We start from the raw sequence: 121,896 nt of genomic DNA on the forward strand, positions 1-121,896 counted from the left end.
CTCCCAATTACTTTAAATCATCTCTACATTACTTATAATACCCAATGCAATGTAAATGCTATATAAATTGTTGCTATACTCTATTGCTTAGGGAATAATGACAAGGTACAGACACAATTTTTTTCAGAGTTTTTTCCTTACACATTTGTTTGAATCCACAGATGAGGAAGCCACAGATGTGGGTGGTCAACTATACTTATAATTGCCTGACAAGGATCTGCTCTGACACCTCACCTGTATCCATACTATTCCCACCCCGGGAATACCTTGCCCTTCATTCCTGGTCTGCTTCTCACATCCTGAAAGGATCTGCCCTCTAGGCCTCCCCTGACCTTCCAGCAAGGGAAGATGTTTCCCACCACCCTTCAAAGGGCAGGGACCACTCTCAGGCAGCCAAGAACCCTGCATCCCAGCACAGTTTCAAGAGCTAAGCAGGCCTCACTTACAGACTGCAGGATCCTAGCTGACCGCTACCGGACCTGCTGCTGGTGGCCCTAGCATGAGGTGGCTAAGAGAAGCCATGAGACCTGAAGGTGGAGTGGCCAGCAGGACCTCAATGTCTTGAGGATTTCAACCCCTCCAGAAAAAGGCAGGAAGCGTCTGACCACTCTCATTAGCTGTACCATTGACCAACCCTAGCTGGGGACACTAAGCCTGGGCTGGAGACCTCCTCTGTGCTCACCTCCAGGACTCTCCACAAAGCCTCCCCTACTCCTCCCCCTGCTCCTCTTTCAAGGGCAGGAAGGCAGGCCAGGCAGGAAGGGGGGCCAGGCAGAAGGCAAAGCGGGAATCCTTGGCTCCCCATGGACTGAGGTGTGTGGCTCTGGAAGGAGCCCTGGGGATGGAGGGTGGGAAGAGCAGCCCAATAGGCCCTAGGACCAAGAAGGAGAAAGAGCACCCAAAATGTGTAGTTGGAGTTGGGGAGAAGGTGGCAGGGAAAGGGTGGGTCAGTTCTGCTAAGAGGGATGCTGGAATCAGACTCCCCTGATTCAACTGTTGACATTGGCCCTGGGAGAGACCTTCTCCCTGAGTCCCGGCCTTCTCATCTGTGAAATAGGCTCACAATGGTGCCCATGAAGAGCTCAGCACAAAGCCTGGCAGAGAGAAGTGCTTAGTGAATGGCGGCCACTCCTACCAGGACTGGGGAGGATGCCTGGTCCTGGGAGACTCTGGGCAGCTCCCTCCACCTCTCCAGGCTGCAGCCATCCAGGCTGTACAACAAGATGGGCCCACCCCCCGCATGGGGCTGTGGCAGGAATCAGTGGGTTCATGAGCAGGGGAGAGAGGTTCCCATGGCCACACTCAGCTTCCGTCCCCAGGCCCCTTGGCCCAGAAAGCACATGCCTACCCCCAGCTCCTGACCAGCCACGGAGCCACAGAGAAGAGGAAACAGTCAGGGCCACGTGGCCAGCCCGCTGGCTTGTCCCTTTGGGAGCTTTCTCCACTGTCCAGATACCCAGGCTCCTAGCCCTTGCCTTTTCCCCTCCTGTCCAGCCCTATCCTCCCTGCCCCAGAAGCTTTGCCACCTTCTGGGTGGTAAGGCCGGTGCCCATGGGGTGGCCTGGAGTGGTGTGGGCCTGCTGAGGCCATCATGGCTCGCTGTCTTCCTTGCAAAGGCCACAATATCCCAGGACCATTTGGGTTCCTCAAAACCATTGTCCAGGGCTTGGGGAGGGGGCTCTCCTCCAGAGATTCCCAAGTCTGGAGGGCACCTCTCACCCACCCAAACTGCTTCCCACGGTCCTCGCCACAGAGGGAGTGACGATGCACTAGGGACCAGCACAGGGTTTACCATGCAGCAGAGCATGTCTGACACTCAGCCCGTCCCCTTACAGCTGGGTGACCTCCGCCACACTGGGATCTCCCCCAGTGGTGCTTTACCAACAGCACAGGCTTGCGATGGAGGCATGTTTGTCACCTTTCACGGTGGCTGTTTCACGGTGGCTGTTTGGGGGCTTGAAGGGGGGAGTGGAGTCTGCCCTCTCTGTGCTGAGAACTAGCTGAAATTGGACTGCTGAGCTTGCCCGAAGGGACAGACAGAGCCAGGCAGCAGGGGACACAGTGCCTGGACGGAGGTTACAGGGCAAGGACAACACTAGAAGCTCTTGTCCCGAAACACAGACTCTGCAGGATACAATCTTTTCATTACATGCTCAGACTTCCTGGGCTGCTGGCCAGGGTACACCCAGCCTCAGCCTCCTCCACAGGCCCAGTGGGGACACTGCCTCCCTCTGCCCTGACCCTCTCTGGGAAAAGGGGAGTCCAGGGACCCCAGGTCAGAGGAACGGAGGCGGCAGGCCCCGCTCTCCTCTCTGTGGGAGGGAGGGCTGGGGGAGAGGAGAGTGATAAGGTCCAGACCAGCTGAGGACTGCCCCCCACCACACACCCACTCGGGCTCTGCCAAGGCCTGGGTGGGGTTGGGGATGGGAGTGGCGTCCCCTGGGACACCCAAAGCCTCTGGTCCAGATTCTCTGAAGGGAGGACCCAGCCAGCTCACGGCCCTCTGTACTCAACCCTGCGCAAGACAGGGAGGGGTGGGCTCTGTGGGTGAACTAGAGAGTGGAGCCCACCCTCTCCCCTGCCAGACACTCGTATTTTTCTGTGTGCTATTTCTGCTGGACAGGTGAGAGCTGCCAGTCTGCGATCCCTTCACCTGGTTCCCTGCTCCCTCTGGAGGATCCCAGCCCCACACCTCCAGCCCTGGCCGAGGCCAGCAGGCACGGCCCCTCCCTAGGACGGGTGGCACTCTACCCTTCCCAGCAGGGGCTGTCCCTGCACTGTCTCTTTAAGTCTCACAGCAACTCTGAGATGAGTATTTTTAACCCCTATGTTGCTAGTGAGGGAAGAGAGTATCGAGCTCGCCCAGGAGAGGACAGGAGCTGCCCCAGAGCACGAGGGTTGGGTTCCGCTGCCTAGGGCTTGCTGTCTCTCCGAAAGGAAACCCAGCTAACCAGCCTGGATTTGTAGAGCAGTTATGGGTTTACAAGGGCTTTCCCGTATCAAAGCACACCTAATCCCTCGGTTTACAGAGGGGAAGTCTGGGATACAGACAGCGATACTCACCTCAAACCTGGGGCAACGAGGACTAGAAGCTGGGTCTCTCCAATTTCTAGGCTGTGCTCACCTCAAGGAGCCAGGCCAACCCCTCGCAGGCACGGACAGCATGGGCACCTGTCCGCCTCCCCCCAGGCCTGGGAGGCCGCCCTCCGCTTGCTGCCCTCCCCCACCGGCCCCCCCCAGGGAAGGGAGAGGAAGCTGGGCTGCTGGGCCCCCCTCCTGAAGAGCCACCCCTAGCCTGCAGGGGCCTATTTATCTCCCCATCTACCCAGTAAACGTGAGCAGGGTGGCACTAGGTTTGCTCCACTCCCAGGCCTGAGGACTTTACATTGGTTTCCCCAGGGCACCCATCTGAGGTCTGTGCCCAGCAGCTGAAGGACCATGCCCTACCCTGCTCACAATCACGATCTGCGAAGACCCCAGCAGGAAGAGCACGTGGAAGGCACTGGGGCATGCTTCCGGAAACTTCTCCAGGTCACTCTGGCCTTGACTTCAGAAGAGCTGGAAGACCTACCTGTGGTGAGGCCCACATCTCAGCCTAGGTCCCTGCCCAGGACAGCTCCATTTGCAGAAAAAAGACCTCGGCCACTGCCGGCTGCAGCCTCCCCACTCCAGCCAGCCAATATAACATAAGAGGGGAGAGCATAGACCCTGGAGCCCTTTAGGCTGGGTTCAAACCCCAGCTCAGCCACTTGGTAGCTGTGTGCCCTTGGGCAAGTTCTTAACCTCTCTGTGCCTCAGTTTTCTCCTCTGTAAAATGAGGACAATAATAGTACCGACCCCATGGGGTAACCATGAGAAGTACATGAGTTAAAATATGTTAAGTGCTTAGGACAGTGCCTGGCGCATTATAAGAGCTACATAAGTAATTGGCTTATTATCATTGCTACATTTTCTGACCCAAGAGAGATTGTGGTTATCAATTAGAGCAGGCAACACCCTAACAGCCTTGGGGAGGTTGTGTGGGAGGAGGGGTGAAGAGGTGACGTCTGTTGTGCAAGAGACTGTCACCCTCCACAGTCAGGTGGCACACCAAGGGGGTTACATCAGGCAGAAATTGCCATTAATAGCAGTTCCTCCTTGGGCGGGACACAAACGTACAGAGCACGAGGGAGTGAGAAATTTTACTATTGTGGGAGTGAGAAATATTACTACCAGGCAGAATTCCATTTTTAGAACCTGCAAAGTTATTTTGAGCTAAGGGTTGGTGTTTCTTAATTTTTTTTAATAGCCTCTGCACTCTAACAATACACTCAGAGCAAACACTGCTCTGAGGAGAAACCAGGGCACAGTGGGGAGCCTGGTGGGGCCTCTGTGGTTGCTGGGCAACCCCCTCCCCCAGCGGGGGCCTGGTGGAGAGCCCAGGGTATGCTCGCACCCCACACCCCTCCTCCCAAGTGCCGGAGCTCATTAGATGTCTCTGAGCCCCTCTCAAGGGTGTCTAGAGAAAGCAACCTCATTTTCTTTTCGGCCTGAGCAGTATGTAATTAGGAAGGCACATCAGCGGGGAAGAGCATTTTGTACAGCTACAGGCATGCCTTACTTTCTAAAGCTATATTAGTTTCCTGTGGCTGCTGTAACAAATCACCGTGAATCTAGTGGCTTAGAACAACAGAAATTTATCCTCTCGTAGTTCTGGAGGGCAGAAGTCCAAAATCAGTATCACTGGGTCAAAATCAAGGTGTCAGTAGGGCTGTGTCCCCTCTGGCGGCTCTGGGGGAAATCTGTTCCTTTCCCCTTCCAGCTTCTGGTGGCTGCCGGCATTCCTTGGCTTGTAGCCACATAACTCCAGTCTCTGCCTCTGTGGCCACACAGGCTTCTCCTCTTCTGTCTGTGCTAAATCTCCCTCTGCCCCGCTCATAAGGACACTGGTGATTGCATTTAGGCCCCGCTGGGATAATCCACAAGTATCGGCCCGTTTCAAGATCTTTAACTTCATCATATCTGCCTTGACTTCTTTCCCATATAAGGCAACATTTACAGATACCAAGGGATGAGGATGTGATGTCTTTGAGGATCATGATTCCTGCTACTACCCAAGATGATGTCCTCCTTTGACAAAGCTGGTGACTAGGGGCTCGCCACAGCCTGCTGGCATACGGGCACAATCACTGCCCGCCACAGGGCACGATGGACCAGGGTCAGAACAACCGGACACACGGCCTTGCCCCTGAGGTCCTACTCATCCTGGAGTTCTCTTGCCTAGACGGACAAACCGGCCAGGGCTGGGGCCTCTTAGAGCAGCGGGGCTGCTGGACTGCATACTCAGCCAGGGACAGCAGCTCCCCTGAGGCCTCCGATTACCGCCACAAATGAATAGGGAACTATAGACAAGAGGCCAGGACTGTAAGAATTTTTTTTTTAAATCTTTTTTTATTACACTCTACAAATTCAACTAAGAAATGGAAAAAATAGAAAATGCAAACCCTTCAGAAATCCAGCCCCCAGAGATAAAAAAAAAAGTTGTTGTGTACAGCAACCTTCCTTCTAGATCTTTTTCTATTCAGTTACAACCATAGTTTTAAAAAACAAAGTGGGATTGTACTATATATTCTGTTCTTCAACCTGTTTTTTTGAACAAACAATTTATTCTGGGCTCCTTTCGTGGCAAAATAAAAAGCATTTCCTGTATCTTTTTAAAAGACTGCAGAGGATCCTTCCACATGGCTGGACCATGACTAGTTACCCTGTTGATGGGCATTTGGGGTGTTCCTAGTTTCTCAGCTGAAACAAATGTGATGAAATAATTTGGTGAGACATGACCATCGTAGCTACAAGCTACAGGAGGCTCACAAAGAGGAAAATTTTCTCTCTCCTCCATATTTCACCTCAGCCTCATCCTAAAGCAATCAAACCTTGGGTGAAGGAAGTCACGGCTTCCTTAGCTCCCAAGAAGAACTAACAGGAATTTGTTCTCCAAGGAAGAGCCTCACAGAGAAAAGGAACCAGATTGTCTGTGAGAGGGAGGAACTCTATCTTTACGGAGAGGCTTCTGCTACAAGCACACAAACATCTCCTCTCAAACTGGCTTAGAATGTACTGCCTTTTTCATCACAGTTAGGTGGGATTCAGGTGTGGTTTGATCCAGAGGCTAGCATCAGGCTTTAGTTCCATTTCTCTGTGAGTCTTTCAGCTCAGTCTGGCTCTGTAGGTTAGTTTATCCTCAGGCTCATTTTTATCCTTATAGTAAAAAGAGCTAGAGCAGTTCAGGTTACACATTTATCCAAGACATCTATAGGAAAAAGAAATCTCTGTTCTAGGACTTTCAACAAAAATCCCAAGCTGCATCATGATTGGACCAGTTCAGGTAATGTGACCAGCACTGACTGTCCTTAATCTGGGTCATGTACTCCACCTCTGGAGCGCAAGTGCAGACAGCTTTCCCAAAGTCAGAAGGATTTTCCAACAGAAAGTGCACTGTTAGGGAAGGGGAAGTGGGGATTCATGAGAGCCTTTAAGGGTAGATGGCCCCATGGAGAAATCAGTGGGTTTTCTGGACTGTGTAACCCTTACACCCCAGGTGCCTATAGAATCGCAAGGGGGTAGAGACAAAACACAAGTGTATCAAGAAACAAACTCACACTGACTCCCCACAAATGCGCCGCGAACATCCTGATGTGTAGTGTATACCCTTATTCTAGAATAAATTCCTAGAAATGAAATTGCTGAGTCAAAGGGCTTCAAACTTGAATAGATATTACTAAATTGCCCTCCAAAAAGGCAATTTCTTCTTCCAACAATATAGCCTATGAGAATGCCCATTAGCCCACATTTTGTCAATACTAAATATTATTCATCTCTTTAATGTTTGCCATCCTGATAAATTTAATTTTAAACTATGGGGGAGGGTGAACGTATTTTCATACACTTATTAACTAGTTATAATTCTATGGATTACTTATTCATGGCTTTTGTTCATTTTTCTATTGGGTTGTTTATCTTTTTTTTGTTGACATGGAAAAGCTCTTTGTAGTTTAAGGATACAAACCCTTTGTTTTATCTGTTGTAAATATTTTCCCCAGCTTGTCCTTTGTGCTTTGACTTTGTACATAGAGCTTTTGTTGTCCAGAACTTTACAAATTTTACGTCAATGTATCAGGCTTTTCTGGGTTTCTACTTACAAAGGTCTTCCCCCCTGTAAAATAAAAAAATAGTCACCCCTGTTTTCTTTCATGTCTTTTGTGGCTCCTTTTTATATATAAATATTTTATCTATCTGGAAGGTATTTTATTGTATTATAAATGTGAGGTAGGGATGACATTTGGGTTTTTTTCAAATGGATAGCTGATCAGGGTGGAAGAACTTCTAAGATTCCAGGACCTCTGTAACTTTCCTGTGGTTCTGAATTTTTTTTTTTTAAGCTCCCATTCCTGAAAGCAAATTTTTTTTCCTTTTTATTTCTTTCAGCATATTATGGGGGTACAAAAGTTTAGGTTATGTATATTGTCCATGCCCCCCCCCTCCCCCGAGTCAGAGCTTCAAGCATGTGAAGTTTGTTAACATCTTGTTTCTGTTAGGTAGACAGCGAGGGACCCCAGCCCTTCCTGGGCACAAGGCGGGCGACTGCCATACCTGGGGGAGGAGGGAACACCCTAAGAATCTGACAATCAGAACTTAGCACGCCAACTGCAAAAGATTGCAGAGGACTCTCCAGCCCACGGGCCAAGCAGCATAGGTACAACAGAGTCTGGAAGGTGACTTTGGACAACCTAAGGCTAATTATCATGTCATTAGCTTAAATCTACGTTGCAGTTCACCGCCCAACCATGGGCTTTCAGAGAGACTCATGGGAGATCTGCAAGCGCAGTAAGACTGAGGTCATATAATTCCCAACTGTCCATCAAAGTGGTTTCATGATGACATCTGAACCACAGGGAGGTGTCTATCTGGACAATGTAAAGCAAGATCCAGACCATAACTAAGGTCTCTTTTGCTACACAGGGTCCGGTCGTCATCAGTGGTGTATGTATCTTGCTCTGTAAACCTATGTCTTGCTCTTGCTCTATAATCCTACCTTGCTCCCCTCAATAAATTTCACTTTGTGCTTGCCTTACTTTGCTGTGTCTGGTCATTCTTCGGTCAAGAGCACACCGAGAACTGAGAACACACAACGAGATTGCCAGACCGGACATGTTTGGCAGACCCGACATGTTTGGCAGACCCGACATGCCTCTGTCTAGGCAAGCCAGCTCACCTTTCTGCACGATGACACTCTCGCTTCGGGTCTGCCTGCCTTGCAGCCAGCGCTGGAGGGGGCGCGGGAACTTGCTTTCACTTTTTCACCCTCACCATTTCTCAGGCTACACGGTTGAGTCCTTGGCTAACCCTGGGTGTGTGATAAGGAGTTTGGGGACATGTCCCTCGTGGTAGAGGAGAAGTCTTTCATTTTGTTTCACCTTGGGGAAGAGCACTCTTTGCTGTAACTCTTGTGCTTCGGGCTTCTCATTGGTGTTGATAACGGACTTTTCTTTCCGATCTGATGGGGTGCTTACGACCCCTTCCCATGGTAAGGCTAAACAGTGTTTCTTCCCCCTTGTTTTGTCTCCACTAAAGCCAGCTAGTGCCTGGCTCACTCGCTCTGAGTGAACTTGTTCGCCGGGAAATAAACAAAGCAGGACTTGGTCAGCGTCTACTTTGTTAGGGTTCGTTTAGGACCCGAGGGTTTATACAGCTGCGGACAGGCCTGTGCGTGAGCAGATCTGGGTTTTCTGCATCTGTCCCCACCATGTGTCTCCTATGTGGGGCACAGTTAAACACTTACACCCCTGGTTTTATGGAGCCTTCTCCTTTACTCCCAAGCTGCTTCTTTCTCCCTGTCCCAGGAAGAGCCTTCCTTATCGTGGCTGGCCACCCAATCACTGGTGCTTTTACAAATGAACCAAGTCATTATACCAACAGATATCCTTGTCCTGGAGCTTAAAAATGAGAGACGCTTAGGTCTGCAGGGTCGTGCCTACCCTCGTCCTACGAACCAGAAAAGAGACGTCTGGACTGGTACTTCAGTTGCATGGCCCGGGCTGTTACCTGGGGACCCCCAGCTCAAACAGACCCCAGCTGCCAAAGTCTCTCCTCCCCCCCAACTTTTTTTTTTTAATTTGCCTTCTTACTTTCAAGATGGGTGCATAGAAATCAAAACTCCCTCCTAAAACCCCTTTGGGACACATTCTCTCAAACTGGGACAAGTTTGATCCAGACACTCTGAAGTAGAGACAATTAATCTCATTCTGCACAGCCGCCTGGCCGCAGCACAAGCTGGACAGCGGAGAATAGTGGCCTCCATGTGGGACTCTAAATCACCCCACCATCTTAGAATTGGACCTCTTCTGCAAAAGGGAGGGAAAATGGGCCGAAATACTGTACATACAGGCTTTTCTTATTTACGGGAAAATCCTTGGTGGTGCAAGGGATTTTTGGAGCCAAGTAAGACTGTGGTGTTAAGAGACCCTCCTCAGGTTCCCGCCTGTTCTGAGCTGCCCCCATACCCAGGGAAGCCTAAAGGGGGAGGTGGTGCCGTCTGTACGTCCCCCCGGGGTGGGGGAGGGGGCAGAAAACTAGGCTCCTGCCCTTGGTGGAAGCAGCAGGGGGGTTTGGCCCAACCCTGGTCCATAAGCTCGTTAGTTTATTTAGTAGAGTTAAATAAAACAGGATTGGAGAAGCTACACTGATCACCTTGACAGGTATGTAGAGATATTCCAGCATTCGTGTCTAGCCTATGACTTGGCGTGGAAAGATGTACATGTTATTCTAAGCCAGCCTTTAAATGATTTTGAGAAATGCAGGGTGTTAATGAAGGCACAAAAGTTTGCCACTAGATTACACCTTTCAGATCCTAGCTATCCAGTGGGTGAAACAGCAGTGCCCCATGACGGGCCCAGGGTGGAGTAATAATTCCTCAGAAGGAGGCGGGAGAGAGAACATCTAGTATGCGTCTAGGCTGGCCTTAAGGCCACCAGGCAAAAGATAGTCAATTATTCTAACGTCTCCGCCATAGCCCAGGGGCCCGAGGAAAACCCCATGGCCTTCCCGTATGGGCTCCGGGAGGCAATGGAGAGACACACCACTCTTTTTTTTTTTTTTTTTTTTTTTTTTTGAGACAGAGTCTCGCTTTGTTGCCCAGGCTAGAGTGAGTGCCGTGGCGTCAGCCTAGCTCACAGCAACCTCAAACTCCTGGACTTAAGCGATCCTACTGCCTCAGCCTCCCGAGTAGCTGGGACTACAGGCATGCGCCACCATGCCCGGCTAATTTTTTGTATATATATATATTTTAGTTGTCCATATAATTTCTTTCTATTTTTAGTAGAGACGGGGTCTCACTCTTGCTCAGGCTGGTCTCGAACTCCTGACCTCGAGCGATCCACCCGCCTCGGCCTCCCAGAGTGCTAGGATTACAGGCGTGAGCCACCGCACCCGGCCGAGACACACCACTCTTGATCTTAACTCCGATGAGGGACAAGTGACATTAAAAGACAAATTCTTGACCAAAGCAGCACCAGATGTTAGGAAAAACTCCAGAAGCTTGTCCAGGACCCTACCACATCCCTGACGCTAATTCTGTTTTCTATAACAGAACTTCTGAGCTCGAGTCCCAGGCTCGAGAGAAGGAGCGGAGGAAGGAGGCCAGGCCTGTGCAGTTAATGGCAGCGTTGGCACCATATTTGGACCAATGGCCAAGGCCTCCACCGAAGGAAGGGATCTCCGGTGCCACATCTGCTGATGGGAAGGGCATTGGGCCAAGAACTGTCCCAACAAGGACAGGCCACTTAAGACTCCTTGTCATCAGTGCCATCAAACGGGTCACTAGACCACCTCTGTCCTGTGGGATCATCCCAGGAGGAGAGTCAGTCCCCAGACCAGACCATGGTACAATAGTGAAGCAGCCCCTCCCGTCAGCCCCTTGGCAGATGACGATCACTGGACTGGAGCCCAGGGTAACCCTCCTGGTGGCAGGTGGGCCAGTACATTTCCTTCTGGATACTGGGGCTGCCTACTCTGTCCTCCTCACCTACTCTGGAAAACTGGGCACTGAGGCCTGTATGGTCACTGGGGTCTCCAGGGTCCCTACCAAACAATTCTTTACTCTCCCTTTGCCTGGCCTGTGGGAGGATGTGACCATTGAACATTCATTTCTAGTAATTCCCACTTGTCCCGTCAACCTACTAGGACGCAACTCGCTTTCTAAACTGCAAGCACAGGTTCATTTCTACCCTCAGGAGGAACCCAGTCTCATAGGCATCTTAACAGATTCAGAGGTCTCAGGCCAGATCAACTGCACTGGGAGGCAGAGATCCCTGTGGCAGTTTGGGACATTGGTTCCCCCAGGCCACGCCAGAACGGCCCAGCCGGTTATGGTCCATCTCAAACCTCAGCAGGGATATCCCCCTGTTCACAATACCCCTTGTGACCCGAGGCCTGGGCAGGTCTTGAACCCCTTATAAGAAAATACCTTGTTTCAGGTCTACTTATGCTGACGTGCTCTCCTTGTAACACCCCTATTTTACCTGTCCAGGTGGCACCTACTGATTGGTGCAAGACTTGAGGGCAGCTAATGAGGCGGTGGTGCCTCTACTCGCTGTGGTGCCCAACCCTATCCGTTGCTCAGCAACATTCCCCCAGAAACCATGTACTAGACTTAAAGGATGCTTTCTTTTGCATCCCTTTCCACACTGACTGCCAGAATTTGTTTGCTTTGGAATGGACACCCCCACATGGCACACTCCACCAATTAACCTGGATGCTGTTGCCACAAGGGTTCTGGGACAGCCCTCATCTTCTTGGCCAGGCCTTGGGGAAAGAACTAGATGACCTCCAACTCCACCGGTGTCATTGACATGTCAATGACCTACTGATCTGCTCCCTGAGCTTAGAGAAGGTGGGGGAACACACCATTTGAGTTCCAAGTTTCCTGACAGACAGGGAGTGCAGGGTGTCCCATCCCAAAGCCCAACTGGCTCAACCTAAGGTGACCTCCTTGGGGCTTGCTCTCACCCCAGGAAATCGAGAGCTGTCCCTGGAATGCATCCAGGCCACGGTTCACCTACCTGAACCCACCACTCAGCCCTTCTGCTCTCTTTTCTTGGGCTTATGCGGTTGTGCCCAATTTGGATACCTAATTATGGGCTTCTGGCTAAGCCCTTTTATAAAAGCCTAAAAGGAGGCACTGATAAGGAGCCTCTAATATGGGGACCTGAACAAAAACAAGCCATTTGGGCATTAAAGAAGGCTTTACTCCAAGCCCCCGCCCTGGGCCTACTGCACCCTCAGAGAACCTTCTTTTTGTATGTCCACGAGAGACAGGGAATAGCTCTGGGGTATTAACGCAGCTTTGGGGGCCACAGTTACAACCGGTGACTTAATTATCAAAGAAATTGGACCCCAGGGCTGCAGCGTGGCCCACCTGTTTGAGGCTGATAGCAGCAATATCTTTCCTCTTGCCAGGGTCCATTAAATTCACTATGGGAGCTCCCCTTACTGTGAGAACCTCCCACCAGGTCTCTGAGCTCCTCCGGGGAGGGGTGACAAAATGGATCTCAGACAGCCACCTATTAAAATTCCAGACTATGTTAATAGAAATCCCTGACTTAAAAATTGAGACCTGCTCTGGACTTAGCCCTGCCACTCTTCTCCCAGAAGACACAATAGGGGAACCCGGTGGGCTACTGCGTAATTCCACCATTGCCTTCCCCGGGCAGATCTATCCTCAGTTCCCAGCCCTCAAGCCCATCAGTGGCTCACTGATGGCAGCAGTTTTGTTAGGGACGGGGAACGGCGTGCAGGCTATACCACAGTGAGCAAGGGTCTAGAAGTGGTGGAGGCTCAGGCTTTACCAGCCAATCCATCCGCCGAACTAGCCGAGCTCTCCAGGTGGCCAACGACAAGAAAGTGACCATCTATACAGACTCTAAATATGCTCACTTGGTGTTACACGCCCATGCATCTACTTGGGGAGAGCGAGGATTCCTTACCACCCAAAGAACGCCAATTAAGTGTGGGCAACAGATTCCTGCACTTTTAGAGGCTGTCCAGGAACCAGCTGAGGTGGCAGTCATCCATTGTAAGGGACATCAAAAGGGAGCTGATCTAGTAGCTCAAGGAAATCGGGCTGCAGATACGGCTGCCAAACAGGCAGCCCTGGGCGAGTGTTTCCTAACATAGTTGGAGCCCTAATTCCTTCTAATTCCACTGTCCCTATTCCCGATTATTCCACTTCAGAAATATCTGACGGGTTGACTCAAGGATGCCACTCTAGCCCCTCTGGAAGGTTGGTTAAAGGAAACCTCTATCTATTACCAGCTAACCAAGTCAAAAACTTGGTAGAGGCTGTGACAATGCTGCTCACTTTGCTCCAAAGCCACGTAGACATCTACAACATTTCGCTTCTCCCTCACTAACCTCCACTATTGAACAAGTCACCTCACTCTGTGCCATCTGCCAAACCAATAATCCTCAAGGGGCTCTGAGGCCAAACTTGCCTCTCCGGTCCAGTGAAAGGGAACATACGCTGGGGAAGACTGACAGGTAGATCTCACCCAAATGCCTCCCTATAGAGGATTCAAGCACTTATTAGTGTTTATTGGCACCTTTACTCATTGGATTGAAGCTTTTCCTTGAAGAACTGAAAAGGCTGCTGAAGTTGCCCAAAGACTTCCAGAGGACATTATACCTCGTTTTGGCCTTACCCAGTCCTTACAGAGCAACAAAGGTCCTGCTTTTGTTTCACAGGTAGTGCAGGGGGTCTCTAGGGCCCTGCACATCTCTTACTGCCTGCATTGCACCTGGAGGCCTCGGGCATCATGCCAGGTGGAGCGAGTTAACCAGAGCCTCAAGCTCACCAGCCACAAGATGACCCAGGAGACTGGACTCCGTTGGTTACAACTTCTACCAGTCACTCTTTTGCGTCTACACATTGCGGCTAAAGCCACATTTCCCCAACTTCCACTAGGGAGGACATACTGGATGGTGGCACCTGAGCATACTGGGTGTTACCCCCTTACTGTTGCTCCCTGGGCCTAGTCAGGTTGCCCAGGATTCAGCCATCTTGCTTTTCCTGGTACACGGCCAAGCCACCTACACATGCAGGCGCTTCCCTTAATTCCCCTTTTGCCCTTATGGGAACAGCAGCCACTGCTGGAGTAGTCACAGGAGACACGTCCCTGGGCCTGCAGCAGTCTTTGGCCGCAGAGGCAGCACGAGGCCTGATGGAAACTAGCCATGCACTTGCCCTCTTACAGGAACAGTTAGACTCGCTGGCAGGAGTCACCTTACAAAACAGGCAGGCCCTCAGTCTTCTGACTGCAGCAGAAGAGGGCACCTGCTTGCTCTTAAAAGAACAGCTCTGTTTCTATGTTAACAAGTCAGGACAGGTTCAGGACAACACCAATGCCATTCTAGAGTCTGCCTCCAATCCCAGACACAAGGTGAGACCTCTAGGCCCTGGTGGATGTCCTTGGTAATTCCCTTGGTCACCCTGTTACTTGGCATCCTGGGAATTCTTATTTTGGGACCAATCCTCATAAATTTTCTAACTACATTTATTTCATCCCGTCTAGAGGCCATCGAGCTACAAATGGTCCTACATTCTCTGCCAGCCCCAGTGCCTACCTCCTCCTCACACCTACACTACAACAATCTACCAAGAACACATACTGGAGAGAACCTGCAAGAGGCCACTGTAGTAGGGATCGTCGCCTCCACTCAGCAGGAAGCAGCCAGATGAGTTGATGCACCTACCCAGTGATTTGGGCCTCTAGAATAGAGAGTGGGGAATGTTAGGTAGACAGCTAGGGACCTCCGGCCCTTCCTACGGATAAGGTGGGCAACTGCCATACCTTGGTGGGGGGAGGGAACACCCTAAGAACCTTCCAATCAGAACCTAGAAAAGAATGCAGAGGACTCTTTAGCCCATGGGCCAAGTAGCATAGGTACAATAGAGTCTGGAAGGTGACTTAGGACAACCTAAGGCTAATTATCATGTCATTAGCTTAAATCTATGCTGTGGTTCACTGCCCCACCCCACCAAATGGTCTTTCAGAGAGGCTCATGGGAGATCTGCATGCACAGTAAGACTGAGGTCATATAACTCCCAACTGTCCATCAAAGTGGTTCCATGAGAGCATCTGAACCATGGGGAGGTCCCTATCTGGACGCTGTAAAACAAGACCCAGACCATAACCAAGCTCTCTTTTGCTACAACAAGGAGTCGGGTCGTCATCTGTGGCATATGTATTTTGCTCTATAAACCTGTATCTTGCTCTTGCTCTATAATCCTATCTTGCTCCCCCTCAATAATTTTCACCTTGTGCTTGCCTTACTTTGGTGTGTCTGGTCATTCTTTGGCCAAGAGCACATCAAAACCGAGAACACAGAACAAGATTGCCAAACCCGACATTTCCAGGAAGTGATTAGAAGGGATTAGAAGGAAAGCTGGTGCTTGTCTTCAAGTAGAGACAGCCAGAAAAGTGGGACCCAGCGAGTGGGACGCACTCCTCAGACGACATTGGGAGGATGGGCGCAGGGCCTAGAGCAGAAGCAGGCTGAGCCCCACAGCGAAGACAAAAGGAGGCAGGAAGAGCTACCCTCCTCTTGGGAAGAGTCCAGGGAGCAAGAGAGAAAGACCCTCATATCGGCCAGCACTCCCCATGGACCTGACGGCAAGGAGCACTCTGTACTTGAACCGTAACCGCCTGTTTCCAGTCTGTCAGCCTAGCAGGGTGGGCTCATTAGTGTGTGATCTTTCCACAGATAGTTTTTGAGCATCTTCTCTGAGCCCAAGAAAGCACGTCCATTTCCCGGTCTAGTCATAATGACCCTGAGACAGCAAGAAGAATGCTGCGAGGAATCTGCCCTGCAGCAGGAGGCAGGAAGTCATCATTTTGGAAAGATTTCCTTGAGACATGGCATTTAAAATTCTCTTCTTCAGATCTGAAAAAGTAATTAGCTGACTCCGTTAGATACAGGAAAATGGCTCTATTATTAACAGTCGTGCCCACTAGTGCCTTCCCTGGGAGGGGCGTTGGGGAAAAGGCAGGAGTACCCTGAAGGAAGGGTGCCACCAGCAGCAGCCAGCCTGGCCCCATAGCAGGGGCTGGACGTCCAGCGAGGGATCACAAAGCTGTCACCCCAGCAGCTTCCATGATAGCATGTGTATAGCTCTGTCCTTACAGTCCACACTGTTCTGGAATCATCTTTTAGGTGATCTTCCCTACCTGGGGGCATGGCCACTCTGCATCTTGGTGTGGTAGGTACTCCAACAGGCACCAAGTGGATGGATGAGTCGGTGACGGTGGAGAGCAGCGTGTGGTGCTGGGGCTGCAGGGCTGCCCTGGGCCAAGCCTCACAGGGGACCACCTGGAGCTACGCCCACAGCAGGTGGGGGAGTCTGCAGAGGCCCAGGCCCAGCTTAGCCCCTTACATCTCAGCGTAGCCCCTTACAACTGCTTCCCAAGAGTTTTCCAAGAGCAGAGGCCTTGTGCACAGAGTTGGCTGAGAAACGGCCAGCACCACCTGGTCCCATGCCAGTATCCCTCTCTCCCCCTGGGTGACCTCCAGTGGGCAGCCCCTACACCCTCAGAAGTTCCAGCAGTTGCAGGCCCTGTTGGTCACCCACCCACCTGGTATTCACTGAGCCCTTTCCTGCTGACTCACCGCAGTCCTGGCTTGTCCTAGCTTCCTGCCAGCAGCCCAGCCAATGCCAAAGGAGAGGGAGATAGGAGGCCGAGGAGGCTGCATCAGGACCCAGGAATGCTCTGCTGGGTGGAAGGAGGGAGGAACAACTTCCCCGTTTCTGCTGCTCTGAAGGGATGACCAGGAAATGGACTGTTTGGTGGCCTGAGTGGACGCCTCCGTCCCTGACTCAGTCACAGTCAGGCCCTAACCAACCCCCATTCAAAGAACAAGGTTCCTCCACTCCCCTGCCCACCCTGCTTGTGTTAAAGCACCATTCACGGCCTGCCCTGTGATTGCCTGTGACTGCGTGTTACCAAGTGCCAATGAGCATGTTTGAAGGTGATTGTGTGGAGTGGTACAAGCCTGTGTGTGACCGAGCATGATTCAGAACCACTGTGCGTAACTGTGTTCAACTGTGTGTCATTACGCGCAGCTGTGTGGTTGAATGTGATTGTATGTGATTAAGTCTCACTGTGTGCCAGGAGTCTGATTCGTGTGATTGTATGTCATGCTCTGTTTACGCATGATCGCCTGTGGCTCTGTGGGTCCTGTGAGGTTGTGTGCTGCTGAGTACAGTGCGGGATGGAGTGTGATGGCGGGTGGGCATGTCTGCGGGTGGCTGTGTGTGACTGGGTGGGGCTTTGTATGACTCTTCACAACCACATGTGTGTTCCATGGCCCAGGTCCAAGAAGACTGGGGGTCTGCAGCCTGTGCTCTGTGGCAGGGGAGTGATGGGCGTGTGTCTGTCATGTCCTTTTCTAGGCTCTGCCCCGAGGGGCCCATAGTGGCGGCCATTTATGAGAGGAGGTGGAGCTGGCTGCAGAATGCTCTTCCCCTGGGTCACCAACCATTTTTAGAGTGATTTCTTGGAAGCCAGGCTGGGCTTCGGGGTAATGCCAGCCCATCTGAGCTCTCGCAACAGCTGACTCGTAGGCTAACAGTATCCACACAGCCCTGGCCCGGGCCCAGGCTGCCCCCAGCCCCGCGGGGACACAGCCAGCTGCTCTCCACCCTCCCCATACCTCATCTGGGTGCAAGAGGCACCCAGCTCCCCTTCTTTCCCAACCCTGAAGACATGATTTTTAAGTTTTACCGCTAACTCCTTCAGGGAAAGCAGATGTGGTAACGAAAACATACCACAGGAGGAATTTACAAATGTTTCAGATACTTATAAGCTCTTACAGTCCTGGCCCCTGGCTACTGCATCTGGGCTTCTGTCCTCCACTTCCTACCTGAGGAGGGTAGGTGAGCTTCCAGTCTGGCCTGCCCCCTGCCCAGGACAGGGGAGCCCCCCATGCAGGACCCTGGCCCCTCCACTACCACCCCTTTCCTGCAGCTGAGGCAAGTCCTCTGCCTCTTTGAGGAGACTCCAGTTCTCAGGGCCATGGCTCTGCCCAGAAATGACAGAAATGGTCTCTCTGGCTTGTTTTCTGCAGATCAGAGTTGGGCAACAGCTGCCCAGATGTGTGTGCCTCAAACTGCTTTCGTCCCTGCTGGGAAAGACAGCTCAGGGTCTGACTGTCTGCCCTGGCTGGTACTGGGCGGGAATAGGGATGAGTGACAGGGACAGAGTCAGCAAGAGGCTGGAGCACCTGAGGGAAGAAAGTGCTAGAAGTAAGGGTGGGGGGAAAGAAGACATTGAGGGTGGGCACTCAGAGCACCCTGTATGAAGAACTGGGCCAGGCCCATGGACTTGGGTGGGAGGGTGTCATAGAGAGGAACTCCTGGCTCTGGTCCTAACTCTGCCACCCTGCAGCTGTGTGACCAGGGAAAGCTACTTTCCCTCTCTGGGCTTCAGCTTATCTATCTTGAAGACTAAAAAATGGTAGAAATGAAACATGTAAAGTGCAGATCCCAGTGGCACAAGTAGGTGCTCGATGGACACGACTCCTCATCTGCATCCTAAAGACAGTTGTTGCAGGCAAGTCTCAGGCCCTTCCCGGCCCAGATGGTCTATGTCCCTGAAAGAATCAGTCTTCTCTTCCCTCATTAGAAGGAACAGGGCCCACAGAGACCCTGTGGGGGACGTGGGGGTTGGGGGGTAGTTGAACAGAAAGAATGGAAGAAAACCTGGAGTGGAGGGACAGGCAAATGCAGCAACAGGGACACCAGGCTCCGCATGGCAGCACCTGGATGCTGAGACCTGCCCAGACTCTGCCTGCTCCTCCCAGCTGTCACCTAACTTGTGCATGGACCCAGGCCTGCTCCTCCCCACCAACCTCTACCCATGCCCCAGGGCTGTTGCTCTGGACTCAGTTAAATAATTCTGGTTGGTGCAATGGCTCAACACTCATGGAGCACTCAAGCTCAATCCAACATCCTAACCACAACAAGCTAAGCACCAGAGGCTAGAAAAATTAGCAAAATACAGGCCTTATCCTCCAAGAATTTTAATTACAATTGTAAGAAGATCTACTGATCATACCAGTTAATAGCACATGGCAATTCAACTGCCTTCAAGATCCAGACAGGTGATAAAATGTTCGAAGCACTTGGAGGAAGCCGTAGGGCATGGTGGGGCCAAAGAACCATGAAATGCAGACTGACATTTTAGAGTGGGCCAAAGAAGAGACAGCTGCTTCTACTGCCTGTTATGACATTTCCTGTGATCTTGCTAAGGGCCAGGCATGATGCAAAGTGCTTCCATATACATTCTTTCACTTAACTCTCTCAAGAACTCTACAAGATAGAGGTTAGTATTACAGAAGATGGACCCTGAAGTCACTTCATCTTCATGCCTTTCTGTGATCCCCAACCCGTGAGTGTGGGCAGGACTTCTGACTTGCTTCTAACCAGTAGAATATGGCAAAGAGGATGGGATGTCACTTCTGTGATTATGTTGTGCTACAAAAGACCTGGGCTCGCGAGAATGACACACACATTGGTGAAGTGTTCCATAAAACACCTGGGCTGGCCAGCAGACTGGTGCTAGAGACTGTCTCCCTTGCTGACTTTGAAGAAGTGGCCGTGTGCTGAGAGGGCCTGGAGAGAGACTTCATGGCAAGGAACTCCAGGTGGCCTCTGGCAACTGAGAGCAGCCCCCAGCTGACAGCCAGCAAGAAGATTTCAATTCCATAACGACAAGGAGAAGAATTCTGCCAACGACCTGCATGAGCCTGGAAGTGGATCATCCCCAGTCGAGCCTCTGGATGAGAACCCGGTCCTGGTTGACACCGTGACTGCAGCCTTGCAGAGGACCCTGCTGAGCTGTGCCTGGACTCCCGGCCCACAGAAACTGTGAGATGACAAATGTAGCTTATTCTAAGCACCTAAGTTTGTGATACTTTATTATGAAGCAATAGAAAACTAATGTAAGCATTATCCCCATCTTGCAGATGAGGAACCGGAAGCTCAGAGACTCTGACCAGGGTCACACACTTAGTGCAAGGCACAGCAGGGACCAAAGCCCAGTCTCCAGACTCCAAAGTCTGTTCTCGCCAGGACCCCAACTGCAGCACTGGTCACTGTCCTCTCAGTGGCCACCGTGGCCACCCAGATGTAAGAGGAGTGACCTGCACAGTATTGATTGAAATACCACTTTTCCATTTCAAGGCAACAAGTGTTTGTTGAGCAGCTTCTGTGCGCCCAGCTCTGTGCCAGGCGCTGGGGATACGGTGGTGAGCAGCACAGACACAGACCTGCTTACGGGCTGCGGGGTAACGATGGAGGCTGTGGACAGCAGGCGACGGATATCAGTGTGATGAGGGTTACAAAATGAGGAGGGAAGGGGATGCTGGGAGCATATGATGAGGCAGCCAGTCCCTGCCAGGGGCCGGGGACAGCCTCCCTCCGGAAGTGACACAGAGGTCCCCTGGGGTGGGCCGGGAGGGGAGCCAGCCCCTCTGCATTGCAAGTGCGTGAGCGGGTGAGTAGGTAAGCTTTTCTGATCAGGGTCCCCAGAGAAGAGGGCTCTTCCAGCAATGTGAAATCACCCTGCTTCTGTGCACTGGCTTCCAGGACACCAGGACACCGAGGGCCTCCATGACTGCCCCATGACATCCAAGACCTCGGAGCCCACTAGCGTCACTTCCTGGATGCATCACGGGTGGCTGGGGTGGAGGAGCAGTTGCTTAGCTGGACTCTCATCCTCTAAATATCCCAGACTTCTGGCAGGGAAAGAATTGCAGGTGTGGGTGGGAGGCAAGGCAGGGAGATGGGCGGGGTGAGGGGATGAGGGTGGTGGCGGCGGGGGTTGGAGAGTATGGGCAGAACCAGAAGAAAGAGCAGGAATTAGAAAGGAGAGCCCCCTCCCGTGCAGCTGGAGTCTGTGATGATGCTGCAGACCCCGGAGTCCTTGCTGATGAGCTGGCTGGTTGGCGTGGATCAGGCAGGGTCCCAGCAGGAAGCAGACAACACTCTCAAATTGAGAGGTTTGAAGAGCATTCAATAAAGAGTCTATTACTGTCAAAGTTCTGGGCAGGCTGTAGGAAAGGCTTGGAGGAACCTGGACCCACAGCAGCAGGCCATGCCACCGCTGCACCTGATGGGGCCAGGGGAGGTCACCAGACCTGCAGGGAGCTCTGGAGCTGAGAGGGCCACCTGGCAGGAGCTGTGGCCTCAGTGAAGGGATGTAGCCAGGCTGTGGCTACCCTGCAGGAGGTGCAGGTGCCCAGCTCACTCTCCTCTCTGCCTCCCGTGAGCTGTTGGTGCTCCCCAGTGATCAAGGCAGAGGGTAAGTGCACCCATGGGTGCAGTCCTCACAGGTCAGCCTCCCAGGGAGCAGAGCAGGGTGGAGAAGTTGGAGGGAAGACTGGAAGTAGGAAGAGACCCAATGCTGACTCCATCCTTCCCAGCTGGGGATGCTGGATGGGCCACTCAACCTTTCTGAGCCTCAGTTCCCTTCTCTGTAAAAGAGAGGTGGTGAGCGTGCTTAAGTTTTGGTTGTTCCACATTTGAAATGTATTAAGCCTGGAACCTGGCACGCATAGGCTGGTTGCCAATATTTGGTTTCTAAGAATTAGCAACAGGAACACAAAATCAGAGCCACTGAGAAGCCAGACGTCAGCCCCAGAAAGCCTGGACATCGGAACAGTTCACTGGTGAGAGGCTGGCTCAGCTGATCTTAGAGTCCTCGCTGGGGCTGGAACCCTGAAACCCTCTCTCCACACGCGCACTCACACCCCCAGCCTGCAGCCATGGGAGGGAGAGTGCCTGGCCTCTCAGCCCCTCTGGACAGCAGCAGCACCAGGCCCGTGTGGAGCCCAGGGTCTGGCCTCAGGCAGCGTGTGAGATGGGCGGAGGGGCAGACAGCCAGCTGGACCAGGCAGCCCAGCTCTGCCTAGAACTGAGGGCCCACCTGGAGGGAAACTTGGCAGCACCGAGCACACCTCCCCCAGTGTGGGAACCCTCCTGTGCACCCTAGACGGCGTCTAGCTGAGAGGGAGCTGACGGCCCCCCAGGACACCCAGGGCAGCTGGGCAGCCTGATTATTGGAAAGCAGCAGCGCCTGCCCCCCAAACAACCCAGGCCCTCAGAGCCTCTCTGGGGCTGGCCCCACCTTCTGTCAGCTGGTTTGCGACACTCCCCTCCAGTGCCCATAACAAAGGCCCTTGGTGAGACCCACAGACCTCTGCCCTTTATTTCTTTATCACCCGCCTCACAGCATCACAAGTTTACAGGAAGAGGTTTTCAAAGCATCAGAGTCAAGACTGCACTGTGGTCAATGTTTTTCAAAGAAAGGAAACCAAAATGGATCAAAGAACTGCAGGTGCAGCAGATTAAGGGCCTGCTTGTGACCTGTACCGGGAAGGGAGCCAAGAGAAGGGTGTGAATGCCTGGCAGGGGGTGGGGGGCACCCTCTCCCATTGCTTTTCCAGCTCTCCAGGGCAAGAGTTGGGGAAGGGGCAGAGAGGTGAAGTCCAAGGCAGGTGGGAAGACTCACACGGTTGGGGGCTGAGCTGTCTGGAGGCATCTTCACTCACCGGCACCCAGTGCAAAAGGAGGGCCCAGCACAGAGGACCAGGGCTCAGCCAGAGGTCTGCAAGGAGCACCTGCCCTGCCCAGCGGACAGCTCCTCATCCTGACCCACTTCTCTGCCCCAGGAGGCCCTCCTGGAGCTTGTAGTAAATCCGTCCAGCCTCCTTCTCCCCCATGCTGCCGAAACCCCTGAGGCCCTGGAAGTCCTCTCGGCTGCGTGGGGGCAACAGGCTCCTGACTGTTCGCCGGCCTCAGCTTCCCAGCACTGAAATCCCACCTCCGTGCTGGACTGGTAAATTATACTTTTTTAAGCGACAGTTGTCTCTCTCATTTCTTACAGCTGAGATGCATCCTAGAGCTCAAAATGGGAAACAGGAAGTTTCCATGCCTCCTATGGGATGATTAAACTTACCAAGCTGCTTGTAAAAAGGTTCTCTGTTGCACGCGGTGTTGGCCACATTTCCTTTTGCATCATTTTTCTGGTTTCTTTTTATTTTATCTTGTTATATTGAATGAGTCCTTTTTGAAGAAACTTTTTTTTTAACTTGTGAAGCATTTCAAATATTCAGAAAAGCATAGGGGATTATAAAATGAACACCCTTGTACCCGCCAACCAGCTTACCAATTCATAATGTGTTGCCACATTTGCTTCAATTTCTTTTTTTATTGTGGCAAAATATTCTAACATCAAACTTACCATTTTCACCATTTCAATCTCTTTTTGAAACATAACATTATAAATATAGTTAAAGTGTCCCCTAACCTCTCTGTCACTCTCTTCTCTCCTTCCCTAGAAGCAATCATCATTGTGAATTTGATTCTCCTACCAAAGTGATTACAATCCATGCCATGGAGAACAGTATAAGCAAAAAGCAAAAATCTTTCTGCTACCCCAGCCTTAAATATGCTCCCTCTGAAGTAACCACTGTTAAAACTTTCTATAAAACTTCCCAGGTATTTTTTATGCATATGAATTATATCCACTTGTTTTCCTTTTTTTTTTTCTTTTTAAAGAAATGAGGTCTCGCACTGTCACCCAGGCTGGGGTGCAGTGGCACAATCACAGCTCACTGCAACCTTGAACTCTTGGCCTCAAGCAATCCTCCCACCTCAGCCTCCTGAGTAGCTGGGACTATGGGTGTGCGCCACACCCAGCTAATTTTTTAAAATTTTCTTATAGAGATGGAGTCTCATTGTGTTGCCCAGGCTTGTCTGGAACTCTGGATCTCAAGCAATCCTCCTGCCTCGGCCTGGCCTCCCGAGCAGTTGGGGTTACAGGTGCAAGCCACCACGCCCAGCTGTTTTCTTTCTTAACACAAGTGGAATTATACTATCCACACTGTTCTCCAACTTGCCTTTTGTTTCCAGTTATCAGTGTTTTTGGCCATTTCTCCATGTGAGTACTAACAAATCTACCCTATTCTTCTTAACAGCTGCATGGGGTTCTACTTTATTTAATGTCTCCACGGATGGGCATTTAGGTGGTTTCCAGTCACTTTGCTATTCTAAACAAGCCTGCATTAAACGTTCTTGACATATAGTTTTGCTCACTTGGGAGTTTACTGCATTATCTGTAGAATAAATACCCAGTAGAGGAGTTTCTGGGTAAAAGGATATTGAACAGTTGACATCTCAAAAGCTATTGCCAAATCCTCCCTCTAAAAGTGATCAACTTAAACACCTACCAACAATGTATTAGAGTTCCCCTCTCCCCACGTGAACACTTCTTCTCATAGCATTACTGCCATTCGGTGTTATCTTCTTTGAACTGTCTGCACCCATGCTTTCCCCCAGCATCTTATGTGTTTATTTTTTACATGTGACCCTTTGATCCATCTGGAATTAATTTTGGGTGCCAATGGAGATAAGCATTCTTTTCAATTAACATTTATCGATGTTTCCTACTTTGTAAGTGATTAAGTACCAAGACAAAGGGAAAAGCAGATTTCTCTCCACTCCTAACAGGCCAGAGGCTACATGATTTTGCCTCCCCACTTAGAATTAGCCCACCCGAGGCTCAAGGTTAAGAAATGGAACATGGGCTCTGCTCATTTTGTCTTCATAATGGATGGGCTGGACACACGCTCTGCAAACATCCGGTCAGTCGTTCAACAAACACGCTGCAGCGGATGCTGTCACTGGGACTTTGGTTTTTGCCTAGGAGAAGTGTATCGTATGTGTGGGAAGAGGAAGACCCACAGATATTTGGTGGCCAGAGGAGTGACTGTGGCAGATTGCTAACAGTCCCCCAAAATCCATTCTCCCCTCCTCCAGTATGGTGGAGTTGAAGCCGGCACATGGCTGCCTAACTAGAGACAGCATTTTCCAGCCCTCTGCGTTTAGATGAGGCCCTGTGACTACATTCTCACCGGTGGAATGTGAGTAAAACTGGCATTGGCATGTGCCCCTCTGGTTGTAATGGTTTTAAAATATAACCACATATTCTTTGACTCTCTTCTTATCAAGAGGTGGAGGTCTATGGCCCCTCCCCTTGAACTTGGGCAGTCTTCAGCCAAGAGTACTGTGGGCAGTAATGTGACTTCTGAGGCTGGGACATAGAAAGCTATACAGCTTCCACCTGGGCACACTTGCTCATGGAGCCTGAGCCACCATAAAAGAAGTCCAACCGCCCTGAGGCCACCATGGTGGAGGGGCCACGTGTCCATACTGTGGTACAGGCCCAGCCGAGCCCAGTCTTCCAGCCAAGTGCCCGGTGAGTGAAGGTGCCTCCAGACGGTTCAGCCCCCAGTCATCCGAGTGTCCCCCTGAGGCCCAAACATTGTAGAGCAGAGAGAAAAGCTGTCCTCCGTGTGTTCTGTCCGAATTCCTCAGAATTCCTTGCAGACACACAGAATCTGTGAAGATAATAAACTGGTTGATGTTTTACAGCATTAAATTTTGGGAGTGGTTTGTTATTCAGTAATAGATAACTGGAACCAAACCAAGACCCAGAAAACCTGTTCCCTTCCTGCTGGTTCCAACCCAGATGTGGCGGTGGCCCAGCCTCAACTCCTAGGGATGACAAGCCACAGCACAGAAGGGACCTGGGTCCCTAAATAGCCACATGCAGTGCTGCTGCTTGCCAATATGGAACACTCACTTCTGACAGTTACAAATAAATATCTTTATGCCTTAATCCAAGCAAACAAAACAAAGATACAGCAGGGAGCAAGACAAATGTGATTCCTGCCTTCTGTGAGATTAGGTCTCTGGCTGGGGAGTAAGGCGTGTGTGTATCTGGGGGTGGGGGGGTGCAACAACAGATGAATCAAACAATCCATCCCCAGTTGGCTGTTGAATGACGAGTGTGATCAGTTCTAAACAGAGATACACACAGAGCTGTGAAGACGGTTGAGAGACTCTGACCCAGAGTGGGAAGAAGTAATGCTTGCTTTGAGCCCAGAAGGGTGAGTAAAAATGAAGTAGGTTGGGAGGGAAACAGGAGGGGAAGAAAGTTCTGGCACCAGAAGCGGGTGGAGCATGTACAAAGGCTCTGAGTCAGGAAGGAGAGAGTGAATTTGAGAAACTGGGGGGGAAAAAAAGGCAGTATGGGCCTTGTGGGGCGGGCTGAGGGTTTCACTCAAATACGATCTCTAAGAAATGTGGATCCAAGGGCCAGATCCCAGAGCCCTCTCCAGAAGGAGATTGATCCGATCAGATTGGCCTCTGGAAGCCACGAGGGCAACAGCCTGGGGGCAGGGAGACACCAGGAGGCCAAGGGAGGGTAGACTGTGGAGAAGGATGTGATTAAGTTGGAGAGAGATTTGGGAGGTGGCTGATAAGATTTTTGGGGAAAGGGAAACTTGTCGAAGGAGAAAAAAGACATGGATGAAACACCAGTGGGGTGATGTCCAATCTATGAGTAAATGACAGCGTCACGGCTAGAGGAAACCTAGACATGGCCAAATTCAAAGGCAGCTCAGGACGTAGAAAGGGGATTGGATTTGTTGGTCGGTGCCTCTGAGCACGTCACCTTTCTCGTCTTCGTCTATCACATGGAAATAATCACGTTCCATCCACTACGCAGCACTGTTTCAGGCATAAGGACAATGGCTGTGTTCATTCATCCAAAAACACTTGTTGACCGGCACCTACAATCTATAACTAATAAGATTCATATATAAAATATATGGCGTGTTAGGGACAAGTGCTAAGGAGAACAAAGTGAAGCAGGGGAAGGAGCTGGAAGGGAGGGTAAATTTTTAGGTAGGATGTTCAAGGTGTATACTCATGCACAGGGCAGATCCAGGTTTTTCAGAAACTGAGGTTTATATAATTGGAGTGGGTGCTCCTTTAGAAAAAAATATTAAAATACGTTATTTTTGCAAATTTTACGAAGATACGTGACCACCTGAATAGATTTCCAGGGCGTTGGAGGCGGCCCACGTAAGGGAGGCCCAGCACAGGCCTCAGGGGTGTCCCTGCGCATCCGCCTGTGCCGCGGGGCGGAGAGGTGGGCTGTGGCCGTCACAGTGAGAACCTGTTTTCTGTGACTTACAGCACGTCATGCAATCACGCTGACCCTCAATGTCCTGATCTGTAAACAGGGACAACAATGTTTTAAACAGTTTTATTCCCACCCTACACAGATGGAGAACCGCAGTCTCAACCTCTGGGAGAGGCCAGAAAGAACCGGAATAAAAGGGGAATTTCGAACCCTGACAGCAGGCAGGCCGATCCCCCAGTGAGCACCGGATGTGCGCAGTGTCTGTGTGGCCTCCGGCCTGCGGAATGGGTCTGTGGCAGTGACCCTCCCGTGCTCCACTCTGGAGCGGAATCTCAGAGAGACCCGGCATCCAGTGAGGACCAGTGGGCCGGCAAGCCTGGAGGTGGGCACAGAAAGAGTAGGAAGGGCGAAGGCCGTGGGCTCGGCAGGCCTGGGTGTGAATCCTGCCAGTGGCGCCACCTGTCCGAGCGGCTGCTTCCTCCCCTGGAGCCGGGCGGGACAGTCGAATTCTGCTGCACATGGGCTTGTGAGGATGCCATGAGAGGAAGTGCCGGGCACACACAGAGTCTGAGGCAAAGGCTCCTCTGCCCCGCGGTCTGTGATGCCTGGGGCACTCGGTGACTCTGAGAGTCCTCTGGGGCCCTGGGTGTGTGGCCACCAGGCTGAATGCGCACAGGCAGATAACAAAGCAGGTTTGACCCGCTGTGGGTGCCCGTGACGTTCAATGACCTAAAACAATTAAACCCATAATCAGAGAGTGCCCGGACTTGGCTGCTGTGGCTGTGTTTGCCCACGAGTCACAATCATCTTGCTGGGATTATGCATCGGCTGTTAGCCCTCAAAGTGCTGTTGCTAAGAGATTACGAACCAAATGATGTTTCCAGAAAAAATAACCGCTACAGGATGATCCAGGAGAGAGCCATAATGACACCCCAAACAGCGCAGACCTGCTGTTATTGATAAAACCTTATAAAGCGTTTGAGGAATGGGGTAACTGGGAGGGAGCCTGGCCACACACGCCCTGTGCAAATTACTGGTTTGCCAAGGTTTTGAATACAATAAAATAGACTCAGTGGTAAAACTGTCATGGACGTAGTGTAATAGTCTTCACAATTCCAAAGGCTCTTCAATCAACCAAGACACTTCTGTTGGGGGTCTATTATTTCGTGCATATTTACGACCGTCTCAGCCACATTTGGGTTCAGGCAGTGACTAAGTCTAAGGCAGCTGTAACCACCCCTGTTTGGCAGTGCCTTTCGTGATAATTATGTGATTTAACAGAGCCATTCACAGCCACCTCCGTTATTGCTCTGTTGCTAAGGCAACAGGAACCAGTCAACTAACAGAAGCCAGGTTAGAGCAGGACAGAAGAAGTCAGCAAACAGGGCACTTGCAGGAAACTGGCTGTCATCTGGCGCCCAGAGCAGTTTTGCCCAGGGATTTTCCTGGGAAGAGGCAGCCGTTCTGCTCTGCCTCCTCACCCGAGGCTCCTGGGTCACCCCAGGGTGACCTCTATCAGGCAGATGGATTAGTGCAAAGTAGCTGTCCCATAATCTGTCATGAAAAGAAATCCTGATCTCTGCAGCCTCTCTCCAGACCCGGGAGCCTAGCAGTGTGATGCCAGCCCCTGACACTGCCTTCCTCCCCCTGCCCTGAACTCCTACCTCTCAAGCTCCCCCCCCCACCCCCCGGCCCCTGCTTTCTCCCTGGCCCGGCCCCTGGCTGCAGTGGACTCAGGGTCTGCATTTCATCTCACTGGCCAGTAATGGAGAGCAAGTTGTATTCTTCTCTCTCATTTTACAGTGAGGGAACCAAGATCCAGGGAGACAAAAGGAAGTGTCAAAGTCACATAGCTGCTAAGTCAGGAGACAGGCTCGTGTCCTCTAGGCCCAAATCCTAGGGTCTTCACTGCTCACCAGACCTGAGCACCCTGTGATGCATTGCACAGAAAACCACCGATGTTGCAATGCCTCCTAGAAAGGGGTCAGTGTTTCCATAGGCCAACCCCAGTGGCCCTCAGTCGCTGCATGGCACCCAGGGGAGGAGGCAGAGCCACAGGAACCCTGCCCCTTTTTCTTCCTCCAAGGGATACAGGACCAAGCAGAGCAATTAAGAGCCCAGATTTAGAAGCTTGTCCTGCCACTCACAACCAGGGTGACCTTGGGCGAGTTATGCACCCTTCTGCAAGGCTGTTTCCTTTCTAGAAAATGAGGGCAATGCTCTACCTACCTACCTTATAAGGTTGCCGTGTGGAGTACGAGATTAAACAGGTCGCAGTGGCTGGGAGGATGTCTGAGAAACAGTAAATGCTAGCAGCAGCCGTAGCCGCCCAACCCTGACAAGGCCATCATTTGCAACACCACGGTCATCATCCACTTCTGCCCAGGACCTGGGGTGCACGTGGGTGGGAGGCTGGCACCAACTGGAGGTGACTGGTCTGTGCCTCTAGTGACAAAGACACATTTCCCAGGATTCCTGACATCCTTAATTCTTGGGAAGCTGGGCTGGAAGAAGCAGCTCTGTGGGTTCCATGCCTGTCTAAACACATGTGCTTCCAATTGGCTCTCCTGGGCTGGAATTCCCCGGGGCCCAGCCCCGGCCAGCTCCGTCTGCTGCCCCATGCCCCCACCCCCCATTGGTGCTGGGCTCCTGCCCTTGGGAGGCCTGGGGGGGCCTGAAGGCCGACTGCTTCCCCCTCACCACTTATCAATTCCAGCCCCTGCCCCCTGCCAACTCTGTCTGAAAGTCGGTGGAGGAGAACAGTCCTTGGCACTCTGAGGGTCTTAAAACCCCAGCCCAGGGAATAGCATCTCAGGAGGTCTGGGGGAGGGGGAGAGGTGTGGGAGGGTAGAGATGAGGCTGAGGCAGAGGGGTCGTTAATGCTCCAGCCCTGCCACTTGGCACCAGCCCCCAGAGCAGTGGCTCCAGTCATCCTGCAAGGCCAGGACACTGTTTCTGCCGAGTCATCCTTTCTTGCCCAGAGGGATCCTGGCCCCAAGCCACATTCCTGGTGGGGTCCAAGTGCCACAGAGTAGGAAGCTTCCTTTCTCACCAGCCCAGCTCCCCAGCCCTGCAAACAGGCTGGTCTCTCAGCAGCCTCTGCTGGCAGCAAACTTTGTCCTCCAGGTTTGCCTGCCTCTCCCCAGACTCCTGGCCCACCCACCTTTTACCCTGCGCTGCCCCCCAAAACACTCCTCAGGGAAGGAAGGCGTTAGAGAGGCCAGCATAGCAGTGGAGGGAAGGCCGGAGAGGCTGGGCCTGAGGGGAGGGAGCCAGAGGGAGATTAGGAAGCTATTTAAAATTCCTGCCTGCTCACTGGGGGCCCTCCTGCCGGGGGGGTCCAGCAGCCCCCACTGGAAGGAGTCTACTGACCCTGGACAGGCCTGGGCAGAGGCTGATTCAGCCCAAAGGTGGAGGCAGCGATTCTAGCATCTCCTTGTTGTATGAAATGCCAGTGTCTCCAGACAAGCAAGCCAGCACGCTGTCTGCTGAGTGCATGTTTCAAGAACACATTTTGAGCACCTACTATGCGCTTAGCACTACACTGGGCGCTGGCCTTGCAGCAGGGGACAGGGTAGATGTGGCCCTGTCCCTGGCATTTCTCCCACTCTTTCCATTCCCACCACTCCTGCCGCTACTCGTGCTCTCATCTCTGACTGCCTAGGTTCAAATCTTGGCTCCCTACTTCTAGCTGTGTGAACTTGAATAAGTTACTTTACCTCTCTGGGCCTCCATCGCCTCATCTGTAAAATGGGGCAAGCTAACACCTACCTAATAGGGATGCTAAGAGGCAAGTCAGTTTATACATGTAAGACATTTAGAACCGTTCCTGGCACAGTAAGCTCACTGTCTGTGTGCGCCTGGCTCTGTGCCCCGGCTCGGGCCGTGCTCCACCTGGAATGCCTTTCCCCTCTTCCGAAACCTGGAAGTCCAGTCTCGGGCAGAGCCGTGAGATGGGAGGATCAGCAGGGGCCGGCCCAAGGTCGGACCCTGCTAGGGCGGCCAACACCGGCAGGGTGTTTTCCTGTTCGCCAAGGGCTTTACAACAGCCCTGGGAGGTAGACCAGGGGAGGGGACTGAGGGAGCTAAGGTACCTGCCTGAGGTGGCAGCACTAGTGTTGGCTCTGAGAGTGGTCTTCTCACTGGAAATGGCACTGTCCCTGGCCCACCTGGTAGTGCTGGTCCCAAGAAACCTTTGGACACCCTGAGGCCATCGCCAGGGCCCCAGCAGCTACCCCAAGGCTCAGCACCCAGGGGATGGGGCCTTTCTGGCCCTTCAGAGGCCCTGGAGTCAGCTGCACGTGTCTCTGAGCCAGACAGGGCCCACCAGGCACCAGAGCAGGGGCGCTGGCCTGGCGGAGCCCTGAGGAGGGCCCTGCGGGCAGAGCTCAGCCCCGGAAACTCTGAGCAATGCCGGCAGACCACAGGGCCCCCAGGCTTCCTGCGCTCTCCACACAGGCTGCCCTGTCAACGTCACCGGGTGTGTGAAACCCTGCCGGGCGGGCAGTGGGAACTCGAGGGGCCCCAGGGTTCACTGGCTGTGGTCACCCTGTTCCTTTGCAGCCGGGAGAAGGTGGCTTTCTAAAAACTGCTGTCCACACTGTAATGGAATCCAGCTGCTTCAGGAGACAGACACCTGACGGAGGCCCCACCGTTTCTTCAGGCCTTGATCCTCTGGACCCCAGGGCTCCTCGCTGCAGGCTATACCTCCTGGGGTCCCCACATCCTCAGGGAACCCCCAGACACAGCAGTAGGGTGAGATCTGTGGTTGAAGGACTTTGGAATATGAGCTATGTGGATTATAAGTCTCAGAGCTTTGCTAGCTGTGTGATTTCAGGAAAAATTGGTTTATGCCTCAGTTTCCCCATCTGTAAAATGGTAACAAAATCACCTACCTTCTAAAGATTAAATAAAACACATGTACTGTGTGTGGGAGACTCTGCACCCAGTGCACGGTGAGCTGGTAAGAAATTGGAGCTGTCCTTTCCGTACCCACCGTGAGTGGCAGCGGACACTGGATGTACAAATACTATTGTACTTCTTTGACTTTGTAGTTTTAATGAAAACCATCCAGACTTGATTTACTATACTTGAAAGAAAAATACACCTTCCTCTTGAAGCTTCCTCTCCCTTTGCATTGCCCAAGAACCTCCAGGTCTTACGTGTTCAAAAAGAGGGAGGTGGAAGGTCCAACTTCCGCACCTCAGCCAGGAGAACCGGAACACCGACCAGCTCCCACCGAGAGGTGCCACGTGGTCAGGAGGAGGAAGCTGGTCCTGTGCCAATCAGAGTGCCACCCAGGCCACAGGGACCTTCCAGGGGATGACTCCAAGCATGGACAAGATGACTGAGGGCTACTACCTGCTCCGTCCTGCCCCGGGGGTTACTGTCCACACTCGAGGCTCGCGCATGCCCACATGTGGCTGTTCCCCTGATGCTGGGCTTGCTGCGGCTTCTGAGTCCACCCCACAGACTGGAGCAGAGTTCGAGTCCCTTTTCCTTCCCCAGGACCCACACTGGGGTTGGGGCTACTTTTCCTTTCCAGATTCCAAAACACAAATGGCCTCATTATTCCTCTATGCATAAAAGTCCCCAGAACACCTCTGCCACCCCCAGGCCCCGGTAGTAAGCCTCGGTGCTGATCTCCCTGCCCCAGGACCACCAAGGTGACTCAGAACAGAGAGAAAAGTGGTTTCAGTGAGACATCCTGCCACATTTTTTCCTTCTCAGTAACCATACAGCAGGGAGAAGCCAAAGTCAAGGCTGGATCCAGCGGTGGAGCCTTTGCCTTTGCTCTTTATGCTCCAGGAGCAGCGGGGAGAGGGCTGCATTTCTGTGTCCCCAGGCGCCTGGCTCCAGAGGCTGAGCGCCCAGCCGGTATGTTGACATGGCTCAGTGAATGCTTGTTGACTGACTGACTGAGAGCAAAAGGATCCCTCTGACGGGGTGGGGATCAGGCAGAGGTGCTGGGATGGGCAGAAGGGGGGAGAACAGACCAGGGAAACTAGGCCAGTGGGGAGGCAGGCAGGTCTGTGGGAGGAGTAGGGGAGCCTTGTAGGAGCAGAGGAAAGGGGAAGCATTTCTAGGGCGGCCTCAGAGTAAGGAGCAGTCAGGGAGGGTCCTCTAGGGTTGCTGAAGAACCGAAGATGGTGTCTGGGAACACCATGGAGATTGCTGGATGCCTCCAGGTGTGCAGTGGGGGTTGGGAAGCAGGCAGGCTGGGCAGAGTGGAGGCAGCTGCCCTAGAAGGGGAGCGGTGTGGCAGGTGGTTCCTGGGGGTAACTCCCCTCTGTGAAGGGACCCCTGGGCATGGTCCAGACTAATTCAGCAGCAAGCACACTGCCATTGACCGTGTCCGGAGCTCAGGCTCCCCCCATCCAGAGGCTGCTCCAACACTTTCTGGGCCCATCTTTGTGCCCTGTGCCAAGACGCAGACCTCCAGGGGCCTTCGGGGCACGATCAGCCTGGAGCTGACCTGGGCTCCCTCGAGACCAATGGGACACAGGGAGTACCTGAGAGGGACAGGAGCAACAGCCAGGGCCCCCCTGCAGAGGACCACAGGGGTCACGACTTCGGAGCCTGACAAGCTGGGTTCAGATCCCCGTTCTGCACCTCCCAGCTGTGTGACGAGGTGCCCTCTCTGAGCCTCAGTCACACACTTCCCTGACACTGGGCCTCGTGGAGCTGTCGTGAGGATTAAGTGGGAGGATGGAAAGCACTTAGCGCAGAGGCTAGGGCATGGCAAGTAGGACAAGGTGGCCCCATTTGGCCTTGTGCTGGTGCAGGTGTGCTGCGGAGCCAGGCGAGGGTCACAGAGACTTCCTCTAGCCTTGTGCCTTTCCAAGAACCTGGTTGGCATCTCTCCCTCCCCCAGCCAGGGCTCCAGGCCCGACTGGAGGAGGCTGGGCCCTGGCCCAGGAATACAGGTTTCTCACTGTGGCAGGGAAATTGCTGGGTTGGGGGTGTGGGCAGCCACAGTGACCGTCTCTCTGCAGGACGGATGCGGCTTTGCTGACAGAGAGTCTGCGGGCTGGACATGCCAGCGGTGCAGGCCTGAGGTCAGCACTCGGGAGCCAGGCCCACCGCGGCCTCGCCACTCCTGCCCGGCCCCACCAGGGCAAGACATCTGCTTTCAATCAGCTGCCCTTCTGCCTGGGGAGGGTATGGGGGCTGAGACCTCCCCCAGCCTCCCCCAGCTCACGCTGCCCTGTCACAAGCCTTTGGCTTGATCCCCACGTTGGTGCTTTGTACACACGCCTGGGGGCCCCTTCCCAGCCCTGTGCAGCCAACTCCCCGCCATTCAGCTTAAACCCATCCCTGCCTCAGGAAAGCCTGCAGACCCCACGTTCAGTCCTCGTTATACAGTCTTGCTGGACGTACTTAATTATTTATCCCCACGGCTATTTAATGCCTCCTGCTCCAGACGGTAAGCCCCCTGCAGCTAGGAGCTACGTGTGTTTTCCTCAAAACTATACCCCTAAAATCCAGAGCAGGTCCTGCCACACAGCATGTGCTCAAAAAATACTTGTTGAATGAATGAATGGCTTATGCCTCATAATTTTTCCGGGAGTTTCCTTCTGTAATCTTCGATGGTTTGGTCGTCACTAGATGCCTGCAAAATAGAGCTTATGCCCATTTTATCAGCCTGACGTCGAAGTCACATGTGAGTTAACGCACCCTGGCTCCTAATCCATGCTCATTCACAATGTCGGGCTATCTTTGTCTAGAAGAAGGAGGGATAAATTGGGAGAAGAGAGGCGTGTGCCGTGGAGCCAGAGACCAGACAGAGGGGCTGGCCAAGCGGCAGCGGAGGGTGGAGGTGGGACACCATGGGGCCATGCGCCAGCAGCCAGGTGCTATCGCTCTGCTGTGTCGGTCACCCTGGAAAAACTCCCCATCCTGGAGACAGCCTCGGGGACACCCACTGGGGATGTGCCCCAGCAGCGCCCCTCTTTCCCAGTTCTCACACCCCACTCCGGAAATTGCCACACGCCAAAAAGGAGAAGGCGGAAAAGGAATGGTCACCTCCACCTCCGCCTCGGGCTGGGCCCCCCAAGCCCGAGTGCAGCACCCCTCATCCATGAAGGAAGTGGGCTTTGCAGTCAACCACCCTGGGCTCAAACCAATGTGCTACTGCCGGCAGCTATGCGATCTCAGATAGTTTATTCAACTCTGAGCCTCAATCTCCTCATTTGTAAAAATGGGACCATAGCAGCACTGATATTAATGCACTGTTGTGAGGCTTCTGTGAGACCATGAAGGTTAAGTGCCCAGCACTAAGAATGGCTTCTCTGCTCCCACGGCCCTCAAAGGCTCATGGGGACCATCCTCTGGGCATTGAGTGGTTTTGCTGTTGGCGGTGGACAGGGCTTTTTCCCCTCTCCCTAAGCATGCCTTGAGGACAGGGACCCTTGTGTCCCCCAGGGCTCCTGGATTAGCATAGACACAGGTTGACTCTCAGCTAGAGGCACGAACACACGATCCAGAGTGAAAGCTCTGCCGATTTCCTTCCTTCCCATCAGGGAAGCTGAGGACAGCATGATTCCTCCTCTGCTGCACCCAGGAGCTGAGGGACAAGCGTGCAGAGGAGGAGAAGAGGACGGAGTGTGACTGCAGTAGGAGCAGAACCCAGAAAACAGGCTGTGTTGGGGTTCAGGAGGCCCCGCAGAGAGCAGATCTGGCCTGGCCTGCGAAGTGTGGCCTCGGAGCCTGCAGAGAAAGGACGGAGGCCGGGAAGGCACAGCACAGTCAGCCTGGACCTTGGCCTGGGGGTGGGGAAAGTGAGGCTGAGCCTCCCTTAATAGCACCTGCCTGGAACAGTGCCTGGCACACAGCACGTGCTCAATAAACATTTGTTAAATGAATGAGTCAAGAAGAATGAGATTTTGCCACTAGCTTCCTTACTGGTCTCTCCTCCTCTCCCGACTCTGGCCCTCCTTACAGCCATCCCCAGAACACCCCTACAGGGAGCAAACCCTGACCCAGTCACTCTCCCCCGGAACCTGTGGGCACCTCCCTCCCAGCCCAGGCAGCAGCCACACACCAGTGCACTGGTGCCAAACCCAGATCGCAGACCTTTCCTGCTAGGCCTGAGCCATGTGTTTTGTTTCATTGTTAAATTTGAGTTAGTTGCTAATATTTAAAAATAAATGTGCCCGCATAAAAATCCAGATTTCTGACTTCTCTGAAAGAGGATTGGATGACATATTACACCGGGTCTGCCCTCCCACCTGGGACGATAGCTAGAGCTGTGGAGACGAGGCCCGCTCTCCCCAGGGCAACCTCTTCCTGCACCGGCGTCTTCACTCCCTCTCCTCCCACCATGGTCCCTGTAGACAGCTGGGTTTGGGACCCCTGCCCACAGGCTGAAGTCCAAACTTCTCAGACAGGCCCCCCAGGCCTTGGTGATGTGACCCTCAGGATAAGCATCTCCATCTCATCTATCCCACTGTCCTTGTCCCCAAGGTTCTGGCTACATCATGCCACATCTAGTTCTATGACCACCTATGTTCTTTCATGCCTCTCAGAGCTTACACAAGCGGGGCTGTGGCATGCAGGTGTCCGTCCCCACTCTGGGGACCGCACTGATGCCCATCTGGTCTTTGGTGCAGGCTCAAGCCCTCCTTGGCAGTGGAGCTCCCGCTGCCCCGATCCCAGGCAGAACAAGCAGCCCGTCTCTGCGCACCACAGCCCTCGGCCCCACAGCCATGCGAGCACGGTCTCCCTGCATTCCCATTGCACCACAGGGCTGTGGGCTCTCGGGGCGTGGGAATCACGTCTGGTTCTCACTTTATCTCTGGTACCCAGCACAGGGCCGGTCTCTGGAGCTAGAGCACAGTCTCCCGGGCCTAGGTCAACACAGTCCTTGAAAGAATGAATTAGAAGCCCTTGATTTCATGGATGGCAGGGACATAAAAAAAAATCCCTAAGCAGCAGCAAAGAAATTGAGAAGCCTTTGTCTTATGGCCCCATCAAGGGCTGCATTTTGTCACATCCACCCCCAACACACGCAAACACACGCACTGTCCTGGCGTGAAACATTTGGAAGGAGGGGCAGTTCTTTCTCGCTCCCTCCGCAGAGACTCATTTGGGCCCCAGGCAGAGCAAATTCAGCCAACGAGATAATGTTTAAAGAAAGTCGGAGCTGGGCGCTGTCTCTATGTTATCTTGCTGGCCCTGGTTTAAAGAAAACTTTCAGAAAGAAAAGAAAGTGAGAAAGAAAGAGAAAGAAGAAAGAGAAAGAAAGAAAGAAAGAAAGAGAAAGAGAAGGAAAGAAAGAAGAAAGCAAGAAAGAAGGAGAAGGAAGGAAGGAGAAAGAAAGAAAAGAAAGAAAGGAGAGGAGAGGAGAGGAGAGGAGAGGAAGAGAAGGAAGAAGAAAACCTCAGGCATTGCAGGGTAAGTCACTTGCCACCAAGGCACATTTCCAGGAGACAGACCCAGGTCTGCCTGGCTCGGCCCCAGTCCCCTCCCAGCCCTGCATTCCCCACCTGGGCAGGAGAGCTGTGCCCCAGGGCAGAGAGCAGGGCCAAGCCCTGATGCCCACAAAGCCAACCCTGGGAGGTGGGGCCACTGATGGGAAGAGGCAAGGGAATGTGTCTCCCACGGAGAGCCCAGGGTCTCCTCCTCTTCCCTTCCCCCAGAGGTGGGCATCCTGGTTCAGCAGAGGGACCCATCCCCTGCAGGACACCTGGCCATGGAGTCTGGAGTGCCAGTCGTGTCCCTTGGAGTTCTTGTCGACTTCTTCAGACTCTGCCTCCTGCTGCCAGCCCCATTAATCACATTCGCTTGCCAATCCCCCAGGAATGTGGCAGTCTCTTAAAAGTCAGCCCTGGGTTAAAAAAACAATCAAACCTGGAAGCTTCTAAGTCAGCTGCAGAGGCTCAGGCAGGTCAGGAATCAGAGGCAGGTTTCTGGCGTCTCTCCCCCTCTCCCCACTGCCCACATCCGTGCGCTCCCTGACCTCCCCCCACTCACGCACATCTCAGAACTAGGAGTGAAACGGCCTTAGGTTGAAACCTGAAAACCACCTCCCTGCCCAAGGCATCCCCTCCCCACCTTCGCCCACCCCCACCCGTCTATGCCCCGAACTCCTCTTGAGGACACACAAGCTCACTTGTGGTGTCCAGCACCCCATTCACAATCTGGGGCTCTGCACCCCACCTCCCAAACTGCCCAGAGGCCTACACCTACCCTCGAAAGAACAGGACGGTGGCTCTGGGAACATTTCTCCAAGGAAGTAGAGAGGCTGAAGAATGGGCCAGAGGGTTGGGCCTGCAGGGAGGCTCTCAGAGGGAGCCTCTTCTGTCCCCCACTCCTCACCGCCCTCCTCAGCCCCCAGTAAAGTCCTACTGGGCCTGACCTGGGGCAGGTTCAGTCCTGCCTCAGGGACCTTCTGCTGAAGGGAAGAAGGACCCACACCCCAAAGCGCCTATAAACAAAGGGGAAAACATGCAAACACTCAGCCCACTCACCAGAACAGAAGAATCCGCAGCTGGACGGAGGGCTGCACACAGGTGCAGACCACACCGCTGGCTCGAGCGAGCGAGCTGGGCTGGCCAAGGCTGTGGCTCCCACTCTAGGGGCCCAGGCCTCTAGGGTTCCTCAGGCCACTTGAAATATTTCAGAAAGCCAATAGATATCCTACATTTAGCCATGGTGAGGTTTCTGGGATTAACAAGCATTCCAATGCTTTGCTTTTGGCTCGATTTATATCAACTCAGTGCAGAAACATTGGCCATCTGTGCAGATAAACATTTTGAGGGTAAGTATACTTGCATCAGAGGGAGAAAATGGAGAAAGAACTATAATAATAACTTTACAACTGCTGTTTAACAAAATCTTTCCAAACATGGAATTTGTAGTGAGGAAAAAAATAAAATGAATCTTAGATGTTTATTTCCTTAATACACAAAGAGCTCCTACAAATCAATGAGCAAAATAATAGCTTTTCCTAAAAATAGTCAAAGGCCAACATCATGGGATTCACACACACAAAAAAGAACTTCAAATAGTCAACAAATATAGAATCTCGGCCTCACTCTTAAAGGCATTTACATTTTTAAAATGAGATGCCATTTTTTACCTATCAAATTAGCAAAGATTTAAAAGTTTAATAATATCAGTGTTAGTGCAAATAGAAGGAAATGGGCATTCTCACACATTATCGGTGGAATTGTAAATTGTTATGCTTTTGAAAGGAAATTTGGGAACATATATTCAATTATTATTAGTCGGCTGCAATTAATCTACATAGTTGTTCATCTCAGCACTGTTTGCAATAGAAAAGCCTGAATATCCATCAACAAGGAAACTGATCACTTATATCTTTACAATAGACTTTACAGTCATTATAAAAAATGAGCAGATCTGTAGACACTGACATGAAAAAGATGTCCAAGATCTGACATTAAGCATAAAGATGCAAGCTGCAAAACAGTATGGTTACCATATGCTTCCATTTGTATGTATTTTTTAAAAACCACATATAATGAACTTGTAACTACACATGCTTGTCTATATGTAGACATATTTTAGGAATAAATAATAAATTGTTAAGAGTGGTTCCCTGGGGAATAGAATGGGACAAGGAAAAACGGGGGGGGGGGGGTAGAATGCTTTTAATTTTTGTATATCTTTTTCTGCTATTATATTATTTACCATAATTTTTATAATGTTCAAATTGATTTTTTTATTGTTTTTAATTGACACATAATAATTCTACATATTCATGGGGCACATAGTGATGCTTCAATACATATAATGTGTAGTGATCAGATCAGGGCAATTAGCAAATCCATCACCACAAACATTCATCATTTCTCTGTGTTGGAAACATTCAACAACCTCCTTCCAGCTATTTGAAACTATATAATATATTATTGTTAACTATAGTCATCCTACAGTCGTAGAGAATACGAGAACTTATTCCTCCCATTTAGCTGTCATTTTATATGCTTTAACAAATCTCTCCCTATTCCCACCTTCCCCCTACCCTTCCCAGTCTTGAGTATCCTCTGTTCTACTTTTTACTTCTATGAGATCAATGTTTTTTTAGTCTCCACATATGAGTGAGAACATGCAATGTTTAACTTCCTCTTCATGCCTTATTTCACTTAACATGTCTTCTAGTTCCATCCACGTTGCCTAGAATGACTGGATTTCATTCTTTTTTATGGCTGAATAGTACTCCATGGAGTACATATACCACCTTTTTTTAAATCCATTTATCTGTTGTGGAACAACTCGGTTGATTCCATATCTTGGCTATTATGAATAGTGCTACACTGAATATGGGGGTGAAGATATCTCTTTGATATAATGATTTCCTTTCCTGTGGATAAATTATACAATAGTTCTATTTGTAGTTTCTTGAGAAACCTCCATACTGTTCTCCATAGTGGCTGTACTAGTTTACAACCCCACCCATAAGGTGTGAGTTGCCTTTTCTCTGCATCCTCACCATCATTTGTTATTTGTTATTGTTTGACTTTTTAATAATAGCAATCCTAACTGGAGTGAGATGATACCTCATTGTGGTTTTGATTTGGATTTCCCTGATGATTACTGATGTTGAACAATTTTTTATATATTTCTTGGCCATTTGCATGTCTCTTTTTGAGAAATGTCTGTTCAGATCATTTGCCCATCTTTAAATCTGATTGTTTGGGGTTTTTTGCTGTTGAGGTGTTTGAGTTCCTTGTATATTCTGGATATTAATCCCTTGTTAGATGAGTAGTTTGCAAATATTTTCTCCCTGTAGGTTGTCTTTTCACTCTGTTATTTCCTTTGCTGTATAGAAGCTTTTTAGTTTGACATAATCATATTTGCTTATTTTTGCTTTTGCTGCCTGTGCTTTTGGGGTCTTATTCATAAAATCTTTTCTCAGACCAACAACCTAAAGTGTTACCCTTATGTTTTCTTCTAGTAGTTTTATCATTTTGGGTATTACATTTAGCTCTTAATCCATTTTGAATCGATTCTTATATAAGGTAAGAGGTGGGTGTTTAGTTTCATTTTCTGCAAATGGATATCTAGTTTTCCTGGCACCACTCATTAAAGAAACTGTCCTTTCCACAGTGAGTGTTCTTGGCATATTTGTCAAAAATCAGTTGGCTGCAAATATGTGGGTTAATTTCTGGGTTCTCTATTCTGTTCCATTTGTCCATGTGTCTGTTTTTATGCCAGTACCGTGCTGTCTGTAGTATATTTTGAGGTCTGACAGTGTGATACCTCCAGTCTTGTTCTTTTTGCACAGGATTGTTTTGGCTATTCTGGGTCTTTTGCGGTCCTATACAAATTTTACGATTTTTTTTTTCTATTTCCATGAAGAATGTCATTGGTATTTTGGTAGGGATTTGATCTGTAGATTGCTTTGGGTAGTATTGTCATTGTAACAATATAAATGCCTTTGATCCGTGAGCATAGCATGTCTTTCCATTTGTATCCTCTTCAATTTCTTTCATCAGTGTTGTATAATTTTCCCTGTAGAGGTCTTTCACCTCAATTGATTTTTTAAAGGGATCCCTGGCAAGAAAAAGATATGTTCCCAATTTAAAAGGACTGGCTGATTACTGAGAAGGGGGCTGCTACGGTCTGAAAATTTGTGTGTACCCCAGCCCCCACCCCAATCCATATGTTAAAGATCCTAACCCACAGGGTGATAGCATTAGAAGTGGGGCCTTTGTGAGATTATTAGAAACCTTATACAAGAGACCCCAGAGAGCTGTCTTGCCCTTCCCCTATGTGAGGACACAGCGAGAAGACGCCATGTATGAACCAGATAGCAGGCCCTCACCAGACACCAAATCTGCTGGAATCTTCATCTTGGACTTCCCAGCCTCCAGAACTGTGAGAAAGAAATTTCTGTTGTTTATAAGCCACCCAGTCTGTGGTATTTTGCTACAGCAGCCCAAACAGACTATACAGGAACCACTGGAAGATGTGGGGATGGATATACTAAAGCCCCCCGGGACTGATCTACAGGATACTTTGGAGAGGAGGAGGCTGGAGGAACAGGCTGCTTTTTCACCTGGAAGAGGAGGTCCACGGAGGAAGGTCTGCCCTCTCAGCAGCGCCATCCCACCTGGCAGAGGAGACAAATGGAGACTAGGGAAAGAAGCCAACCTTTAAATATCAGCACAAGCCTTGCAAGGGCAGGCTGACTCGCCCTGGGGGTCTAGCCCAGCCCCTCATCCTCTCACCCCACCCCAGGGCTCCTCTTTTTCTGTCTTTCTGATGACCCAGGCCCAGACAAAATCTCTGACCCACAAGAGCAGAATTTGCACAAGAATTCTTTTAAAAGGAGAAGAAAAAGCAAAAAGGCAGATAACTAGATGGCTGTTTGAGAACAGGTTTCTGCCCAGAAGATCTTACAGAAGCCAGAGATGCTGGGGCCAAGGGTGGGGTCCCCTGGGAGAGAGGACTTTGTTGGTCTTTGTGCCATCCCCCTACCCCAACCTGCCCACACACCTTAACTCCAGTCCTATGGAGGCAGAGCGCAGTCATATGGGCCAGGACTGGGATGTCAACTCCAGCTCCTTACCAGGGTTGTCACATCACTTCTCTGACCCTCAGACTCTTTATCTGTAAAGTAGGATCATAGCATCTTAAGGGTGGATTTGAGAATTAGCAATGATACAAATAAATATTATAGCACAGTGTTTGCCATATAACAAGTGGTCATTAAAAAGCATATATAAGTCTATCTGCTCATCAGTTTCTCTAAACACAGCCTCACCTCCATGCCTTTGCTCGCACTGGTGTTGAGGATGCCCCTCCTTCTTCTCTATCTGATAAAATCCTGCTCACGTTTCAAGGCCTAGCTCCAGGATCACCTTGTCAAAATTCTGCAGCCCTCACTGAGCAGAAGCACTCTCCCCTCCTCAGGGGTCCCACAGCACGGCGGTGGCATTCGCAGCCCCTTCCAGCCCTTCCCAGCTGAGTACCCAGTTGTTTACTCTGTGGACTGGGGGCCAGGGGCAGCAGGCTGCGTTGGCTGAACGATTTCCACCTTTGTGTCCCTGTCCCTAGTGCAGAGGCCGCTGGACAGGCTGTCAGCTGCCCTCATGAATGCCTTCCCATCATCCTGACAACTTTCCCTCATCCCGTTCAGGGAAGGGAGTGAGCAGAGGAAAGAGAATGCTTTCTCCCAGTTGCAGTCTGGATTTGGTTTGAGTCCAAAGCAGAGGCCCAATTCAGACGCCTCATGATGCTGAGGGTCTTTCTACTGGGAAGGAGGGGTGGGGACACCTAAGGCAGAGGGGCACAGCTGGAGAGCTGTGCTGGTGTGGGGCAGCCTGTGCCGAGGACATGCAGATGCTCAACCCCAAGGCCTCTCAGCTCAGGCCACCCGGCTGCACCGCCTCAAGGGCCACAAACTGGCCAGCCTCCTGCGCCCCAGGTGTGCATAGCCGGACTGTTTCCCCTGTGCCTTCCGCACCTCCCCACTCCCAGAAGGGACACCCACCCCAAGCCTCTCCCAGAGCCCTGAGCCCTGAGCGGTAACGGCCCTGGGCTGAGGGAATGTGAGTTCGTTCTGCCCCCTGCTGGCCCCTGCAGGGATGGCCCCCTAACTGGCGAGGCCGCCTGGGATTGCTCCGGAAGACAAAGACCACCCAGCCTCAGCACGTTGTCCTGTGGTCCTCCCTGTTCCACCTTACCCATTCAAGCCTGAACCCTTGGCCTGGCAAAGTCCTTCAAACCCTGCTTCCCATGTCCCTTTCCAAACTGATTTCCTACAGCTCCCTCCCAAAATCCCAGGCCCAGGGAAAGCAGTTGTTCCTTGTCCCTGGAACACACTCCCCTCTGTGTCGTGACCTCCTCCAGCCTCTACACAGGCCTCCCTCCTGCCAGCAATGCCCTGGCCTTTTCTCTCTGCTTCGAGACCCAGTTCAAGTTTCACCTCCTCACTGACCGCCCCAGCTCCGGCATGCTCACCCTGCTGAACGTGTCCTCTAGAACTCACTGTCAGAGCTCAAGTGTGACTTGTGCCCGCCTGTCTCACCTGCAGCTAGACCCAAGGATGGTGTCACACTGGAACATGCACAGCTTAGTGTCAGCACAGGGTCCTGCACAGAGCGCATAACCAGCGAAAAAGGTGATCACATCCCGGCACCTCATGTTTCCATTCCATCCACGAGCCTTTGGGGAGGCTGGCAGGGCCCCTCAGGGAGGGGACAGATGGCCTTCGTGTGAGTCTCTGCTCAGCCTCCCAGCCCCTTGCCCTCCCAACACTAGTGTCCAGGAGTCACCAGTGTGTCTGGGAGAGGCAGGAAAGAGTGGAGAGTCCCCCTGACATGCAGCTGCATATGAGAGAAATTTGTGTCCCAGGGGTACTCTGACCTCTGCTGGAAGCAGGTTTCTGCGCCACTCCCCCCTCTCCCAGTCACTTCTGCTCTCCTAACTTCTGGTTCCTTTCCTCCTTCTTCATTCACTCATTCCTTCACTGACTCAGTGATCACCTGTTAGGTGCCAGGCACTGGCCTGGCCGTGGATATCACATGGAAAAGGCAGGAAACCCCATCCTCAAAGTATCTCACCATCTAGTGCAAGAGAAAATTAAGGTATTCACCAATAGCTTATATTAGGAAGGCTTGGGCAGAGACATAATAGGAGGTGTGCCGTCTCAGACCATAACGCTTGAACCAGCCGAGGGGCAAGGGGAGTCCAGGGAGCCCTCCTGGAGGAGAGGATGTTCGAGGCCAGGTGGGAAGGAGGACCAGGCATCAGCCAGCAAGGAAGGGTGGGGAGGTAGAAGGAGCAGCCAGGCGTGGAGAGGTGAAGCGCCTATTCAGGGAGCTTCGGGTGGTCTTTGCAGCTGGGTTTAAAGCGGGAAGGGTGCGAACTGGCAAAGAGGCAGAGGTAGATCCCAAGTGCCGTGGGCAAAGCCAAGGTGTATGGTTTTCTTTTAAAGCAAGGGAGAAAATGAAGGATTTGTAAGCAGGGAGTGCCATGTGTAGGTCTGAATTTTAGAAAGTTCTGTTGGGCAGAGGTGGGCAAGGATTCTACCTTGTCCTCTCGTTTCCTGTCTGCAGCTCACCTGCTGTCCAGCAGGGGGAGCCCATACCTCTCCGCCACGGGTCAGGAAACCTTAATGACACCGCGTGCTGGGCATGTGACAAGCTTATTGCAGTGCCTGGCCAGGGCACACAGTCAATAAATAGTAGCTGCCGTTGTCTCCATTTCACAGATAAGGAAACTGAGGTTCCAAGAGCTTAAAATGAGCCCAGGGGTTCTGGCTCTGATGGTGTTCTGGGTCGATTTCCAGGAGGATGTGATACCGTCTCTAAACATCTGAAGGGCTTGCCTTGGGGTGGGGGTGGGGGACCCTGTGGGAACAGGGTCCTCAGACCCCTGGTGACTGAGCCTGGCATAAGGAAGAATGTTCTAACAGTCAGCGCTGGCCAGTTGGGACAGGGCCTGCCTTGGCTGTCCGTGAGCACCCTGCCCAAATGAGGGCTTCAGGGAGTCAGAAATCAAGGGGGCCACATTCTGAGAGGACTGAAGGGCCAGGCACAGTGGCCTCTGTGACTCAGGGCAGACACCCACTGTGCCTGGCCCTTCAGTCCTCTCAGAATGGGGACTCAGCTGCACGCGGGGCCTCCCAGCTGCCCACACTCTCCTTAAGACATGGCCGGCCTCGGGCTGGAGAGGCTCAGCACTTTCTCTGCAGGCCCCTGGATCCCAGTGACAGGCCAAGGGCAGTCCCCTTCCTGCTGTCCCACAGCTGCCTGCTTCCACCAAGGCTTATTCTGGAATCCTGGGCAGGCCTCTCAGGGCAGGAACTCTGGTGGCCTGGGACCCTCACAGGGTGAGACCCCTGCAGCCTGGTGGGGAGGGCAGCAGAGCCACGGGCCAAGCTCTCCAGGCTTATTCCGGGAGCTCCAGGAGTCTGCCTGGGCCTCTGGACGGACGAACATTCCAGGCACAGAATCCTCTGCGGTCAGAGCTGGGGATGCCAGGGCTCCTGACCCCAGTTGCTGTCCAATTGCAGAGCAAAGCATTACAGAGCAAGCTTCTCTGGAAGGATGCTGCCTGCCTGTGGCCCAAGCACACCCACAGGGCACACCCAGGAGACTGGGGGGTGGGGGGTAGGGGGTAGCCAGAGGGACAGCCTCTCAGGTCCAAGCTGATCAGCCTGCAGCCTGGCACCAGTCACTTCTGGGTGACACAATTAGGGCAGGACATTGCCAGCTGGGGGACAGCAGAACACTGGCTGTCGTCAGAACCACTGGGAAGACTAAAACTTTAGATTCTGGGACTCCTCCCTGGATCCCCTAAATTGGACTCCATGGGCAGAGTTTAGGACTTTGCATTTTCAACCAGGCTTCCTTGGGATTCCTGTGGAGCCAGGCCTTTAGAAACTACTCTAGAGAGATCAAGAAGGCAGCCTCCCTGGGCACCCTGCTAGCCCGGGTGGCAGAGGAGCTGGAGGAAGCCTGCTGGGGAAGACTCCTTGAAGGGATCAGAGCTAGTCTGGGTGGCACCACAGGGAGAGCTGGCGGCAGAAGGAAGGGCTCAGAGAGCCCTTCGCTGGCTTTGGGAGTATGTTTACGGAGCCCCTCCCTCCCCTGCTCCAGACGAGGGATCTATGCTTTTGTAAACCTTGCAGTCATCAGCAGCCCTGTGACAAATGATGAACCTGAAGCTCAGAGAACTTACGTTCCAAGGCCACACGGCTAAGAGCCAGAGCTAGGGTTGAGGCCGAGTGTTTCCGCCCCTTCCTCCGCACAATGGAGAGTGTCCCACGTGGCCCGCAGTGCTGGGGAGGTCGTGTGCTCCTGGGCACTAGGAGGGTTCCAACAGCAGTGGATGCTGCAGAGGAGTCTTGCTTTGTGCGGGGGGTGGGGCGGGGGAATGCATGTGGGAGCGTGGGGCCAAGAAACCAAGGACTGGCTCCCAGACTCCTCCGCGCAGGCTCTGTACACACGCACCCACGCACACCTCTGGGGCTCAGGGAGGGCCAGCAGCTCTCAAGGCCAACCAGAATGACGCCTGGCCCCAGCCCAAGACCCAGGAATTCCTCTGGGGTGCAGCGCAGGGCCTTTGGGACCACCAAGGGCTGCATGGCAGACAGGGGCAGCTGAGCCCTCCCACTGGCCCGCCCAGGCCCCAGACCAGTGATCTCACCCTTCGACAACCATCTCTGAGCAGGACAGAGTCCCAGGACTGCAAGGAGTACCTTCCTGGGGCATTTTTATCTTCTTTGGTTACTTTAAAAATTACCATTTATTTTGTGAGGGGTGAAGTGGGAGTGAAGATGCATTAATTTAAAAAGTAACATGTTCTTTGGGGAAAAGTTGGAAAATATAGAAAAGCACAAAGAAAGCAAAACCACAAAGAAGACCCTCCCCACACACACCTGGAAACATTAGTAACAAATATTGTTTCTTTTAGTGTCTCTTCTTCAAGCCAAGCTGCCTAGATACAAATCACACTCCTGCTGTGTGACCTGGGACAAATTACTTAACCTCTCTCTGCCACTTTGTGCCTCAGTTTCTCCATATGTAAATTGGATATGAAAATAATAGTACCAGCCTCAAAGAGTTGTGAGCATTTGATGTAAAGCTCTTAGATGGGTGCCAGCCACCGAGCAAGTGCAGAATAAATGTTTAGATTCACGTGGTTACAGTTTTTTCTGTTTAGATTTTTATGATTGCTTTTCTTTTTTACAAATTGAGTATTAGCATGTTATAACAAACTTTTTTCACCACATACCACACTGTGAACATTTTTTATGTTTAGATTTACATAATTGCCATGTTTCCTGTTTAGATTTATGTGATTACAGGTTTTGTTTTGATTTTTCTGTTTCAATTTATGTGATTTCCATTTGCTAATCTGTTTGTGTGTGTGTTTGTTTTGTAAAACTAGGATCTTACATTTTGTAACCTGCCTTTTTCATCTAATGCTACGTGGTGAACTCCCCCCCCCCCCCCGCCCCGCCCCGCCCCCGGCATGGAACATTCTGCTGCCACATGGATTTGCATGGCTGCGTTGTGGCGGTCGGTCGTGGTAGTGGTTTGAAGTGGGGGCGGGAGCAGGAGTGCGTGAGGGAGGGGGCAGCGCTGGTCAGGCCCTCTCCACTCCATACCCAGCCAGGGCAGGCCTAGGAGGAAGCCTCAGCATCCCCAGTTCCTGGGAGGGTGGCCCAGGGCACTGTCCCGTGTGGCGATGGGGCCATCTCTCCTGTCTCTCCCCACCTGCCCCAGACATGCCCTTCCCGGGAACTGCCTGTTCCTAAGCAGCCCTTGCCCAGCCTGGCCTGCAGTTCCTCTCCAGCCGGGCTTTCCTGAAAAGCCTGCTCTGAATCACAGTCCAAGGTCCAGGCCTCTGATGAGGGGCTTTCCAAATGTCCCTGAAGTCCTTTCCTCCAGGGAAATCCAGGCCCCTGGGGCCATCTGCCTGGGTGGGATGGGATGCAGAACAGAGGGAAGGAAGGAGGGAGGCTTGTGTAGGAGTCACGTCACCCAGTGGATCCAAGACTAGGAATGCGCAGAACCAAGTGCGCAGAAGGGGGTGCTGGGAAACACCTGATTGACATCTGCTGCCAAGGCAATTAGAAGAAGGTTGGAAAAGTAGGCCTGAGCACTGGCCTTGGGTGTCGAGGTTTAGGAGGCTGAGGGACCCAGGGCAAGCTAGGAAAATGGAGGTAGGCCATAAATCCCACCCCAGTCTCCTGTCCCTGGACAGGGCAGCTTCCAGGAGAACCTAAGGTCTGACCTTCCTTCCTAAAAACTCAAGCCTCTGCTGCCCCCCCTGGCCCTAGAGAATTGGCCTCTGCCTTATGAGGGAGAGCAGGGGGGTAGAGGAGCGGGGAGCACAGCAGAGTCTAGCCCAAGGCCCTGGCCAGAGCCCCCTGCAGAGAAGCCCACCTTCTCGCCCTTCCCTCCCACAGGGCCCGGCCCTCCACTGCTCTCTGCACCCGTGGCTCCCAGCATCTCCGCTGTCTCGCCCGCCGGTCTTTCCCGTAGCTTGCTCCACTGGCGAGGAGACTTCGATGTCTTCCACCCTGGACACATTTCAACCATTTTCCATATCTCACCCCAGCCCGCCAGCCCCTCCCCAGGAAAGCCTCCCGCACTCACTGTCTACACTGCCGGCTCCCAGTCTGCCTCCTCACCCCCTCACTCTTCAGCCCTCCCAGGCCAGCTCCAGCCCCCACCACACCAGGGAACTTCCTCTGGGCCCCCTAGAGGACACACACAGATGCCACCCTCTCAGTGGTGTCTCCTCCACCGTTTGGCAGCACCCGACCCAGGGTCTCCAGGAGTCCCCAGGAGTCCCCACCTTCCTTGCTGAACCCTCTGCCTCGTCCCCTGGGCGCTCACAGCTGCCCCTCAGCCTCCCCAGCTGGATCCCGTCACCTTCCTACCTCTCAGATCTCCTTCCGTGGGAGCCCCCGGCTCAGCCCCAGCTCACCTCTCTTCATCTACACGGTTTCCCCAGGTGGGCTCGCCCAGTCTTAGGCCTCCGAATATTATCTGTGTGCTTACAACCTCCAGGAATCCACCATTCCCTACATCAGGAACTCCACCCCCCTCCACATCACTGAATCGCCTTTTACTGTGAGGTTTTGAATGGCCGCATGTGGTCTCTGGTCGTCCCCATTCACTGGTCGTCCCCCTTCACTGAGCTCCGGATTCAGACTTGCTCCCGCCTTCCTGGCCCTTCCACTCAGAGGCCCAGGAAACCTCCCAACTGGAGCCATCCAGAATGGGACGGAAACTCTTTCTCCCCGCATCTCCCAAACCTCTGCTCTTCCGGGCTTCTCCATCTCACCGACTGGCACCATAGCCCACCGTGTCCAAGCCAAAAGCCCGAGTCCTCCTCAAGTCCTCTTTCCCCTCAGCCTCCCATTCTAGCCCATAGCGTGCCCCAAACGTCCCACCTGCAACCTCGGTCTCCACCCTCACTGCCCTCCCGTGTCCAGTCCCCACCGCCCCACCATCACCGCAGCAGCTCAGGGGTCTCCCGGGGGTCCCCCAGCCCCGCTACTGCCCTTTCTCCCCCTCAGCCAGGGAGCTGTGTCTGGAACACAGGTCGGATCGGGCCACTCTTCTGCTTAAAACCCCTCGGTGTCTTCCTATTGCCCTTGGGATAAAAGCTGGACTCCTGGCCAAGGTCGGTGGAGCCCTGTGTGCTCTGGACCCTGCCCACCCATCTCACACCCTCTCTCCTCTCACTCCCCCCAGCAGCACAGTCGCCTTGCCAGCTGCCCCCTCCCAGCCCTCCATGAGCTTGGAGCTCCCCTGCCTTTGGAAGCGTGAAGTGAAATCCTCCTGCTTCCAAAGCACGCCCCCGCCCGTGTCTCACTCACATCACCCTCTTCATTTCCTTCGTGTCACTCATCAGGGCTCTGACTATCTTTAGATGTGTTTATTTCTCCTACCTTTGGAACGTAAGCTCCAGAGGACAGACCTCATCTCTCTCCTTCAGTCTCTGCCTCGCTCATACCAGCCTGCCCTGTGCCCAGACTGGGGACAGCAATGATGGGGCGGGGTGGGGGGGTCTGTTTCTGGGACTCTTCAGCAGCCCTAGGGCCCAATTTGACCTTGAGGCTGTGCCTCAGCCACGCAGGCCACCAGCAAGAGGCTCTGCTCTGGGGTCTTCTCCCCAGGCTGAGGTGGCGCCCCTCCACCTCTGAATACCAGAGCCTGCCTGCCTCCCTCACGCCCTCCATGGCTGCGGAGCTCCCAGCGCCGACCGGGGCCTGCTCTCGAGCTTCCGAGGAACCCAGGCCTGCTCCCAGGCCAGGCCAGGGTGTCTGTGCCCCTGGGTCGCTCCTGATATCCCGCCCCTCAGCAGCCCCTCTCTGTACGCTGAGAACCAGCAAGGGCAGGGCCTTCTGGGGGCAGCAGGCCCAGTGACCTCCTTGTCACACCTCTGTGCAGAGCCACTCAATGACTCACTCTATCACCACCATATGACGAAGGCAGGTGTTTCCAATGAGCATTCCAGGCAGAGAACAGCAGCAATCCAGGTACCAAGGTATGACTCTTCCAGAAATGACAAGCCATTCCCCAGGCTGAGTGTAAAGTACAGGGGCAGGAGTCGGGTGATAAGGCCAGACTTGGAAGCAGGAGCCTCGGCCCATGAAGGACCGTATCTGCCATGATAAGGAGTTTGGATCTTATCCTGCAGCAGTGGGAAGTCAGGGAAGGCTTTAGGCAGAGGAGTAGAGGATCAAATTTCTAGTTAAGAAAGATTCCCTGTCATGAGGAAAGGTCAACGAGAACAAGAGAGGAGGCAAGGACATGGGTTAGGAGACTGTCACGTGGTCAAAGGCAGAGGGCTTGACGGGGCCTGAGGAAGGCGGTCAGTGCAGGAGGAGAGGACGTGCTGCAGGGGTGGCCTCACGGGAGAAGAGCACATAGGAAGAGAGGTTGGGTTGTTTGGAGAAAGGTAATGAAATCAGGTTGAATTCCAAGGTGTCTGTAAGCCCTCCAGGTGTGTCCTAGCCCCTAGCACAGTGCCTAGCAGTCAGAAGCCCCCAAATTCCACCGGAAGCTGTGCATTGAATAAATGAATGAATGAATGAATGGGATCCCCTAGCCTCGGTAGCCTCGCAATGTCAGGGAGATGCTTTCTGAGTCCTGCTTCCTTCCCCTCCCACCTGAGTCCCAGCTGCTGGTGTCTCAGCCAGGACTGCTTTGCCAAAGAATTGCTTTGGCACCTGGAGCTCTCTGTGTGCAGAAACATCAATTATGGCTCCTAAATCCCCAGGTATGGGTGGCTTGGCCCCTCCATCCTTCCTAATGTCCCTCTTCCCTGGGGAGGCTCTACTCTCACAGATGTCCACGGTACCTGGTCCCCATCTGCAGCCCCGCCCAGGGTACAAAGGCTTCCTGTCTGAGCAGACTCACTCTGCTCCCAGGGGCACCCCTAAAGCATGCTGCAGAGTGCAAGGTGCCAGGTGGTGCTTGTTTCTCTGCCCAAAGATGCCTCGTGGATCTCTGCAGTGGACTGAGGCCCTGCCCCTCCCTGCCCCCAGGCCCCTGTGAGGGTCCCTGCTGTGCTCACATGGACATGGGGAGAGGCCCGTGGGAGGGAGAGGCCTGGCCTGAGCTGGGCAGGAACAAGGCCTTGGCTGGGAACCCAAACCAGGGTGGGGGTGGAATGTGGCTACGGCCTTGACGGAGTTGGGGTGGGACTGGGGGAGGCAGCGAGGGGACAGGTCGTACTGTACTAAAGAAGCTGAAGCAAGGCCATGAGGCTGAGACCCAGGAATGGAACAGCCAGGAGGGTCAGGAGGGCTGCTTCCTGGGAGGCGGTGGCTGGGTGCCTGCCCCTCCACAGGCACCTGACCCCTGGGCCCCAGAAGCTGGCTACACAGTGGACTCTCCCAGGGACCCACACAGCCCAGGTGGGGAAGGCCCCTCACGGGGTCCAATCCCTGGACTCCAGGACACCCAGGGCAGTGTTGGTTGTGGTTGGGGTGGGAGAGAAGGCTGAGATCTTCTGGGACAGTTCCAGGGAAGTCCTGCCCTCAGACTCTGCAGGACTCTCCATCACACAGCCTGGTGCCGGAGGGGTCCACTCCAACTGGGGTATTCCCTCCTCTGCCCTCCCCTCTGGCCTGGTCCCCTTGGTTTCTGTTTACACCTGGCCTTACTTGTTAGACTGAGTTCCCAGAGGGCAGGCGGTCTTGCCCACCCTGGGTGCCAAGGAAGGATTTTAAATAAAATGAAGTACAAGGACTAGGTGGGTTCATAAATGGAGATAGAGGCAGGCCTCAGTTTCCCTTCTTTGCTTGAAGCCAGCCAGGCATCCATCAAGGATCTGGGGCACACGGTGGGGTGGAGAAGGAAAGAGAGTGGGAGAGCAAGAGTAGATGGGTGAGAGGGCTCCCTGCTGGGTGGGAGGGGACAGAAGAAGGGACAGAATGAGGGGGCCCTCACTGCAAAGAAATCTCAGCCCTCCATGTAATGTCCAGGTCTCCATCTTCTCTAACAAGATTCACATCCTGCTCACAGACACCACCTGGGCACATGTGATCACGAACCCATGGGTACAGCAGGCACACACACACATACACACACACATACACACACATCGAGACACGGGCCAGCCCTCAGATTCCCCCAAGCCTGGGGTCCACCTCCAGCTGACCTGTCCCCTGACCACAGAACCCAGACTCTCTGGACCATGGGTGCCCTCTCCTTCTGGTGCCAGCTCCCATGCCCGGTGCTGGCCCGGGGCCCCAGGCGAGGTGCCCATAATGCAGAGAGAAGAGCAGGGCCATACCCCAAGGCCAGGGGCAAACGGGAGGAAGCCGGGAAGCAGGAGTCTCTGGCTAAGCTCAGGGCACTGCCGTGGCCCAGTCTGGTGTTGAGCCGTGGTGGCCCAGGAGGCCTCCCCACCCACCGGAGTCCAAAGAGCACAGGTGTGGCTGCCTTCATTGCCTCATCACACATAGTCCACCTGCGTGCTCGAGGAGCTCTGCCTGTAGCTGCTAGCAGAGGAGCCGCTGTCCTTCCGCCACCAGCAGCAGAACACCAGTACAGTCCCAGGGGGACCAGCCACCAGGCCTCACTGGCACTCAGGTACGGTCCTGGGCCCCAGGGAGGATCAGGGTCCAGCTCAGCCACGGGGGATCCCAGGGCAGGTGCGAGCAACTCAACGGCTTTCCAGGCCAAGGTCTCCAGCCTACTCCCAGGGGGATCGACCCCAAGGAGGAACTTGGGGCTCAGCAGCTGGCTGGCCAGCCAGGAAGCGGAGCAAGGAAGTCTAGGCTCCAGAAGTATCTCTGGATGTTCCCCAGTGTCTGATGTAGATCCTTCTTCCCGGCTCCAAAGCCCTACATTTAGGGGATAAAGGGAGAGCTGGACCGCACAGCTCCCCGACTCCCCCAGGGGAAAGGCAGGCCAAAACCAGCCCCTCTTCCTTTCCCGGGGTCTGGAACTCTAGCAGCAGCTATTTCCCCACCTCAGCTGCCCTCAGGGACCCACGGGGACCACCCTGGTGTGCGGGGAGCCAGCAGTGGGGCTGCCCAGGGCACAGCTCACTTTCTCTCCCGCATCTAGAAGCAGGAAGTGTCACAGCCCGGGGGGACGCTGAAGGAGGGGGAGTGGGCTTCTAGCCGCCTTTACCCTTGGAGAGGAGGGGTCCTCCCAAGCACGGAAAACAGATCCAGCCGCCCCCTCCACATTCCTTAATTGTTCACCAGCAATTCATTTCCCGATCACTGAGTCATCTCATCGAATCCTCCGTCATTTTCCTAACAGTCCCGATAAACAAGGGTGTGGGTGGCTCTCACACTTTCCCAGGATAGCCAGGGTTTCTGTACAACTCAGGCGCTCCGTGTACATGGGCGGATACCCACAGAACCGACACCCCACTCGTGTGTGTCCACACCTCATTCCGATACCACGCACGCCTGACACCCCCCTCCCCCGCACCCACACACCCCCCACACTGAATTCCCCCATGGCAACATTTCTGTATCCTAAGCCCGCTCTGTGCCTGTTCCCAGCCCAGTGACAGAGGCACGTTCACAAACAATGAAAACACGAAATTTGCAGCCAGACAGATCTGGGTTCATTCTCTATGAAATATTCCTTTGTCACCTCAGAGCCGTTACTCTCTTTGGGCCTCAGAGACCTCCTACAGTATGATACCAGTACCCACCCCGAGAGGCAGTGAGGAGGATTAGATGAGTTGACGTAGGTGAAGCCCTACGTCACACAGCACCAAGTGCCAGGGAGTGGCAGTGAATATTAAATGATACAGTGTTCATAAGGGGCTTGGCACCAAGCGCACGGCACTAACTATGGCGGCTGGCGTGCCCACTGCGTTATTAGAGAGGAATGTGCAAGGTTCAGCGCGGCATGGAGAGGGCACCCCGGGCAAGGCGGGTGGGGAGGTCGAGAAGGGCTTCACCGAGAAGGTGACCCTTGAGCTGGAAGTTAAAGGGTTGGGGCGGCAGGGGCGGGGATCTGGGCAGAGCATACAGAGTATGAAAAGCAAAGAGATGGGAGATTCGCTCTGACATTCGGGGAAGCGCGGATCACTGACAGATCCTACGGAGCCCCACTGCAGGCACGCTCCGTGTGTGTACCCCGTCTCCTGAGAGGGCCCAAGGCTGAAAAAGCAACATCAGCATCCTCCCAGCTTGCACAAACGAAGCAGGGTTGGCAAGAAGGCCTGCTATGGTGGGGGAGGCTGCGGACCTCTGCCTTCGATACAGAAGCTGGGTGCAGCCCACTCATCTGGCCCTAGACAGGATTTGGTCCCGGGTCCCTGTCCATTCAGGGTTCCTGAACCCCCCGGCATGAGCTTTACTGGTAAAATAAGGGGAAGCCTGGAGCCTGCCCTGGGTCCAGCCACGCTGTGGTCTCCTGGCACTCCTTCCCTCAGCCTGGGGCCTCCAGGCCTAGCCAAGACAGAGGTCTCCTCAGGGGGGACACTGGCAGGAGACACTCTAGAAAGGCTCCCTGGAGCCAAGGCTGTGGGTCTGGTCCCAGAGGCCCTGGGTCAGAGCCCCTCTGTGCGCGGTGCCACCCTCAGCAGCTCTGTTTGCTGTGTCTCTGGTCCACTTTGGGTTCCAGGAAGCCGTCCTCAGCAGGATCGACATGTCTCGGCCCAGCAGCAAAGCCATTTACTGTAAGCTCTCCCCCAGGCCCCTGTCCCCTGCCCTCCCACTGAGATCCCTGCTCCCCCATCCTTCACTCTTCCCCGCCTCACACCGATGGCCCCCTGCAGTGGCCCAAGTCTCATCGCACTCTTCTGCCCACCTCCTGTCCCCCCGCTTTGTACACCCACAGTGCACCGGAAGGAGTACTCCCAGAACCTCACCTCAGAGCCCACCCTCCTGCAGCACAGGGTGGAGGTGAGTACCTCTGGAGCCCCGACTCCACGCAGTGTCCAGCTAAACCCAGGTGTTTCCGTGTGCCCTCCCCCTGCTGAAACAGAGACACCTCACACAAGTCCCTGCCATGGAAGCCAACAGCCTCACCCAGCCAGATCCTGTGGACTCAGATCCAACAAGCCTGACCGAGCGTTTGCTATGGGCTGGGGAGGAGGAGGGGCAGTCAGGGGTGGGACAGCAGGCCTGGTTGGAGGTTGAGGGTTAGATGTCCTGTCCCCAGACAGAAAGAAGTAGCAGAGGATGGGCCAGCAGGCACCCACAGCCACACACCCAGCCCCGCCTGTCTCCCCACACGCCTCCTGCCTCACTAGTCCCCAGGGAACTGCTCTTTGCCCAGGACCGGGCATGGCTGGAGGAAGAAATGTGTGCTGTCTGCAGGCCCTGTGAGGGCTTGAGAGGGCCACTGTCTGGGCCTGAGCTCCCAGGGTGGGCATGAGCCGCTCGGAGGCTGGAATGGAGTCTCTGGCCCTGCCTGGGAGGATGACACAAGTGCTGTAAGATCTAGTTGCCTGAAGGACTGTCAAGGCCAAGGTGAAAGCAAACCACAGGCTACAAGGGTGTGGCTGGGGAAGAGCATGCCCCAGGTCAGGCTGAAGCTCTGGGGTAGAAGCGCCCACCGCAGCACTGGGTGCTAGGGCTCTAATGGAGAAGAAGCAGGGGCCTGGGGTGATGGTCTGCTGGTCCCACAGGGCAGTGGAGGCAGGGCTCCTCCAGCCAGCTGGGGAGAGGCCAGGTGTACTCAGTTCCATTGTGGGGTGGAGGCTGGGAAGTGGCTTCATTTGGGCCCAGCAGGTGAGAGCAAGAGGAGACATGCTCCAGATGACAGGCATTTGCTCATGGCGCCAGGCTCCCCTGAACATGCTGGCAGTGTGAACACAGGGAGAGGTCCTGGGACCTGGGCAGAGAGCAGGGGTGTGGGATCAAGGGCAGAAGGCAGACTGCATCTCTCTCCAACAAGAAACCAGAGTGGAGGGAGACTTGTGAAGGCAGCATTTGGCTGGGAGAAGGGAGGGGTCTCCTATAGGATCACAGCAAAAAACCACCAAATGGGAAGACTGTCAGTGGGCAAGGACACGAGTGAACGCTGAGATCACCATGGATCTCTCTGGGCGGGGAGAAGGTGGGACTTGATCTTGAAGACGAGAGAAGGGGTCAGTGAGGAGGCAGATGGGGCTGGGGCTGTGAGTTCCCAAAGGGAGCAAAGAAAGCCGGGGACAGAATCTGAGGGTCCTATATCCCACCCACAGTTCACATATTATTGGGTGATTGGAACCCGCATCCATCACCACCCAGCTGCCTCACCTGGCCTGGACTGTTAAAGGCCATGACCATCCTTCCTGCGGAGTCCTACAACCCTCACACAGCCCCTCAGACCCAGGCTTGGGGGCCCCATCCCCAGCCCGACTGCTTCCACACGGGCCCTCACACTGGCCGTTGAAGGCTGTGTCATCTGGAGCCTGGCACCTCCTCCCTCAAGGGGCCAAGGATACGTCTTCCTCCTCTGCAGCCTTTCCCACCACACCTGTGACCGCCCCCCCCCCCAACCTTCTCCCAGTCCTGGCCTCTTCCTGTCCTCTCAGCACTTGATGACGTGTAAGCTGGGGACTCAGAGAGTGCGCGAGCCCAAGGATGCCCTGCAGAAGCTGCAGGAGATGGACGCGCAGGGCCGGGTGTGGAGCCAAGACTTGATCCTGCAGGTCAGAAATGGCTGGCTGCAGCTCCTGGACATCCAAACCAAGGTCAGCCCCCCGACCAAACCCAGCGAGGGGCCACAGGTCACCCAGACTCACCCCTCCATGTCCTGAATGGCAGCCACCCCTTCCCATATATGACAGACACCCAGGCCTAGGAGGAGATGGGGATGGAGGCTGGGGACAGAGGCACAAAGGTCAGGGTAGATGACACCCAGCCCCAGGGCCAGCAAAGGGCTAGGGCAACCTGGTGAGGAGCTCCCAGGAGCCAAGCCTGGCTCTCAGTGGCCTCACAGTTGATCCTCTTCCTGGCCCAGGAGGAGCTGGACTGTTTCCGCCTGGACAGCATCCAGGCCATGGACGTAGCACTCAACACCGGCTCCTACAACTCTGTCCTGTCCATCACCGTGCAGGAGGTGGGCCTGCCAGGCGCCAGCACTCTGCTCTTCCAGTGCCAGGAAATGGGGGTTAGTAGCCAGAGGGGAGTTCAATGACCATAACATCACCCCCCAGCACATGTGCACACGCATGCGCACGCACACACACACATACACACACACACACAGCCTACCTGACTGCTGCTTCCTCCAGGCATTGCAGCTGAGGACCAGCCTGGAGAAGGCCCTGGAGGAGGAGCAGGAGCAAAGGTAGGCAGCCTCTGCCCAGCCCACCTGTGAGGCCTCATCACTCAGACCTTGGGGGGCCAAGGAGCCTATGGCCCAACCAACTTGAGCCCAGAACTGAGGCAGGACCAGGGCAGAGACGTGCGTGGCCTAGGGGCACTAAAGACTGTCCCTGGAGACTGATATAGGGCCCAAGGGGGCCCAGAGGGTAGGCAGATGAGGCAGGGTGGAGTCAGGGAAGGGTCTAGATAAAGACCAAGGAGCAGGCGGAGGGTACCTGGAGAGGGATGGTGGTACCCCTGAATCCTGGGGCAGAAGTGTAGGCAGGGCCTCTGTCCCAAGAACCTTGTCAAAGATGTGTCCCCTACCATGTCCTCAGCACACCTCACCCAGGCCAGGACAGGTGGAGGGGCCCTGTGGAGCAGGCACCCACTCTGGAGCGAGGGCTCCCTCCAGAGCAGCTCTACCAGAGGACCCCAGAGCACAGTAAGTTTGGGGCATGGAGGCAGGTGGAGGAAAAGGTTTAGATCAAAAGTCAAAGAAACTCTAGATCCATGGTCCCCTTACATTGCAGGCCTCCCCTCAACCCCGAGGTCCCTGCCACGGCTCCCCAGTGCCCAAGAACCAAGCGCCTTCCCTCTGCCTCCTCCAAGCCGGGCCCCATCCCCCGAGAACCCACAGTGGGATGAGGTAACTGCAGATGGTCTTGGGCTTGCTGAGGCTTTCTGGGCCTGGGAGAAGGGAGGACACCAACCTTTCCTCTCCTCCTAGGAGGCTGAAGTCCCAGGAGGGACAGGGCAGGCGCTGAGGAGGGACAGGGAGGCTGTGGTTAGACCCCAGGCTGGGCCTGTGGTGGGGAGGGGCGTGGTGGGCAGAGTTGGGAGTGCCAGGGTGGGCATAACTGCCCACTCAAGGACATGGGTTGTGTGGGGCCCAGGAGGTGCTGAACCATGTCCTAAGGGACATCGAGCTGTTCATGGGAAAGCTGAAGGAGGCCCAGGCAAAGACCAGCCGTAAGAAGAAGAGGAGACTTGGGAAAAAAAAAAAGGATCAGGGCGGTGAGTGTTGAGAGCCCGGGAGAGGACTGGGGATGTCTTGGGTGATCTGCGACCCACCACCTTTCCCCCTTCTCCCACAGAGCCGACAGAAGCACAGTATATCGACTGCTTCCAGAAGATCAAGTACAGCTTCAACCTCCTGGTATGTGGCTCCCCACAGATTCCTCAGCCCTGCCACCGCCATCCCCACCCAGCAGGCCTCTGCTCTCTGCACTCAGACTATCCCAAGCCTTTTGCTTCTCCATCTACCCCCTGGAACCTCCCCTCCCTTCTCGGGACTTTGGGGGAGTACCAGGCTCCCGACAAAGGCATCAAATAATTATGGGGGCTGGTGAAAGGGTGGGCTGAGGGGTGGTAACAGGCATTGCCTCGTTCCCCAGGGGAGGCTGGCCATCAGGATGCTGGAGACAAGTGCCCCTGATGTCGTGCACATCCTCTTCCAAACTCTGGACTCCGTGAGTTGGGGGAAGACAGGGTGGTGAAGAGGGACAGGCTGAAGTCCAGGAGGAGCAGAGGGAGGAAAGGAGGTGGTGGAGGGGGATCGGGGAGCAGGGCCAGGGAGGAAAGCAGAGAACAGAGGGAGACTGTGGGGCCTGACTCTTGTCACCCCAACAAACCTTCCTCCTTGGCCCCAAAATGCCATCCCTGGTATGCACAGCACCCCTCAGCAGACTAGATGGGCTGGGGTCAAAGCCAAGATCAACAGGGCTCCAAGACAGATGGAAGGAGCAGGCTCAAGGTGCACGTGGCCACTTGCGGGAGGCAATGTAGCTCTGCAAAAGGGGGCAGCCAGGGACTCTGGGCCCTTCCCCATCCCCACTTGGCCCTGAGGGAGCCTGGGCTTCCTGACACCTTCCATCCTTCCCCAGATCCTGGCCGAGTACCCCAAGGATCTAGCAGCCAAAGTGGTCTCACCTCTCCTCACCTCCAAAGCCATCAACCTGCTGCACTCCTGTCTAAGTCCACATGAGAGTAGCCTCTGGAAGGAGCTGGGCCCAGCCTGGACTACCAGCCGGTGAGTGAAGACAAGTCCTGAACTGAATCAGGGGTGAGGGGCCGGAGGCATAGAGCAGGACATCAGAGGTGGCCAATCTCTACACTGTCACAAACCAGAAATCTTTCAAAACAATTTGAGGGCCAGGCACGGTGGCTCATGCCCATAATCCCAGCACTTCGGAAGGCCAAGGCAGGAGGATCACTTGAGGCCAAGAGTTCAGGACCAGCCTGGGCAACATAGGAAGACCCCATCTCTAAAAAAAAATTTTTCTTAATTAGCCAGGCATGGTGGAGCATGCCTATAGTCCCTTCTACTCGGGAGGCTGAGACAGGAGGATCACTTGAGCCTAAGAGTTAAAATTTACAGTGAGCTATGATCACACCACTGTGCTACAACCTGGGCAACAGAGCAAGACCCCGTCTCTAAAAAAAATAAATAAAATTGGGAGGGAGGGGCCTCTACAGGAAGTTCCCAACTTTTTATTAGGCTAAGTGCAAAAAGTTTATTAAAAAAAAAGAAAGAAAAGCCTACAGTTTACCATCACCCACTACTGAAGGAAACACATTTATCTCAGAGAAAAGAACAATGCTTCCCAAGAAAGGAGATGGCAATCTTCTACTGAAATAATTTCTCATTTTTGTCAAGGATCAATGAAAACTTTGTCTCAATCGAGCCCAGAATTTAAGGATTACTGATATAAGAGATGCCGCAAATGTAATCTCAGTAAGACTTGGCCACCAACTGGCCAGGATTTAAGAGAGAAAGGTACTCCACGGTGGTGAGACAGGCAGCTGGACGGAGGCCAGGCCGATGGGAGCCCTGGGGGAGGGGACGCGGGGGACCAGCTTGGGCATGCTGAGCTGGGGCGTCCCTGGAACATTCCACAGAGACCAGGCCCCCCCAGCTGGAAGGGCCGACCTGGCCGTGTGGTACAACGGGGAGCACAGAAGTGATGGCTGGAGGCACAGCCAGCGGGGAGCGCTCCAGTGGGCACCTCCCGCCCACCCCCCTCGGTTCGCTCTAGTCCATGACAGAAGAGGGCAGGGCCTTGGGAAACTGCTACATGCAGGTGGCAGAAAGAAAAGGGTTAAGGCGGCAAAGAGAAATTCCAGAGAATTAAAGGAGAACCTGAAGAGCAGAGGGGTGAAAACCAAGAGAGAAGAGGCTTTCAGAAAGACAGAGACATCAACAGGGAAGTAAGCTAGTTTTTCTCGTGAGTCTTTCGCCTAGTGATCAGTTCTTTTCAATTCAGCCCCATTTAAAGGGATTTTATTTGTCCAGTTTGTCTAAAGACATGAATTATAGTTCAAAACAATCCATTTTGTATTGTGGTAGAATACACATAACATAAAATTTACCATTTTAACCATCTTAAGTGTACATACTTCAGTGGCAGTAAGTATACTAACAATGTTGGGCAACCAACACCATTTTTACAGTATTTCCAGAACTTTTTCATCACACTAAACAGAAACTTTGTACCCATAAAACAATAATTCTCCGTTTTGCCGTCTCCCGAACCTCTGGTAACCTCTATTCTACTTTCTGTCTCTTTGAATTTGCCTATTCTACCTACCTCATATAAGTGAAGTCATACAATATTTGTCCCTTTGTGTCTGGCTTGACTCATTTAGCATAACGTCCTCAAGGTCCACCCATGTTGTAGCATCTATCAGAATTCCTCTCCTTTTTATGGCTGAATAATAGTTCATTGTGGTGGATACGACACATTTTATTATCCATTCATCTGTTGATGGACACTGGGTTGTTTATACCCCAAACAATCTATTTTTATGTGTTTTCTTGGTTCAAGCACCAAAATGAAATCATTTACGGATTCGGGATCTCCCATCTCATAACAGTGTCCAATTGCCTGGAACACTGGGGACGAAGGGCAACTGCACAAGCCAGTCCTGCAGCTCACTGGCTCTCACGGATACACTGGGCTCACTTGATCTGTGGGCACAGCCTTGGTGTCTGTCGAGCACTAGCAAGAGAGGAAAACAGAGGCTCTGCAATGGACTCAAACAAGAGGGCCTCAAACACTTTCATTCAGACACTTCAACATTGAGTAACCACGTTGAATATACCATTTTGTGTTTCAAAACTCAGCCATGGCCGGGCGCGGTAGCTCACGCCTGTAATCTTAGCACTCTGGGAGGCCGAGGCAGGTGGATCGTTTGAGCTCCAGAGTTCAAGACCAGCCTGAGCAAGAGCGAGACCCCACCTCTACTAAAAATAGAAAGGAATTATAAGGACAACTAAAAATATACATACAGAAAAAATTAGCCGGGCATGGTGGTGCATGCCTGTAGTCCCAGCTACTCGGGAGGCTGAGGCAGGAGGATTGCTTGAGCCCAGGAGTTTGAGGTTGGTGTGAGCTAGGCTGATGTCACAGCACTCTAGCCTGGGCAACAGAGTGAGACTCTGTCTCAAAAAAAAAAAAAAAACCCAGCCATACTTCAAGAATTTGAGGGCTTAGAAAAACAGATCAGCAGTTATAATTTTTTAAAAAATACCCACAAAGACGCAAAACAACTCCAGTATTCATAAAATGATGTACCTTTCATACTCATTTTAAATGTAATACTAAGTCAGATGTACCTTTATATGTTTTCTAGTTTCTTAATATAACCAGAAATGAATGAATGAATGAAATGAAAGACAGAAACACAGAAAAAAGAACTTAAGAGATGTAAAAATGCTTGAAAGAGTTTAATTTTGGGCATATTATATTTAGGTGACTTGATTTTAGGCGAATTGACCCAAAGCTGTAGCTGCTGTGGTATCCAGAGGGATGGAGACCATGCGAGGCCGCTGGATTTGGCAATTGGGATTTTAAATGGACTCGCTTCAATAACGTAATGGCAGAGGTAGAAATCAGGTTGTAGGAATAATGAAAGAAGCAGAGGTGAGAAAATGAAGGCAGGGAATAGAGGTACATTTGCAAGAAATTTGGTAAAAAGAAGGTAATAAAATAGCAGCTTAAAAGGAGTAGGAGCAAGGTCAAGGGACAGCTTGAGCATGTTTCTAAGGCAGAGAAGGAACCAATTAAGATTTGGAAGAGGGATAGTTTGTTTTTTTCCCATTGAATAAATTCTTATTAGGTGCCTCCTATGTACCAGCCACTGTACTAGGGCTACAGCCCTCAGGAGATCACTATAGTAAGAAACAAAGATATTATAAGAATCATGAGCTATATCGTGTGAAAGCAGCAATAATCCAGGGACAGACCAAGTTCAGCGGAAGTATTCACCTCTTCCCTAGGGAACCAGGGAGGGGAACTTCCTAATGGAGGTGAACGGGCATTCCCTGGGTGGGAAAGTGGAAAATACTCCTAGCAGAGCAAGCCTGGAGGCCACAAACAGCACAGCCCTTCCGGGAGCCGTACAATGGGCCAGGCGGGAGACTGAGAGGCAAGTACCTGCTCCATCCCACAGTCCACCAGAGCAGCTCTTCCGTGATCTATTTCACAAGGTGAAACTATTCAGCTAGAAAGAAAGACATCTGCTGCTGGCAACCTAACATAGGCTAGAAGAATACTGCACGAGACCCCAAGGGGTATTCCAGCCCTAATGCCCTGTGATCCTACCGCTTTAATTCAAACCCCCCCCATCAGTGCAATAAAGTGCCCACCGTGTTCTTAGGGAGGTGATATATCTTCATTTCATGGGTGGAAGTGAGACTGGCACACAGATACCTGCCCCACGGGATTTGTTGAACTTAACTCTTTGCTCCTTTTGGATGTTGTGGGCTTTTCGTCTGTGCACATGGGCCAGGTCACCTATTAACTAGAAGATTCCTGAGGCCAGGCCTTGTCGTCTCCCCCTCTCCACATCCCCCAGCCTGCACAGAATAGACACGGACTCAGCTTTGTTTCCTCCTCCCCCCAGGGCTGACTGGACAGACGATGAGCCCCCGCTCTACCAACCCACCTTTTATGATGGCTGGCAGCCTCCAGAGCCCTCCAACCAGGTAAAGGGAGCTTAGCACAGAGCCCTACCCAAAGCCCTGCCCGTCCATACCCTGGTCATGTGACAACTACGTGGGGGTGAGTCTGTGTGGGTACCCGGATCTGGATGTTGAGCGCTGCCTGAAAGGGAGCAAACCGCAGCTGGGTGTGAGCAGGCCTGCGGTCTGGTGCCCCAGCTCCCTATTCCCAGGCCTGCCCTCCTGCTCTTGCTCACGCTCTGTTCTGTCCTTTACAGGAACCCCTAGGATACCAGGACTCCATTTCCCTCCGGTATGCCCTGGGCTTAGCAAGGACTGCATGGTCCTGGGGAGGGAGGGTCAGAGCTGCTCCTCTGGATCTCTCCATCTCTGCATCTCAGAGACCTTCTGGGCTCTTTTAGCCAGACGTGGACATGTACAAGCACACCCCTCCCCTCCCTTGGGTGAAAAAGCGTTTGTTTCCCCTCCCGGGCCCCCATCCCTTCTTCTCATGCTGCTACCTACACATGCCTCTCATTTCTCAAGCTCAAGCACAAAGTGCTTAGAGCAAAGCTCAGATGTAGAAAATTCCACCACTGGAAATGTCTTCAGAAATCAGTGACATTTCAGACCCCTCCTGCCAGCAGAAACCCCTACTCCAAGCCCCACCTAACACTGACCTGCCAGCAAACTCTACAGGAACCCAAAAGTTAACACCAGATTGCAGGCAGGAGGTATTTGAGGCTCTCTGGGCTGGGACATAGGCTCAATTTCTGAGACCCCATTTTCCAGGCATCCTGACTCTGTTTCTTAGAGAGAGAAGTCCTAGGTTAGGGAGCAGCACACCCTTTGCTCAGGAGAAGACATACAACGATGGCCCTCAGCCTGCGGACCCCAGCTTCCGGCGCGCCAGACCCACGCTTGTCAAGCCAGCCCTGAAAATGCAAGTCCTGTATGAGTTTGAAGCTAGAAACCCGCAGGAACTGACTGTGGTCCAGGGAGAGGTGCTGGAGGTGAGGCTCGGGCTGGAGGATGTGGTGGTTGGTGGGAGCCACGGGCGGCTAGGGTGGGTGGTCAGAGATGGGGCTGCCAGGGTGGGTGGCCTAGAGACGGAGAAGGAAAGTGGCACAGGGCAGGAAGGAGAAAGTGTTGGGGCAGGGTGGAAAGGCTGGCTGGATAGAGGGGTGACTGAGGTAGTGCCTCTTGGCAGGTTCTGGACCGGAGCAAGCGGTGGTGGCTGGTGAAGAACGAGGCAGGACAGAGTGGTTACATTCCCAGCAACATCTTGGAGCCCCTGCAGCCGGAGACCTCCAGGAGCCAGGGCCAATCGCCCCCTAGGGTACTACTCAGCCTAGACTATCCAGAAGCCTTAAGTCCTGAGTCCAGGAGGTGTGGGTGGGAGGATTCAATGGCAAGCAGAGGAGACAGTCCTGGTTGGATTTAGACAGTATTATTGCATGTTTACTGTATGCCAAAGTTTATCACGGGGCCAGAGCACAGAACGAGACTGGGTCCCTACCAGACCAGAAAACTGCAGAGTGAGACAAGTGCTTTCATGGGAACCTAGAGACGCAACCCAGATGCCAGGGGCTGTTGGTGGCTGTGAGATGAGATGGGCTCTGACCCCCAGCTCCCCCTGACCCTAGGCTTCAATGCTTCGCCCCAGCTCGAAGCCTGAGGAGGTCGCGGCCTGGCTGCAGGCAGAGAACTTCTCCACTGTGTGAGTGCCTGGCCCTATGGGGTGTGGGGGGAGAACTCTGTGAAGGGCAAGGGCTCAGATGATAACCAAGGAAACCCAGTGATCCAGAACATACAATCTGGCCTACATGGTACATGACAGACCCTGTCCCCACACTGTCCCTGCTGAGTTAAAAGGACAGAAGCGGGGAGCTTGTCCAAGCCTAGGTTAGAGCATTAAGCGGGAGCCCTGCCGTGGTGAAGGCAGCAAGGTCAGCAGAGTGAACTCGGGAAGAACCTCGGCTGCCAGCTCAGCCACCCCTCCCCACCAGAAGATTCTCTCCCAGAGCACCTCTCCCTTCAAACCTGGAAGTTCTGAAATTGGTTGCAGCCAATTATTTTACTCCTTCACATTCAGATATCCTATCCGTGAATTCTCCTGTGACCCCAACCTCCAAGCCCCTCCTTTACCCAAATACTTGGGCCCGGGTCCTTCCACCCTACCACAGAAGGCTTCTGCCGTTTTTGTTCACAGCACGGTGAGGACCCTCGGGTCCTTCACAGGGAGCCAGCTGCTTCACATGAGACCCAGGGAGCTACAGATGCTGTGTCCACAGGAGGCCCCACGGGTCCTGACACGGCTGGAGGCTGTCAGGAGGATGCTGGGGGTGAGGACATGCTGGGGTCCTGACTCCCACTGGGAGGGTCTGGTCCTCCCTGGGTGAGAGAAAGACTGCAGGCAGACAAGCCTGCAGGCCCAGCCCTGGGGTGGGGCTGAGCGTGGCAGGTGCTGGGCACAGGCTATTCCTCCAGGGGCTTAGCTTCATGCACTCAGGCATGCCTTGAGGCACCAAGCTTATTGGTGGCATGAGCTCTGGGGTCCCTCACCTGACACCAGCCTCATCTGAAATCTTTTCTTTCTTCAGATGAGCCATTAGGCACCAGCTTAGACACTTCCAAGACCAAGTGCCGCTCACATGCAAGATGGCAGATCTGCCACCCTTTAGAACACGGAGAAGTCCTCTTCCAGGTCCCCAGGTTGCAGTAAACCCCACACCCTGGATCACGCAGCAAAAAGGATGAGCAGACCCAGAGGCTGAAGCAAATGGTGCCCCTTCTGGCTGTGTTGGGAGCACTCCGCGGTTACTACCTATTTATTTTCTCTCTCCCCTGAGCCTAGTGCACTTCTGCCTAGGCTTGCCGGGAGTCTGTTCAGTCCTTCTCCTTCCAAATAAAAGCATCTTTGCACTTGACATTTGCCTCCGTCGCAGCTTCGTGTCAACCTGATGGGGGCCAAAAGCAGGGAGGCAGGGGGTGCTGGGCATGAAACAGCCGCAATCCTACATCCACCACCGAGCCAGACTGAGTGTGAGTGGGGATTCACACTGCAACCTGGAGCTGGGAACCAAAATTTGAGAATGGTGGGCCAAGCTCTCCTTACTCTTTCTAAAGAAACTCCAAGATAAGGCTATGCTCACCATCTTATCCTGCATACTTTTCTCCCAGTGTATGTCAAGGCACCCAGCACAGCCAAAGGCACAACACTTCATCCACAGCAGCAAAGAGCACTGGGCTGGCAGCTGTGGGTTCTGATCAGTTGCACTGGCCGATGGTCCGGCGTAGCACTAGCAAGCCAGGCAGGTGACCCCTGCTCTACTCGGTAACCTCCTCTTTTAATACAACCTCTGTCCCTTGCGGTTGGGTGACCTGACCTCAAGTTCCCACCCTGGCTTGTCTTTTTAGTAGCAGAACATAAGGAACATTGGACTGAAAGTTGAAAGTCCACCAATTGGCTGTGTGAACTCTAGCAGGTCATTCCACTGTGGGCCACTGTTTTCTCAAAGGTTAAATGAAGGATTTGGACTGTTAGTGGCTCCTTATATTTTTTAGTATAAGCAGCCTTCTTTAATCTCAAAACTGTCATGGACTCCCCTCTCCACATAACAGTAGCTATACTTTTATTGATTTAGTCTACAAATAAGGCCCAATGTACTTAAGGATTTGCGGGTTCTTAATATGTTCCCTGAAGTCTCTTTTAGCTGACTTTGTCCCTGACCCTGACATTGTCTGGGCCCCAGATTGCCCTATTTTTAGTCTGCCTATGTCATTCCCTCAAGTTCCTGGCCTCATAAAATCATCTCTCACAGTTGCTAACACACAATAGGGAAGCACACATTTTCCCTCACAAAAGAGAAAAACAGTGAGACTCTTAGGGTCTGACTTGTCAACCAGAAAAGTTGATTTCTCAGAATAGGGCAGGAGATATTAACTCATTGCCCTCACAGAGCTGAAGGAGCCCTAGAAGCAGGAAAACCTCCAGGACGAGAGGAAAGTGTTTCAGCCCAGTGTTCCCCAGGTTTTCCAAAAAGCTGAGGTGAGGGTCAGATGTCCATGTGCAGTGGAACTAGCACCAATTGTGTGTTATTAGACAAATCTAGGTTTGGATCCCAGACCACCCATGGGACCTTGAGCTTAGAAGAGCAGTTCACCTAAACCTCTCCAGGCCTGTTTTTATTTTCTTCTGTAAAATGGTCATAATGCCTACTTCATAAAGTTGTTGTGAAGCATAAATTGGAACAAATTAGCTAACATGTGAAACACCTAGCTATTTCCTGGCATATCATAGGTGCTCAGTAAATGCTAGTCTTATTCCTTAGCTTTATTTGTTATCTTGGAAGGTGAAACCCAGGCATTATAAATTCATCTGCCCCTATGTGTTTGCACTTTTTCCCTTTCTTCTTTTTAGTGAAGTGTCCTTGTAAAAGTCTCAACCTTGCTTCAGCTGAACTAATAGGCAAATGTGACTTCCCACGGCCAGGCCAGGGCCTCTAGGGGCTGAGGGCCATGTGTGGCTGTGCTGTGGAGGCCAGGCCAGAAACCTTCGGAGAACTCTGGACTGCCCCTCTCCCACTCCCTCACAGTCCACTGACAAACCCTATCTCTCTCCAGCTGACGCTGTTGCAAATCTGTGCCCTTTTTTTCATTTTCACGGGCCCTGCTTAAACTCAGGATCTTAGTTCTTCCCAGGACTACAAGGGCCTCCTACAGATCTCTTGCTCTGTCAAGGTCACCATGACCCCCACATTGCTAAATTCAGCCATTATTTCTCAGTCTTCATCTTACTTTGACCTATCGGCCACATTTGACATAGCTGCTCACTTCCTCCTTCAAATATCTTCACTTAGTGTCCAGGACACTTGGTTTCCTCCTACCCTAGCAGCCACTCCTTTCAGACTCCTTCACCAGTTCATTCCCCCAACTTCCAAATGTTGATGTGCTAACCTCGTTTCTTTTGTTACTGTCACTCCCATGGTGATCTCATCTAGTCTCACTGTTTTAAATGCTCTCTGTACAGTGATGACTGTACTTGCTATTTCCCTCCACCTGGAGCTCCTCCCTGCCTCCTGCACCCATGGTGGCCCCCACAGCACAGTGGCTTGGTCCCTCACCTCCTTCAGGTCTTTGCTTAAAGGCCCACAATAAACACATCCTTTAAAAACACAAACCCCCTTCCTACTGGGGCTCCCTCAACTCCCATTCCAAGACCCCCCCCCTTGGTTTTATTTCTCCCCATAGGCTGTGTATCACCATCTGACTTACTAGATATCTATTCTATATTTGTTTATTTCTGCCTCTCCCCATTAGAATGTGGGCTTCCTGAGCACAGGAAATTTGTCTGTTGAGTTCAATTCTGTATTCCCAGCACCTAAAACGGTGGCTTCTCAGAAAGGGCATGTTATGTTAATAAACATTGTTGGATGGATGAATGGGTGAATGGGTGAAATAATGGGTGAATGAAAAATAGCAGTACCTGCGCTCCTCAAGTTCACTCCACACAAAGAAGCTAGATTAATTTCCCTGAAGGAGAGTCTGGCAATATCACACACCTCAGCAAAGCATCCAAATCTGCACCCTCCAATAGAGTAGTCACACGCTGCGTGTGGCTACTGAGTACATGAAATGTGGCTAGTCTCAACTGAAATGAGTCTAAGTGTAAAATATACACTGTGTTTTGAAGACGGTACAAAGAATGTAAAATATCTCAATAATTTTCATTTTAATTACATGTTGAAATTATAGTATTTTGGATATATGGAGCTAAATAAACTATATTATTAAAATTGATTCACCTGTTTCTTTTTACTAGTAACAGAAAACTTTAAATCACATATGTGGCTTGCATTACATTTCCACTGGACAGCTGTGCCCGGGAGACTTCCCACAGACCAAAGGAACAGCATCCACACTCCCCTTGCTGGTAGTCACTGCTCTCTGCGTCCTGACTCCAACATGCTTTTCCAGCCTCATAAACCAGCCCAACTCAACAATACTTCCTTCTACACAAACTTGTATTTCCCACCTTTCAGCGTTTGCTCTGCGATCCTCCTGCTTGATATGCCCTTTCCTGCATCCTAATGTCCATGGCTTGCCCTACCTCAGGGGCCTTGCTCAAGTGCCCACTTCCTTCTTGAAGCACTCTGGGAACCACCCTCTCTCCGGGCCAGAAGGGATCTCCTCCTCCAAAGTAGGTAACACGTCCTACTTTGAATCGCTTCCTATCTTAGAGTTTTATGGCTTTCAGTGATTTAAGGCTTTATCACCATCCCTTCTTTTCCCAAACCCTCCCACCCCCTAACGCTGGCGCCAAAGATAGTGATTCTTTTGAGCCCAGGAATTTGAGGTTGCAGGGAGCTATGATCATGCTACTGCACTCTAGCCTGGACAACACAGCCAGACCCTGTTCCCCACCTGCCCACCCCGCCAAAAGAAGAAAAGAAAAAAAAACTGGCGATTCCCTGGTGTGGTGAGAATCCGGTTCTACTCCCAGACGTCCTCCCACCCTCCCCCACCTTATCGCACCTTATGCCCGCCGCCCCTCCCCCCCCGTGGAGAAGTGCAGAGCCTCAACTTCCGTCCCCTGGATGCGCCTGCAGCGGTCCTGTGCACTGGGGTCCCCAGCCCTGAACACCTGGCAAAAGTCGCGCCTGCGCATGTGCGGGTAGGCGCGCGGGGGGAGGTGGAAGGGGGAACAAGGACAGAGGGGGCGGAGTCAGGGCGCTAGCGTTGGCTCCGCCCACTCACGTCGGGTATAAAGGCCCGCCCGCTCGCGCGTTGCCTCCGGGCCTCGAAGACTGGCTAGCGGCGTCGCGATGTCTTCTAAGTCGTCTGTGGTTCTGGGTTACTGGGATATTCGCGGGGTGAGTGCCGTCTCAACGGCTGAGCAGCTCCGTCAGAAAAACGGACGCGGAGGCGGCCGGGGCTCTCGGTCCGCGGTCTCCGTGAGAAGCGGCTCTACGCGGGAGCCCTTTCGCGGCGGCCGGCCCCAGTCGAGCCCCCTGGCCACGGAAGCCCACCCCTGCCCCGCCTCTGGGATCGCTGGGCCTCGCCTGGAGGGCCCGAGGACGGCATGCCGCCGGGGCAGGGCTCGAAAGCCGCTTAACGACCGCCCCGGCAGGATGCAGGGTCTCGGCAGCCCGGGCCGGGGGACGTTGGCGGGCGGGGGTTGGGGGCCGGTAGGAGCTGCGCAGGCGCTGACCGGGCTGTCTCCCCCAGTTGGCGCACGCCATCCGCCTGCTCCTGGAGTTCACGGATACGTGCTATGAGGAGAAACGATACACGTGCGGGGAAGGTAATGCCGCGCTAAGCCAGGCTGGCCCTCCAACTGCCCCTGTCTTCTCGTGCCCAGAGGGTGGCATCACGCCGAGATCGGGTGGGAAGTCTGCTGTGCCCTGTGTGGGGAGGGGCTCATCCTTGGAGCTCGGGATTTTTCCTCTGCTATAGCCCAACCCCGTCTTAATGCTTAACCATATAGGGCCCAGAGACTAAAGGGTTAAGCTTTTGGGCCCTGGAAATTTGAGCTATTGGGACTACGTCATTTCTTCAGATCTTTTCACTCATTGGGTGGGATATTAAGGAGGTTGGGTCCCACTTCATTCTGTCTCTTACAGGTCCTGACTATGATCGAAGCCAATGGCTGGATGTGAAATTCAAGCTAGGCCTGGACTTTCCTAATGTAGGTGGCTTTAGGAGAAGAGTGGGCAGAAGGGAAGGCCTTGATCTGTTTCTTGCCTCCCTGAACCAAGAGGGACCTAGAATAGGGGCTCTTAACCTGGATAGACTAGAAAGAATTCAGGCATCCTCGAACTGGATGGGGGGAAGAATTACATTTTCATTTCCACTAACAAAACATTAACATTTCCTTTTATTGTGAAGATAAGCAGTAAGCAACGTCAGTTATTATCCATGTCTGCGACTTTGTCACTGGTAGAAATCAGGTGTTTTCATATTGTATTACATGTGTTACAGATATCTTAAGTGTAATATATATTCATCACTATTTTGAAATTATGGTAGCTATTATATGTGCTTGTTAATGTATTTATTAATAGGCATATATTACTATTAAAAATTTAAAAAAATATTTTATAATTGTGTAAATATACATATTTTGCTGTATGCATTTAAAAACTTTGTTCTGATAAAAGGTTCATGGCATGCACATACACACACACATACACACAGATTTAAGAACTGCCTGTCTAGAATCACATGGAGATCCAATTGCTACCTTATACTTACTTTCTTCTTTCTCCTAACAACGGCATCTTCTCTGTCCTGTTCACTGCCCTGCAAGTCTCCCCTTCCCCAGGAGAGAGAGGTAGGGGAGCGAGAGAGAGGTAGGCTGTTCATTTGACTTGTCCTTTTCCTTTCAGCTGCCCTACCTCATGGATGGGAAAAACAGGATCACCCAGAGCAATGCCATCCTGCGCTACATCGCCCGCAAGCACGACATGTGTGAGTGGGGTAGAGCTAGTGAGGTAGCCCAGGCTGGTTGTTTGCCTGGGGGGGTGGATGATTCCGAGGGTGGTTTGTTGTCATTTGACCTACAGGTGGTGACACTGAAGAAGAAAAGATTCGAGTGGACATTGTGGAGAACCAAGTAATGGATCTCCGCATGCAGCTGGCCCGGCTCTGTTACAACTCTGACCATGTGAGTTTCCTTAGTGCACATGAGCAGGGAAAGGAGCATTAGGAACCCAAAGGTTATCTCTTCTCCATTCCACTACTGCTACCTTCCCACCAACTCAGTCTGTCAGAATAAGAAACAGAACTCTTGTTTTTTTGGATTGTTTTGTCATGTAACTCTGGTATTGGCACCTGCTCCTTTCCAGACATCTCCTTCCTATCCTGCCTCTTCCAAATGAAGGCAGTGGGAAGGCACCTGGAGCGGGGACTACTGAGTGTCCATCACTGGCTTGTGCCCTGATCATCTGTGAAGATGATGACTGCTATTCGTGCTCTCTTTTTCCCTCTCTCTCTCAGGAAAAAATGAAGCCTCAGTACTTGGAACAGCTACCTGGACAATTGAAACAATTCTCCATGTTCCTAGGGAAATACTCCTGGTTTGCCGGGGACAAGGTAGGAAGAAGAGAAAAGAAGAGGATACCTCTCTCTCTCTGCAGGTGTTAATGAACTCCTCAGACCTGACCATCTTATTTCCCCTCCTTCTAGCTCACCTTTGTGGATTTTCTCACCTATGATGTCTTAGATCAGAACCGTATGTTTGAGCCCAGGTGCTTGGAGGAGTTCCCAAATCTGAAGGCTTTCATGTGCCGTTTTGAGGTGATGGTTCCCATACCTTTCTCTTACAAAACTACTCGGTCTCCCCTGGTCACTGAGGGACCCTATTGTGGTGGATTCTTGCCCAACACCAGCTTTTGCCTAAAGTTATGAATGGTTGGACACCGCTAGACCTTTAAGTCTTGGGAAAGGTCTGGCTTCTAGACCCCAAAGACATCTATAAAAAATGGGGGCGATAAAGGCAGGCAGTACGTGAATGTTGCTGTTTTGGTATGGGTCTATTGGACTGGGATAGGGTCTTTATAAAGTTTGGTGTGCTTTCCCTTCAGGCTTTGGAGAAAATCGCTGCCTATATGCAGTCTGACCGCTTCTTCAAGATGCCCATCAACAACAAGATGGCCCAGTGGGGCAACAAGTGCATATGCTGAGCAGGAGGCAGGCTTGCACTTCCTGTTTTGTTCCATCCTGTCCCTACAGGGCCAGCATTCTGTCTTTGTTCTTTTCAATAAATAGCACTTGTGCTACTGGTGACCAGCTAGATTTTTCTTGGGTATAAGGGCCAAAGTAGAATAAGAGTATGTGGAGAGTTACCAAGATGTATGCTTGCATTATTTCAGGACAGGGGAAAAAGAAAAAAAGAAAAGATGTAAATTGAATCACTGCAACATTGACATGCCCCTACTCCCCAACTGAGTTCAAGGGCTAGAGGTTCATGCCCAAGCCTTGAGAGTGAGTACTGCAAATAAAGATTGCACAGTTGGAGAGAGCAGGTGTTTCAAATGGGACTGGAGCCCGTGTGAAGACCTGGTGAAGATACCAAGTAAAACTGTTTAGTACTGATGGATTTAACTGGAGTTCAGAAACAGACCCATGTATATATGGGAATTTAGTGTGATAAAGGCAGTATTTCGAACTGGTGAGCTAGCCAATAGAGTTGGGACAATTGTTTACTAATTAAAAATAATAGAGTCCTACTTTACACCATTTAGTAAAATTAATCTGGAATTTAAGGCCCAACATTAAACACAAAGCTATTGAAGTATTAATGAAAATGTAAGAATGTTTGTGATAATGGGGTAGGAAAAGTTTCTGTGAAGACTTAAAAAAGAAAAAACCATAAGAAGATTTACTGACTGAGTAGGATCAAATGCTAAAACTTTCATGATTAGGCACAAATAAATGACAAGTGAAACAAAAGCAAAGGACCAGTGTAAAGATTATATAAAGAATTATAAATCTTTAAGACAACTGAGTTTTCAAAAATGGACAAAATCTATGAACAATTTACAAAATAGAAATATTGATGGCAAAAAAAATGTTTAAAAGGTAATTATAATCCAAGGAACTACAAATTAAAATGAACATTTTTTTTCCACCTATCAGATAAAAAAAAATTAAGATGTTTCTAAAGTGTTGGCAAGCCTTAGGAAAGTGATTATGTGTTTTCTGCAGGTGAACTTGTTTTTACAAGTATAGCTACTTTGGAGAACAATTTATCGTATCTTTAAAATTCAAATCATACCCTATGACCCAACAATTCTGTCCTATGAAAACTCACCCATGTCCCTAAGAAGACACATACTAAGATGTTCATTGTGGCATTGTTTGTAATGACAAATAAGTGGAAGCCATGTAAATGCCCATCAATGCTGTGGAATACCATGTGGCATATGAAGAATGAGACTGAACTACATGAACTAACATGCAAAGATCCCTGCGACATTTTCAATTTTATAATTAGTTTGCAGATTAGTATGTACAGGATTATACCCTTTATGATATAAAAAGAGAAACCACGGAGGGGGGGAGGTAAGTATTTTCTACAGACACATTTGTGTATATGAATGCATAGGAAAGGGACACGACCAAACTGATAACAGGCTTACTCTGGGCAAACGGGAGAAAAGCCCAGGCTCCAGGGTGGAGGTTAAAGGGTATTTCTGAGATAAGGCTAAGGTTTTCTAACTAGGAGAGTGTATTCATGCTTTACTTGTGCAATGGAAACTAGTTTTAAGGAGAAAAAAAAGGCAACTTAAGGGAAACTGACTCCTGTGGAGATGGAAATGGCGCCACTCTCCACTCACAGGCAAAGTCTTTAATAGTCTCCAGCCAAAGAGAGACTTGTGGGGTGGACTGCTGTTCCCTAGAACCAGAAGCCAAGGACCTCTCTGGTGAGGGACAGAGGGCCCGAATGGCAGGGAGACCCAGTGACATCAGGAGAGGTAGTACAGACAGAAGATGCTAAGCAGACATTTCCATTGCCGTCTTTTGCCACTCCTGCAAGCAATGTCCAGGCCAGTGTCTTGGGTATGGGCAGCCTTTGGCCAGAAAAGGTGTAAAGCTCTTCAGTTTGATAACTACTGACAGGAATGTCCACAGTGTGAGGGAGTGGCATGCCCTAAGGGAAGGCCTTGTGGATTTTAGGGAGGACGGAGAAATTGAGGATGACTCTTCGACTACATAGATGATATAACCAGAAATATATCTATTGCTACACAGCAAGAAATATTAGTACAAATTTAGCAGCCTAAAACAACATACATTTATTATCTCACGGTTTCGTGAGTCAGGAGACCAGGCACAGCTCAGGTGGGTCCTCTGTTCAGGGTTTCAGCTGAAAGCTGCAAGCAGTGTGTCAGCCAGGGCTACGATCTCATCTCAAGGCTCAACCTTGAGGAGGATCTGCTTCCAAGTTTGTGTGATTGTCGATAGAATCAGTTCCTTGTGCCCTGTGGGGCTGAGGGCCTCAGTTTCTTGCCGGTTATCAGCTGGAGCCACCTCCAGTTCCTTGCAAAAGGCCCCCCCCCAATATGGCCACCTGTTTCACGAAAGCCAGAAAAGGGGTCTCCTGGAAAGAGGGACACTGCGGCCCTATGCAATGTAATCACAGCGGTGACACCCCATCACCTTTCTGTATTCTGTTAGACGTCAGAGGTCCTGCCCACACCCGGGGGGATCACACAAAGACAGAAGTACTGGAGGAGGTAGGGGCACTAGGGCCATCTTAGAGTCTGTTCACCTCAGGGGACAAGGCAAGGGCACAGGAAGCCGGTCCTGCAGGCTCTGGGAAAGGCATGACGGGAGAGAGCAACATGGTAGGGGACCAGCAGCTGTGAGGGAGAACTTTAAAAAGCAAAGGTCTGCAGGTCAAATGTATTTCCTATGATTCCAGACAGACTACAGACAAATCACATGTTCCCATTGTTTCTAATTATTATGTTTGTCAGTGAAAATCCACTTAACAGTTATCCAAAACCTGGACCCTACTGGCCCAGAAAGCAAGGAAGGCCACTGAGAGAAGCAGATCCTTTCCACAAGAGAGGTGGTTCCCCGGCCTCAATCAGCCCCTAACTCTAATTCTTAACATGGGCCAAGAGAAGACACTGTCTCAATGGCTCCCTTCAAGGAAGGGGCAGTGGGGCGTGGAGGAAGGCATACTATCGTCCCATGGGTACAGAGGCACGCTAATGATGGATTTAGACAAGTAGCATCAGTAAGAAGTTCAAAAAAAAAAAAAATTGTGATAGGTACATTAAATTTGGTGGAGCAGCCAGGTGTGGTGGCTCATGCCTATAATCCTAGCACTCTGGGAGGCCCAGGTGGGAGGATCACTTGAGGTCAGGAGTTCAAGACCAGCCTGGACAGCACAGTGAGACTCCAGCTCTACAAAAAATTTTAAAAACATTATCCAGGTCGTGGTGGCAAGTGCCAGTAGTCCCAGCTACTGGGGAGGCTGAGGCAGGAGGATCCCTTAAGCCCAGAATTTTGAGGTTGCAGTGAGATATGATGGTACCACTGTACTCCAGCCTGGGCAACAGAGCAAGACCCTGTATCATTTTGGTGGAAAAGTTCCCGATAAGTATTAGGAAAACTAATTTGTATTCATTGTTGAAAGTTGAGCAACTGGGTTAAAGCATTTTGAGTTCAGAAGGAAATAGCCTATGTGATCAAAGGAAAATTGTTGCAGAGTTCCTTCACTGATGCAATGGGCAGAGAAGGGGACACAGATGCATGGGCACATGAATCTGCCTTAAAGCCAGCTTAAAAAGCGCTTAGGAGAACACCTAGACTTTGTATTGAAATTGCACATTCTTGGGCTGGGCGCGGCTGCTCACGCCTGTAATCCTAGCACTCTGGGAGGCCGAGGCCGGTGGATCATTTGAGCTCAGGAGTTCGAGACCAGCCTGAGCAAGAGCGAGACCCCATCTCTATTGAAAAAATAGAAAGAAAATAGCTGGACATCTAAAAATATATTTAAAAAATTAGTCAGGCATGGTGGCACATGCCTGTAGTCCCAGCTACTCAGGAGGCTGAGGCAGAGAATTGATTGAGCCCAGGAGTTAGAGGTTGCTGTGAGCTAGGCTGACCCCATGGCACTCTAGCCTGGGCAACAGAGTGAGACTCTCTCAAAAAAAAAAAAAAAAAAAAAAAAAAAAATTGCACATTCTTTATCCTTCAGCTGCAGGACAGGTGGCACAAATGAGCACCACTGATAAAGAGGGACTTAGAGGTCAGGTGAATAGTGAGGGAGAGAGGAGGAACTGAAATTTAGCCAATCATTTTACTGATGTGCAAATTTGTTCATGTCACTCCCCTGCTTAAATATATTCAAGGACTTCTAATGCCTCAGGAAAATAAACCATCTTCTCAGGCTTATCTTCATAATCTGCCTGCTTATCCACCTACATCTTTTGGCTCGTGCCCTCCCCCACCCTGGAGGACTAGGTCCCGGCTTTCTGAACTCCCAGGAAGCAGCCCTGTGAGGCGCTCAGGAGCACGGGCTCTGGAGTCAGGCTGCCCGGGCTCAGATCCCGACTCTGGCAGACGGTGGCCTCCTGTGCTCGGTGTCTCCTCTGGTCACCGAAGCCTCCCTCACAAGGTCCTTATGAGAATTAAGTCAACACTTCTAGATCAATGTTATTAATACATACCTTTATAAAGATGAATTCTCCAAAACCACCGCGTTCTCTTTTATAGTTTCACGCTTTCATATCTGCTGTTCCCTCTGACTCTCGCTTTTCCCCAGCCCCTTGGCCTACCTAATGCTCATTCCTGTTCTAATCTGAGCTTAGAAGTCACATCTAGCAACCCCTATGGTGACAGTCACCAAAGATTTCTGATTGTTTTCCCAAAGGGAAAGCTTCATGGCCCTCTTGAACTTAAATGTGCCCTTGTGACTCGCTTTGGTCCATAAAACCTGAGTAGCGCTTGTACACATTTTCCAGGCATAGGCTGTAAAGCCAGAGTGTAAACCGCCACATCCGCCTCCCGCGCCGTCCTCCCTCAGAGCAGGCACCGTGTGGAAGCCTCCGGCAGTCTGGTCTCTGGCAGACCACGAAGAGCAGGGCCCCTGTTGACCACATTGGACGCGAGGAGTAAGTAAGAAATAAACCAGTATTAAGCCACTGAGATTTGGTTTATCCTGATCTACGGTCCTCCTCTCCCAGGCTAATTTAAATGCATTTTTTCTATTCCCACAGAACTCAGTGTTTTCCTCAATCAGCACTCAACACACTGAACTCTAACTGCTCATTTAGATGTCTGTCTCTGCCACTAAACTCTGTCACCTGAGAACAGGGACTGCGTCTGATGCAAACTTTTATATTTAGTGCTCGCATAGAGCCTGACACAAACTGGGCGCCCACAACCATGCACTGCTTGCCTTCATGCCAGTGAGACTGGGAAGAGAAAAGAGTTTGCTTTCTGTAAATGCTTAATGCCCTCAAGGACCTTTTAAAAATTCCTCTCTGTTCTGGTTGAGAAACAGAACATGGAAAAATGGAATGCCTTGTTCTTAAAACAGAGATAGTTAGGGGAGAAGTGCTTGCCGTGAGGACAGAAGGTCATGTTCAGGGAGGTCCCGGAGCACAGCGAGGAGCTGTGGCTGGAGAGTGGGCTGTGCTGTTTCACGGTGGGCTTGCTCCCTGCCCAGGGCAAACTGGAACGAAACATTTCTGAAAATTAACAGGGACCTGCTCTTAAGGTTCTTGTCGGGCTATCGGGGGAAATAATAACAGGCGACTCACGTGTGGGACTTAAATCCAGAAGATTAAATGGATGTGTGTGTATTTGAATTTTAAATGACTAGGTGCCGCGCTGTGCCCTGACTTGGAGACAGAGAGCCGGCCTGAGGTTAGTAGAAGGAGGTGCTCTTAGTGGTACAGAGGGTTAGAGAGAGAACAAGCAGGATACAACATTGTTCATGTTGTATTAGAAGTTTGAAGGAAAATTAGAGTTATTAGGCCTGTGTTTTATCTTCGATGGTACAATATTTTCAATTATATTAACAGATATTCTTTTTCATCTGTGACCAAGACGCTGTCTGCTTCCTTCCAAAATTATGTTTCAATTGCAAAGAGCACTAAAGGAATGTAGGAAATGTAGGGGGGCCGTTGGGTCTTTCTGGCAGGACTATGCTTGAGGGGGTATTGTTGGGGCTGCTGCACAACATGGAGTCCGTTGGGAAAAGCCATATCTGATTACAGGGAGCATGACACTGTATAGGAAGAGTTGCTCTGTAATCCATCAGGATGGACCCCTCTGGCTCGCTGCTTCTAAGTCTTGAGTTACCGTGTCATGGCAGCTGGTCTGTCTCTGTGTGTCTGCCATCGACAAAGGTTTCCCTCATCATGCCACACATCTTAGGAAAATGTAGGCTAATAAAGTGGGATGACAGTGAACCTGAGTGGGGTCACCAGAGGGATGGAGACAAGAGCCAGTCGAAGGAGTTGCTTTAGGTTGCTCATATCAATGTTTAGTATAAAAGGCTCACTATGCAACATCTCTTCGGAATCCTTTCATCAAGGAAGGGCATTTTATAAGCATTGTAAATAAATGTAAAACAGCTTATGTGCAGATCTGAGTGTAAGCTGTTTTCTCCTGCATTATATAGGCTCACCCAATTTCCCTCTTTCCACCTCCCGTTGCCTTTACTATGTTATATAGGGTGAATTGGGGGTCATTGACATTACACTTTAATCTGTCATTTTCAAAATACCAATATGAACATTACCTGGAGATACCAAACTCAGAACTGGATCCAGAAATTGATGACACTTAGGGTTGTTCCTGTTTTGGGGGAGAGAAGGTGCACATGTTTTTGTTTTTACATTATGTTAGGCAGGAGCATTTTATAGTGGTGACTGTGATAGTAATAATTGGAAATGTATTAATACATATGGAAAAAGAATATGTTTATGTTACGCATCTGTCCTCTGCATCTTTTGAACATCCTTCTTATAAGGTGGGGAGTTTCTTATATTAGAATCTTACATTTGAAGTCCCACCTCCCCAAGGTAGAAGACTGCTAGTTGACTCCCAATAGCCATTCTCTCCATCTTCTTTGGTCACAAAATCTTCATTTCTGCTGAGCACATTACTTCCCAGGCAAAAAATATCATTTCCAACATGGCTAACTTCTAGCCAATGATAGTAATCAGAAGTATTGTATATTATTTTCAGGAAGTTTCCTTATTATAAAAGGGAGAGAACGATCTCCATTCCTCTTTTTCCCTCCTGCCGTTTGGAATGCAGGTGTGATGATTGAAGCTCTAGCAACCACTTTGGACTATGAGGTGATAGAATGGAAACCCCATGCTGAAGATAAAGTTAGGAAGCTAAGTCACTAAAGCCACTGTGAAGCCAACATTACCAGCATTTAATATCTACCTCTGGATATTTTTTAACATGAGAAATAAATTGCTGTCCTATTTAAGCAACTGCTATTACTTGGTTATACACAGCAGAACTTAATGCTAATTCATGTGCTCTTCCAGCCTCCCTTGTGTCTGAGGCACAGGCCTGTGACCCAGACTCTTAATTGCACAAGTGATAAAGGACTTCCATTCTAAAGCAGCAGGCCCTGCTTCTTTGTTTTCTTACAAGAAAGGTAGTGGTGGAGGGATCAGAATTTCAGAGACAGCAATGGTGAGACGGGTATCCAATGCCTCACGTCATGAGTAGGGGCTCTGGTAGAGCTTTCTCTAGAACAATCCCACATGTGGTTAGGCATACCTCCTGACCACACAGCTTCCAAAACCAACTGCCTGGCCCTCCCAGGGATTCAGTGAGCTACCTGATACCTCTAACACATTCTTTTCGTGTTTTAGCAACAAGAACCCCTAAGTGATATGCCACTCCACTCGGGTTTAGCTGAAGATAAAGATCTTGTTTCTAATACTTTGGCCTCTATCCTACCTGCTTTAAATCACTAGCTGAAACCCAAGGTTTCTCTTGAACTTGGGTTTAATTAACCTTTATCCCTACTTTTCTCGACGTGGGAGAGACTGGAGTTGGCTACCAACATCCGTTTTTCCGTTGAAATATGCGTCTACTACTTGTGACTAGGTATAGCCACACAGCCGAGTCTCGCCAGTGGAATGGGAACGGTGGTGATGCATGCAACTTCTGCCTCACTTGTGCGATGAAAAGATGCTTCCTCGGTTTGGGCTTTTTCCTCTCTCTTTTCCCTCCCACACTCAGGAGACAGCTTCAACCAAGGACATAAGGGAGCAGCCTAGGGGACAGCAGAGCCACAGATGGAAGGAGCCTGAGTTCCTGAATAACTTCATGGAGCAGGGCCAGCCCGCAGCCGGGACTCTTCCCCATGGGACTGTGACATGAAAGAAGAACAAACTCTGTTCCATAGCTGCTATCTTGGGGTCTCTTTCAGCTTGATCTTTCTCTCCTAATACAATGGTAATGGGGGAAGATCAGACACGGAAGTTGTAATTAATAACAGGTGATTACATACAGATCAACGCAGGAGACACCAACACGGGCAGCTGTGTTGTCACAGCATGGCTCCTCTCCGCACTCTAGAAGGGCAAGACAGACACTGAACAGTGAGCACTGTCATGAGACGCGAACAGTCTCAGTCTGGGGACTTCAGCCAGCAGTCCTCGCCACATCACATCATCGTTTTTGGTTGCCTCAGTTTGAAATCTATAGGTTATACTACTTCCATCTCAGACTTCAAAATGTATGTTTTTATCTGTTATTATTTTCACCACAATGGTTAGAAAATTGTTTTCATTTGCAACTGTCCTTGTTTACTGTGTCTGTTCTCTTTCTTAAGGATTGAGTTATTTCGGGGGAGTTCTTTGATAATTAATCACCTTTTACATTTCAAATATTTTACCTTTACTCTAACTACGCCGTTTCAATTTGAGCTTCTAGATCAGGAGTCAGGAAACTATAGCCACCTGCTGTTTTTTGTTCTGCTTTGTTTTTTATTTATTTATTTTTATCATAGTAAAATACACATAGCATACAATTTACCATCTTAACCGTTTTAACAATTCAGTGATATTAAATATATTTGTAACATTGTGCAACCATCGCCACCTCTCCATTCCTCTTTTCATCTGGTAAAACTGGAACTCTTTTTTTTTTTTTGAGACAGAGTCTCGCTTTGTTGCCCGGGCTAGAGTGAGTGCCGTGGCGTCAGCCTAGCTCACAGCAACCTCAGACTCCTCGGCTTAAGCGATCCTACTGCCTCAGCCTCCCGAGTAGCTGGGACTACAGGCATGCACCACCATGCCTGGATAATTTTTTCTATATATATATTTTAGTTGGCCAGATGATTTCTTTCTATTTTTAGTAGAGATGGGGTCTCGCTCTTGCTCAGGCTGGTTTCGAACTCCTGAGCTCAAACAATCCACCCGCCTCAGCCTCCCAGAGTGCTAGGATTACAGGCGTGAGCCACCGCGCCCGGCCTAAAACTGGAACTCTTTACTTCTTAAAACCACAGCACCCTCTTCCTCTGGCCCCTGACATTCAGCACTCTACTTTCCGTCTAGATGATTTTGACTAACTACCTCCAAGTGGAATCATAAAGTTTTTGTCTTTTTGTGACTGGCTTATTTCGTTTTGCATAATGTCCTCATGGTTCATCCATGTTTTAGCAGATGTCAGAATTTCTTTCCTTTCTGAAGGCTGAATGATATTCTTTTGTACATATATACCGTATTTTATTTACCCGTTCATCTGTTGACATAGTTTTATCTTTTATAGTTTATGGTTTTATCTTTTTAAATCAGCCATTTACTTCTTAATGGCCTTTAACATTCTGCCTGTTGGACTGCAGGGAGCGCAGCCGCAGGCAGTGGTCATCTGGACAAAAGCTCCACAAGACTCTGCTCAAATCTTCACCCTGCTCTGGGCCAAGTCTCAGGCTGCTCCACTGTCCAGGCACTGTTGGAGGAACCTGCTCATCAGACGGGTATCCAGTGAGACCTGCCCCTTGTGGGTGGCAATATGAAATGCCCACAACACCTTCTGACCACACAGACTGCTACACTGCGGCCCAGCAAACCAGGCTTTCCCATCTCAGCTGCAGCTCTTCAAAGACAGCCAGCACCTATTAAATGCTCAAGATATAGAGAGACTGGCTCATTTCCAAGACCTGTACACCCAAAATCTTCAGAATGTCATTCTATATCTCTGGTTAAGATAACTATATCCAGGTCTCTAAATCCCAATCGTGACTGTAAATGTTGGCAAGTCTTCCCTAGAGAGAATTCTTTCAAATTTCCAAACTTATGGAACACTTACTGTATGTCAGGTGCTCTGACAGATATCAAGATTAAAAACCGCCAGGCGCGGTGGCTCACGCCTGTAATCCTAGCACTCTGGGAGGCCAAGGCGGGTGGATCGCTCGAGGTCAGGAGTTCAAGGCCAGCCTGAACAAGAGTGAGACCCCGTCTCTACTAAAAATAGAAAGAAATTATATGGACAACTAAAATATATATATACAAAAAATTAGCCGGGCATGGTGGCGCCTGCCTGTAGTCCCAGCTACTCGGGAGGCTGAGGCAGTAGGATCGCTTAAGCCCAGGAGTTTGAGGTTGCTGTGAGCTAGACTGACGCCACGGCACTCACTCTAGCCCGGGCAACAGAGTGAGACTCTGTCTCAAAAAAAAAAAAAAAAAAGATTAAAAACCCCAGAAAAACATGGATCCTCTCTTCAGTGAATTTATGATTGAGTTGGGTGAAAAACAAGTACAACAAAAACTTTTCAATACAACACAGTGGGATGTATTTCACTGAGAAATGTTGCGAGGAGGGATGTCTGGATCAGGGAAAGCTTTCGGGAGAGGGGGAGAGAAGATATTCCACCTGGGGACTGCTCAGCCGCTACCCCAGGAGCCGAGCACGTCTCTGAACCACAACACACAGTTCCACCTGGCCCACGGGGGGCATTCCAGACGCTGAATGCGTGGGGAATCCAGGCACAGAAGGGGCGCCCTGCTGTAAAAATCCCCATGGTGAGGAACAGAGGGATATGGATAAGGGACAGAAATGACCAAGGAACCTTATGAACCTGCCTCACCATCCACACCACACACACACACACACCCCAGCCTCGCAGCCCTTGCTGCGGACAACGGAACACAAAAGAACACGACCCATAACCCCTACACAGTCAGTCCTGCGTCCAGGGAGCGGAGGGAGTCAGAGAAGACGCAGCAGGAGTGTTCAGGCTTTATTGGGCATTGGACAGGGCTGCGACGGGAACCTAGCTGGGGAGCAGGGCCTGCACACCGGGCAGGACTGGCCTCTCGGGGCAGAGCAGGGGATCTCGGGGTCCGTTCTGGCTTCTGAGAGCAGAGACAAGCACTGATGAGAAAGAAGGTCAGCTTGGCATTAGTACAGGGACAGGTGACGTTAGCAGGGGGACTTTCAGGAAGGAAAGCCTGGAGGTGAAGCTGTAAAGAGCCTGTATGGGCTGAGGTCAGGTTAGAATAAAAGGCACCAATAAGTCCCTGGGGAGGAGAAAAGAGTGGAAAGAAAAACAAAGGAACAAAAAGGCTGGTGGAGGGGTGTTTAGGGAATCTAATCTATCTGTTCTCCAAGGCCCCAGGTGGCAGGCTCCGCGCTGGCTGAATCCCCCGTCCCCTGGCACCACAGGGCGCTATTTGTTGCCCCATTTGGCCATCTTTAAAAACAGAGGTCCTCGGATGAAGCGGCCGGACTTCATGTAGGCAGAGATCTTCTTCAGGCCCTGAAGGGGGAAAAATAAGGCCAGAGCTCAGGGTCTGCTGCCCACCAGAGCTGCAGCGGCCACTGCAGGCACAGCGCTTCAGGGCCCTCACGACAGCCTTTCCACGTCGGCCCAAGTGCCGGAGCATCACCCGGTCTCTTAGGGTCCCCAGCTCTGCTCAGGGCACTCTTCCAACCTAACTGACGGCATACCTGAGTAAGAGCTACCACCCATGGAGGCCCTACTCTGTGCTGGGGGCTCTGTGTCCACTAGGTACTCCAAGGCAGGCTAAGGAAATCCACCCAGCTACCTTGCAAGTTTGGCTCTACTATCACCATTCACCAGAAGGTACACAAGGCTCAGCAACCCCCTCACACGTGCACAGCTAGTAAGTGGGGCAACACTGCACATAGCCTGGCTCTTCCTGGCTCCAGTTCTGGGCCTTCTGCCAAATTCCTCTCCTCCCACTCTCCCAGGGGAGGTCCGGTCACACCCTATCTGCTCAAACATTCTCCTGTTTCACAGGGAGGCTCTTGGCTTGCCTGGGTTTGCACACAGAGCAGCGACCGCTACCAGGACAAAGGGGCTCAGAACATGCCTGTGCGGCCTGCAGGGGAGCCCAGGGCTCACCCAGTGACTCAGCAAACCTGGATGGAAGTGGATAGGGGCCCTGGACCAGCAAAAGGAAAACCGGGCCAGGCTGAATCACTCCCCGTAAGCAGAAAGTACACACCCCTCCACGCGGTACCTGAGCCCAATCTCACTGTGCCCCAACCTACCTCACCTCTAGCCCTGCTACAGCCGACCAGGCCTCCTGGCACCCAGGTGCGCTGTGCACCATCCTCCCAGGATAAAGTGCCCAGATAATTTCTACAGGTTCAAGGAGATCCGGGCTGCACGTTCCCCAAGGCCAGGCCCTGGCAGGCCACAGGCTGCAGCCCTCAGCTCTCTCTTCCCTGTCCCCTCCCACTACCTCTTACATAATCCCCAAGGCCACTCGGCCTGGACCAGAACCAGCGCTGATGAGAACCAGCTCAGACAGCAGACCTTGAGTGGAGGGAAAGGAAAACACATTCTGTGCTGAAAACCTGTTGGACTACTGCCTCAATCCCCTAATCTGTACGAAAGTAGGATTTGTTGCTCTCAAACTAGTTGACTACAGGTAACAGATGATGTGCCCTGAGGTCTACCCGGTTGGTACAACTGGCACCTCACAGTCTGGGGTGCCAGCAGTTCCCCACTGCACTCCCTTCCACACTGGAGTGGTCGTCTCTGCATCTCCACTGTGCCTGACACCTGCCTGGTACAGACAAGACCAGTCAACACGGGCTAAAATGAGCACGATTCCCTTCTCACAGATAGAGCACCCGGAATATCGGAGGAGAGAGGACACCTCAAGATAAACTCCTCCGACAGGGCACCCACATAGGCACTCACATCCAGCAACAAGACAGCCCTGGGTCTCAGTGTTCCCCAGATGAGGGTCCAATGGGAGCAAAGCTTTCTTGGGACGAGGTATGGATATTGTCTGTGTCTTGGGTACGGGACCTCAATGCTACCTTGTGTCAGTCCTACAAATGCCAGCTACATACACACTCCCGAGATGTTCTGCCCCTTCCACAGTGTCCTGGGCTGTCAGACCCAGGGAACACAGGGCCTGAGGCTTTTCCTTTTGGCACAAAAAAGGGGGAGCCCTGACTGCCACCTATAGAAGCCAGAGGCTGACAGGGAGCCCCTCACACCCGTGGTTAGCTCTGGGACCTTGAGGAAATGACTTACTCTCTCATTCTAAGTTTCCTTATCTGTAAAATGGGAGTGATAATTCTACTGGCCTTGTGAGAATGTTATACTGTTTAAATTTGACAACAAGGATGTAATATGCTGAGCACAGGTCCTGGCGTGACGCCAGTGCTCAATAAATGCTGGCTATTCTTTCTTTAGCTCCAAGACTAGGAAAGCTTCACAAAGGAGAACAAAGGCATAAGGGACACCAAAGAGGAGGAGGATGGGGTCATCACCTCAAAACGGGCCATGAAGTCCTTCAGGGTGGGGAACGCGTCCAGGCACGTGGGCTCAAATATACGATGCATGTCAAGGACATCATAAGCGAGGAAATCTACAAAGGTGATCTGCAGAAGACCAAGGGTGAGTGGGCTGCAAGCTCTGGGACAGTGGAAATATGACAACTCTCATTCCCCATCGCCTGCCCCTTTACCTTGTCCCCTACAAACCAGGGCCGTGTCCCCAGGAACTGTGAGTACAGCTTCAGCACTTCAGGGAGGTCCTCCAAGTACTTGGGCTTCAGTTTCTCCTGAGACAGAGAACAGCTGTCACCACCCTCAGACACCAGCGCCCCGGGCACAGAGGCAGGCCTCCCCAGGGCTGTGTGTGGCCCCCCTGGCCTCAGGTGAGCAGCCATCTTCCCCACAACAGGAACTGGGTCAGTGCCCGGCCCTCCATTAATACATCAGCATTGATTAGGCCCCTACTGACTACCAGGCCCTATCTGAGGTGATGGGAAGGCACAGAGGATTAAGACTGTCCCTGAATCTGTCACCACTGATTCCCAAACACCACTGATTCCCAAACAAGTCTCCTGTGGGTCAGACCCAGGAGCACCCTGAGCACCCGGCAGGCTCTGCGCTGAGATGTCAGGCAGATGACAACAGTAAACAATGAAAAGAGCTCAGGGAAAGAAGTCGAAAGTTCTGCCTACCGGGGTGGCAGAAGAATGCAATGGACATTTCAGTAGTTTTCAAAAAACGAGGAGAGTTTCAGATTGAAAAGAAGGAGGGAGAGGCACAAGTTCTCTCTGGTGACCCTGAACTTTCTAATAGGAAAACACAGGGATCCCTGAGACTGTCAAGACAGCACTTGGCAAACAGCAGAGCTGAAGTCCGAATACGAGGGTGCCACTACATTGTTGCATCTTGTACTTGTTTTCCTCATAGTTTGAGTCTGTGATTCAGAAGCAGGCAGATGGGGTGAACCACCCGGGAGAGATGGCCCACAGCAGAGGTCAGAGGTCAGACTTGGAGGGGATTCTAGAAGTAAACATTACTGTCTAGAAACTGAATTTCCAACGTGGGGAATCTGGACTCCATGCTAAGATTTGTGGGAATAGAATTAGTGGCTTTATTTGACATCATTTGGGGGCTTCAGGGTCACTCTGGTGGCAGGATAGGAAATAGCTTGGAGGATGAGTAGTACTAAGGAGTTCTAATGGAAAACAGATCCGGTATAGATGGGAATGCAAGAGTCCTGGCTGCCTGGAACCAGGGGGAGGAGGGGACTCACAACGTCAGGGTTGTAGCAGACCCTTGTCAGCTGCATGCGAGTATCCATAGCCTGGTTCTCCAAAATGTCCACACGAATCTTCTCCTCTTCGGTCTCCCCACCTGACACCCACACAACAGAGACTCACCCTCAGCATCTCACCCAAGACAAGCCCAGCGGAGTGGCCACTGTCCCCCACACCCTGCAGCTGGCCCCACTCACACAGGTTGTGCTTGCGGGCAATGTAGCGCAGGATGGCGTTGCTCTGGGTGATCTTGTGAGCCCCATCGATTAAGTAGGGAAGCTGGATGGGCAACCGGGGAGGTCAGTTGGGCCACCAGGCTCCCCAGCATCCCCTTCTCTTAGGCAAGGGCAGACATGAGACCTGGCACTCACTGTGCCTGCCCACGGCCCTAGGTAAGAATACTGTCAGATGGGTGAGTGAGCTGGGACACAGAACATCATGGAAATGGCGGCGTGGACAGCCGGGGATAAGAGGAATGGAGAAAAAGGCACCTGATCCCAAAACCTCTGAGCTGGGAAAGGACATGGACATAGAGACACCTTCACTTTCCCCAAAACCACCCCTTCCTCTGCACCTACGTTGGGAAAGTCCAGGCCCAGCTTGAATTTGTCATTCAGCCACTGGCTTCTGTCATAGTCGGGAGCTGTGGTGGAGAAGATGAGTGAAAACAAACCTCCCCAGAGTCCAGCCCTCCTTCCCTGGGACCCTCCCAAGCAGTCAGAGGCAACACCCCTAAGGCAGGTGGGTCTAGAACCTGAGCCATTCAGTCTCCCATTCCAAGGTTGGGGGGCGGGGCGGGTGAAGAATGCTTGCAAGGGCCCTGGACTCCGTCCCACTAAGGCTTGCAAAGGTTTAGGCAAACCCTAAGCGGGGACCCAGCCAACTGCCTACACCAGGCCCAGCAATCCCCTCCCAGCGTCCTGCCTGGGAAGGCCTGACTGCCCCCTCAAAGGGCTTCACGGAAGGCCAGGCTGCAGCTCCAGCCTGAGTCAGGCAGAGGTCGGGACAAGAAAGTGCCATTACCGTCCCCGATCGTGTACATCTTTTCCTCATAGCTCGAGTCTGTGTATTCCAGGAGCAGGCGGGTGGCGTGAGCCAGCTGGGAGGGAGGGCCCAGGTCAGAGGTGGCGGGAGCCGGATTCCTGACTTTATCCGCCCCACGTGAGCCCCCACCCGACACCGACACGCCCCTGTCCCCCACGGGCCCGCGCAGGCCCTCGTGAGAGGGACAGGCAGCGGCTCCAGGGGGTCTCGAAGAGCAACCATCCCCAGAACCCGCGCCCCCGCTGCTCAGCCCTTCCCCGGCCCTGCGCCGCGGCCCCACCGCCCAGGCGGCCCCTGGCTCACCCCGCGGATGTCCCAGTAGCCCAGTGTCATCGGCATGGTGCAGGTTGCCGTGGACTCGGTGGACTGGCCTTACAGCAGGGCTGGGCCGCGACTTCCTGAGACAAAGGACGGCGAAAGGCGGGGCCGGCTCGCCCCCCCTCCCAACCCCCCAAGAGCCGCCCCGCCTTGAGGCGGAAGCGCCGTCCCGGGACCCCATTGGCTGCGAGTTCCAGCCGCTGTCGCCTCCAGGCCCCAGGCTTTGGGCAGCCAGCTCTGCAGGCCCAGAAGCCAAATCAGTGGTCGGGCTCCCCTGCTTCCCCAGCCCCGCCCAGCACAGCCAGGGCCCCATCAGTCGTCTGCTAGGTGACAGGGCGTTGGCAGTGCACCTGGGAGGAAAGCCAGATCCTAAAACAGCAAAGCTCTTCTCCCTTCTCCCTTCTCCCTCTCTCCTGGCATCGCTCAGCCTCTTGGCCGCCGAGTTGCTGCGGGCTCTGGGAAGCCCGGGCTGTCGGGGTAGGCTATAAAGAGATGCCCCCAACCCGAGAGTTTAATTCAGAATCTATCACTGGAAGACCAGGGTTTAGTCCAATCTGAAAGCTACTCGAGGCCTAATTCTCCTCCAAAGCAATCCAAAGGGCCACAGGGGGAAAAAAAATGTGATCTGTTTTCTTTTAGGGACACTTGTGAACTGAGCCCTTCTTTCATCTGGCTAAGATTTGTAAATTAGCTAATTCGTATTTTGGCACAATTCATTAAATTCAAGAACCAGACCCTGCAAGTAGGTGGAGTATATGAGGTTCTCTTCCAAGCTTCTCCCTCACAAGAAATGGCCTGCCAGTCCACTGGCAAGACGCAGCCCTGTTGCACACACTCCCCGCTCATTCAGACCTGGGCAGTACTCCCTGCTCCGGTACCCAGCGTGTATCCCGGCTCAGGAAGCAGCCTCTGGACTCACAGTGCATCCCATGCAGGTTTTCCTGCAGGGAGGCAGTAGCACCACGCACACACACACAACTGCTCGGCCCTAGGAATAGTTACAGTTCTCATTATACATTAAGGATTTGTCATTCTGAGACTTATACATCTTAAGCTGAGAAAGATAAAATTTCCAGATCCAATTGAGAAAATGATTTTTTTTTTTTTTTTTGAGACAGAGTCTCACTCTGTTGCCCAGGCTAGAGTGAGTGCCGTGGCGTCAGCCTAGCTCACAGCAACCTCAAACTCCTGGGCTCAAGCGATCCTCCTGTCTCAGCCTCCCGAGTAGCTGGGACTACAGGCATGCACCACCATGCCCGGCTAATTTTTTCTATATATATATTTTAGCTGTCCATATAATTTCTTTCTATTTTTAGTAGAGATGGGGTCTCGCTTTTGCTCAGGCTGGTCTCGAACTCCTGAGCTCAAAGGATCCACCCACCTCGGCCTCCCAGGGTGCTAGGATTATAGGCGTGAGCCACCGCGCCCGGCCCGAGAAAATGATTTTTTAAGAAGGCTAGGCCGGGTGCGGTGGCTCAAGCCTGTAATCCTAGCACTCTGGGAGGCCGAGGCGGGTGGATCGCTCAAGGTCAGGAGTTCGAGACCAGCCTGAGCAAGAGCGAAACCCCGTCTCTACTAAAAATAGAAAAAAATTATATGGACAACTAAAAATATATATATAGAAAAATTAGCCGGGCATAGTGGCGCATGCCTGTAGTCCCAGCTACTCGGGAGGCTGAGGCAGGAGGATCGCTTGAGCCCAGGAGTTTGAGGTTGCTGTGAGCTAGGCTGACGCCACGGCACTCACTCTAGCCTGGGCAACAAAGTGAGACTCTGTCTCAAAAAAAAAAAAAAAAAAAAAAGAAGGCTAACACCAATGAGAATAATACATTTGAAAGACTTAGAACAGATATTGTTACATTAGTATTCATCCATTTAGTCATATCTTTATTGCAAAAACAGTTGTTGAGATCCTACCATGTCCTAGGCACTCTGAATAAGACAAACCAAGAAGATTGTACTTGGGCTGCCTGAGCCTAGAAGTCAAGTGGGAACTGCAGGGGACAGATTTTGAAAATACGGGACCGATCTTACTGTGTTTACACACTGAGAGGCAGTGGAGGGGCAGAGAGGTTGAGTGCAGCAGAAAGGACCAATCCACGCTCAGGCCAGGACTCCGAGGAGCCGGGAAGATGGGCCCAGGGCACAGATGGCTTCTTCAGCAGGAGTGGGACTTTGCAGGAGGGGAAGGACTAGACCAGTGGGCTCTCAAAAGCAGGCTCCACAGGGGCCAGGAGGATCCCAATGGATGAAATGGGTCTGTGCCAGGCAGTCGGGAGCAGCAGGGATGAGGGAAGCTGAAGAGGGGCTGCAGCAGGGACTGTAGCCAGTTGTAACCACACAGAACTCAACCCCACTGTTGCCAGATCTTCTGGATTTCTGTGTGCTCTTTCATGACTGCGAAATGTGGACAAGGTCTCATTTTTAAAAGAATACTGTGCAGGACAATCGAAATATATTGGGTTGAATTTGGTCAAGGGACTATAATGTGACCTCTGGACTGGATTCCACACTTCCTCCCAGCCCCTCTGCTCACACTCTCACACTCTCAAGGCAAATTAACAGAAATTCTACATCAAATGACCTCAGAATAAAAGACAACTTATCAAAAACAAATACCAACAGACAAAGTAAAATGTGTCCTACTTCATGGAAAATTTTTAAGGCTCTTAAATGTTGTCTGGGTAAACTTAGGAAAGTTAAAATATAGAGAATATTTTCTTAAATGTGAAAATAAGAAAATCAAAACCACCATCTATAAGATACTACCAAATTGGGATTGAGAAAAAAATGTTCCTAAAAGCTGACGGTATTAAGAACATGGCAAAAGAATCTAGGGTTTCAAGAAGGTAGAATGGGAACAAATTTCAAGATAAAAAAAAAAATGGGAAACAAGAAATAATACTAAAAAGAAAAATATTGACACTTTCATCCGTGTGCTTGTGTGTTGATTCTCTGAAATCAGTTAGCAGCTGACAGAACATTACTACAACAGCAAAAACACAACTAAAATTACAAGGTAATAAAAATCAGTCCCAAGAAAGAAGCCTTAACATCAGTACAGGTGATTTCTAACAGTTGGGAAAATGTCAGCTACATGTTAATTAATTACAACCAGTGGAACAAACCAAAATATATGAAAACGTATTAAAAGAGGTAAAGTACGATCATGTTTCTGGCAGAAAAAAAAAAGAAATGAAGATTGTGAATGAAGTAATAATAGCATAATAAAGAAAAATAATGACACAAAAGGACGCTTGGTCCTCAGGAATTTGCTAGATAACTTTTCAAAACTTTTCAAAAAGGAATGTATTACATAAATTGTCATTCACTACAGACAAGTATGGAATAAAGGACATAAAGGAAGGACAACACAGGCTAGAATGACTACAAATTACTGTCACTTATGAGCCCGAAGCCAAACATCAGGAATGGCGTGGTAGAGAGAAGAATGTGGTGTTCTGTTATAACAGGTGTTGAGCTCACAGACAGCGCACGGGAGGAGAGACAGACAGACAGACAGAATGCTGGGGGTGAGGGCAGGCGGAAGGAGGAAGAGGGAGGGGAAAGCCAATGTGGAAAAGTTAACATCTGGGGTATATCAGAGTTCCTTGTACACTTTTCACAAATTTTCTCAAAGTCTGATATTATATCAACATCAAAAGTAAAAAATATATATATTTACCACATGATACAGGACACCTATACTTACATACATATGATATTAACAGAAATAAAAGTTTCATCAAACAAAACTACCTGAACTACTTGAGTTGCATTCTCATTTTTTTAATGTTACCCTGTTTTATTTTTTTTTTTTTTTAATGCTAGTCTCCATCCACTAGACCAGTGGATTTCAACTGGAGGCGATTTTGCCTCCCAGGGGACATTTAATTTTTTAATTGTCCCAATGGGAAGTGCCACTGGCATCTACTGGGTAAAGGTTGGGTATGCTGCTAAGCATCTCCTAATGCACAGGACAGCACCTCAGAGCAAAGAATGAAGCTGTCCAAAATGTCAGGAGTGCCAAAGTTAAGACACCGTAGTCTAACCCCCATGAATGGAATTGCCATTGGAGAAACCAGACCCTTGAAATTCAGGTTAGCTAGAAGGAGACCAGAGTGCCCACTGCCCTGGAAACCAACTGGCAGAAAGGGCTGCCTGCAGGGAGGACCTAGAAACAGTCTTGCCTGGAGGCAGTCCCTGCAGGCATCAGGCTACAGATCAGGAAAGAGACAAGGAGAGTTGGGCAGACAAATGTGTCTACCAGGGGGATAGGCTGAGCAGCCTGGTCTTCCAGGGTAAGGCTAGGGAATGGTGTGACTCCCTCTGGTGGTCAGACAGCAGGCCTCCTATGGAGCTCCCAGTACATTGTTCCAAGGCCCAGCAGCCTGACTCCAGGACCAGGAGATGGTAATTCTTCAAGAGTTGCTAAGCCCGAACTTGGCAAAAAGAGCTGAAGTTCTTTTTAACAGGTATCTACCATGACTGTGAAGGGTGTGAAGAAGTTCCTATAAGTCACTACCAACTTATAAGGCCTTACAGGGACCTTCCCTGCATTTAACACCCCCATTGGGGTGGAAAAAAGTCAAATATATAAGCACCTAATGACAGTCACAGACATGGACATCAGTAATGGATATCACCATGGAAACAGCTCCTTTCCCACTGTTCACCTACCCCTCCAAGCCTCCCAGAGACCCTCGTGCACAATGAATCGGCAAAATGTGCAAGTAGATGGATGATTTGCCCTTTCAAAGCCCTTAACAGTGATGATGAACAGGGATATCTACCAGAAAAAAAGAGGATATTGTCCTCCCAAACCTCCTTGGAGTGGTATATTAAGACATCTCAGCCAGTCTATTCCACCATTCCATAGAGAAAAAGCCCTCAAATCAATGAATATGCTCTAGCATTTCATCTTAGGTTTGATTTTACAAATTTATTCATTGATTGTTGTAATCCATTTCTGTATTTTTTTTTTTTTTTTTTTGAGACAGAGTCTCACTTTGTTGCCCAGGCTAGAGTGAGTGCCGTGGTGTCAGCCTAGCTCACAGCAACCTCAAACTCCTGGGCTCAAGCGATCCTCCTGCCTCAGCCTCCCGAGTAGCTGGGACTACAGGCATGCGCCACTATGCCCGGCTAATTTTTCTATATATATATTTTTAGTTGTCCATATAATTTTTTTCTATTTTTAGTAGAGACGGGGTCTCGCTCTTGCTCAGGCTGGTCTTGAACTCCTGACCTTGAGCGATCCACCTGCCTCAGCCTCCCAGAGTGCTAGGATTACAGGCGTGAGCCACCGCGCCCGGCCCCATTTCTGTATTTGTTTGCTATGTGTACTAGTCAGGTTTCTCTAGAGAAGCAGAACGAATAGGATATCTCTCCCTCTCTATCTCTCTATGTATACATATATTGGCATTGTTGTTGTTTACTACGGGAATTGGCTCATGCAATTACGGAAGCAGAGAAGTCCCGTGATTGCTGCCTGTAAGACAGAGAAGCAGAAAGGACAGTGATGTAGTTCAGTCCAAGGCTAAAGGCCTCACACAGAGGTGGGGGGTGGAAAGCAATTGTGTTAGTCCCTGATCAAATCTGAGGGACAGAGAACTGGGCTCACAGATGTCCCAGAACGGGAGAAGATGGACATCACAGTGGAAACACAGACAGCAGATTCCTCTTTCTCTTTTTTTTCTGTCTAGGCCCTGAAAGTTTGCTTGATGTCTGCCCACATTGGTGAAGGTGATCTCCTTTACTCATTCTACTGATCCAAACGCTAATCTCTTCTGGAAACACCTCACAGACACAACCACAAACAATGTTTTACCAGCTATCTGGGCGTCCCTTAGACCAGTCAAGTTGACACATAAAATTAACCATTGTATTATGTGATAGGAAACCTTAAACAGAATCACAATTACATTGTGCTTATAAGGAGAAAAGGTTTTGACTACCACAAACTCATCTTTTAACCTTTCTCCAGAAATTGACTAGGCCACAGTACAGAATGGGAAAACAGAGAGTTTCACACAGAGATATTCATCAACAGGGACACCCATAGACAGTGTTTCATCAGGCAGAAACATGCACAACCAATAAACAAAAAAGGTAAATGTAGAAAATCTCAACATACTATTATAAATCTATAAAAGAATCATGAGGTGAAGCTATAATTCCCCCAAATGCCTAAGGTACTATAGAAAGATCTATGTGCCTTGCCTACAACACCATAAATTCATTATTCTCTTTGGAGAGCACTCAAATAATGTTATACTAACATAAAACTATTCTTACCCTTTGCCTTACACCATCTGCTTTGGGAATCTACCCAGACGAAGTAACCAAAATGGGGAAAGCAATTAGTTTAAAGATGATCATACAGCTATAAAAAAAGAAAAATAAATTAGAAAAATCCACAGGCCCAATAGTGTAAGAATGATTGGGCAAACTACAATTTACCTACAGACGGAATGCCAGATAACACGCACAGATGTGGAATGCCAACATGTACAGATTTTTTTTTTTTTTTTTTTTTGGAGACAGTGTATCGCTCTGTTGCCAGGGCTACAGTGCCCTGGCATCAGCCTAGCTCACAGCAACCCCAAACTCCTGGGCTCAAGCGATCCTCCTGCCTCAGCCTCCCGAGTAGCTGGGACTTCAGGCATGTGCCACCATGCCCGGCTAATTTTTCTATATATTTTTAGTTGTCCAGCTAATTTCTATGTTTAGTAGAGACGGGGTCTCGCTCTTGTTCAGGCCGGTCTCGAACTCCTGACCTCGAGCTATCCTCCCGCCTCAGCCTCCCAGAGTGCTAGGATTACAGGCATGGGAACATGTAAAGATTTTTAAGTGAAATGTCAAAGACAAAATCCTGTAGAACCTAAGAATATATATACACACCAATCATACCTATCAAAAGAAGTAGGCATGAATAAAAATCAAGAGAATTTGAAGTGACACCACCAAGATAGAATATAATTTGCTTAATAACTACTCCCTGAGCATCTACTATGTTCCAGGGCTGTTCTAGGTGTTATGCAAACGTCTGTACCCTCAGGGAGCAGAAAGAGACAGAGCTACAGGACCTCATGGCATTGACATTCTATGGGGGAAAGCAAACACAAGCACATGAATAATATATGATGTAATTTTTTATATGTATACTTTGGCACGTGCCCTCCCCCACCCTGGAGGACTAGGTCCCGGGTTTCTGAATTCCCAGGAAGCAGCCTTGTGAGGCGCTCAGGAGCACGGGCTCTGGAGTCAGGCTGCCCGGGCTCAGATCCCGACTCTGGCAGACGGTGGCCTCCTGTGCTCGGTGTCTCCTCTGGTCACCGAATGAAGAACAAAAATTGATAGTAGAAAAATGTGTGTTCTCTTTAATTCTAACCGATGTTATTTGCTTCTGTGACTATACTTACTTTTAGTTGTTTAATAAATATAGTTAATCAAAATGAAAAACAGAGATAAAAACAAAAGTAACTCCATGATAGGCTAGGCTTCCTAGATGTGAGAAGCCTAGTTCTGCTTCTGTATATATGGCTTGCTGGCTTGGTGCTTAGCGTAAGTGGAGCCATGGCAGGCTTCACTAAAGTAAAAGAAAACAAAGCCCCGGGGAGGTAACTGCAAGTTGCTTTCTGATAAAGGGCTGGAAAATCCAGGTGCCCTCCAACCAACTAAGCAGATAAAAAGAACAAGACATGATCAACACATGAACGGCTTGTGCAGGGCGTGTGTTCCCAATATCGCTTGTAACCAAAAACTAGAAGATATGCAACAACAGCCCCCTCCCCCGTCGGAGACCCTCCTCTTCCCCTAGATAATATTAACTACAACTGGCGCCAGTACAAAACGCCAGAAACTTAGAGTCAACAAACCTGAAGCCAACGCGATCAGCCACTTCTAAACAAAAAAAAACAAATAAACTAAAGGGAAATAAAGTACAGACTAGTGTGTCGTGTGCAGACTAATGTGTCGTGTACAGACTAATATGTCATGTACAGACTAACGTGTTGTGTGCAGAATAATGTGTCGTGTAAAAACTAACATACAGAAAAGTATAAAAGCCTAATCTTTACCCCAGGGCGGAGTCCTAGTTCCTAGAGAGGCCACTACGTTGGTGCTCTAAAATTTAGACCCTGGCCCGGGGCTAGTTAATAAACTCCTTTGCCTTTTTACAGCCTCAGTGACTCTGCCTCTCTGTTCCTGGGGCCAAGGGAAACCGGATCTAACACGAAGCCTCCCTCACAAGGTCCTTATGAGAATTAAGTCAACACTTCTAGACCAATGTTATTAATACATACCTTTATAAAGATGAATTCTCCAAAACCACCGCGTTCTCTTTTATAGTTTCACGCTTTCATATCTGCTGTTCCCTCTGACTCTCGCTTTTCCCCAGCCCCTTGGCCTACCTAATGCTCATTCCTGTTCTAATCTGAGCTTAGAAGTCACATCTAGCAACCCCTATGGTGACAGTCACCAAAGATTTCTGATTGTTTTCCCAAAGGGAAAGCTTCATGGCCCTCTTGAACTTAAATGTGCCCTTGTGACTCGCTTTGGTCCATAAAACCTGAGTAGCGCTGGTACACATTTTCCAGGCATAGGCTGTAAAGCCAGAGTGTAAACCGCCACATCCGCCTCCCGCGCCGTCCTCCCTCAGAGCAGGCACCGTGTGGAAGCCTCCGGCAGTCTGGTCTCTGGCAGAACACGAAGAGCAGGGCCCCTGTTGACCACATTGGACGCGAGGAGTAAGTAAGAAATAAACCAGTATTAAGCCACTGAGATTTGGTTTATCCTGATCTACGGTCCTCCTCTCCCAGGCTAATTTAAATGCATTTTTTCTATTCCCACAGAACTCAGTGTTTTCCTCAATCAGCACTCAACACACTGAACTCTAACTGCTCATTTAGATGTCTGTCTCTGCCACTAAACTCTGTCACCTGAGAACAGGGACTGCGTCTGATGCAAACTTTTATATTTAGTGCTCGCATAGAGCCTGACACAAACTGGGCGCCCACAACCATGCACCGCTTGCCTTCATGCCAGTGAGACTGGGAAGAGAAAAGAGTTTGCTTTCTGTAAATGCTTAATGCCCTCAAGGACCTTTTAAAAATTCCTCTCTGTTCTGGTTGAGAAATCATGGAAAAATGGAATGCCTTGTTCTTAAAACAGAGATAGTTAGGGGAGAAGTGCTTGCCGTGAGGACAGAAGGTCATGTTCAGGGAGGTCCCGGAGCACAGCGAGGAGCTGTGGCTGGAGAGTGGGCTGTGCTGTTTCACGGTGGGCTTGCTCCCTGCCCAGGGCAAACTGGAACGAAACATTTCTGAAAATTAACAGGGACCTGCTCTTAAGGTTTTTGTTGGGCTATCGGGGGAAATAATTACAGGCGACTCACGTGTGGGACTTAAATCCAGAAGATTAAATGGATGTGTGTGTATTTGAATTTTAAATGACTAGGTGCCTCGCTGTGCCCTGACTTGGAGACAGAGAGCCGGCCTGAGGTTAATAGAAGGAGGTGCTCTTAGTGGTACAGAGGGTTAGAGAGAGAACAAGCAGGATAATGTTCATGTTGTATTAGAAGTTTGAAGGAAAATTAGAGTTATTAAGTAGGCCTGCATTTTATCTTCGATGGTACAATATTTTCAATTATATTAACAGATATTGTTTTTCAACTGTGACCAAGACCCTGTCTGCTTCCTTCCAAAATTATGTTTCAATTGCAAAGAGCACTAAAGGAATCTAGGAAATGTAGGGGGGCCGTTGGGTCTTTCGGGCAGGACTATGCTTGAGGGGGTGTTGTTCGGGCTGCTGCACAACGTGGAGTCCGTTGGGAAAAGCCATATCTGATTACAGGGAGCATGACACTGTACAGGAAGAGTTGTTCTGCAATCCATCAGGATGGACCCCTCTGGCTCGCTGCTTCTAAGTCTTGAGTTACCGTGTCATGGCAGCTGGTCTGTCTCTGTGTGTCTGCCATCGACAAAGGTTTCCCTCATCATGCCACACATCTTAGGAAAATGTAGGCTAATAAAGTGGGATGACAGTGAACCTGAGTGGGGTCACCAGAGGGATGGAGACAAGAGCCAGTCCAAGGAGTTGCTTTAGGTTGCTCATATCAATGTTTAGTATAAAAGGCTCACTATGCAACATCTCTTCGGAATCCTTTCATCAAGGAAGGGCATTTTATAAGCATTGTAAATAAATGTAAAACAGCTTATGTGCAAATCTGAGTGTAAGCTGTTTTCTACTGCATTATATAGGCTCACCCAATTTCCCTCTTTCCACCTCCCGTTGCCTTTACTATGTTATATAGGGTGAATTGGGGGTCATTGACATTACACTTTAATCTGTCATTTTCAAAATACCAATATGAACATTACCTGGAGATACCAAACTCAGAACTGGATCCAGAAATTGATAACACTTAGGGTTGTTCCTGTTTTGGGGGAAAGAAGGTGCACATGTTTTCGTTTTTACATTATCTTAGGCAGGAGCATTATATGGTGGTGACTGTGATAGTAATAATTGGAAATGTATTAATACATATGGAAACAGAATATGTTTATGTTGCGCATCTGTCCTCTGCATCTTTTGAACATCCTTCTTATAAGGTGGGGAGTTTCTTACATTAGAATCTTACATTTGAAGTCCCACCTCCCCAAGGTAGAAGACTGCTAGTTGACTCCCAATAGCCATTCTCTCCATCTTCTTTGGTCACAAAATCTTCATTTCTGCTGAGCACATTACTTCCCAGGCAAAAAATATCATTTCCAACATGGCTAACTTCTAGCCAATGATAGTAATCAGAAGTATTGTATATTATTTTCAGGAAGTTTCCTTATTATAAAAGGGAGAGAACAATCCCCATTCCTCTTTTTCCCTCCTGCTGTTTGGAATGCAGGTGTGATGATTGGGGCTCTAGCAACCACTTTGGACTATGAGGTGATAGAATGGAAACCACACGCTGAAGATAAAGTTAGGAAGCTAAGTCACTAAAGCCACTGTGAAGCCAACATTACCAGCATTTAATATCTACCTCTGGATATTTTTTAACATGAGAAATAAATTGCTGGCCTATTTAAGCAACTACTATTACTTGGTTATACACAGCAGAACTTAATGCTAACTAATTCATTTGCTCTTCCAGCCTCCCTTGTGTCTGAGGCACAGGCCTGTGACCCAGACTCTTAATTGCACAAGTGATAAAGGACTTCCATTCTAAAGCAGCAGGCCCTGCTTCTTTGTTTTCTTACAAGAAAGGTAGTGGTGGAGGGATCAGAATTTCAGAGACAGCAATGGTGAGATGGGTATCCAATGCCTCACGTCATGAGTAGGGGCTCTGGTAGAGCTTTCTCTAGAACAATCCCACATGTGGTTAGGCATACCTCCTGACCACCCAGCTTCCAAAACCAACTGCCTGGCCCTCCCAGGGATTCAGTGAGCTACCTGATACCTCAAATACATTCTTTTCGTGTTTTAACAACAAGAACCCCTAAGTGATATGCCACTCCACTCGGGTTTAGCTGAAGATAAAGATCTTGTTTCTAATACTTTGGCCTCTATCCTACCTGCTTTAAATCACTAGCTGAAACCCAAGGTTTCTCTTGAAGTTGGGTTTAATTAACCTTTATCCCTACTTTTCTCGACGTGGGAGAGACTGGAGTTGGCTACCAACATCCATTGTTCCGTTGAAATATGCGTCTACTACTTGTGACTAGGTATAGCCACACAGCCGAGTCTCGCCAGTGGAATGGGAACGGTGGTGATGCATGCAACTTCTGCCTCACTTGTGTGATGAAAAGATGCTTCCTCGGTTTGGGCTTTTTCCTCTCTCTTTTCCCTCCCACACTCATGAGACAGCTTCAACCAAGGACGTAAGGGAGCAGCCTAGGGGACAGCAGAGCCACAGATGGAAGGAGCCTGAGTTCCTGAATAACTTCATGGAGCAGGGCCAGCCCGCAGCCGGGACTCTTCCCCATGGGACTGTGACATGAAAGAAGAACAAACTCTGTTCCACAGCTGCTATCTTGGGGTCTCTTTCAGCTTGATCTTTCTCTCCTAATACAGTGGTAATGGGGGAAGATCAGACACGGAAGTTGTAATTAATAACAGGTGATTACATACAGATCATCGCAGGAGACACCAACACAGGCGGCTGTGTTGTCACAGCATGGCTCCTCTCCGTACTCTAGAAGGGCAAGACAGACACTGAACAGTGAGCACTGTCATGAGACGCGAACAGTCTCAGTCTGGGGACTTCTGCCAGCAGTCCTCGCCACATCACATCATCGTTTTTGGTTGCCTCAGTTTGAAATGTATAGGTTATGGTACTTCCATCTCAGACTTCAAAATGTATGTTTTTATCTGTTATTATTTTGACCACAATGTTTAGAAAATTGTTTTCATTTGCAACTGTCCTTGTTTACTGTGTCTGTTCTCTTTCTTAAGGATTGAGTTATTTCGGGGGAGTTCTTTGATAATTAATCACCTTTTAAATTTCAAATATTTTACCTTTACTATAACTACGCCGTTTCAATTTGAGCTTCTAGATCAGGAGTCAGGAAACTATAGCCACCTGCTGTTTTTTGTTCTGCTTTGTTTTTTATTTATTTTTATTGTACTAAAATACACATAGCATACAATTTACCATCTTAACTGTTTTAACAATTCAGTGATATTAAATATATTTGTAACATTGTGCAACCATCGCCACCATGGATCTCCATTCCTCTTTTCATCTGGTAAAACTGGAACTCTTTACTCCTTAAAACCACAGCACCCTCTTCCTCTGGCCCAACAGGCAGCACTCTACTTTTAGTCTAGATCATTTTGACTAACTACCTCTAAGTGGAATCATAAAGTTTTTGTGTTTTTCTGACTGGCTTATTTCATTTTGCATAATGTCCTCATGGTTCATCCATGTTTTAGCAGATGTCAGAATTTCTTTCCTTTCTGAAGGCTGAATGATATTCTTTTGTACATATTTACCACATTTTATTTATCCATTCATCTGTTGACAAAGTTTTATCTTTTATAGTTTATAGTTTTATCTTTTTAAATCAGTCATTTACTTCTTTTTTTTTTTTTTTTTTTTTGAGACAGAGTCTCACTCTGTTGCCCGGGCTAGAGTGAGTGCCGTGGCGTCAGCCTAGCTCACAGCAACCTCAAACTCCTGGGCTTAAGGGATCCTACTGCCTCAGCCTCCCGAGTAGCTGGGATACAGGCATGCGCCACCATGCCCGGCTAATTTTTTGTATATATATATTTTAGTTGTCCATATAATTTCTTTCTATTTTTAGTAGAGACGGGGGTCTCACTCTTGCTCAGGCTGGTCTCGAACTCCTGACCTCGAGCGATCCACCCGCCTTGGCCTCCCAGAGTGCTAGGATTACAGGCGTGAGCCACCGCACCCGGCCAGTCATTTACTTCTTAACGGCCTTTAACATTCTGCCTTTGGACTGCAGGGAGCGCAGGCGTAGGCAGTGGTCATCTGGACAAAAGCTCCACAAGACTCTCCTCAAATCTTCACCCTGCTCTGGGCCGAGTCTCAGGCTGCTCCACTGTCCAGGCACTGTTGGAGGAACCTGCTCATCAGACGGGTATCCAGTGAGACCTGCTCCTTTGTGGGTGGCAATATCAAATGCCCACAACACCTTCTGACCACACAGACTGCTACACTGCGGCCCAGCAAACCAGGCTTTCCCATCTCAGCTGCAGCTCTTCAAAGACAGCCAGCACCTATTAAATGCTCAAGATATAGAGAGACTGGCTCATTTCCAAGACCTGTACACCCAAAATCTTCAGAATGTCATTCTATATCTCTGGTTAAGATAACTATATCCAGGTCTCTAAATCCCAATCGCGACTGTAAATGTTGGCAGAGTCTTCCCTAGAGAGAATTCTTTCAAATTTCCAAACTTATGGAACACTTACTGTATGTCAGGTGCTCTGACAGATATGGAGATTAAAAACCCCAGTAAGACATGGATCCTCTCTTCAGTGAATTTATGATGAAGTTGGGTGAAAAACAAGTACAGCAAAACTTTTCAATACAACACAGTGGGATGTATTTCACTGAGAAATGTTGCGACGAGGGATGTCTGGATCAGGGAAAGCTTTCGGGAGAGGGGGAGAGAAGATATTCCACCTGGGGACTGCTCAGCCGCTACCCCAGGAGCCGAGCACGTCTCTGAACCACAACACACAGTTCCACCTGGCCCACGGGGGGCATTCCAGACGCTGAATGCGCGGGGAATCCAGGCACAGAAGGGGCGCCCTGCTGTAAAAATCCCCCTGGTGAGGAACAGAGGGATATGGATAAGGGACAGAAATGACCAAGGAACCTTATGAACCTGCCTCACCATCCACACCACACACACCCCAGCCTCGCAGCCCTTGCTGCGGACAACGGAACACAAAAGAACACGACCCATAACCCCTACACAGTCAGTCCTGCGTCCAGGGAGCGGAGGGAGTCAGAGAAGACGCAGCAGGAGTGTTCAGGCTTTATTGGGCATTGGACAGGGCTGCGACGGGAACCTAGCTGGGGAGCAGGGCCTGCACACCGGGCAGGACTGGCCTCTCGGGGCAGAGCTGGGGATCTCGGGGTCCGTTCTGGCTTCTGAGAGCAGAGACAAGCACTGATGAGAAAGAAGGTCAGCTTGGCGTTAGTACAGGGACAGGTGACGTTAGCAGGGGGACTTTCAGGAAGGAAAGCATGGAGGTGAAGCTGTAAAGAGCCTGTATGGGCTGAGGTCCAGTTAGAACAAAAGGCACCAATAAGTCCCTGGGGAGGAGAAAAGAGTGGAAAGAAAAACAAAGGAACAAAAAGGCTGGTGGAGGGGTGTTTAGGGAATCTAATCTGGCTGTTCTCCAAGGCCCCAGGCGGCAGGCTCGGCGCTGGCTGAATCCCCCGTCCCCTGGCACCACAGGGCGCTATTTGTTGCCCCATAGGGCCATCTTTCCAAACAGAGGTCCTCGGAGGAAGCGGCCGGACTTCATGTAGGCAGAGATCTTCTTCAGGCCCTGAGGGGGGGAAAATAAAGCCAGAGCTCAGGGTCTGCTGCGCACCAGGGCTGCAGCGGCCACTGCAGGCACAGCGCTTCAGGGCCCTCACGACAGCCTTTCCACGTGGGCCCAAGTGCGGGAGCATCACCTGGTCTCTTTGGTCCCCAGCTCTGCTCAGGGCACTCTTCCAACCTAACTGACGGCATACCTGAGTAAGAGCTACCACCCATGGAGGCCCTACTCTGTGCTGGGAGCTCTGTGTCCGCTAGGTACTCCAAGGCAGGCTAAGGAAATCCACCCAGCTACCCTGCAAGTTTGGCTCTACTATCACCATTCACCAGAAGGTACACAAGGCTCAGCAACCCCCTCACACGTGCACAGCTAGTAAGTGGGGCAACACTGCACATAGCCTGGCTCTTCCTGGCTCCAGTTCTGGGCCTTCTGCCAAATTCCTCTCCTCCCACTCTCCCAGGGGAGGTCCGGTCACACCCTATCTGCTCAAACATTCTCCTATTTCACAGGGAGGCTCTTGGCTTGCCTGGGTTTGCACACAGAGCAGCGACCGCTACCAGGACAAAGGGGCTCAGAACATGCCTGTGCGGCCTGCAGGGGAGCCCAGGGCTCACCCAGTGACTCAGCAAACCTGGATGGAAGTGGATAGGGGCCCTGGACCAGCAAAAGGAAAACTGGGCCAGGCTGAATCACTCCCCGTAAGCAAAAGTACACACCCCTCCACGCGGTACCTGAGCCCAATCTCACTGTGCCCCAACCTACCTCACCTCTAGCCCTGCTACAGCCGACCAGGCCTCCTGGCACCCAGGTGCGCTGTGCACCATCCTCCCAGGATAAAGTGCCCAGATGATTTCTACAGGTTCAAGGAGATCCGGGCTGCACGTTCCCCAAGGCCAGGCCTTGGCAGGCCACAGGCTGAAGCCCTCAGCTCTCTCTTCCCCGTCCCCTCCCACTACCTCTTACATAATCCCCAAGGCCACTCAGCCTGGACCAGAACCAGCGCTGATGAGAACCGGCTCAGACAGCAGATCTTTTCAGTGGAGGGAAAAGGAAAACACATTCTGTGCTGAAAACCTGTTGGACTACTGCCTCAATCCCCTAATCTGTACGAAAGTAGGATTTGTTGCTCTCAAACTAGTTGACTACAGGTAACAGAGGATCTTCCCTGAGGTCCACCCGGTTGGTACAACTGGCACCTCACAGTCTGGGGTGCCAGCAGTTCCCCACTGCACTCCCTTCCACACTGCAGTGGTCGTCTCTGCATCTCCACTGTGCCTGACACCTGCCTGGTACAGACAAGACCAGTCAACACGGGCTAAAATGAGCACGATTCCCTTCTCACAGATAGAGCACCCGGAATATCGGAGGAGAGAGGACACCTCAAGATAAACTCCTTCGACAGGGCACCCACATAGGCACTCACATCCAGCAACAAGACAGCCCTGGGTCTCAGTGTTCCCCAGATGAGGGTCCAATGGGAGCAAAGCTTTCTGGAGACGAGGTATGGATATTGTCTGTGTCTTGGGTACGGGACCTCAATGCTACCTTGTGTCAGTCCTACAAATGCCAGATACATACACACTCCCGAGATGTTCTGCCCCTTCCACAGTGTCCTGGGCTGTCAGACCCAGGGAACACAGGGCCTGAGGCTTTTCCTTTTGGCACAAAAAAGGGGGAGCCCTGACTGCCGCCTATAGAAGCCAGAGGCTGACAGGGAGCCCCCCACACCCGTGGTTAGCTCTGGGACCTTGAGGAAATGACTTACTCTCTCATTCTCAGTTTCCTTATCTGTAAAATGGGAGTGATAACTCTACCGGCCCTGTGGGAATGTTACACTGTTTAAATTTGACACCATGGATGTAATATGCTGAGCACAGGTCCTGGCGTGACGCCAGTGCTCAATAAATGCTGGCTATTCTTTCTTTAGCTCCAGGACTAGGAAAGCATCACAAAGGAGGACAAAGGCATAAGGGACACCAAAGAGGAGGAAGATGGGGTTATCACCTCAAAACGGGCCATGAAGTCCTTCAGGGTGGGGAACGCGTCCAGGCACTTGGGCTCAAATATACGGTGCAGGTCAAGGACATCGTAGGCGAGGAAATCCACAAAGGTGATCTGCAGAAGGCCAAGGGTGAGTGGGCTCGAAGCTTCGGGACAGTGGAAATATGACAACTCTCCTTACCCATTGCCTGCTCCTTTACCTTGTCCCCTGCAAACCAGGGCCGTGTCCCCAGGAACTGTGAGTACAGCTTCATCTTTTCAGGGATTCCCTCTAAGCACTCGGGCTTCAGTTTCTCCTGAGACAGAGAACAGCTGTCACCACCCTCAGACACCAGCGCCCTGGGCACAGAGGCAGGCCTCCCCAGGGCTGTGTGTGGCCCCCCTGGCCTCAGGTGAGCAGCCATCTTCCCCACAACAGGAACTGGGTCAGTGCCTGGCCCTCCATTAATACATCAGCATTGATTAGGCCCCTACTGACTACCAGGCCCTATCTGAGGTGATGGGAAGGCAGAGAGGATTAAGACTGTCCCTGAATCTGTCACCACTGATTCCCAAACAAACCTCCTGTGGGTCAGACCCAGGAGCACCCTGAGCACCCGGCAGGCTCTGCGCTGAGATGTCAGGCAGATGACAACAGTAAACAATGAAAAGAGCTCAGGGAAAGAAGTCGAAAGTTCTACCTACTGGGGAGGCAGAAGAATGCAATGGACATTTCAGTAGTTTTCAAAAAACGAGGAGAGTTTCAGATTGAAAAGAAGGAGGGAGAGGCACAAGTTCTCTCTGGTGACCCTGAACTTTCTAATAGGAAAACACAGGGATCCCTGAGACCGTCAAGACAGCACTTGGCAAACAGTAGAGCCAAAGTCCGAATACGAGGGTGCCACTACATTGTCGCATCTTGTACTTGTTTTCCTCATAGTTTGAGTCTGTGATTCAGAAGTAGGCAGATGGGGTGAACCACCTGGGAGAGATGGCCCACAGCAGAGATCAGAGGTCAGACTTGGAGGGGATTCTAGAAGTAAACATTACTGTCTAGAAACTGGATTTCCAACCTGCTAAGATTGGTGGGAATTGAATTAGTGGCTTTATTTGACATGATTTGGGGGCTTCAGGGTCACTCTAGCAGCAGGATAGGAAATAGCCTGGAAGATGAGTAGTACTAAGGAGTTCTAATGGAAAACAGGTCTCGTATAGATGGGAATGCAAGAGTCCTGGCTGCCTGGAACCAGGGGTACCAGGGGACTCACAAAGTCAGGGCTGTAGCAGACCGTGGCCAGCTGCATGCGAGTATCCATAGCCTGGTTCTCCAAAATGTCCACACGAATCTTCTCCTCTTCGGTCTCCCCACCTGACACCCACACAACAGAGACTCACCCTCAGCATCTCACCCAAGACAAGCCCAGCGGAGTGGCCACTGTCCCCCACACCCTGCAGCCGGCCCCACTCACACAGGTTGTGCTTGCGGGCAATGTAGCGCAGGATGGCGTTGCTCTGGGTGATCTTGTGAGCCCCATCGATTAAGTAGGGAAGCTGGATGGGCAACCGGGGAGGTCAGTTGGGCCACCAGGCTCCCCAGCATCCCCTTCTCTTAGGCAAGGGCAGACATGAGACCTGGCACTCACTGTGCCTGCCCACGGCCCTAGGTAAGAATACTGTCAGATGGGTGAGTGAGCTGGGACACAGAACATCATGGAAATGGCGGCGTGGAGAGCCGGGGATAAGAGGAATGGAGAAAAAGGCACCTGATCCCAAAACCTCTGAGCTGGGAAAGGACATGGACATAGAGACACCTTCACTTTCCCCCAAACCACCCCTTCCTCTGCACCTACGTTGGGAAAGTCCAGGCCCAGCTTGAATTTGTCATTCAGCCACTGGCTTCTGTCATAGTCGGGAGCTGTGGTGGAGAAGATGAGTGAAAACAAACCTCCCCAGAGTCCAGCCCTCCTTCCCTGGGACCCTCCCAAGCAGTCAGAGGCAACAGCCCTGAGGCAGGTGGGTCTAGAACCTGAGCCATTCAGTCTCCCATTCCAAGGTTGGGGGGCGGGGCGGGTGAAGAATGCTTGCAAGGGCCCTGGACTCTGTCCCACTAAGGCTTGCAAAGGTTTAGGCAAACCCTAAGCGGGGACCCAGCCAACTGCCTACACCAGGCCCAGCAATCCCCTCCCAGCGTCCTGCCTGGGAAGGCCTGACTGCCCCCTCAAAGGGCTTCACGGAAGGCCAGGCTGCAGCTCCAGCAGGTGGAGGCTGCACAGGGAGCCACAGGTGGCCATGGCGTGGGCTGCCTGGTACCAACTCAGTCAGAGTTGGGCAGAAGTCGGGACAACAAGGTGCCATTACCGTCCCCGATCGTGTACATCTTTTCCTCATAGCTGGAGTCTGTGTATTCCAGGAGTAGGCGGATGGCGTGAGCCAGCTGGGAGGGAGGGCCCAGGTCAGAGGTGGAGGGACTCTGATTTCTGACTTTATCCGCCCCACGTGAGCCCCCACCCGACACCGACACGCCCCTGTCCCCCACGGGCCCGCGCAGGCCCTCGTGGAAGGGACAGGCAGCAGCTCCAGCGGGTCCCGAAGAGCAACCATCCCCAGAAGCCGCTCCCCCGCTGCCCAGCCCTTCCCCGGCCCTGCGCCGCGGCCCCACCGCCCAGGCGGCCCCTCGCTCACCCCGCGGATGTCCCAGTAACCCAGTGTCATCGGCATGGTGCAGGTTGCCGTGGACTCGGTGGATGGGCCTCACAGCAGGACTGGGCGGCGACTTTATGAGATTCAGGGCGGCGAAAGGCGGGGCCGGCTCGCCCCCCGCCCCCCCCAAGAGCCGCCCCGCCTTGAGGCGGAAGCGCCGTCCCGGGACCCCATTGGCTGCGAGTTCCAGCCGCTGTCGCCTCCAGGCCCCAGGCTTTGGGCAGCCAGCTCTGCAGGCCCAGAAGCCAAATCAGTGGTCGGGCTCCCCTGCTTCCCCAGCCCCGCCCAGCACAGCCAGGGCCCCATCAGTCGTCTGCTAGGTGACAGGGCGTTGGCAGTGCACCTGGGAGGAAAGCCAGATCCTAAAACAGCAAAGCTCTTCTCCCTTCTCCCTTCTCCTTCTCTCCTGGCATCGCTCAGCCTCTTGGCCGCCGAGTTGCTGCGGGCTCTGGGAAGCCCGGGCTGTCGGGGTAGGCTATAAAGAGATGCCCCCAACCCGAGAGTTTGATTCGGAGTCTATCACTGGAAGACCAGGGTTTAGTCCAATCTGAAAGCTACTCGAGGCCTAATACTCCTCCAAAGCAATCCAAAGGGCCACAGGAAAAAAAAAAAAAATTGATCTGTTTTCTTTTAGGGACCCTTGTGAGCTGAACCCTTCTTTCATCTGGCTAAGATATATAAATCAGCTAATTAGTATTTTGGCACAATTGATTAATTTAAATTCAAGAACCAGACCTTGCAAGGTATCTGAGGTTCTCTTCCAAGCTTCTCCCTCACAAGAAATGTCCTGCCACTCAGCTAGGTGGACCTCACATTGACCAGGACAGGGACTATGAGTGCAGTGGTCACAGAGGGAATGTGATGGAGGGTGCAAGAACATGTCCTCAGAGAGGCCAGACTTCTGTCCTGCTGAGGAGGGAGGTCAGAGGATGATGGCCAGAGTAGAGCCAGGGGACCACAGGCAGGGCGGGCAGACCTTCAGCTGTCCAGGTCCACAAATTCTAGCCCTGGCCCTGGCTCCTGACCCGTGTGTGATCTGGAGTATGACAGGGTAGCTCAAATGGCCTTTGAAGTCACACCGTGATCTGTGGTACAACCTCCACAATGCCCTACCTGCCAACTTTCTTCTTGAGAGGCACAACACTATTTCAATAAATTGGTCTGTTGTTGATTTGGGTTTGTTTAAAGGTATTATAAGAAACAATGCATGTAGGAAAACAGATCCGTAGGCCTTAAATAGAAATGGATTTATAAGTTAAAAGGCAAGGCTGTTCCCCTGCAGAAAAGTTATGGTTGTTCTGGAAATTAGCTAACACTTTATCAGGATTGCAGAAGATGAACCCAGTATGTCAGTAAAGGTCTCAACCACCAGGATAGTGTGGACTAGGGGTTGAGGAGGACAGGCAGACTTCATCACACCCCTATCAGGTGATAGAGGCCAGATGGTCCTCAGCTCTATGCTACACTGGGGCGCTTGGGACTATGTCCCTGGGACTGGCAAGACACAGCCCTGTTGCACACACTCCCCGCTCATTCAGACCTGGGCAGTACTCCCCGCTCTGGTACCCAGCGTGTATCCGGGCTCAGGAAGCAGCCTCTGGACTCACAGTGCATCCCATGCAGGTTTTCCTGCAGGGAGGCAGTAGCACCACGCACACACACACAAGTGCCTGGTCTAGGAATAGTTACAGTTCTTGTTACACATTAAGGGCTTGGCATTTTGAGTTTTATATATCTTAAGCTAAGAAAGATCCAGGTCCCACTGAGAAAATGGATTTTTTTTAGAAAACTAACACTAATGAGTATAATACTTTTGAAAAACATAGATATTGTTACATCAGTATTCACCCATTTGTTCATTCCTTTATTGGAAAAACAGTTGTTGAGATCCTACCATGTCCTAGGCACTCTGAATAAGACAAACCAAGAAGATTGTACTTGGGCTGCCTGAGCCTAGAAGTCAGGTGGGAACTGCAGGGGACAGATTTTGAAAATAGGGACCCATCTTACTGGGTTTACACACTGAGAGGCAGTGGAGGGGCAGAGAGGTTGAGTGCAGCAGAAAGGACCAATCCACGCTCAGGCCAGGACTCGGAGGAGCCGGGAAGATGGGCCTAGGGCACAGGTGGCTTCTTCAGCAGGAGTGGGACTCTGCAGGAGGGGAAGGACTAGACCAGTGGGCTCTCAAAAGCAGGCTCCACAGGGGCCAAGAGGATCCCAATGGATGAAATGGGTCTGTGCCAGGCAGTCGGGAGCAGCAGGGATGAGGGAAGCAGGAAGAGGGGCTGCAGCAGGGACTGTAGCCAGTTGTAACCACACAGAACTCAACCCCAGTGTTGCCAGATCTTCTGGATTTCTGTGTGCTCTTTCATGACTGCGAAATGTGGACAAGGTCTCATTTTTAAAAGAATACTGTGGAGGACAATCGAAATATATTGGGTTGAATTTGGTCAAGGGACTATAATGTGACCTCTGGACTGGATTCCACACTTCCTCCCAGCCCCTCTGCTCACACTCTCACACTCTCAAGGCAAATTAACAGAAATTCTACATCAAATGACCTCAGAATAAAAGACAACTTACCAAAAAGAAATACCAACAGACAAAGTAAAATGTGTCCTACTTCATGGAAAATGTTTAAGTCTCTTAAACATTGTCTGAGTAAACTTAGGAAAGTTAAAAGATAAAGAATATTTTCTTAAATCTGAAAATAAGAAAATCAAAACCATCATCTATAAGATACTACCAAATTGGGATTGAGAAAAAAAATGTTCCTACAAGCTGACGGTATTAAGAACATGGCAAAAGAATCTAGGGTTTCAAGAAGGTAGAATGGGAACAAATTTCAAGATAAAAAAATATGAGAAACAAGAAATAATACTAAAAAGAAAAATATTGACACTTTCACCCATGTGCTTGTGTGTTGATTCTCTGAAATCAGTTTACAACTGACAGAGCATTACTACAACAGCAAAAACACAGCTAAAATTACAAGGTAATAAAAATCAGTCCCAAGAAAGAAGACTTAACATCAGTACAGGTGATTTCTAACAGTTGGGAAAATGTCAGCTACATGTTAATTAATTACAACCAGTGGAACAAACCAAAATATGTGAAAACGTATTAAGAGAGGTAAAGTACAATCAAGTTTCTGGCAGGAAAAAAAAGAAATGAAGATTGTGAATGAAGTAATAATAACATAATAAAGAAAAAAAATGACACAAAAGGACGCTTGGTCCTCAGGAATTTGCTAGATAATTTTTCAAAACTTTTCAAAAAGGAATGTATTACATAAATTGTCACACACCACAGACCAGCATGGAATAAAGGACATAACGCAGGAAAGACAGCACAGGCTGGAATGACTACAAATTACCGTCACTTATGAGCCTGAAGCCAAACATCAGGAATGGCGTGGTAGAGAGAAGAACGTGGTGTTCTGTTATAACGGGTGTTGTGCTCACAGACAGCGCACGGGAGGAGAGACAGACAGACAGAATGCTGGGGGCGGGGGGGACAGGGCAGGAGGGGGAGGGAGCCGATAGCCAATGTGGAAAAGTTAACGTTCTGGGGTATATCAGAGTTCCTTGTACTCTTTTTCCCAATTTTCTCAAAATATCCTATCAAAAGTTAACAAAAAAAATTACCACATGATCCAGGACACACACACAAACACACATACTATGTTAACTAAAAGTTTCATCAAAGAAAACTTACTTTAACTACATGAGTTACATTATCTTTTTTTATGTTACCCTATTTTTTTTTTAATGCTAGTCTCTAACCACTACACCAGTGGTTTTCAACTGGAGGCGATTTTGCCTCTCAGGGGACATTTAAATTTGCCTGGAGACATTTTAAATTATCACAACCGGGAAGTGCCACCGGCATCTGCTAGGATACAAGAGACTTTTATTGATTTGCAATAATTTCTCCCAGCTGAGCCTTGCCTCAATGCCTGACCCACAAAATCAGCAACTATTTCTGGAAACAGTCTGGGGACTGCTGAGCTACGAGGACCTTCCAGCTCACTCTACAGTGAGTTGAATTATTCCAGGAGGACGCAATGCTCAGGAAGACGTGCGGCTGCTGAATCAGGCTGGAGCCAGCCCAGGCTTAGACCGCTCCTGGAAGGGTGTGAGGCAGCAAAACATCAGCCTGTAGATCCACACATAGGCTTTGGACGTAGACACCTCAGAATGACCGAAAAAAAAAAAAAAAAAAAAAAAAAGCTTCTCAAGTGAAAAGGCAAAGGGATGCAGTCAGAGCGGCATCCACCCTCTCATCAGAAATGCTCAGTTCTAGAAAGCAAGGGGTAAATCCATCAGAATTCTGAAGGGCTTCATCCTGCAATGCCATACCCAGCCAGACTATTAAGTCAGTGTGTACCAAGATACACACACTCTCACTTATGCAAGGACTAAAGACATTCACCTCATAGGTCCCCAGCAACATGAGAGAGTGACCAGAGTAAACCCAGCAAGATGGTCCTCATCACAGCTGTGCAGCAAGACCAGACAGCATCGGAGAGGAACAGTGGAGATTGTGTCCTGGAGACCTGGCAGGTGAGATGGACGTGGACAGTGTGGAAGGCAAAAGCGACCTGTTCTCTCTGCTGGGGATTTCACACCTCAGGGTCCCTCCTCCCTGAGACACACGGCTCTGCGTGACCAGGGAGAGACTCAGTAACGCTGGGTGAATGAACGAGACCCAGGCCCGGAGAGAGGTGTCCTTCCCATGCTTCACAGCCTTCCTGCTCCAAGGGCACCAGAAATGGAAGCAAGAAGTCTCAAGCACCTCGCCACACCCTCCACAATGCCCGTGATCCCAGCCACTGCCAGGGTCACCACTCAGGCCCTTGGAAGCAGCAGTGATGGTTGGACAGTCTGGTAGCCAGGAGGAAATGAGACGAGACACAGAGCAAATGTGTTTGGGCTTTACTGGGGATCGGGCAGGCCTCGTGCAGGGACCACGCTGGGGACCAGGCAAAGCTGATTCTCGGGCCCTGCTGGGACAGCTCGGGGCTCAGCTGCACAGACACAACCGCTAACAGGAAGGAAGTCGGGGTGGCCTGAGTGCAGGGCAGGGGAAAGGTGGGAGGGGACCTTGCTGAAGGAAAGTGGGAAGCTGAGGCTTCAAAGGGCCTGTACGGGACAGGGGTTGGGGGGAGTAAGAAGCGCCAATGAGGCCTTGGAGAGGAGAAGGGAATGAGAAGGGCAGGGGGACCAGAAGGCTGCAACTCAGGGTGCAGAGAGTCCACCCAGGCAGCAGGCTGAACACAGGCTCCTCACTGCCATCTCCGGGCCCTACAAGGCCCTCACTTGTTGCCCCAGAAGGCCATCTTTGTGTACACAGGCGTTGGGAGGTAGTGGCCAGACTTCATGTAGGCAGAGATCTTCTTCAGGCCCTGAGAGGGGGAAAAATAAGGCCAGAGCTCAGGGTCTGCTGCGCACCAGGGCTGCAGCGGCCACTGCAGGCACAGCGCTTCAGGGCCCTCACGACAGCCTTTCCACGTGGGCCCAAGTGCGGGAGCATCGCCTGGTCTCTTAGAGTCCCCAGCTCTGCTCAGGGCACTCTTCCAACCTAACTGACAGCATACCTGAGTAAGAGCTACCAGCCACGGAGGCCCAACTCTGTGCTGGCTGCTCTGTGTCCACTAGATAGTACAATGTAGGCTTAGGAAATCCACCCAGCTACCCCGAAGGATGGGTTCTACTATCACCATTTAGCAGAAGGGAAACTGAGGTGCACAGAGGTTCAGCAACTCCCTCAGGCTCACACAGCCAGTGAGTGGGACAGGGCTGGAAAGCAGCCTGGCTCTGGCTCTCTCCAGGTCTGGCTCTTTCTGACAAATTCCCCTCTTCGCCCCCTCCCCCAAATGAGGCCCTGTCACATCCTGTCTGCACAAACATTCTCCTATTTCACAGGGAGGCTCTTGGCTTGCCTGGGTTTGCACACAGAGCAGGGACCGCTACCAGGACAAAGGGGCTCAGAACATGCCTGTGCGGCCTGCAGGGGAGCCCAGGGCTCACCCAGTGACTCAGCAAACCTGGATGGAAGTGGATAGGGCCCGTGGACCAGCAAAAGGAAAACCGGGCCAGGCTGAATCACTCCCCGTAAGCAGAAAGTACACACCCCTCCACGCGGTACCTGAGCCCAACCAATCTCACTGTGCCCCAACCTACCTCACCTCTAGCCCTGCTACAGCCGACCAGGCCTCCTGGCACCCAGGTGCGCTGTGCACCATCCTCCCAGGATAAAGTGCCCAGATAATCTCTACAGGTTCAAGGAGATCCGAGGCTGCGCGTTCCCCAAGGCCAGGCCCTGGCAGGCCACAGGCTGCAGCCCTCAGCTCTCTCTTCCCCGTCCCCTCCCACTACCTCTTACATAATCCCCAAGGCCACTCGGCCTGGACCAGAACCAGCGCTGATGAGAACCAGCTCAGACAGCAGATCTCTTGAGCAGAGGGGAAAGGGAAACAGATTTCTGGATTAACAATAACCTGAGGGACTAATGCCTCAAATTCCCAAATCTGTACTAAAGTATGATTTGTTTCTCTCAAACAATTTGAGTATGGGTGACAGATCATTAGCCATGAGGTGAGGTACGGGCTCTGCTCCCAGTACCCAGGTTCTAGCACGCACCACAGCGAGGCAGGCCTGCAAGTCTCTACCTGCAGGTGTGCCTGTAGTTCTCAGCTCCTGGTGGTGCGATTATCACTGCATCTACCTCTGTGACCGACACGGTGCCTCAGAGAAGAGTATCAGTGAATATGAGTTAAAAGAAGTGTTGTAGCCCATCTCCCAGCTAGAACACCTGGGAAACCGGAAGGAAGAGTGAGAGAGTGGAAGGGAGGAAAAGAAAGTGCTGCACCACGTCACACTTCAAGATAAACTCCTGCAGCATGGACACCCACAGGTGCGCTCAAATCCAGCTCCAACCACAGCCCTGGGACCTCAGTAGTTCCCACGATAGATGTTCAATTGCTGCAAAGCACTGGAGAGACTGGGTATAAATACTGTGTGTGTCTTTGGTACGGGACCTCAATCCGACCTTGTCTACAAATGCCAGCTTCATACGCACTACTGAAATGTCCTGCCGCTCCCACAGTGTCCTGGGCCGTGAAACCCGGGATAGACAGGGCCTGAGGCTTTTCCTTTAGGCACAAAACAGGGGGAGCCCTGCACACCTTGATGGGCTCTGGGACCTTGAGCAAATGACTTACCCTCTCATTGTCAGTTTCCTTCTCTGTAAAATGGAAGTGATAATTCTATCGACCTTCTGCAAATGTTATAAAGTTTAAATTTGACTAAAGAGATATAAGATGCTGCATATAACATGCATGGCCACACATCCTGGCATAAGGCCAGTGATCAATAACTGCTAGTTATTCTCCGTTTTAGCAAAAGAATGAGGAAAGCATGATGAGGGAGGAAAAAAAGGGAAGTGAAAGAGGAGGAAGATGGAGGCATCACCTGAAAACGGGCCATGAAGTCCTTCAGGTTGGGGAACGCATCCAGGCACGTGGGCTCAAATATTTGGTTCCTCTCAAGGACATCATAAGCGAGGAAATCCGCAAAGGTGATCTGCAGAAGGCCAAGGGTGAGTGGGCTGCAAGCTGTGGGACACAGGAAATATGACAACTCTCATTCCCCATCACCTGCCCCTATACCTTGTCCCCTGCAAACCAGGGCCGTGTCCCCAGGAACTGTGAGTACAGCTTCAGCACTTCAGGGAGGTCCTCCAGGTACTTGGGCTTCAGTTTCTCCTGAGACAGAGAATAGCTGTCACCACCCTCAGACACCGGCGCCCCGGGCACAGAGGCAGGCCTCCCCCGGCCTGTGCCTGGCCCCCCTGGCCTCAGGTGAGCAGCCGTCTTCCCCACAACAGGAACTGGGTCAGTGCCCGGCCCTCCATTAATACATCAGCATTGATTAGGCCCCTACTGACTACCAGGCCCTATCTGAGGTGATGGGAAGGCACAGAGGATTAAGACTGTCCCTGAATCTGTCACCACTGATTCCCAAACAAACCTCCTGTGGGTCAGACCCAGGAGAACCCTGAGCACCCGGCAGGCTCTGCGCTGAGATGTCAGGCAGATGACAACAGTAAACAATGAAAAGAGCTCAGGGAAAGAAGTCGAAAGTTCTGCCTACTGGGGTGGCAGAAGAATGCAATGGACATTTCAGTAGTTTTCAAAAAATGAGGAGAGTTTCAGATTGAAAAGAAGGAGGGAGAGGCACAAGTTCTCTCTGGTGACCCTGAACTTTCTAATAGGAAAACACAGGGATCCCTGAGACTCTCAAGACAGCACTTGGCAAACAGTAGAGCCAAAGTCCGAATACGAGGGTGCCACTACATTGTCGCATCTTGTACTTGTTTTCCTCATAGTTTGAGTCTGTGATCCAGAAACAAGCAGATGGGGTGAACCACCTGGGAGAGATGGCCCACAGCAGAGATCAGAGGTCAGACTTGGAGGGGATTCTAGAAGTAAACATTACTGTCTAGAAACTGGATTTCCAACCTGCTAAGATTGGTGGGAATTGAATTAGTGGCTTTATTTGACATGATTTGGGGGCTTCAGGGTCACTCTAGCAGGATAGGAAATAGCCTGGAAGATGAGTAGTACTAAGGAGTTCTAATGGAAAACAGGTCCAGTACAGATGGGAATGCAAGAGTCCTGGCTGCCTGGAACCAGGGGGAGGAGGGGACTCACAAAGTCAGGGTTGTAGCAGACCATGACCAGCTGCATGCGAGTATCCATAGCCTGGTTCTCCAAAATGTCCACACGAATCTTCTCCTCTTCGGTCTCCCCACCTGACACCCACACAACAGAGACTCACCCTCAGCATCTCACCCAAGACAAGCTCAGCGGGGTGGCCACTGTCCCCCACACCCTGCAGCCAGCCCCACTCACATAGGTTGTGCTTGCGGGCAATGTAGCGCAGGATGGCGTTGCTCTGGGTGATCTTGTGAGCCCCATCGATTAAGTAGGGCAGCTGGATGGCAACCGGGGAGGTCAGTTGGGCCACCAGGCTCCCCAGCATCCCCTTCTCTTAGGCAAGGGCAGACATGAGACCTGGCACTCACTGTGCCTGCCCACGGCCCTAGGTAAGAATACTGTCAGATGGGTGAGTGAGCTGGGACACAGAACATCATGGAAATGGCGGCGTGGAGAGCCAGGGATGAGAGGAATGGAGAAAAAGGCACCTGATCCCAAAACCTCTGAGCTGGGAAAGGACATGGACATAGAGACACCTTCACTTTCCCCAACACCACCCCTTCCTCTGCACCTACGTTGGGAAAGTCCAGGCCCAGCTTGAATTTGTCATTCAGCCACTGGCTTCTGTCATAGTCAGGAGCTGTGGTGGAGAAGATGAATGAAAACAAACCTCCCCAGAGTCCAGCCCTCCTTCCCTGGGACCCTCCCAAGCAGTCAGAGGCAACACCCCTGAGGCAGGTGGGTCTAGAACCTGAGCTATTCAGTCTCCCATTCCAAGGTTGGGGGGCGGGGCGGGTGAAGAATGCTTGCAAGGGCCCTGGACTCTGTCCCACTAAGGCTTGCAAAGGTTTAGGCAAACCCTAAGCGGGGACCCAGCCAACTGCCTGGACCTACACCAGGCCCAGCAATCCCCTCCCAGCGTCCTGCCTGGGAAGGCCTGACTGCCCCCTCAAAGGGCTTCAGGGAAGGCCAGGCTGCAGCTCCAGCAGGTGGAGGCTGCACTGGGAGCCACAGCTGGCCACGGCGTGGGTTGCCTGGTTGGGCAGAGGTCGGGACAAGAGGGTGCCATTACCGTCCCCCATCGTGTATGTCTTTTCCTCATAGCTGGAGTCTGTGTATTCCAGGAGCAGGCGGATGGCGTGAGCCAGCTGGGAGGGAGGGCCCAGGTCAGAGGTGGAGGGACCCCGATTCCTGACTTTATCCGCCCCACGTGAGCCCCCACCCGACACCGACACGCCCCTGTCCCCCACGGGCACGCGCAGGCCCTCGTGGGAGGGACAGGCAGCAGCTCCAGCGCGCCCCGAAGAGCAACCATCCCCAGAACCCGCGCCCCCGCTGCCCAGCCCTTCCCCGGCCCTGCGCCGCGGCCCCACCGCCCAGGCGGCCCCTCGCTCACCCCGCGGATGTCCCAGTAACCCAGTGTCATCGGCATGGTGCAGGTTGCGGTGGACTCGGTGGACTGGCCTCAGTGAGGCTGGGCTGCGACTTTATGAGAGATTCAGGACGGCGAAAGGCGGGGCTGGCTTGGGGTCTTGTCTGTGCAAGCCCCTCCCCCCGAGACCCGCCCCCTCCAGGCGGGGCGCTGTCCCCGGGCCCCAGGGGCTGCGAGTAGTTTGAATTCGATCTGCTGTGGCCTCCAGGCCCGAGTGTTCTGGCAGCCAGGTCTGGGCGCCCAGAAACCAAAGGCAGGGGTCAGGCTCGCCTGCTTCCCCCGCCCCGCCCAGGGGCCCCGCCCCCTCCAGACCTCTGCTAGGTGACAGGGCTTTGGCAGGGCGCTTGGGAAGAAAGCCAGATCCTAAAACAGCAAAGCCCTTCTCCCTTCTCCTTCTCTCCTGGCATCGCTCAGCCTTTGGCCGCCGAGTTGCTGCGGGCTCTGGGAAGCCCGCGCTGTCGGGGTAGGCTATAAAGAGGTGCCCCCAACCCGAGAGTTTAATTGGGAGCCTATCATTGGAAGACCAGGACTTTGTCCTATTCGAAGGCTATTCTGAGGCTTATACTCCAAGACAGCCAATGGCTTACAGGAATAGTATCAGTGGAATGAGAATGACCACCTGGAAAAAGGCCACAGTAAGGCAAATGCGGTCTTGTTGCCTTTTAGGGACCCTTGCAGGCTGAGCCCTTCTACCGTCTGGCTAAGATATGTAAATTAGCCAATTAGGATTTTGGCACAATTTATTATGGACTAAAATAAAATCTTAAGCCCCCCAGCTGACTGAATGATCCCCTTCTTGGCCAAGGGGGCCCCAGAAAAACCTTAAAGCTGAGTTGCTTGCCATGAGAAGAAGGGAGCTCAGACACACCCAGTTGTGCCCCCTCTGGGTGGAGTTACTCTTTGTAATAATAAGCTAATAAATCATTAAATAGGCCTAAGGCCATGCAAGACAAAGATTAAATCACACCTGCAGGTCATTACTTTTCTTAACAGATCACTGGAGTCTGGGTATAGGTCTGGTTGCTTGTCTCTGATTAATAGACTCCCTCATCTTAACTTAAAACATTCCAAGCCTTTAGACAAAGCTTCATTTCTTTAACCAAGTGCAAATCAAAGAATCTTTAAACCAACCTATAATCTGTGATGCCCTTGTTTGGAGATGTCTTGCCTTTTCAGACCAAACCAATGTATGCCTTCCATGTATTGATCTATGATTTTACATGTATTATTAATTCCTGTCTCCGTAAAGTGTATAAAACCAACTGTAACCAACCACGGCTGGACCACTTCCTCAAAACTTCTTGGGTGTGGCATTCCGGGCCACGGTCACACATACTCGCTTCAGAATAAATCTCCTTAAATTATTTTACAGAGCTTGGGTTCTTTTCTGATGACATTCTAAACCTAAATTCAAGACCTAGACTGAGCAAGGAGGTAGAGTATCGGAGATTCTCCCCACAACACCCCTCCCCCAGAAATGTCCTGCCACTCAGCTAGGTGGACCTCACATTGACCAGGACAGGGACCATGAGTGCAGTGGTCACAGAGGGAATGTGATGGAGGGTGCAAGAACATGTCCTCAGAGAGGCCACTTCTGTCCTGCTGAGGAGGGAGGTCAGAGGATGATGGCCAGAGTAGAGCCAGGGGACCACAGGCAGGGCGGGCAGACTTTCAGCTGTCCAGGTCCACAAATTCTAGCCCTGGCCCTGGCTCCTGACCCATGTGTGATCTGGAGTATGACAGGGTAGCTCAAATGGCCTTTGAAGTCACACCGTGATCTGTGTTGCAGCCTCCACAATGTCCTACCTGCCAACTTTCTTCTTTGAAGTCACTACACTATTTCAAAACTAAGAGATGTGCAATAAATTGGCTTGAAATTGATTTTGGTTTG

At 51.2% G+C, this 121,896-nt stretch overlaps 5 protein-coding genes across 11 annotated transcripts; 2 read left to right on the forward strand and 3 right to left on the reverse strand.

Annotated features, from left to right (window-relative positions):
- The first annotated feature begins 55,654 nt into the window (after positions 1 to 55,654).
- Positions 55,655 to 70,929, forward strand: EPS8L3 (EPS8 signaling adaptor L3). The gene is made up of 18 exons (XM_069479248.1): positions 55,655 to 55,685; positions 55,847 to 55,911; positions 57,531 to 57,689; positions 57,959 to 58,108; positions 58,233 to 58,288; positions 58,644 to 58,750; positions 58,839 to 58,954; positions 59,202 to 59,322; positions 59,403 to 59,464; positions 59,703 to 59,777; positions 60,192 to 60,337; positions 64,213 to 64,294; positions 64,528 to 64,562; positions 65,064 to 65,262; positions 65,460 to 65,588; positions 65,896 to 65,969; positions 66,462 to 66,647; positions 70,755 to 70,929. The coding sequence occupies exons 1-18, from the start codon at positions 55,655 to 55,657 to the stop codon at positions 70,927 to 70,929; spliced, it is 1,968 nt and encodes a 655-aa protein (XP_069335349.1).
- A 141-nt stretch (positions 70,930 to 71,070) lies between these two features.
- LOC138390161 (glutathione S-transferase Mu 3) lies at positions 71,071 to 73,948 on the forward strand. Of its 2 annotated transcripts, XM_069479025.1 has the most exons (8): positions 71,071 to 71,124; positions 71,480 to 71,555; positions 71,875 to 71,939; positions 72,640 to 72,721; positions 72,817 to 72,917; positions 73,250 to 73,345; positions 73,439 to 73,549; positions 73,837 to 73,948. In XM_069479025.1, the coding sequence occupies exons 1-8, from the start codon at positions 71,077 to 71,079 to the stop codon at positions 73,933 to 73,935; spliced, it is 678 nt and encodes a 225-aa protein (XP_069335126.1). In that variant the 5' UTR covers positions 71,071 to 71,076; the 3' UTR covers positions 73,936 to 73,948. The 2 variants fall into 2 exon arrangements, with proteins under 2 accessions (XP_069335126.1, XP_069335127.1); XM_069479026.1 differs by lacking the exon at positions 73,439 to 73,549.
- A 10,516-nt stretch (positions 73,949 to 84,464) lies between these two features.
- Positions 84,465 to 90,252, reverse strand: LOC138390901 (glutathione S-transferase Mu 5-like). 2 transcript variants are annotated; one of them, XM_069480861.1, is made up of 8 exons: positions 90,139 to 90,252; positions 89,815 to 89,890; positions 89,370 to 89,434; positions 88,989 to 89,070; positions 88,788 to 88,888; positions 87,706 to 87,801; positions 87,509 to 87,619; positions 84,465 to 85,511 (listed from the first exon to the last, which is right to left on the reverse strand). In XM_069480861.1, exons 1-8 carry the CDS (start codon positions 90,172 to 90,174, stop codon positions 85,422 to 85,424), a joined length of 657 nt encoding a protein of 218 aa, XP_069336962.1. In that variant the 5' UTR covers positions 90,175 to 90,252; the 3' UTR covers positions 84,465 to 85,421. The 2 variants fall into 2 exon arrangements, with proteins under 2 accessions (XP_069336962.1, XP_069336963.1); XM_069480862.1 differs by lacking the exon at positions 87,509 to 87,619.
- A 13,997-nt stretch (positions 90,253 to 104,249) lies between these two features.
- Positions 104,250 to 109,926, reverse strand: LOC138390902 (glutathione S-transferase Mu 2). Of its 2 annotated transcripts, XM_069480863.1 has the most exons (8): positions 109,834 to 109,926; positions 109,510 to 109,585; positions 109,002 to 109,066; positions 108,621 to 108,702; positions 108,420 to 108,520; positions 107,373 to 107,468; positions 107,176 to 107,286; positions 104,250 to 105,177 (listed from the first exon to the last, which is right to left on the reverse strand). In XM_069480863.1, exons 1-8 carry the CDS (start codon positions 109,867 to 109,869, stop codon positions 105,088 to 105,090), a joined length of 657 nt encoding a protein of 218 aa, XP_069336964.1. In that variant the 5' UTR covers positions 109,870 to 109,926; the 3' UTR covers positions 104,250 to 105,087. The 2 variants fall into 2 exon arrangements, with proteins under 2 accessions (XP_069336964.1, XP_069336965.1); XM_069480864.1 differs by lacking the exon at positions 107,176 to 107,286.
- A 3,683-nt stretch (positions 109,927 to 113,609) lies between these two features.
- On the reverse strand, positions 113,610 to 120,123 carry LOC138390899 (glutathione S-transferase Mu 2). Of its 4 annotated transcripts, XM_069480852.1 has the most exons (9): positions 119,970 to 120,122; positions 119,646 to 119,721; positions 119,149 to 119,213; positions 118,769 to 118,850; positions 118,568 to 118,668; positions 117,524 to 117,619; positions 117,327 to 117,437; positions 114,286 to 114,409; positions 113,610 to 114,044 (listed from the first exon to the last, which is right to left on the reverse strand). In XM_069480852.1, the coding sequence occupies exons 1-8, from the start codon at positions 120,003 to 120,005 to the stop codon at positions 114,287 to 114,289; spliced, it is 690 nt and encodes a 229-aa protein (XP_069336953.1). In that variant the 5' UTR covers positions 120,006 to 120,122; the 3' UTR covers positions 113,610 to 114,044; position 114,286. The 4 variants fall into 4 exon arrangements, with proteins under 4 accessions (XP_069336953.1, XP_069336952.1, XP_069336955.1 ...); XM_069480851.1 differs by having other exon boundaries at positions 113,610 to 114,409; positions 119,970 to 120,123; XM_069480853.1 differs by lacking the exons at positions 113,610 to 114,044; positions 114,286 to 114,409 and adding an exon at positions 114,481 to 115,258 and having other exon boundaries at positions 119,970 to 120,084.
- Between the last annotated feature and the right edge of the window lie 1,773 nt (positions 120,124 to 121,896).

Source organism: Eulemur rufifrons, chromosome 8 (genome assembly GCF_041146395.1).
Source record: "Eulemur rufifrons isolate Redbay chromosome 8, OSU_ERuf_1, whole genome shotgun sequence".
In the NCBI taxonomy this organism is placed as follows: Eukaryota; Metazoa; Chordata; class Mammalia; order Primates; family Lemuridae; genus Eulemur; species Eulemur rufifrons.

What these genes read in the sequence shown, in the direction of transcription:
- EPS8L3 (XM_069479248.1), top strand. Translation starts at nt 55,655, where the DNA reads ATGTCTCGGCCCAGCAGCAAAGCCATTTACT. An exon ending in AGTACAGCTTCAACCTCCTG is followed by an intron (nt 59,465 to 59,702) that starts GTATGTGGCTCC and finishes CTCGTTCCCCAG; the next exon opens with GGGAGGCTGGCCATCAGGAT. An exon ending in CCAGCCTGGACTACCAGCCG is followed by an intron (nt 60,338 to 64,212) that starts GTGAGTGAAGAC and finishes TCCTCCCCCCAG; the next exon opens with GGCTGACTGGACAGACGATG.
- LOC138390161 (XM_069479025.1), top strand. Translation starts at nt 71,077, where the DNA reads ATGTCTTCTAAGTCGTCTGTGGTTCTGGGTTACTGGGATATTCGCGGG. An exon ending in TAGGCCTGGACTTTCCTAAT is followed by an intron (nt 71,940 to 72,639) that starts GTAGGTGGCTTT and finishes TTTTCCTTTCAG; the next exon opens with CTGCCCTACCTCATGGATGG. An exon ending in TCTGTTACAACTCTGACCAT is followed by an intron (nt 72,918 to 73,249) that starts GTGAGTTTCCTT and finishes TCTCTCTCTCAG; the next exon opens with GAAAAAATGAAGCCTCAGTA.
- LOC138390901 (XM_069480861.1), bottom strand. Translation starts at nt 90,174, where the DNA reads ATGCCGATGACACTGGGCTACTGGGACATCCGCGGG. An exon ending in TGCCCGCAAGCACAACCTGT is followed by an intron (nt 88,889 to 88,988) that starts GTGAGTGGGGCC and finishes TGTGGGTGTCAG; the next exon opens with GTGGGGAGACCGAAGAGGAG. An exon ending in TCTGCTACAACCCTGACGTT is followed by an intron (nt 87,802 to 88,787) that starts GTGAGTCCCCTC and finishes TCTCTGTCTCAG; the next exon opens with GAGAAACTGAAGCCCAAGTA.
- LOC138390902 (XM_069480863.1), bottom strand. Translation starts at nt 109,869, where the DNA reads ATGCCGATGACACTGGGTTACTGGGACATCCGCGGG. An exon ending in GATGTACACGATCGGGGACG is followed by an intron (nt 109,067 to 109,509) that starts GTAATGGCACCT and finishes TCTCCACCACAG; the next exon opens with CTCCCGACTATGACAGAAGC. An exon ending in TGGGCCTGGACTTTCCCAAC is followed by an intron (nt 108,703 to 109,001) that starts GTAGGTGCAGAG and finishes TTGCCCATCCAG; the next exon opens with CTTCCCTACTTAATCGATGG.
- LOC138390899 (XM_069480851.1), bottom strand. Translation starts at nt 120,005, where the DNA reads ATGCCGATGACACTGGGTTACTGGGACATCCGCGGG. An exon ending in TCTGCTACAACCCTGACTTT is followed by an intron (nt 117,620 to 118,567) that starts GTGAGTCCCCTC and finishes TCTCTGTCTCAG; the next exon opens with GAGAAACTGAAGCCCAAGTA. An exon ending in ACTTCATGGCCCGTTTTCAG is followed by an intron (nt 114,410 to 117,326) that starts GTGATGCCTCCA and finishes CTCACCTGCCAG; the next exon opens with GTCTCCAGGACACAATCTCC.